At 38.5% G+C, this 144179-nt stretch overlaps 3 protein-coding genes, 2 long non-coding RNA genes and 2 pseudogenes across 6 annotated transcripts; all 7 read left to right on the forward strand.

Annotated features, from left to right (window-relative positions):
- Positions 1 to 2421: 2421 nt before the first annotated feature.
- On the forward strand, positions 2422 to 4977 carry LOC127104247 (carotenoid 9,10(9',10')-cleavage dioxygenase 1). Its single transcript, XM_051041440.1, has 8 exons — positions 2422 to 2427; positions 2542 to 2641; positions 2755 to 2817; positions 2939 to 3049; positions 3138 to 3304; positions 3419 to 3523; positions 4598 to 4691; positions 4793 to 4977. Exons 1-8 carry the CDS (start codon positions 2422 to 2424, stop codon positions 4975 to 4977), a joined length of 831 nt encoding a protein of 276 aa, XP_050897397.1.
- Positions 4978 to 6827: 1850 nt separating this feature from the next.
- LOC127105698 (carotenoid 9,10(9',10')-cleavage dioxygenase 1-like) lies at positions 6828 to 15488 on the forward strand. 2 transcript variants are annotated; one of them, XR_007795107.1, is made up of 12 exons: positions 6828 to 6904; positions 12206 to 12433; positions 12618 to 12914; positions 13299 to 13451; positions 13664 to 13736; positions 13820 to 14003; positions 14118 to 14217; positions 14331 to 14393; positions 14515 to 14625; positions 14714 to 14896; positions 14995 to 15133; positions 15470 to 15488. XR_007795107.1 is itself a non-coding variant. In XM_051042895.1 (11 exons), exons 5-10 carry the CDS (start codon positions 13714 to 13716, stop codon positions 14887 to 14889), a joined length of 657 nt encoding a protein of 218 aa, XP_050898852.1. In that variant the 5' UTR covers positions 6828 to 6904; positions 12206 to 12433; positions 12618 to 12914; positions 13299 to 13451; positions 13664 to 13713; the 3' UTR covers positions 14890 to 14896; positions 14995 to 15462. The 2 variants fall into 2 exon arrangements, 1 of the variants encoding a protein (XP_050898852.1); XM_051042895.1 differs by lacking the exon at positions 15470 to 15488 and having other exon boundaries at positions 14995 to 15462.
- LOC127105696 (carotenoid 9,10(9',10')-cleavage dioxygenase 1-like) lies at positions 6944 to 27614 on the forward strand (annotated as a pseudogene).
- A 4795-nt stretch (positions 27615 to 32409) lies between these two features.
- On the forward strand, positions 32410 to 37916 carry LOC127104248 (carotenoid 9,10(9',10')-cleavage dioxygenase 1-like). The gene is made up of 7 exons (XM_051041441.1): positions 32410 to 32562; positions 32677 to 32776; positions 32890 to 32952; positions 33074 to 33184; positions 33273 to 33439; positions 33554 to 33658; positions 37710 to 37916. The coding sequence occupies exons 1-7, from the start codon at positions 32410 to 32412 to the stop codon at positions 37914 to 37916; spliced, it is 906 nt and encodes a 301-aa protein (XP_050897398.1).
- Positions 37917 to 45537: 7621 nt separating this feature from the next.
- LOC127105697 (carotenoid 9,10(9',10')-cleavage dioxygenase 1-like) lies at positions 45538 to 51256 on the forward strand (annotated as a pseudogene).
- Positions 51257 to 52306: 1050 nt separating this feature from the next.
- LOC127105700 (uncharacterized) lies at positions 52307 to 54515 on the forward strand. The gene is made up of 3 exons (XR_007795109.1): positions 52307 to 53465; positions 53604 to 54152; positions 54244 to 54515. It is a non-coding gene; the product is annotated as an uncharacterized LOC127105700 (long non-coding RNA).
- Positions 54516 to 55271: 756 nt separating this feature from the next.
- On the forward strand, positions 55272 to 58331 carry LOC127105699 (uncharacterized). The gene is made up of 6 exons (XR_007795108.1): positions 55272 to 55606; positions 55679 to 55966; positions 56245 to 56351; positions 56812 to 57147; positions 57237 to 57314; positions 57402 to 58331. It is a non-coding gene; the product is annotated as an uncharacterized LOC127105699 (long non-coding RNA).
- The last annotated feature ends 85848 nt before the right edge of the window (positions 58332 to 144179 follow it).

Consider the following 144179-nt stretch of genomic DNA (forward strand, 5'->3'; position numbering starts at 1 on the left):
AAAATGCCACTGGTAAGGGAAGGCCAAAGCGGCGTTAAATTATCTCATTTCTATATTATCTCATTTCATATATTTTTATGTCTTGGAGTACTAAGTGCTGGTAAAAAAAGGGATTCGGTTAAGCTGCGTTTTTTACTAGATCTCCGTCATCTATTCAATTGCTTTTTTGACTGAGTTCTCGATGTGGTTATACACACCACTGTGATTTGTTTTTGAATTTTTTTTAAAGAGATGGAGCAAGGCGTTTGGAGTTTTGTGAAGTATGCGGAAGTTTTAAGAGTTGTCGAAGGCCTATACTTGTGCATCAAATTGGAGATAAGGCTAAAATTCAAGATCAAGAAGTAGGCATCCCAACTATCTGAGATTTGTGCAGGTAAGGTTAAATTTTGTGGTATACATTTTCATATTTGTTTGTCTGTTATTAGATAAATACATTATCATATAGAATAAATGAAGAGATGATAAGAGTAAGATAGTTCACATGGCAACAAGTAGCATTCCAGATGGCACATCAACACCTAATTTGCATGCAACATAAATGGTGGAATAAAATCTTGGACATCGAGGAGGCAAAACATCAACTCATGTTTTCACTACCAATGATTCTTACAAAATTATTATACTACTCAATCACTATGGTTTCTTTAATGATTGTTGGTCACTTCGGTGAGGTTGAGTTAGCTGGTGCTACTCTTGTCTACTCACAATGAAGCCGAAAAACTAACCGGTGTCGGAACGGGTTCACAATGAAGCCGAAAAACTAACCTGTGTCGGAGCTCTGATGCACAAAGGTAATGACTTCCTTCCTCCGTTCTCTTTCTGCTTCTAATTTAAGTCTCTGCTTCTTCTTCTTCTGCCGCCAATTCAGTTGTGTTCTTGTGCTTTTGTTCGTTTTCAGAATGGGGAATTGGTTGAGGATTCAATTACCAAAGTTGGTTCTCCATTTGATTCTGGTTCCTTCCATTCTTCTTGCAGGTTGGATTTTGAATCCATTGCTTAGCATTTGGTACGTACAAGACTTGCAGACTTCTGTTAGTGATGATGATGAAGCTTTGGGCGGTGAAGATTTTGTTTGGTTATGGAGGTGTTGAAGTTCTTGCAGAAGTAGGTTATGGTGAAGAAGATGGAAGAATTGCAGGGTTTTGGTTGAGAGTCGGTTGAAGGTTGAGGACTCGATTGAAGGTGAAGAAGATGGAAGAATTGCAGGGTTTTGGTTGAGAGTCGGTTGAAGGTTGAGGACTCGATTGAAGGTGATGAAGAATGGAATTAGAGAGTGAAGGTGAAGGATGAGAAGGTTGAAGGTTGAAACAAATGAAAATCCCCCCTACTGCTAACAGAAGTTGAGCTTTTATAACCTTCACTCCCTGAAAACGGTTTAGAAATTTCTTTCATGAAGTAATTTTTGTTTGTTAGAGTTTGTTAGAAATCGGTTAAAATGCGGTTAGGACTTCAATGTTAGTCACTGTCATGTATTGGTGGTTAGGGAAGTGTTATGTTTGTTAAGTTAGTTGGCTGTTATTTTCTGTTAGAAGATTAGTTGATTCAGTTAGAGACTTTTGTTATGGTTTAAAAGTAAGTTGTTAGTGAAAAGTTAATAAAATGTTGGGGAGTTAGTTATGTTTAGAAAACCAAATGAGCCCTGTTGCATTGTGTTGAATTATTTTCCTTGTTAACTTTGTATTGATGTGTGAAAGTGAAATCCATTCCTATGTTAAAACTTGTAGGGTGGATATCTACCAACAATTACTTCTATGATGCACTATGGTGACTGAGTCGAATGCCGCATTGACGATGAATAGTAGCTAGCAGCTGGTTTGATGCCGAACTGCAGTAAACTGGACAGAAGCTGGACGGGCCAAACTGGAGTAAACTTTAATGTATGTGATTTTTTGGAAAATTGGTTGTTAGAAAAATTTCTAAACTTAGTCATCAAAATGAAGTGCTAGAACTGTTATCACACTGTGTTAGCTAGTAGAAAACAAATGGAAACTATGATAGTAGACTGAACATACTTTGTGGTTAGTAAGAATTGAATTGGTTGCTGTTATGTTTGCTATCCATGCTAATTATTCTCCCTAATGTGATGCAGGTTGGGCTTCTTGATGTCGTCATTGATATGCGTACGTTATTTTGGCTTGAATGAAAATGTTTATGGTAGATGTGTAAGTTGAGATTACATTGCTGGTTATTGGTTAGAAAAATATTCTCTGTTATGTCAACATGCTAAGTTAGATTGTTGTTAAAGGCTTTTATATGTGAACGTTGATAAGGGAGCGATGCTCGACAAAACGTAAATCTATGTATCAATTACTTGCAGAATGATCCATGGTTTGCGTATCAAAGATGGAAAAGCTTCATATGTTTCCCGCTTCGTGAAAACTTCTCGTTTTAAACAAGAAGAATTTTAATGGCTCTAAATTTATGAAGGTATATAAAAAAAGTAAAAGTATAGAAGCTTGGCGAAGAGTATACTAGTGAATGATTGAATGCTTGTTTTACAGTTGCACAAGATAAATGTTTTTTCTTGTTTGCTATTTTCAGATTGGAGATCTCAAAGGTCTATTTGGACTGTTGATGGTTAACATGCAAATGTTAAGAGCTAAATTGAAAATATTCGACGTTTCTTATGGACACGGAACAGGTAATCTGTGTTACGAAACCTTTGTTTTTAACTTGGAAATTGGAAAAGTTAGGTCTAGTATATGGATGTGAAGATATGAATCTAACTTGTGCTCAGACTCTCATGTTTACCAGCTAATACAGCTCTTGTATATCACCATCAGAAGCTTCTAGCACTCTCCGAAGGAGACAAACCTTGTGAGTACTTTTCCTTTCTGCTTCTAGCACTCTCATAGTTGTATCACAGTCTTTGACTAGCGATAATTGTATTTACTTATTCTACTACGGCACTGAAGTAGTCTCATTTTAAATTTTGCAGATGCTATTAAAATTTTAGAAGACGGTGATTTGCAGACACTTGGCATGCTAGATTATGACAAGAGATTAGGCCATAACTTCACTGCCCATCCAAAAGTTGACCCATTTACTGGTGAAGCAATATTGAAATAAGCGATGAAGCTGAAAGATTTAATGGAAAAGTAATTCCAATTTCCAACAAATAACTTTCCTATATGCAGGGGAGATGTTTACACTTGGATATTCACATACAGCACCATATGTCACATACAGGGTAATATCAAAGGATGGTTTTATGCAAGATCCTGTTCCAATAACAATATCAGACCCCGTTTTGATGCATGACTTTGCCATCAGAGAATTATTCAATATTTACGGACCTTCCTCTGTACTTTAGGCCAAAGGTAGTTCATATGATCTAGCTAAAGATTAGTTTGTTAGTAATATCACTTGATGGAAATTAAATGAATCTTGAATTGTTGATTGAAATGTATTATTTCAGGAAATGGTGAAGAATAAGACCTTGATATTCTCATTTGATTCAACCAAGAAAGCTCGTTTTGGTGTCTTACCTTGGTATGCTAAGGATGAGAAGCAATATCAGATGGTTTGAACTACCAAATTGCTTCATTTTCCACAATGGTATGTTTGCTTGCTTTGTTTCTCCTTAATATAATATGTTGATTGATATTCTATAATGATCATTTGTAAAATCCAATGATTGTGAAATTGAATTTCCTGATGATTTAAAAAAAAAAAGCGAGGCCGATATATTTCCTCATTCATTTGATTTTCGATTCATAGTAATGTCAAATTTGAAAACACCTTTCAGTAACATGCAAATCACTTCAAAATAGAATAGCAGCAATGTATCACAATTTAAAGTTAGTAAAAAAAAGCTTCAATTTATGCTGTAAATTATTTAATTCTGACGAATGTGTCCATTTTCATCTTTTATTTGACTCATATTCCCCCTGGCCAATGCTTGGGAAGAGGATGATGAAATTGTTTTGATCACGTGCCGCATGGAGAATATAAATTTGGACATGGCCAGCGGGGCTGTCAAGGAAAAGCTTTATATTTCTTAGTGTTGCATAGAACACCACATATTTCTTAGTGCTTGACAAACTCCGGCATGACGGTGATTTCTACCTGGTTATTTATCCTTTGTGATTCGGCTAATTCTTTGTATTTTTCTCTCTTGGAAGTTGTAAATGTAGTGTCATGCAGTATCTATAAGAACAACCAAGGTTTTAGAATATCTCTCTTTGAGTGAGGGATTTCTATCTTCGTTCCTAAATGCAATGCATCGAGCTTGGTACTTGCTCTGTAGCTAAAATTGCCTTTGTTAACCCATGTTATCGTGCACATGTTTGTTCACTGTGGTTTCTCTTTGTGCTTACTTACAGTGCCATTAGCAGGATATATGGTCTTTGGAAGCTTTGGGATTTATATAAGCAATCTCTATTCAAGATGAAATTTTTTGGATATCTCTTTGCGACATGATTTCACCAGGAGCTATTACTGTGTGTGATTTTTGTAAGAATCTCATCTGCTAAATTGAGCTCTGTTTAGTAAACGGCGTGACGAGCCTTTCGTCATGGTTGACTTAGTTCTTCATTTAGTTCCTAGAGGGTTAACTGATACTTATTTGGTAATGTCATATAATGTGATTCAACAGCAATCGGCTGTCTTCAAAATGCCATTGGTAAGGGAAAAGGTCTATATTATATCATTTCATATATTTTTATGTTTTAGTGGAGTATTAATTGCCGGTAAAAAGTGAGATTCGATTAAACTGCTTTTTTTCCTAGTTCTCGTCTTCTATTATGTGGTTATACACACCATTGTGATTTGTTTTTGATTTTTTTTAAAGAGATGGAGCCTTTGAAGTTGAAGTTGCGTCTAGAGTTTTTTGGAGTACACCGGAAACTTAAGGCTAAAATTCAAGATCAAGAAGTAGGCATCCCAACTATCAGAGACTTTCTTGCACGGGTGAACAAGATGTTCGTTGACGATGACGAAGACAAACGTACTAAAAGAGAAGAGCATTGGCTATAAGAAATATTTCTTAAGAAAAGAGAAGATGTACATTTATATTCCTGGGAGCTTTGGCAACCACTCTGGTGGTAACATTGAGATGTTATCCATTCTTCCATCTTTATTTGACATTAATTTCAGTGTTCAAATTTTGTAATGATAACAAAACATACATACTTGAATCATAGATATTAGTTTCTTACTTCCTTCCATCTTTGTGGATTATGGACACGAACTGAGAACAACTCCAGGATAGATAAATCAAACGTCTTTATTTTTTGGTATTTGTCACAGTAAAATTTATATCTATACATGTATCATTTTGGGTTGAGTAATGCATGTGTTTGGATTGCAGTCTGAATTTGGATATATTGGAGATGACGGAGGTGCCAAGGAGACGTGAATCATGATGTTTGGCTGGCTGAGATGTAATTTGAACAATTTTCTATCCTTCCTTCTAATTCTTCTATGAAAGTTTGTCCTTAGATTTTTAGAATTTCTCATTATCCTGGGGATAACTTTTTTTGGTAGAATTAACCGACGAGTCGGGGAGGACCATTATGCTGCCAAGCTCTCCTTCAAGAGATTTAACATTGTTGTATGTCTAGGACTGGGAGATTTCACACTGTTGCATACTTAGGACCGGGTTCAAACGAGGACTTCTGGTTAAGCTGGAAGATTCCCTTACCATATCAACTAGGGATAATCTTTTTTACGTACATGTATCTGAGGAACTTGAGGAACTTGAGTTATAGTCTGACTTAGCATATAGGATTATTTGTATCATTTTTGTGTGGATATGTTTCATGATTTTTGATAATTGAGAGACACATTTAATCTGTTTTACAGCAAGTTAAGAGGAATTAGAGTCTACCCGTAGACAAATCAAATTTCTTTCGTGAGTCTTGATACAATGGACATGGACAGAGAACAACTCCAGGATAGATCCGACATTCTTCTTTGTTTTATTTTTCTAGTATTTGTTACGGTAAAATATATATGTAATGTACATGTTTCATTTGGTATGAGACCTGAATTATCACGTTTGGCTGGTTGGGTTGCATTTTCTCTGGCTGGGTTGTATATTCTGTTGCTGTGCTTAATTTGGTGATCTAAACTTAGATTTGAATATTTTTGCATCATTCCTTCTGATTCTTCTATGCATGCTAGTGTTTCTTCAGGTAATGAAGCTTTTGTGTGTGTCTATACGTCAAGCTTTTGTGTGTGTCTACACGAGGAACATGATGTTATAGTCTGACGTAGCATACAATACAAGATTATGGAATTACTTTTTTCCCTTCCCAAGCTGAGGAGTTTTTTACAAGATATGTGCTGTTTGTTATGATGATTGGTTGGTTGGGAGAACTTAACTTTGTTTGGATAGGTTTTCTATAATCTTTTGTTAAGATGTTTTTATTTGTGATTTATGATGATTATGATTATGATTCATACTCCTAAAAGGATATCCTCTCTGTTTCATTGGCCCAAAGACTCTTGTCTTTTGTATTTTGCATTTTGTGCATTTGATGATTCATGGGAGAGAGTAATGAGGTAATGCTGTTTTTTGTATTTTGCAGAAGGAATACAAGTATTAGGAGAGCTTCAGTATTTATGCTATTGTAGTACATCTGCACCTCTTTCTTGGCTAAATCAAGATGTGTCTGCTTTTCTCAAAGTGTAGACATCAAGAGTTTCACACAAGGTCTTGTTTTCTCATTTCTATGCCAGTTCCTTCTGGACGTCATATGGAATATTTACTGTGAAAACTAATTAGATGATTTTATTTTGTATATTTTATGATTCATGGGAGAGAGTAATGAGGTAATGCTGTTTTTTTGTATTTTGCAGAAGAAATACATGTATTAGGAGAGCTTTAGTATTTATGCTTATGTAGTACATCTGCACCTCTTTCTTGGCTAAATTGAGACGTGTCTGCTTTTCTCAAAGTGTAGACATCAAGAACTTCAAATAATCTCCTCTCTTTAATCTTCTTTAAAGATCTGTGAGAATTTTTACATAATTATTTTGACGATTGCGACACATCCAATCCGTTTTGCAGTTAGTTCAGTGGTCTTGATTATTAGAGTCTCCCGATTGACGAATCAAATTTCTTCCATGAGTCTTATACAATTGACATGAACAGAGAACAACTCCAGGATAGATAAATCAAAATTCTTCATTAAGTCTTTATCTTTAGTATTTGTCACAGTAAATATATCTATACATGTATCATTTGGTATGAGTACAAGTAAAGTAATGCATGTGTTTAGTTTACGGTCTGAATTTGGAGATGAGTGCCCCTGCGGTGTGAACTAATTAACGAGGCATCATGTTTGGCTGGCTGAATATTTGGCTGCTATCCTTAATTTGGTGATCTAAACATAGATTTGAACATTTCTACACCATACCTTCTAATTCTTCTATTATGCAAGTTTGTGCTTAGATTTTCACACTCTCTCATTCATCCTGGGGTTATCTTTTTTTTCTTACAAGATGATGTTGATTTTTGTATTTCTTCACGTAATGAAGCTTTTGTACATGTCTATACACAAGGAACTTAGGTTAAAGTCTGAATTAGAATACAAGATTATGGAATTACTTTTTTTCTTTTCCCAAGTTGAGGATTTCATTACAAGATACGAGTTTGTTATGGTGATTGGTTGGTTGGGGAGAAATTAACTTTTGTGCTGCATTCTTCTATTATGATGTTTTTATTTGTGATTAATGATGATTATGATGCATTGCAGTTGCCCAAAGACTCTTTTGTATTAGGATGAAACCAAAATTATCATTACATGGTCTCTCGAGTTGGATGGAAATTTGTTCCAATGAATCCTCATCTTTTGTTGGCAATGTTCATACTTTGTTGCTATGCCCTATTTTGGTCATCTCTACTAATACTATTCACATTTCAATCTTAATTTAACTTTGATACTCAACATCTCCTTTTGTAAGATCCTTAGTCTTTTATCTGGATGTTGACACTTGTGGCAGGCGTAGGTTCACATTCTAGCTGCAGGCAGAGAGGTCCTCTAATGGCGTGTCTTGTTTTAGTTGAAGGCATACAAGAAACCATACCATATTCTAGAATACATTTCTATCTCGAGGATAAGGAATTCTGCAGGTTTTTTGCATATTTTTGTTTTGTTGATTTTCCACTTTCTTCGTTACAATTTCTTTTTTTCTTATTCATTTTTATTCTTGCATATCTGATATATAAGGCTAAAGCTGAATTTTTCTTCCATATGGGTGTCCCTCACAGAATCTGCAATTGGTGCAAGAACCTGGCACAAGTGGAGCCTAATTGAGCACAAGAGGCTGCAATTGGTTTTTGTTGTTGTTGTTGTACTTTTAGTTAGTGATCTCTACTATGACTATTAATTCTTCATGTTTCTTTGTATATATTAAGATCTTATTTTCTCGCTATCTTCGTGAGTTCCCTGTAGGCGTCACATGGAATATGTATTGTGAAAACTGCTTAGATGATTGTCGCGGACATTCTACTGGATGTTTCATGGGAGAGAAGCTATGAAACTAAAAATCATCTCTCCCATATGGGTATCCCTCATAGAGTCTGCAACTGGAGCAAGAACATGACTTTCATCTGGTGATCTCTACTATGACTATCGATTCTTCATGTTTACTTGTATATATTAAGATCTTGTTTTCACGATTTCTTGGTGAGCTTCAGGTAGGCGTCACATGGAATATGTACTGTGGGAACCGCTTAGATGAATGTCTTGGACATTTTGCTTGATTCATTGGAGAAAGGCTATGAATTTCGTGGAATTTGAACCTTTGCATTTAACAGGTCAATTTTTTTTGTTAAATATACACTTGATTTGGAATATAGGCGTCCTATGCAAGTGTATTAAAGAAATGTTAATTTTTGTGTTTTGCAGAAGGAGGGCTTCAGTATTTGTGGTTATGTAGTACATGTCCATCTCTTTCTTGACTAAGATGTGTCTGTTTTTCTATATTTTTCTTTTTTCTGTTGTGTTTATTTATTATTTATGATTATGATACTCCTCATAAGAAGTTATCCTCTTCGTTACAGTTGGCCGGCCAAAGGACTCCTTTATATTTAGAGGAGACCGAAGCTGTGTCATTTCATATGAGTACATGTCATTGCAAATTGGATGGGAAATTTGTTCCAATGAATCATCATCTTTTTGTAGGTTGTGGTGCATCATCTTTGTTTGATTTGATACTTAGCCTCTACTTTTGGCAGATCATTTGAGTTTTCAGCTGTGGATGTTACAGCGGTGATAGCCTAGAAATGTAGGTTAGCTTTGAAACCCATGGTAGGCATAATAGGTTCACATACTTTGCATTCTGCTTTGTGATAAAACATGAGATTTCTTTCTTGCATATAACACATAATCCGCAAATGGCTACTGTTGTATTTCATAATGATGCAAATGGCTACTGTTCTATTTTTTCAGCATAATGAGCATGATTTTCTGTAGATTTAGTAATTTGGAATAGCTTGGTGAAATCACTTTATTCCTGCGACCTGTCATTTGGTTTGGAGAATTTGGAACTGCCTTTGTTAACTAATGTTATCATGCACATGTTTGTTCACCATGGTTTCTCTTTGTGCTTACTTACAATGCTATTAGCAGAATATATGGGATTTATGTTTATTCAGGATGAAAGATTTTGGATAGCTTGTTGTGACATGATTTCATAAGGAGGTATTGCTGTATGTGATTTTTATAAGAATCTCCTATGCTAAATTGAGCTCTGTTCAGTAAACGGCTTTACCCCTAATCATATATTAGGCAGGAGCCTTACTTCATGGTTGGCCTAGTTCTTCATTTAGTTTCATGGCTTATCCTAGAGTGTTAACTGATGTTTATTTGATATTGTCATAGAATGTGATTCAACGGACGTTTTTAAAATGCCACTGGTAAGGGAAGGCCAAAGCGGCGTTAAATTATCTCATTTCTATATTATCTCATTTCATATATTTTTATGTCTTGGAGTACTAAGTGCTGGTAAAAAAAGGGATTCGGTTAAGCTGCGTTTTTTACTAGATCTCCGTCATCTATTCAATTGCTTTTTTGACTGAGTTCTCGATGTGGTTATACACACCACTGTGATTTGTTTTTGAATTTTTTTTAAAGAGATGGAGCAAGGCGTTTGGAGTTTTGTGAAGTATGCGGAAGTTTTAAGAGTTGTCGAAGGCCTATACTTGTGCATCAAATTGGAGATAAGGCTAAAATTCAAGATCAAGAAGTAGGCATCCCAGCTATCTGAGATTTGTGCAGGTAAGGTTAAATTTTGTGGTATACATTTTCATATTTGTTTGTCTGTTATTAGATAAATACATTATCATATAGAACAAATGAAGAGATGATAAGAGTAAGATAGTTCACATGGCAACAAGTAGCATTCCAGATGGCACATCAACACCTAATTTGCATGCAACATAAATGGTGGAATAAAATCTTGGACATCGAGGAGGCAAAACATCAACTCATGTTTTCACTACCAATGATTCTTACAAAATTATTATACTACTCAATCACTATGGTTTCTTTCATGATTGTTGGTCACTTCGGTGAGGTTGAGTTAGCTGGTGCTACTCTTGTCTACTCATGGTTTGGTGTCACTGCTGGCGCTGTTACGGTACTTTTCAATTTTTGTATTATTTTTTTTTCCATTTCCATAGATGTTGATATGAACAATGAATTCCTATATGCTTTCATTAATTAAATACAGCCAATAAAGAACATTAGATATAATGCTATTAAATAACTTCAACTTATGCTATAAACACTTAATTAAATACAACCATATTGCTTAGAGTTATAGCCTAAGTAGAATTTATAAAATTTGGATAGTTTTCATTTTACAAGTAGGTTTTAAGGTTATATTAAGAGTTAATACTTGTGCATCAAATTTTAAGTTTTAAGAGTTGTCGAAGGCCTAGTGCATCAAATTGGAGATAAGGCTAAAATTCAAGATCAAGAAGTCGCCATCCCAGCTGTCTGAGACTAGTGCATCAAATTGGAGGTAAGTTTAATTTTGTGATATACATTTTCATATTTGCTTGTCTGTTAATAGATAAAAAAATGTTTATAAAAGTTAAATAAGGACTAACACAGTTGTTTGGTTTATTCAATGACCATCTTTTAGATGAAAAGAAGTAACGTAGAGAAGATGTACATTTATTTTGGTATTTGGAATAATTGTCCTCTAATGGTGTGTAATGTTTTAGTTGGAAGCACATACAAGAAATCTTACCTAATTCTAGAGAACATCTCTATCCCAAGGATAAGGAATTCTGCAGTTTTTTTTTTCTCCATATTTTTTGTTTTGTTGATTTTCCACTTTCTTTGTTGTAATTTATTTTATCTTTTTACATTTTTATTCTTTGCATTTGTACTAAAACTAAAAATCCTCTCCTATATGGGTATCCCTTGGTGAATCTGCAACTGGTGATCTCTACTCTACTATTAGGGGAGCCTAATTGAGCAGAAGAGATTGCAATTGGTTGTGTTGTTGTACTTTCATATGGTGATCTCTACTCTACTATTAATTCTTCGTGTTTCCTTGTATATATTACACTCTTTTTTTCTTGATTTCTTTGCGAGTTCCCTGAACGTGTCACACGGAATATGTACAATGAAAACTTCTTAGATATTTATGGAGGACATTTTGCTTGATGTTTCATAGAAGAGAGACTATAAAACTATAATCTGCAACAGATGCAAGAACTTGGCAAAAAGGGGAGTCTAATTGAGTACAAGAGACTGCAGTTGGTTGTTGTACTTTAATCTGATGATCTCTTCTAAGGTCTTTTTATCTCATTTCTTTGTGAGTTCCTTGTAGAGGTCATATTATTGTGAAAATTGATTAGATGATTGTTGTGGACACTTTGCTAGATGATTCATGGGAGAGAGGCTATGAATGTATAGTGGAATTGGAACCTTTGCATTTAAATGGTCATTTTTTCCTTGAATGTACGTTTGAATTTTGCATTTTGTACATTTGATGATTCATGGGATTACAAGTACTTTGCATTTAATGCTGTTTTTCGTATTTTGCAGAAGGATTACAAGTACTAGGAGAGCTTCAGTTTTTATGCTTATGTAGTACATCTGCACCTCTTTCTTGGCTAAATTGAGACGTGTCTGCTTTTCTCAAAGTGTAGACTTCAAGAACTTCACACAATCACACCACTCTTTAATCTTCTCTTAAGGATCCGTGAGAGTTTTACATAATCAATTTGGTTACGCAGAAGACCCTCATTCGTGACGCAGATTCAGTCGTAGCCGCGCGATGAAGCATTTGTTGAAGTTTGTGCGTTGCGGTAGTTGATATGAACCGAAAGACTGAACCCACAAAGACGTAAAGGATTCGGCATCCGATATTCCACTTTCGATCGGACTTCGGTTCTCTGCGCGTGTGGAACGGGTTCACAATGAAGCCGAAAAACTAACCGGTGTCGGAGCTCCGATGCACAAAGGTAATGACTTCCTTCCTCCGTTCTCTTTCTGCTTCTAATTTAAGTCTCTGCTTCTTCTTCTTCTGCCGCCAATTCAGTTGTGTTCTTGTGCTTTTGTTCGTTTTCAGAATGGGGAATTGGTTGAGGATTCAATTACCAAAGTTGGGTCTCCTTTTGATTCTGGTTCCTTCCATTCTTCTTGCAGGTTGGATTTTGAATCCATTGCTTAGCATTTGGTACGTACAAGACTTGCATACTTCTGTTAGTGATGATGATGAAGCTTTGGGCGGTGAAGATTTTGTTTGGTTATGGAGGTGTTGAAGTTCTTGCAGAAGTAGGTTATGGTGAAGAAGATGGAAGAATTGCAGGGTTTCGGTTGAGAGTCGGATGAAGGTTGAGGACTCGATTGAAGGTGATGAAGAATGGAATTAGAGAGTGAAGGTGAAGGATGAGAAGGTTGAAGGTTGAAACAAATGAAAATCCCCCCTACTGCTAACAGAAGGTGAGCTTTTATAACCTTCACTCCCTGAAAACGGTTTAGAAATTTCTTTCATGAAGTAATTTTTGTTTGTTAGAGTTTGTTAGAAATCGGTTAAAATGCGGTTAGGACTTCAATGTTAGTCACTGTCATGTATTGGTGGTTAGGGAAGTGTTATGTTTGTTAAGTTAGTTGGCTGTTATTTTCTGTTAGAAGATTAGTTGATTCAGTTAGAGACTTTTGTTATGGTTTAAAAGTAAGTTGTTAGTGAAAAGTTAATAAAATGTTGGGGAGTTAGTTATGTTTAGAAAACCAAATGAGCCCTGTTGCATTGTGTTGAATTATTTTCCTTGTTAACTTTGTATTGATGTGTGAAAGTGAAATCCATTCCTATGTTAAAACTTGTAGGGTGGATATCTACCAACAATTACTTCTATGATGCACTATGGTGACTGAGTCGAATGCCGCATTGACGATGAATAGTATCTAGCAGCTGGTTTGATGCCGAACTGCAGTAAACTGGACAGAAGCTGGACGGGCCAAACTGGAGTAAACTTTAAAGTATGTGATTTTTTGGAAAATTGGTTGTTAGAAAAAATTCTAAACTTAGTCATCAAAATGAAGTGCTAGAACTGTTATCACACTTTGTTAGCTAGTAGAAAACAAATGGAAACTATGATAGTAGACTGAACATACTTTGTGGTTAGTAAGAATTGAATTGGTTGCTGTTATGTTTGCTATCCATGCTAATTATTCTCCCTAATGTGATGCAGGTTGGGCTTCTTGATGTCGTCATTGATATGCGTACGTTATTTTGGCTTGAATGAAAATGTTTATGGTAGATGTGTAAGTTGAGATTACATTGCTGGTTATTGGTTAGAAAAATATTCTCTGTTATGTCAACATGCTAAGTTAGATTGTTGTTAAAGGCTTTTATATGTGAACGTTGATAAGGGAGCGATGCTCGACAAAACGCAAATCTATGTATCAATTACTTGCAGAATGATCCATGGTTTGCGTATCAAAGATGGAAAAGCTTCATATGTTTCCCGCTTCGTGAAAACTTCTCGTTTTAAACAAGAAGAATACTTTAATGGCTCTAAATTTATGAAGGTATATAAAAAAAGTAAAAGTATAGAAGCTTGGCGAAGAGTATACTAGTGAATGATTGAATGCTTGTTTTGCAGTTGCACAAGATAAATGTTTTTTCTTGTTTGCTATTTTCAGATTGGAGATCTCAAAGGTCTATTTGGACTGTTGATGGTTAACATGCAAATGTTAAGAGCTAAATTGAAAATATTCGACGTTTCTTATGGACACGGAACAGGTAATCTGTGTTACGAAACCTTTGTTTTTAACTTGGAAATTGGAAAAGTTAGGTCTAGTATATGGATGTGAAGATATGAATCTAACTTGTGCTCATACTCTCATGTTTACCAGCTAATACAGCTCTTGTATATCACCATCAGAAGCTTCTAGCACTCTCAGAAGGAGACAAACCTTGTGAGTACTTTTCCTTTCTGCTTCTAGCACTCTCATAGTTGTATCACAGTCTTTGACTAGCGATAATTGTATTTACTTATTCTACTACGGCACTGAAGTAGTCTCATTTTAAATTTTGCAGATGCTATTAAAATTTTAGAAGACGGTGATTTGCAGACACTTGGCATGCTAGATTATGACAAGAGATTAGGCCATAACTTCACTGCCCATCCAAAAGTTGACCCATTTACTGGTGAAGCAATATTGAAATAAGCGATGAAGCTGAAAGATTTAATGGAAAAGTAATTCCAATTTCCAACAAATAACTTTCCTATATGCAGGGGAGATGTTTACACTTGGATATTCACATACAGCACCATATGTCACATACAGGGTAATATCAAAGGATGGTTTTATGCAAGATCCTGTTCCAATAACAATATCAGACCCCGTTTTGATGCATGACTTTGCCATCAGAGAATTATTCAATATTTACGGACCTTCCTCTGTACTTTAGGCCAAAGGTAGTTCATATGATCTGGCTAAAGATTAGTTTGTTAGTAATATCACTTGATGGAAATTAAATGAATCTTGAATTGTTGATTGAAATGTATTATTTCAGGAAATGGTGAAGAATAATACCTTGATATTCTCATTTGATTCAACCAAGAAAGCTCGTTTTGGTGTCTTACCTCGGTATGCTAAGGATGAGAAGCATATCAGATGGTTTGAACTACCAAATTGCTTCATTTTCCACAATGGTATGTTTGCTTGCTTTGTTTCTCCTTAATATAATATGTTGATTGATATTCTATAATGATCATTTGTAAAATCCAATGATTGTGAAATTGAAGTTCCTGATGATTTAAAAAAAAAAAGCGAGGCCGATATATTTCCTCATTCATTTGATTTTCGATTCATAGTAATGTCAAATTTGAAAACACCTTTCAGTAACATGCAAATCACTTCAAAATAGAATAGCAGCAATGTATCACAATTTAAAGTTAGTAAAAAAAAGCTTCAATTTATGCTGTAAATTATTTAATTCTGACGAATGTGTCCATTTTCATCTTTTATTTGACTCATTTTCCCCCTAGCCAATGCTTGGGAAGAGGATGATGAAATTGTTTTGATCACGTGCCGCATGGAGAATATAAATTTGGACATGGCCAGCGGGGCTGTCAAGGAAAAGCTTTATATTTCTTAGTGTTGCATAGAACACCACATATTTCTTAGTGCTTGACAAACTCCGGCATGACGGTGATTTCTACCTGGTTATTTATCCTTTGTGCTTCGGCTAATTCTTTGTATTTTTCTCTCTTGGAAGTTGTAAATGTAGTGTCATGCAGTATCTATAAGAACAACCAAGGTTTTAGAATATCTCTCTTTGAGTGAGGGATTTCTATCTTCGTTCCTAAATGCAATGCATCGAGCTTGGTACTTGCTCTGTAGCTAAAATTGCCTTTGTTAACCCATGTTATCGTGCACATGTTTGTTCACTGTGGTTTCTCTTTGTGCTTACTTACAGTGCCATTAGCAGGATATATGGTCTTTGGAAGCTTTGGGATTTATATAAGCAATCTCTATTCAAGATGAAGTTTTTTGGATATCTCTTTGCGACATGATTTCACCAGGAGCTATTACTGTGTGTGATTTTTGTAAGAATCTCATCTGCTAAATTGAGCTCTGTTTAGTAAACGGCGTGACGAGCCTTTCGTCATGGTTGACTTAGTTCTTCATTTAGTTCCTAGAGGGTTAAGTGATACTTACTTGGTAATGTCATATAATGTGATTCAACAGCAATCGGCTGTCTTCAAAATGCCATTGGTAAGGGAAAAGGTCTATATTATATCATTTCATATATTTTTATGTTTTAGTGGAGTATTAATTGCCTGTAAAAAGTGAGATTCGATTAAACTGCTTTTTTTCCTAGTTCTCGTCTTCTATTATGTGGTTATACACACCATTGTGATTTGTTTTTGATTTTTTTTAAAGAGATGGAGCCTTTGAAGTTGAAGCTGCGTCTAGAGTTTTTTGAAGTACACCGGAAAGTTAAGGCTAAAATTCAAGATCAAGAAGTAGGCATCCCAACTATCAGAGACTTTCTTGCACGGGTGAACAAGATGTTCGTTGAAGATGACGAAGACAAACGTACTAAAAGAGAAGAGCATTGGCTATAAGAAATATTTCTTAAGAAAAGAGAAGATGTACATTTATATTCTTGGGAGCTTTGGCAACCACTCTGGTGGTAACATTGAGATGTTATCCATTCTTCCATCTTTATTTGACATTAATTTCAGTGTTCAAATTTTGTAATGATAACAAAACATACATACTTGAATCATAGATATTAGTTTCTTACTTCCTTCCATCTTTGTGGGTTATGGACAGAGAACAACTCCAGGATAGATCCGACATTCTTCTTTGTTTTGTTTTTCTAGTATTTGTCACGGTAAAATATATATGTAATGTACATGTTTCATTTGGTATGAGACCTGAATTATCACGTTTGGCTGGCTGGGTTGCATTTTCTCTGGCTGGGTTGTATATTCTGTTGCTGTGCTTACTTTGGTGATCTAAACTTAGATTTGAATATTTTTGCATCATTCCTTCTGATTCTTCTATGCATGCTAGTGTTTCTTCAGGTAATGAAGCTTTTGTGCGTGTCTATACGTCAAGCTTTTGTGTGTGTCTACACGAGGAACCTGATGTTATAGTCTGACGTAGCATACAATACAAGATTATGGAATTACTTTTTTCCCTTCCCAAGCTGAGGAGTTTTTTACAAGATATGTGCTGCTTGTTATGATGATTGGCTGGTTGGGAGAACTTAACTTTGTTTGGATAGGTTTTCTATAATCTTTTGTTAAGATGTTTTTATTTGTGATTTATGATGATTATGATTATGATTCATACTCCTAAAAGGATATCCTCTCTGTTTCATTGGCCCAAAGACTCTTGTCTTTTGTATTTTGCATTTTGTGCATTTGATGATTCATGGGAGAGAGTAATGAGGTAATGCTGTTTTTTGTATTTTGCAGACGGAATACAAGTATTAGGAGAGCTTCAGTATTTATGCTATTGTAGTACATCTGCACCTCTTTCTTGGCTAAATCAAGACGTGTCTGCTTTTCTCAAAGTGTAGACATCAAGAGCTTCACACAAGGTCTTGTTTTCTCATTTCTATGCCAGTTCCTTCTGGACGTCATATGGAATATTTACTGTGAAAACTAATTAGATGATTTTATTTTGTACATTTTATGATTCATGGGAGAGAGTAATGAGGTAATGCTGTTTTTTTGTATTTTGCAGAAGAAATACAGGTATTAGGAGAGCTTTAGCATTTATGCTTATGTAGTACATCTGCACCTCTTTCTTGGCTAAATTGAGACGTGTCTGCTTTTCTCAAAGTGTAGACATCAAGAACTTCAAATAATCTCCTCTCTTTAATCTTCTTTAAAGATCTGTGAGAATTTTTACATAATTATTTTGACGATTGCGACACATCCAATATGTTTTGCAGTTAGTTTAGTGGTCTTGATTATTAGAGTCTCCCGATTGACGAATCAAATTTCTTCCATGAGTCTTATACAATTGACATGAACAGAGAACAACTCCAGGATAGATAAATCAAAATTCTTCATTAAGTCTTTATCTTTAGTATTTGTCACAGTAAATATATCTATACATGTATCATTTGGTATGAGTACAAGTAAAGTAGGCATGTGTTTAGTTTACGGTCTGAATTTGGAGATGAGTGCCCCTGCGGTGTGAACTAATTAACAAGGCATCATGTTTGGCTGGCTGAATATTTGGCTGCTATCCTTAATTTGGTGATCTAAACATAGATTTGAACATTTCTACACCATACCTTCTAATTCTTCTATTATGCAAGTTTGTGCTTAGATTTTCACACTCTCTCATTCATTCTGGGGTTATCTTTTTTTTCTTACAAGATGATGTTGATTTTTGTATTTCTTCACGTAATGAAGCTTTTGTACATGTCTATACACAAGGAACTTAGGTTATAGTCTGAATTAGAATACAAGATTATGGAATTACTTTTTTTCTTTTCCCAAGTTGAGGATTTCATTACAAGATACGAGTTTGTTATGGTGATTGGTTGGTTGGGGAGAAATTAACTTTTGTGCTGCATTCTTCTATTATGATGTTTTTATTGGTGATTAATGATGATTATGATACATTGCAGTTGCCCAAAGACTCTTTTGTTTTAGGATGAAACCAAAATTATCATTACATGGTCTCTCGAGTTGGATGGAAATTTGTTCCAATGAATCCTCATCTTTTGTTGGCAATGTTCATACTTTGTTGCTATGCCCTATTTTGGTCATCTCTACTAATACTATTCACATTTCAATCTTAATTTAACTTTGATACTCAACATCTCCTTTTGTAAGATCCTTAGTCTTTTATCTGGATGTTGACACTTGTGGCAGGCGTAGGTTCACATTCTAGCTGCAGGCAGAGAGGTCCTCTAATGGCGTGTCTTGTTTTAGTTGAAGGCATACAAGAAACCATACCATATTCTAGAATACATTTCTATCTCGAGGATAAGGAATTCTGCAGGTTTTTTGCATCTTTTTGTTTTGTTGATTTTCCACTTTCTTCGTTACAATTTCTTTTTTTCTTATTCATTTTTATTCTTGCATATCTGATATATAAGGCTAAAGCTGAATTTTTCTTCCATATGGGTGTCCCTCACAGAATCTGCAATTGGTGCAAGAACCTGGCATAAGTGGAGCCTAATTGAGCACAAGAGGCTGCAATTGGTTTTTGTTGTTGTTGTTGTACTTTTAGTTAGTGATATCTACTATGACTATTAATTCTTCATGTTTCTTTGTATATATTAAGATCTTATTTTCTCGCTATCTTCGTGAGTTCCCTGTAGGCGTCACATGGAATATGTATTGTGAAAACTGCTTAGATGATTGTCGCGGACATTCTACTGGATGTTTCATGGGAGAGAAGCTATGAAACTAAAAATCATCTCTCCCATATGGGTATCCCTCATAGAGTCTGCAACTGGAGCAAGAACATGACTTTCATCTGGTGATCTCTACTATGACTATCGATTCTTCATGTTTACTTGTATATATTAAGATCTTGTTTTCACGATTTCTTGGTGAGCTTCAGGTAGGCGTCACATGGAATATGTACTGTGGGAACCGCTTAGATGAATGTCTTGGACATTTTGCTTGATTCATTGGAGAAAGGCTTTGAATTTCGTGGAATTTGAACCTTTGCATTTAACAGGTCAATTTTTTTTGTTAAATATACACTTGATTTGGAATATAGGCGTCCTATGCAAGTGTATTGAAGAAATGTTAATTTTTGTGTTTTGCAGAAGGAGGGCTTCAGTATTTGTGGTTATGTAGTACATGTCCATCTTTTTCTTGACTAAGATGTGTCTGTTTTTCTATATTTTTCTTTTTTCTGTTGTGTTTATTTATTATTTATGATTATGATACTCCTCATAAGAAGTTATCCTCTTCGTTACAGTTGGCCGGCCAAAGGACTCCTCTATATTTAGAGGAGACCGAAGCTGTGTCATTTCATATGAGTACATGTCATTGCAAATTGGATGGGAAATTTGTTCCAATGAATCATCATCTTTTTGTAGGTTGTGGTGCATCATCTTTGTTTGATTTGATACTTAGCCTCTACTTTTGGCAGATCATTTGAGTTTTCAGCTGTGGATGTTACAGCGGTGATAGCCTAGAAATGTAGGTTAGCTTTGAAACCCATGGTAGGCATAATAGGTTCACATACTTTGCATTCTGCTTTGTGATAAAACATGAGATTTCTTTCTTGCATAGAACACATAATCCGCAAATGGCTACTGTTGTATTTCATAATGATGCAAATGGCTACTGTTCTATTTTTTCAGCATAATGAGCATGATTTTCTGTAGATTTAGTAATTTGGAATAGCTTGGTGAAATCACTTTATTCCTGCGACCTGTCATTTGGTTTGGAGAATTTGGAACTGCCTTTGTTAACTAATGTTATCATGCACATGTTTGTTCACCATGGTTTCTCTTTGTGCTTACTTACAATGCTATTAGCAGAATATATGGGATTTATGTTTATTCAGGATGAAAGATTTTGGATAGCTTGTTGTGACATGATTTCATAAGGAGGTATTACTGTATGTGATTTTTATAAGAATCTCCTATGCTAAATTGAGCTCTGTTCAGTAAACGGCTTTACCCCTAATCATATATTAGGCAAGAGCCTTCTTCATGGTTGGCCTAGTTCTTCATTTAGTTTCATGGCTTATCCTAGAGTGTTAACTGATGTTTATTTGATATTGTCATAGAATGTGATTCAACGGACGTTTTTAAAATGGCACTGGTAAGGGAAGGCCAAAGCGGCGTTAAATTATCTCATTTCTATATTATCTCATTTCATATATTTTTATGTCTTGGAGTACTAAGTGCTGGTAAAAAAAGGGATTCGGTTAAGCTGCGTTTTTTACTAGATCTCCGTCATCTATTCAATTGCTTTTTTGACTGAGTTCTCGATGTGGTTATACACACCACTGTGATTTGTTTTTGAATTTTTTTAAAGAGATGGAGCAAGGCGTTTGGAGTTTTGTGAAGTATGCGGAAGTTTTAAGAGTTGTCGAAGGCCTATACTTGTGCATCAAATTGGAGATAAGGCTAAAATTCAAGATCAAGAAGTAGGCATCCCAGCTATCTGAGATTTGTGCAGGTAAGGTTAAATTTTGTGGTATACATTTTCATATTTGTTTGTCTGTTATTAGATAAATAGATTATCATATAGAACAAATGAAGAGATGATAAGAGTAAGATAGTTCACATGGCAACAAGTAGCATTCCAGATGGCACATCAACACCTAATTTGCATGCAACATAAATGGTGGAATAAATCTTGGACATCGAGGAGGCAAAACATCAACTCATGTTTTCACTACCAATGATTCTTACAAAATTATTATACTACTCAATCACTATGGTTTCTTTAATGATTGTTGGTCACTTCGGTGAGGTTGAGTTAGCTGGTGCTACTCTTGTCTACTCATGGTTTGGTGTCACTGCTGGCGCTGTTACGGTACTTTTCAATTTTTGTATTTTTTTTTTCCATTTCCATAGATGTTGATATGAACAATGAATTCCTATATGCTTTCATTAATTAAATACAGCCAATAAAGAACATTAGATATAATGCTATTAAATAACTTCAACTTATGCTATAAACACTTAATTAAATACAACCATATTGCTTAGAGTTATAGCCTAAGTAGAATTTATAAAATTTGGATAGTTTTCATTTTACAAGTAGGTTTTAAGGTTATATTAAGAGTTAATACTTGTGCATCAAATTTTAAGTTTTAAGAGTTGTCGAAGGCCTAGTGCATCAAATTGGAGATAAGGCTAAAATTCAAGATCAAGAAGTCGCCATCCCAGCTGTCTGAGACTAGTGCATCAAATTGGAGGTAAGTTTAATTTTGTGATATACATTTTCATATTTGCTTGTCTGTTAATAGATAAAAAAATGTTTATAAAAGTTAAATAAGGACTAACACAGTTGTTTGGTTTATTCAATGACCATCTTTTAGATGAAAAGATGTAACGTAGAGAAGATGTACATTTATTTTGGTATTTGGAATAATTGTCCTCTAATGGTGTGTAATGTTTTAGTTGGAAGCACATACAAGAAATCTTACCTAATTCTAGAGAACATCTCTATCCCAAGGATAAGGAATTCTGCAGTTTTTTTTTTCTCCATATTTTTTGTTTTGTTGATTTGCCACTTTCTTTGTTGTAATTTATTTTATCTTTTTACATTTTTATTCTTTGCATTTGTACTAAAACTAAAAATCCTCTCCTATATGGGTATCCCTTGGTGAATCTGCAACTGGTGATCTCTACTCTACTATTAGGGGAGCCTAATTGAGCAGAAGAGATTGCAATTGGTTGTGTTGTTGTACTTTCATATGGTGATCTCTACTCTACTATTAATTCTTCGTGTTTCCTTGTATATATTACACTCTTTTTTTCTTGATTTCTTTGCGAGTTCCCTGAACGTGTCACACGGAATATGTACAATGAAAACTTCTTAGATATTTATGGAGGACATTTTGCTTGATGTTTCATAGAAGAGAGACTATAAAACTATAATCTGCAACAGATGCAAGAACTTGGCAAAAAGGGGAGTCTAATTGAGTACAAGAGACTGCAGTTGGTTGTTGTACTTTAATCTGATGATCTCTTCTAAGGTCTTTTTATCTCATTTCTTTGTGAGTTCCTTGTAGAGGTCATATTATTGTGAAAATTGATTAGATGATTGTTGTGGACACTTTGCTACATGATTCATGGGAGAGAGGCTATGAATGTATAGTGGAATTGGAACCTTTGCATTTAAATGGTCATTTTTTCCTTGAATGTACGTTTGAATTTTGCATTTTGTACATTTGATGATTCATGGGATTACAAGTACTTTGCATTTAATGCTGTTTTTCGTATTTTGCAGAAGGATTACAAGTACTAGGAGAGCTTCAGTTTTTATGCTTATGTAGTACATCTGCACCTCTTTCTTGGCTAAATTGAGACGTGTCTGCTTTTCTCAAAGTGTAGACTTCAAGAACTTCACACAATCACACCACTCTTTAATCTTCTCTTAAGGATCCGTGAGAGTTTTACATAATCAATTTGGTTACGCAGAAGACCCTCATTCGTGACGCAGATTCAGTCGTAGCCGCGCGATGAAGCATTTGTTGAAGTTTGTGCGTTGCGGTAGTTGATATGAACCGAAAGACTGAACCCACAAAGACGTAAAGGATTCGGCATCCGATATTCCACTTTCGATCGGACTTCGGTTCTCTGCGCGTGTGGAACGGGTTCACAATGAAGCCGAAAAACTAACCGGTGTCGGAGCTCCGATGCACAAAGGTAATGACTTCCTTCCTCCGTTCTCTTTCTGCTTCTAATTTAAGTCTCTGCTTCTTCTTCTTCTGCCGCCAATTCAGTTGTGTTCTTGTGCTTTTGTTCGTTTTCAGAATGGGGAATTGGTTGAGGATTCAATTACCAAAGTTGGGTCTCCTTTTGATTCTGGTTCCTTCCATTCTTCTTGCAGGTTGGATTTTGAATCCATTGCTTAGCATTTGGTACGTACAAGACTTGCATACTTCTGTTAGTGATGATGATGAAGCTTTGGGCGGTGAAGATTTTGTTTGGTTATGGAGGTGTTGAAGTTCTTGCAGAAGTAGGTTATGGTGAAGAAGATGGAAGAATTGCAGGGTTTCGGTTGAGAGTCGGATGAAGGTTGAGGACTCGATTGAAGGTGATGAAGAATGGAATTAGAGAGTGAAGGTGAAGGATGAGAAGGTTGAAGGTTGAAACAAATGAAAATCCCCCCTACTGCTAACAGAAGGTGAGCTTTTATAACCTTCACTCCCTGAAAACGGTTTAGAAATTTCTTTCATGAAGTAATTTTTGTTTGTTAGAGTTTGTTAGAAATCGGTTAAAATGCGGTTAGGACTTCAATGTTAGTCACTGTCATGTATTGGTGGTTAGGGAAGTGTTATGTTTGTTAAGTTAGTTGGCTGTTATTTTCTGTTAGAAGATTAGTTGATTCAGTTAGAGACTTTTGTTATGGTTTAAAAGTAAGTTGTTAGTGAAAAGTTAATAAAATGTTGGGGAGTTAGTTATGTTTAGAAAACCAAATGAGCCCTGTTGCATTGTGTTGAATTATTTTCCTTGTTAACTTTGTATTGATGTGTGAAAGTGAAATCCATTCCTATGTTAAAACTTGTAGGGTGGATATCTACCAACAATTACTTCTATGATGCACTATGGTGACTGAGTCGAATGCCGCATTGACGATGAATAGTATCTAGCAGCTGGTTTGATGCCGAACTGCAGTAAACTGGACAGAAGCTGGACGGGCCAAACTGGAGTAAACTTTAAAGTATGTGATTTTTTGGAAAATTGGTTGTTAGAAAAAATTCTAAACTTAGTCATCAAAATGAAGTGCTAGAACTGTTATCACACTTTGTTAGCTAGTAGAAAACAAATGGAAACTATGATAGTAGACTGAACATACTTTGTGGTTAGTAAGAATTGAATTGGTTGCTGTTATGTTTGCTATCCATGCTAATTATTCTCCCTAATGTGATGCAGGTTGGGCTTCTTGATGTCGTCATTGATATGCGTACGTTATTTTGGCTTGAATGAAAATGTTTATGGTAGATGTGTAAGTTGAGATTACATTGCTGGTTATTGGTTAGAAAAATATTCTCTGTTATGTCAACATGCTAAGTTAGATTGTTGTTAAAGGCTTTTATATGTGAACGTTGATAAGGGAGCGATGCTCGACAAAACGCAAATCTATGTATCAATTACTTGCAGAATGATCCATGGTTTGCGTATCAAAGATGGAAAAGCTTCATATGTTTCCCGCTTCGTGAAAACTTCTCGTTTTAAACAAGAAGAATACTTTAATGGCTCTAAATTTATGAAGGTATATAAAAAAAGTAAAAGTATAGAAGCTTGGCGAAGAGTATACTAGTGAATGATTGAATGCTTGTTTTGCAGTTGCACAAGATAAATGTTTTTTCTTGTTTGCTATTTTCAGATTGGAGATCTCAAAGGTCTATTTGGACTGTTGATGGTTAACATGCAAATGTTAAGAGCTAAATTGAAAATATTCGACGTTTCTTATGGACACGGAACAGGTAATCTGTGTTACGAAACCTTTGTTTTTAACTTGGAAATTGGAAAAGTTAGGTCTAGTATATGGATGTGAAGATATGAATCTAACTTGTGCTCATACTCTCATGTTTACCAGCTAATACAGCTCTTGTATATCACCATCAGAAGCTTCTAGCACTCTCAGAAGGAGACAAACCTTGTGAGTACTTTTCCTTTCTGCTTCTAGCACTCTCATAGTTGTATCACAGTCTTTGACTAGCGATAATTGTATTTACTTATTCTACTACGGCACTGAAGTAGTCTCATTTTAAATTTTGCAGATGCTATTAAAATTTTAGAAGACGGTGATTTGCAGACACTTGGCATGCTAGATTATGACAAGAGATTAGGCCATAACTTCACTGCCCATCCAAAAGTTGACCCATTTACTGGTGAAGCAATATTGAAATAAGCGATGAAGCTGAAAGATTTAATGGAAAAGTAATTCCAATTTCCAACAAATAACTTTCCTATATGCAGGGGAGATGTTTACACTTGGATATTCACATACAGCACCATATGTCACATACAGGGTAATATCAAAGGATGGTTTTATGCAAGATCCTGTTCCAATAACAATATCAGACCCCGTTTTGATGCATGACTTTGCCATCAGAGAATTATTCAATATTTACGGACCTTCCTCTGTACTTTAGGCCAAAGGTAGTTCATATGATCTGGCTAAAGATTAGTTTGTTAGTAATATCACTTGATGGAAATTAAATGAATCTTGAATTGTTGATTGAAATGTATTTTTTCAGGAAATGGTGAAGAATAATACCTTGATATTCTCATTTGATTCAACCAAGAAAGCTCGTTTTGGTGTCTTACCTCGGTATGCTAAGGATGAGAAGCATATCAGATGGTTTGAACTACCAAATTGCTTCATTTTCCACAATGGTATGTTTGCTTGCTTTGTTTCTCCTTAATATAATATGTTGATTGATATTCTATAATGATCATTTGTAAAATCCAATGATTGTGAAATTGAAGTTCCTGATGATTTAAAAAAAAAAGCGAGGCCGATATATTTCCTCATTCATTTGATTTTCGATTCATAGTAATGTCAAATTTGAAAACACCTTTCAGTAACATGCAAATCACTTCAAAATAGAATAGCAGCAATGTATCACAATTTAAAGTTAGTAAAAAAAAGCTTCAATTTATGCTGTAAATTATTTAATTCTGACGAATGTGTCCATTTTCATCTTTTATTTGACTCATTTTCCCCCTAGCCAATGCTTGGGAAGAGGATGATGAAATTGTTTTGATCACGTGCCGCATGGAGAATATAAATTTGGACATGGCCAGCGGGGCTGTCAAGGAAAAGCTTTATATTTCTTAGTGTTGCATAGAACACCACATATTTCTTAGTGCTTGACAAACTCCGGCATGACGGTGATTTCTACCTGGTTATTTATCCTTTGTGCTTCGGCTAATTCTTTGTATTTTTCTCTCTTGGAAGTTGTAAATGTAGTGTCATGCAGTATCTATAAGAACAACCAAGGTTTTAGAATATCTCTCTTTGAGTGAGGGATTTCTATCTTCGTTCCTAAATGCAATGCATCGAGCTTGGTACTTGCTCTGTAGCTAAAATTGCCTTTGTTAACCCATGTTATCGTGCACATGTTTGTTCACTGTGGTTTCTCTTTGTGCTTACTTACAGTGCCATTAGCAGGATATATGGTCTTTGGAAGCTTTGGGATTTATATAAGCAATCTCTATTCAAGATGAAGTTTTTTGGATATCTCTTTGCGACATGATTTCACCAGGAGCTATTACTGTGTGTGATTTTTGTAAGAATCTCATCTGCTAAATTGAGCTCTGTTTAGTAAACGGCGTGACGAGCCTTTCGTCATGGTTGACTTAGTTCTTCATTTAGTTCCTAGAGGGTTAAGTGATACTTACTTGGTAATGTCATATAATGTGATTCAACAGCAATCGGCTGTCTTCAAAATGCCATTGGTAAGGGAAAAGGTCTATATTATATCATTTCATATATTTTTATGTTTTAGTGGAGTATTAATTGCCGGTAAAAAGTGAGATTCGATTAAACTGCTTTTTTTCCTAGTTCTCGTCTTCTATTATGTGGTTATACACACCATTGTGATTTGTTTTTGATTTTTTTTAAAGAGATGGAGCCTTTGAAGTTGAAGCTGCGTCTAGAGTTTTTTGAAGTACACCGGAAAGTTAAGGCTAAAATTCAAGATCAAGAAGTAGGCATCCCAACTATCAGAGACTTTCTTGCACGGGTGAACAAGATGTTCGTTGAAGATGACGAAGACAAACGTACTAAAAGAGAAGAGCATTGGCTATAAGAAATATTTCTTAAGAAAAGAGAAGATGTACATTTATATTCTTGGGAGCTTTGGCAACCACTCTGGTGGTAACATTGAGATGTTATCCATTCTTCCATCTTTATTTGACATTAATTTCAGTGTTCAAATTTTGTAATGATAACAAAACATACATACTTGAATCATAGATATTAGTTTCTTACTTCCTTCCATCTTTGTGGGTTATGGACAGAGAACAACTCCAGGATAGATCCGACATTCTTCTTTGTTTTGTTTTTCTAGTATTTGTCACGGTAAAATATATATGTAATGTACATGTTTCATTTGGTATGAGACCTGAATTATCACGTTTGGCTGGCTGGGTTGCATTTTCTCTGGCTGGGTTGTATATTCTGTTGCTGTGCTTACTTTGGTGATCTAAACTTAGATTTGAATATTTTTGCATCATTCCTTCTGATTCTTCTATGCATGCTAGTGTTTCTTCAGGTAATGAAGCTTTTGTGCGTGTCTATACGTCAAGCTTTTGTGTGTGTCTACACGAGGAACCTGATGTTATAGTCTGACGTAGCATACAATACAAGATTATGGAATTACTTTTTTCCCTTCCCAAGCTGAGGAGTTTTTTACAAGATATGTGCTGCTTGTTATGATGATTGGCTGGTTGGGAGAACTTAACTTTGTTTGGATAGGTTTTCTATAATCTTTTGTTAAGATGTTTTTATTTGTGATTTATGATGATTATGATTATGATTCATACTCCTAAAAGGATATCCTCTCTGTTTCATTGGCCCAAAGACTCTTGTCTTTTGTATTTTGCATTTTGTGCATTTGATGATTCATGGGAGAGAGTAATGAGGTAATGCTGTTTTTTGTATTTTGCAGAAGGAATACAAGTATTAGGAGAGCTTCAGTATTTATGCTATTGTAGTACATCTGCACCTCTTTCTTGGCTAAATCAAGACGTGTCTGCTTTTCTCAAAGTGTAGACATCAAGAGCTTCACACAAGGTCTTGTTTTCTCATTTCTATGCCAGTTCCTTCTGGACGTCATATGGAATATTTACTGTGAAAACTAATTAGATGATTTTATTTTGTACATTTTATGATTCATGGGAGAGAGTAATGAGGTAATGCAGTTTTTTTGTATTTTGCAGAAGAAATACATGTATTAGGAGAGCTTTAGTATTTATGCTTATGTAGTACATCTGCACCTCTTTCTTGGCTAAATTGAGACGTGTCTGCTTTTCTCAAAGTGTAGACATCAAGAACTTCAAATAATCTCCTCTCTTTAATCTTCTTTAAAGATCTGTGAGAATTTTTACATAATTATTTTGACGATTGCGACACATCCAATCCGTTTTGCAGTTAGTTTAGTGGTCTTGATTATTAGAGTCTCCCGATTAACGAATCAAATTTCTTCCATGAGTCTTATACAATTGACATGAACAGAGAACAACTCCAGGATAGATAAATCAAAATTCTTCATTAAGTCTTTATCTTTAGTATTTGTCACAGTAAATATATCTATACATGTATCATTTGGTATGAGTACAAGTAAAGTAATGCATGTGTTTAGTTTACGGTCTGAATTTGGAGATGAGTGCCCCTGCGGTGTGAACTAATTATCAAGGCGTCATGTTTGGCTGGCTGAATATTTGGCTGGCTGAATATTTGGCTGCTATCCTTAATTTGGTGATCTAAACATAGATTTGAACATTTCTACACCATACCTTCTAATTCTTCTATTATGCAAGTTTGTGCTTAGATTTTCACACTCTCTCATTCATCCTGGGGTTATCTTTTTTTTCTTACAAGATGATGTTAATTTTTGTATTTCTTCACGTAATGAAGCTTTTGTACATGTCTATACACAAGGAACTTAGGTTATAGTCTGAATTAGAATACAAGATTATGGAATTACTTTTTTTCTTTTCCCAAGTTGAGGATTTCATTACAAGATACGAGTTTGTTATGGTGATTGGTTGGTTGGGGAGAAATTAACTTTTGTGCTGCATTCTTCTATTATGATGTTTTTATTTGTGATTAATGATGATTATGATACATTGCAGTTGCCCAAAGACTCTTTTGTATTAGGATGAAACCAAAATTATCATTACATGGTCTCTCGAGTTGGATGGAAATTTGTTCCAATGAATCCTCATCTTTTGTTGGCAATGTTCATACTTTGTTGCTATGCCCTATTTTGGTCATCTCTACTAATACTATTCACATTTCAATCTTAATTTAACTTTGATACTCAACATCTCCTTTTGTAAGATCCTTAGTCTTTTATCTGGATGTTGACACTTGTGGCAGGCGTAGGTTTACATTCTAGCTGCAGGCAGAGAGGTCCTCTAATGGCGTGTCTTGTTTTAGTTGAAGGCATACAAGAAACCATACCATATTCTAGAATACATTTCTATCTCGAGGATAAGGAATTCTGCAGGTTTTTTGCATCTTTTTGTTTTGTTGATTTTCCACTTTCTTCGTTACAATTTCTTTTTTTCTTATTCATTTTTATTCTTGCATATCTGATATATAAGGCTAAAACTGAATTTTTCTTCCATATGGGTGTCCCTCACAGAATCTGGAATTGGTGCAAGAACCTGGCATAAGTGGAGCCTAATTGAGCACAAGAGGCTGCAATTGGTTTTTGTTGTTGTTGTTGTACTTTTATTTAGTGATCTCTACTATGACTATTAATTCTTCATGTTTCTTTGTATATATTAAGATCTTATTTTCTCTCTATCTTCGTGAGTTCCCTGTAGGCGTCACATGGAATATGTATTGTGAAAACTGCTTAGATGATTGTCGCGGACATTCTACTGGATGTTTCATGGGAGAGAAGCTATGAAACTAAAAATCATCTCTCCCAAATGGGTATCCCTCATAGAGTCTGCAACTGGAGCAAGAACATGATTTTCATCTGGTGATCTCTACTATGACTATCGATTCTTCATGTTTACTTGTATATATTAAGATCTTGTTTTCACGATTTCTTGGTGAGCTTCAGGTAGGCGTCACATGGAATATGTATTGTGGGAACCGCTTAGATGAATGTCTTGGACATTTTGCTTGATTCATTGGAGAAAGGCTATGAATTTCGTGGAATTTGAACCTTTGCATTTAACAGGTCAATTTTTTTTGTTAAATATACACTTGATTTGGAATATAGGCGTCCTATGCAAGTGTATTGAAGAAATGTTAATTTTTGTGTTTTGCAGAAGGAGGGCTTCAGTATTTGTGGTTATGTAGTACATGTCCATCTCTTTCTTGACTAAGATGTGTCTGTTTTTCTATATTTTTCTTTTTTCTGTTGTGTTTATTTATTTATTTATTATTTATGATTATGATACTCCTCATAAGAAGTTATCCTCTTCGTTACAGTTGGCCGGCCAAAGGACTCCTTTATATTTAGAGGAGACCGAAGCTGTGTCATTTCATATGAGTACATGTCATTGCAAATTGGATGGGAAATTTGTTCCAATGAATCATCATCTTTTTGTAGGTTGTGGTGCATCATCTTTGTTTGATTTGATACTTAGCCTCTACTTTTGGCAGATCATTTGAGTTTTCAGCTGTTGGATGTTACAGCGGTGATAGCCTAGAAATGTAGGTTAGCTTTGAAACCCATGGTAGGCATAATAGGTTCACATACTTTGCATTCTGCTTTGTGATAAAACATGAGATTTCTTTCTTGCATATAACACATAATCCGCAAATGGCTACTGTTGTATTTCATAATGAAGCAAATGGCTACTGTTCTATTTTTTCAGCATAATGAGCATGATTTTCTGTAGATGTAGTAATTTGGAATAGCTTGGTGAAATCACTTTATTCCTGCGACCTGTCATTTGGTTTGGAGAATTTGGAACTGCCTTTGTTAACTAATGTTATCATGCACATGTTTGTTCACCATGGTTTCTCTTTGTGCTTACTTACAATGCTATTAGCAGAATATATGGGATTTATGTTTATTCAGGATGAAAGATTTTGGATAGCTTGTTGTGACATGATTTCATAAGGAGGTATTACTGTATGTGATTTTTATAAGAATCTCCTATGCTAAATTGAGCTCTGTTCAGTAAACGGCTTTACCCCTAATCATATATTAGGCAAGAGCCTTACTTCATGGTTGGCCTAGTTCTTCATTTAGTTTCATGGCTTATCCTAGAGTGTTAACTGATGTTTATTTGATATTGTCATAGAATGTGATTCAACGGACGTTTTTAAGTTAGTTGGCTGTTATTTTCTGTTAGAAGATTAGTTGATTCAGTTAGAGACTTTTGTTATGGTTTAAAAGTAAGTTGTTAGTGAAAAGTTAATAAAATGTTGGGGAGTTAGTTATGTTCAGAAAACCAAATGAGCCCTGTTGCATTCTGTTGAATTATTTTCCTTGTTAACTTTGTATTGATGTGTGAAAGTGAAATCCATTCCTATGTTAAAACTTGTAGGGTGGATATCTACCAACAATTACTTCTATGATGCACTATGGTGACTGAGTCGAATGCCGCATTGACGATTAATTGTAGCTAGCAGCTGGTTTGATGCCGAACTGCAGTAAACTGGACAGAAGCTGGACGGGCCAAACTGGAGTAAACTTTAATGTATGTGATTTTTTGGAAAATTGGTTGTTAGAAAAAATTCTAAACTTAGTCATCAAAATGAAGTGCTAGAACTGTTATCACACTGTGTTAGCTAGTAGAAAACAAATGGAAACTATGATAGTAGACTGAACATACTTTGTGGTTAGTAAGAATTGAATTGGTTGCTGTTATGTTTGCTATCCATGCTAATTATTCTACCTAATGTGATGCAGGTTGGGCTTCTTGATGTCGTCATTGATATGCGTACGTTATTTTGGCTTGAATGAAAATGTTTATGGTAGATGTGTAAGTTGAGATTACATTGCTGGTTATTGGTTAGAAAAATATTCTCTGTTATGTCAACATGCTAAGTTAGATTGTTGTTAAAGGCTTTTATATGTGAACGTTGATAAGGGAGCGATGCTCGACAAAACGCAAATCTATGTATCAATTACTTGCAGAATGATCCATGGTTTGCGTATCAAAGATGGAAAAGCTTCATATGTTTCCCGCTTCGTGAAAACTTCTCGTTTTAAACAAGAAGAATACTTTAATGGCTCTAAATTTATGAAGGTATATAAAAAAAGTAAAAGTATAGAAGCTTGGCGAAGAGTATACTAGTGAATGATTGAATGCTTGTTTTGCAGTTGCACAAGATAAATGTTTTTTCTTGTTTGCTATTTTCAGATTGGAGATCTCAAAGGTCTATTTGGACTGTTGATGGTTAACATGCAAATGTTAAGAGCTAAATTGAAAATATTCGACGTTTCTTATGGACACGGAACAGGTAATCTGTGTTACGAAACCTTTGTTTTTAACTTGGAAATTGGAAAAGTTAGGTCTAGTATATGGATGTGAAGATATGAATCTAACTTGTGCTCATACTCTCATGTTTACCAGCTAATACAGCTCTTGTATATCACCATCAGAAGCTTCTAGCACTCTCCGAAGGAGACAAACCTTGTGAGTACTTTTCCTTTCTGCTTCTAGCACTCTCATAGTTGTATCACAGTCTTTGACTAGCGATAATTGTATTTACTTATTCTACTACGGCACTGAAGTAGTCTCATTTTAAATTTTGCAGATGCTATTAAAATTTTAGAAGACGGTGATTTGCAGACACTTGGCATGCTAGATTATGACAAGAGATTAGGCCATAACTTCACTGCCCATCCAAAAGTTGACCCATTTACTGGTGAAGCAATATTGAAATAAGCGATGAAGCTGAAAGATTTAATGGAAAAGTAATTCCAATTTCCAACAAATAACTTTCCTATATGCAGGGGAGATGTTTACACTTGGATATTCACATACAGCACCATATGTCACATACAGGGTAATATCAAAGGATGGTTTTATGCAAGATCCTGTTCCAATAACAATATCAGACCCCGTTTTGATGCATGACTTTGCCATCAGAGAATTATTCAATATTTACGGACCTTCCTCTGTACTTTAGGCCAAAGGTAGTTCATATGATCTGGCTAAAGATTAGTTTGTTAGTAATATCACTTGATGGAAATTAAATGAATCTTGAATTGTTGATTGAAATGTATTTTTTCAGGAAATGGTGAAGAATAAGACCTTGATATTCTCATTTGATTCAACCAAGAAAGCTCGTTTTGGTGTCTTACCTCGGTATGCTAAGGATGAGAAGCAATATCAGATGGTTTGAACTACCAAATTGCTTCATTTTCCACAATGGTATGTTTGCTTGCTTTGTTTCTCCTTAATATAATATGTTGATTGATATTCTATAATGATCATTTGTAAAATCCAATGATTGTGAAATTGAAGTTCCTGATGATTTAAAAAAAAAAGCGAGGCCGATATATTTCCTCATTCATTTGATTTTCGATTCATAGTAATGTCAAATTTGAAAACACCTTTCAGTAACATGCAAATCACTTCAAAATAGAATAGCAGCAATGTATCACAATTTAAAGTTAGTAAAAAAAAGCTTCAATTTATGCTGTAAATTATTTAATTCTGACGAATGTGTCCATTTTCATCTTTTATTTGACTCATTTTCCCCCTAGCCAATGCTTGGGAAGAGGATGATGAAATTGTTTTGATCACGTGCCGCATGGAGAATATAAATTTGGACATGGCCAGCGGGGCTGTCAAGGAAAAGCTTTATATTTCTTAGTGTTGCATAGAACACCACATATTTCTTAGTGCTTGACAAACTCCGGCATGACGGTGATTTCTACCTGGTTATTTATCCTTTGTGCTTCGGCTAATTCTTTGTATTTTTCTCTCTTGGAAGTTGTAAATGTAGTGTCATGCAGTATCTATAAGAACAACCAAGGTTTTAGAATATCTCTCTTTGAGTGAGGGATTTCTATCTTCGTTCCTAAATGCAATGCATCGAGCTTGGTACTTGCTCTGTAGCTAAAATTGCCTTTGTTAACCCATGTTATCGTGCACATGTTTGTTCACTGTGGTTTCTCTTTGTGCTTACTTACAGTGCCATTAGCAGGATATATGGTCTTTGGAAGCTTTGGGATTTATATAAGCAATCTCTATTCAAGATGAAATTTTTTGGATATCTCTTTGCGACATGATTTCACCAGGAGCTATTACTGTGTGTGATTTTTGTAAGAATCTCATCTGCTAAATTGAGCTCTGTTTAGTAAACGGCGTGACGAGCCTTTCGTCATGGTTGACTTAGTTCTTCATTTAGTTCCTAGAGGGTTAACTGATACTTATTTGGTAATGTCATATAATGTGATTCAACAGCAATCGGCTGTCTTCAAAATGCCATTGGTAAGGGAAAAGGTCTATATTATATCATTTCATTTATTTTTATGTTTTAGTGGAGTATTAATTGCCGGTAAAAAGTGAGATTCGATTAAACTGTTGTTTTTCCTAGTTCTCGTCTTCTATTATGTGGTTATACACACCATTGTGATTTGTTTTTGATTTTTTTTAAAGAGATGGAGCCTTTGAAGTTGAAGCTGCGTCTAGAGTTTTTTGAAGTACACCGGAAAGTTAAGGCTAAAATTCAAGATCAAGAAGTAGGCATCCCAACTATCAGAGACTTTCTTGCACGGGTGAACAAGATGTTCGTTGAAGATGACGAAGACAAACGTACTAAAAGAGAAGAGCATTGGCTATAAGAAATATTTCTTAAGAAAAGAGAAGATGTACATTTATATTCTTGGGAGCTTTGGCAATCACTCTGGTGGTAACATTGAGATGTTATCCATTCTTCCATCTTTATTTGACATTAATTTCAGTGTTCAAATTTTGTAATGATAACAAAACATACATACTTGAATCATAGATATTAGTTTCTTACTTCCTTCCATCTTTGTGGGTTATGGACAGAGAACAACTCCAGGATAGATCCGACATTCTTCTTTGTTTTATTTTTCTAGTATTTGTCACGGTAAAATATATATGTAATGTACATGTTTCATTTGGTATGAGACCTGAATTATCACGTTTGGCTGGCTGGGTTGCATTTTCTCTGGCTGGGTTGTATATTCTGTTGCTGTGCTTACTTTGGTGATCTAAACTTAGATTTGAATATTTTTGCATCATTCCTTCTGATTCTTCTATGCATGCTAGTGTTTCTTCAGGTAATGAAGCTTTTGTGCGTGTCTATACGTCAAGCTTTTGTGTGTGTCTACACGAGGAACCTGATGTTATAGTCTGACGTAGCATACAATACAAGATTATGGAATTACTTTTTTCCCTTCCCAAGCTGAGGAGTTTTTTACAAGATATGTGCTGCTTGTTATGATGATTGGCTGGTTGGGAGAACTTAACTTTGTTTGGATAGGTTTTCTGTTTTTATTTGTGATTTATGATGATTATGATTATGATTCATACTCCTAAAAGGATATCCTCTCTGTTTCATTGGCCCAAAGACTCTTGTCTTTTGTATTTTGCATTTTTTGCATTTGATGATTCATGGGAGAGAGTAATGAGGTAATGCTGTTTTTTGTATTTTGCAGAAGGAATACAAGTATTAGGAGAGCTTCAGTATTTATGCTATTGTAGTACATCTGCACCTCTTTCTTGGCTAAATCAAGACGTGGACGTCATATGGAATATTTACTGTGAAAACTAATTAGATGATTTTATTTTGTACATTTTATGATTCATGGGAGAGAGTAATGAGGTAATGCTGTTTTTTTGTATTTTGCAGAAGAAATACAGGTATTAGGAGAGCTTTAGTATTTATGCTTATGTAGTACATCTGCACCTCTTTCTTGGCTAAATTGAGACGTGTCTGCTTTTCTCAAAGTGTAGACATCAAGAACTTCAAATAATCTCCTCTCTTTAATCTTCTTTAAAGATCTGTGAGAATTTTTACATAATTATTTTGACGATTGCGACACATCCAATCCGTTTTGCAGTTAGTTTAGTGGTCTTGATTATTAGAGTCTCCCGATTGACGAATCAAATTTCTTCCATGAGTCTTATACAATTGACATGAACAGAGAACAACTCCAGGATAGATAAATCAAAATTCTTCATTAAGTCTTTATCTTTAGTATTTGTCACAGTAAATATATCTATACATGTATCATTTGGTATGAGTACAAGTAAAGTAATGCATGTGTTTAGTTTACGGTCTGAATTTGGAGATGAGTGCCCCTGCGGTGTGAACTAATTAACAAGGCATCATGTTTGGCTGGCTGAATATTTGGCTGCTATCCTTAATTTGGTGATCTAAACATAGATTTGAACATTTCTACACCATACCTTCTAATTCTTCTATTATGCAAGTTTGTGCTTAGATTTTCACACTCTCTCATTCATTTTGGGGTTATCTTTTTTTTCTTACAAGATGATGTTGATTTTTGTATTTGTTCACGTAATGAAGCTTTTGTACATGTCTATACACAAGGAACTTAGGTTATAGTCTGAATTAGAATACAAGATTATGGAATTACTTTTTTTCTTTTCCCAAGTTGAGGATTTCATTACAAGATACGAGTTTGTTATGGTGATTGGTTGGTTGGGGAGAAATTAACTTTTGTGCTGCATTCTTCTATTATGATGTTTTTATTTGTGATTAATGATGATTATGATACATTGCAGTTGCCCAAAGACTCTTTTGTATTAGGATGAAACTAAAATTATCATTACATGGTCTCTCGAGTTGGATGGAAATTTGTTCCAATGAATCCTCATCTTTTGTTGGCAATGTTCATACTTTGTTGCTATGCCCTATTTTGGTCATCTCTACTAATACTATTCACATTTCAATCTTAATTTAACTTTGATACTCAACATCTCCTTTTGTAAGATCCTTAGTCTTTTATCTGGATGTTGACACTTGTGGCAGGCGTAGGTTCACATTCTAGCTGCACGCAGAGAGGTCCTCTAATGGTGTGTCTTGTTTTAGTTGAAGGCATACAAGAAACCATACCATATTCTAGAATACATTTCTATCTCGAGGATAAGGAATTCTGCAGGTTTTTTGCATCTTTTTGTTTTGTTGATTTTCCACTTTCTTCGTTACAATTTCTTTTTTTCTTATTCATTTTTATTCTTGCATATCTGATATATAAGGCTAAAACTGAATTTTTCTTCCATATGGGTGTCCCTCACAGAATCTGCAATTGGTGCAAGAACCTGGCATAAGTGGAGCCTAATTGAGCACAAGAGGCTGCAATTGGTTTTTGTTGTTGTTGTTGTACTTTTAGTTAGTGATCTCTACTATGACTATTAATTCTTCATGTTTCTTTGTATATATTAAGATCTTATTTTCTCGCTATCTTCGTGAGTTCCCTGTAGGCGTCACATGGAATATGTATTGTGAAAACTGCTTAGATGATTGTCGCGGACATTCTACTGGATGTTTCATGGGAGAGAATGATAGAATCAATTCAGTATCTAAAAGAGAGATTCAGAAACAATACAAGAAAAATGATAAAATTACTGATTTGATTAAAGAAATAGGCTAGAGTTCAAATGGGATCTAGCAAAATCAGTACAAGGAAAAATGCAGAATGCCGTAAAAAGAAGAAAGATGATAGAGGCACTTTGAGAGGCCTTTTCTCTCCTAGGGTTCAGACCCAGTGGAATATTTTTCTGCCCTCACCAATGATTGGGACCCCGTCATTTATGGAATTATTCCTAGGTCCTATTACCATACAGCTGCTGCCAGCTGTCTCAACCCATGTGCTACTGCTAACAGAATTTGTCCTATTCTCTCTCTTTCTCTTTCTTACGTTTCCTTACATATTGCCTCCCATATCTACCAATTCCCCTCCCTTCAAAAACTTCCTTGACCTCAAGGAAGAAAATTGGAAATTCCTCTTTTAACCTTTCAGCCAACTCCCAAGAATTCTCAAATTCCGGAAGGTCTTTCCATTTCACCAAGACCTCCCAATCCCCTTGATCATTCCTCCTGTAATCCATTCCTTTCTCAGGCACGGGTTCTAAATACCAATCCTCATTCATACAATCTGGAAGAGGTTGGGGTTCTGCAGAGGCACTAATAGCTTTTTTCAGCAAGGAAACATGGAATACCGGATGTACTCTAGTATCATCAGGCAGCTTAAGCTGATAAGCCACCTCTCCCACCCTTTTAACTATTTCATAAGGTCCATAAAATCTAGGGCTCAGCTTCTGGTTCAGCCTTTTAGCTAAACTCTTCATTTTGTAAGGCTGGATTTTTAAGAAAACCTTATCTCCTACTTCATAAACCACCTCCCTCCTGTGCTTGTTTGCTTGATTTCTCATCATATCCTGTGCTTTGAGTAACTGCTCCTGCAGTTCCTTGATCATCAAGTTTCTTTCCATTGTCAATTTACTGATTTCATCAACTGCAGACCCAGGGGTGTCTCCTCTAATTAACACTGGAGGTGCTCTTCCATATAGGGCCTCAAATGGAGTGGTCTTCAGTGAGGCATGGTAGTTGGTGTTATACCAATATTCTGCCCATGCTAACCACTTAGGCCATTGCTTAGGTTTGAGCCCTGTAACACACCTAAGATATGTCTCCAAGCACCTGTTGACTACCTCTGTTTGGCCATCAGATTGAGGATGGTAGGCACTGCTATATTTCAACTTAGTCCCTGCCAGCTTAAATAGCTCAATCCAGAAATGGCTAAGAAACACTTTGTCTCTGTCAGAAACTATGGAACTAGGGAATCCATGCAATCTAACCACTTCTTGAAGGAAAACTTCAGCAACACTCTTGGCTGTATAAGGATGGTTAATTGGAAAAAAATGAGCATACTTAGAAAGTCTATCTACCACCACCATAACAGTGTCTACTCCTTGCACTTTAGGTAAACCCCCTATGGAATCCATAGAAATATCACTCCATACTTGTGTGGGAATAGGTAAAGGCTGTAGTAATCCTCCAGGTGTCAATGTTTGATACTGATTCCTTTGACACACTTCACACGCCTGCACATACTCTTGAATTCTCTTTCTCATACCCTCCCAATATACCACACTACTAATCCTTTTGTAAGTCCTGAGATAACCAGAATGCCCTCCTACTGCTGTATCATGGAATTCATTCAGAATCCAACTAATTCGAGGGGATCCTTTAGGCACCACTATTCTTCCTTCATAATACAACCTTCCTCCCTTAAGTTGAAACCCCTTCTGACTAAGAGGATCTGCTAATAAGGCCTGCACTATCCCTTTCAGCTTCTCATCCCGTTGTACCTCCTCTTCTAATCCATTCCAAGCTTCACTTTGGACAGTAGTTATGTGAGAATACTGCATCTGCCTGGAAAGGGAATCTGCTGCACTATTTTCCTTTCCAGGCTTATACTTAACCTCAAAATCATATCCTATCAATTTAGATAGCCACTTCTGCTGGTCTTCCCCCATCACCCTCTGCTCTGTTATAAACTTTAAGCTTTTCTGGTCTGTATGCACCTTGAAATGCTTGCCTAATAAATAGGGTCTCCATTTCTGAATAGCTATGACCATTGCCATGAGCTCTCTTTCATAAACTGACTTTTGTTGGGCTTTAGCTGCTAGAGTTTGACTCATATATGACACAGGTCTGCCCTCCTGCATTAACACTGCTCCAATGCCTTTGCCAGAAGCATCAGTTTCCACTACAAACTCTTTTTCAAAATCTGGCATAATCAAAACAGGGAGGGTGGTCATGGCTATCTTCAGTTCATCAAAAGCCACTTGTGCCTCTGTACTCCACAGGAAACTGTCTTTCTTCAACAACTGAGTAAGGGGCCAGGCTATTTTTCCATAATTCCTTACAAACTTCCTATAGTAGCCAGTTAGACCTAAGAAGCCTCTTAATCCTTTTATATTTTTTGGAACAGGCCACTTAATCATATCTTCTATCTTTCTGGGGTCTGCTGCTACTCCTTTGGCAGATATTAAATGCCCTAGATACTCCACCTCTTCTTGACCAAAAGAACATTTCTTCTTGTTAGCAAATAGTTGGTTATCCTTCAGGACTTGCAATATTACAATTAAATGCTCTCTGTGTGCTTCCTTACTCCTACTATATATGAGGATGTCATCAAAAAAAACCAAGCAAAATTTCCTTAGGAATGGCCTGAGAACTTCATTCATGAGGGATTGGAAAGTGGAGGGAGCATTTGTCAAGCCAAAAGGCATGACAAGATACTCATAGTGCCCCTCATGTGTTCTGAATGCTGTCTTGGCTATGTCTTCATCCTTCATCCTAATCTGGTGATAACCAGATTTCAAATCCAGTTTGGAAAAAATGACTGCTCCACCCAATTCATCTAATAATTCCTCAATGATGGGAATGGGGAATTTATTAGGTATGGTCACCTTGTTTAGAGCTCTGTAATCTGTGCAAAATCTCCACCCTCCATCTTTTTTCTTTACTAACAGCACTGGGCTTGAAAAAGGACTGGTACTGTGCCTTATGATACCAGCCTGGAGCATTTCTCCTACAATTTTTTCTATTTCATTTTTTTGATAGAAAGAGTACCTATAAGGCCTCAAGTTTGGAATGGCAGCATTAGGTTTAAGCAAAATAGCATGATCATGTTCTCTCCTGGGTGGTAGACATTTAGGTAAATGAAACACTTCCTCAAATTTCCCCAAAGTCTCATCCCACTCTGTTAACTCAGCATACCTTTCTGCTGCAACCATCTGCACAGTTTGCACATAGAATCCCATCCCCTCACCCTTCAAAGCTCTCATCATTCCTTTCATAGAAACTTGTTGATTGCTTAATGTAGGATCTCCTTGAATACTATACTTTTGTCCACCCAACTCCCACATAAGGCATAATTTTCCAAAGTTAGCCTCTATATTGCCCAAACTAGCTAACCAGTCCATTCCTAGCACCATATCAGTCCCTCCTAACTCCATCAAAAAGAAATTCTGGCTGAATTCCACTCCTTGCAACCAGAACTTCAATTTTTCACACACCCCCTAATATTTCATCTTCTCTCCGTTCCCCACCTCAATTACATATGGTGGTGTTTCCACCAACTGTAATCCCATCATTTCCACTAGCCTAGCATCAATGAAATTGCTAGTTGCCCCGGAATCAATTAGTGTCAACAGTTCCCTTTCTTTGACTGTAGCCCAGACCTTGAACGATTTATTAGAAGTTAGTCCCTCTTGACTCTGCAGGGAGAGTTGCAAAGTCTTGCATTCCTCCACTTCGTCCACCCCGTCTTCTGTTTGCACCCTTTTTCCTCCTCTTTCCTCTTCCTCCTCACTGCTATTCTCACATAATTTAAAACTCATATGCTTAAATTTGCATATGTGCTCCCTATTCCATTTATCCCCACATTTGAAACACAACCCTCTCTTACTCCTTTCTTCTAATTCTGCAGGATTTAATCTCCTCCCTCTGAACTTCTCACTACCTCCTCCATTACCTTTCTCTCCCTCCTTCCTAGATCCTCCTATCCATCAAATCTGCTAAACTTTGACTCTCATGGAGTTTTAGTTCGGCTTGAATCTCCTCTTTTAGTCCATTCATGAAAATGGAGTCCAACATAATCCTTTCTTCCCTTCTCAACGGAGCTACCAGCATTTCGAATTTCTCCATATACTCCACCACCGAGCCTTTTTGCCTTAAACTTAACAAAGGCCCCATTGGGTTATGCAGTAGACCCGGTTGAAACCTCCTCATCACAGCTACCTTAAACTCCTCCCATGTCCTCAGTGGGGCTTGCTCCTCCCACCACTGGTACCAATTCAAAGCCTTGTCTGCCATAGCTAACACTACCGCATCTAGTTTGTCGCGCATCCTTACACCATTCAAATGGAAGTACCTCTCGACCCGCACGAGCCAACCATACGCGTCCTCTCCCTTGAAAATGGGAATTTCCAGCTTCCTTCTGCTTCCCATGGTTCGCCCTCCTTCTCCACCCCAGTGACGGCGATTTCTGGGTCGAGATTCGTGCGAACGGCTGCTTCTTATGCTCCCATCATCTTCGTCGTCGTCGGAACCTCTGCGGTGACCCGGACGCTCCTGAATGAGCTGGCGAATCTGTTCCACCGTCACCTGCGGTCTGGACTGTTGCTCCGTTACGATCTGGCGTATCTGTTCTATCGTCCCTTCGAACTGATTCATCCTCTGTTCCATCGTTTCCACGCGATTCTCCATGATACCACGCGTAACAACCATCCACCGAGTAAACGAAACCAAGGCTCTAGATAACAAATTGATAGAATCTATTCAGTATCTAAAAGAGAGATTCAGAAACAATACAAGAAAACTGATAAAATTACTGATTTGATTAAAGAAATAGGCTAGAGTTCAAATGGGATCTAGCAAAATCAGTACAAGGAAAAATGCAGAATGCCGTAAAAAGAAGAAAGATGATAGAGGCACTTTGAGAGGCCTTTTCTCTCCTAGGGTTCAGACCCAGTGGAATATTAGTGGAATATTTTTCTGCCCTCACCAATGATTGGGACCCCGTCATTTATGGAATTATTCCTAGGTCCTATTACCATACAGCTGCTGCCAGCTGTCTCAACCCATGTGCTACTGCTAATAGAATTTGTCCTATTCTCTCTCTTTCTCTTTCTTACGTTTCCTTACATATTGCCTCCCATATCTACCAGAGAAGCTATGAAACTAAAAATCATCTCTCCCATATGGGTATCCCTCATAGAGTCTGCAACTGGAGCAAGAACATGACTTTCATCTGGTGATCTCTACTATGACTATCGATTCTTCATGTTTACTTGTATATAATAAGATCTTGTTTTCACGATTTCTTGGTGAGCTTCAGGTAGGCGTCACATGGAATATGTACTGTGGGAACCGCTTAGATGAATGTCTTGGACATTTTGCTTGATTCATTGGAGAAAGGCTATGAATTTCGTGGAATTTGAACCTTTGCATTTAACAGGTCAATTTTTTTTGGTTAAATATACACTTGATTTGGAATATAGGCGTCCTATGCAAGTGTATTGAAGAAATGTTAATTTTTGTGTTTTGCAGAAGGAGGGCTTCAGTATTTGTGGTTATGTAGGACATGTCCATCTCTTTCTTGACTAAGATGTGTCTGTTTTGCTATATTTTTCTTTTTTCAGTTGTGTTTATTTATTTATTTATTATTTATGATTATGATACTCCTCATAAGATGTTATCCTCTTCGTTACAGTTGGCCGGCCAAAGGACTCCTTTATATTTAGAGGAGACCGAAGCTGTGTCATTTCATATGAGTACATGTCATTGCAAATTGGATGGGAAATTTGTTCCAATGAATCATCATCTTTTTGTAGGTTGTGGTGCATCATCTTTGTTTGATTTGATACTTAGCCTCTACTTTTGGCAGATCATTTGAGTTTTCAGCTGTGGATGTTACAGCGGTGATAGCCTAGAAATGTAGGTTATCTTTGAAACCCATGGTAGGCATAATAGGTTCACATACTTTGCATTCTGCTTTGTGATAAAACATGAGATTTCTTTCTTGCATATAACACATAATCCGCAAATGGCTACTGTTGTATTTCATAATGATGCAAATGGCTACTGTTCTATTTTTTCAGCATAATGAGCATGATTTTCTGTAGATGTAGTAATTTGGAATAGCTTGGTGAAATCACTTTATTCCTGCGACCTGTCATTTGGTTTGGAGAATTTGGAACTGCCTTTGTTAACTAATGTTATCATGCACATGTTTGTTCACCATGGTTTCTCTTTGTGCTTACTTACAATGCTATTCGCAGAATATATGGGATTTATGTTTATTCAGGATGAAAGATTTTGGATAGCTTGTTGTGACATGATTTCATAAGGAGGTATTACTGTATGTGATTTTTATAAGAATCTCCTATGCTAAATTGAGCTCTGTTCAGTAAACGGCTTTACCCCTAATCATATATTAGGCAAGAGCCTTACTTCATGGTTGGCCTAGTTCTTCATTTAGTTTCATGGCTTATCCTAGAGTGTTAACTGATGTTTATTTGATATTGTCATAGAATGTGATTCAACGGACGTTTTTAAAATGCCACTGGTAAGGGAAGGCCAAAGCGGCGTTAAATTATCTCATTTCTATATTATCTCATTTCATATATTTTTATGTCTTGGAGTACTAAGTGCTGGTAAAAAAAGGGATTCGGTTAAGCTGCGTTTTTTACTAGATCTCCGTCATCTATTCAATTGCTTTTTTGACTGAGTTCTCGATGTGGTTATACACACCACTGTGATTTGTTTTTGAATTTTTTTTAAAGAGATGGAGCAAGGCGTTTGGAGTTTTGTGAAGTATGCGGAAGTTTTAAGAGTTGTCGAAGGCCTATACTTGTGCATCAAATTGGAGATAAGGCTAAAATTCAAGATCAAGAAGTAGGCATCCCAGCTATCTGAGATTTGTGCAGGTAAGGTTAAATTTTGTGGCATACATTTTCATATTTGTTTGTCTGTTATTAGATAAATACATTATCATATAGAACAAATGAAGAGATGATAAGAGTAAGATAGTTCACATGGCAACAAGTAGCATTCCAGATGGCACATCAACACCTAATTTGCATGCAACATAAATGGTGGAATAAAATCTTGGACATCGAGGAGGCAAAACATCAACTCATGTTTTCACTACCAATGATTCTTACAAAATTATTATACTACTCTATCACTATGGTTTCTTTAATGATTGTTGGTCACTTCGGTGAGGTTGAGTTAGCTGGTGCTACTCTTGTCTACTCATGGTTTGGTGTCACTGCTGGCGCTGTTACGGTACTTTTCAATTTTTGTATTATTTTTTTTTCCATTTCCATAGATGTTGATATGAACAATGAATTCCTATATGCTTTCATTAATTAAATACAGCCAATAAAGAACATTAGATATAATGCTATTAAATAACTTCAACTTATGCTATAAACACTTAATTAAATACAACCATATTGCTTAGAGTTATACCCTAAGTAGAATTTGACAAAATTTGGATAGTTTTCATTTTACAAGTAGGTTTTAAGGTTATATTAAGAGTTAATACTTGTGCATCAAATTTTAAGTTTTAAGAGTTGTCGAAGGCCTAGTGCTTCAAATTGGAGATAAGGCTAAAATTCAAGATCAAGAAGTCGCCATCCCAGCTGTCTGAGACTAGTGCATCAAATTGGAGGTAAGTTTAATTTTGTGATATACATTTTCATATTTGCTTGTCTGTTAATAGATAAAAAAATGTTTATAAAAGTTAAATAAGGACTAAGACAGTTGTTTGGTTTATTCAATGACCATCTTTTAGATGAAAAGAAGTAACGTAGAGAAGATGTACATTTATTTTGGTATTTGGAATAATTGTCCTCTAATGGTGTGTAATGTTTTAGTTGGAAGCACATACAAGAAATCTTACCTAATTCTAGAGAACATCTCTATCCCAAGGATAAGGAATTCTGCAGTTTTTTTTTTCTCCATATTTTTTATTTTGTTGATTTGCCACTTTCTTTGTTGTAATTTATTTTATCTTTTTACATTTTTATTCTTTGCATTTGTACTAAAACTAAAAATCCTCTCCTATATGGGTATCCCTTGGTGAATCTGCAACTGGTGATCTCTACTCTACTATTAGGGGAGCCTAATTGAGCAGAAGAGATTGCAATTGGTTGTGTTGTTGTACTTTCATATGGTGATCTCTACTCTACTATTAATTCTTCGTGTTTCCTTGTATATATTACACTCTTTTTTTCTTGATTTCTTTGCGAGTTCCCTGAACGTGTCACACGGAATATGTACAATGAAAACTTCTTAGATATTTATGGAGGACATTTTGCTTGATGTTTCATAGAAGAGAGACTATAAAACTATAATCTGCAACAGATGCAAGAACTTGGCAAAAAGGGGAGTCTAATTGAGTACAAGAGACTGCAGTTGGTTGTTGTACTTTAATCTGATGATCTCTTCTAAGGTCTTTTTATCTCATTTCTTTGTGAGTTCCTTGTAGAGGTCATATTATTGTGAAAATTGATTAGATGATTGTTGTGGACACTTTGCTAGATGATTCATGGGAGAGAGGCTATGAATGTATAGTGGAATTGGAACCTTTGCATTTAAATGGTCATTTTTTCCTTGAATGTACGTTTGAATTTTGCATTTTGTACATTTGATGATTCATGGGATTACAAGTACTTTGCATTTAATGCTGTTTTTCGTATTTTGCAGAAGGATTACAAGTACTAGGAGAGCTTCAGTTTTTATGCTTATGTAGTACATCTGCACCTCTTTCTTGGCTAAATTGAGACGTGTCTGCTTTTCTCAAAGTGTAGACTTCAAGAACTTCACACAATCACACCACTCTTTAATCTTCTCTTAAGGATCCGTGAGAGTTTTACATAATCAATTTGGTTACGCAGAAGACCCTCATTCGTGACGCAGATTCAGTCGTAGCCGCGCGATGAAGCATTTGTTGAAGTTTGTGCGTTGCGGTAGTTGATATGAACCGAAAGACTGAACCCACAAAGACGTAAAGGATTCGGCATCCGATATTCCACTTTCGATCGGACTTCGGTTCTCTGCGCGTGTGGAACGGGTTCACAATGAAGCCGAAAAACTAACCGGTGTCGGAGCTCCGATGCACAAAGGTAATGACTTCCTTCCTCCGTTCTCTTTCTGCTTCTAATTTAAGTCTCTGCTTCTTCTTCTTCTGCCGCCAATTCAGTTGTGTTCTTGTGCTTTTGTTCGTTTTCAGAATGGGGAATTGGTTGAGGATTCAATTACCAAAGTTGGTTCTCCTTTTGATTCTGGTTCCTTCCATTCTTCTTGCAGGTTGGATTTTGAATCCATTGCTTAGCATTTGGTACGTACAAGACTTGCATACTTCTGTTAGTGATGATGATGAAGCTTTGGGCGGTGAAGATTTTGTTTGGTTATGGAGGTGTTGAAGTTCTTGCAGAAGTAGGTTGTGGTGAAGAAGATGGAAGAATTGCAGGGTTTCGGTTGAGAGTCGGTTGAAGGTTGAGGACTCGATTGAAGGTGATGAAGAATGGAATTAGAGAGTGAAGGTGAAGGATGAGAAGGTTGAAGGTTGAAACAAATGAAAATCCCCCCTACTGCTAACAGAAGGTGAGCTTTTATAACCTTCACTCCCTGAAAACTGTTTAGAAATTTCTTTCATGAAGTAATTTTTGTTTGTTAGAGTTTGTTAGAAATCGGTTAAAATGCGGTTAGGACTTCAATGTTAGTCACTGTCATGTATTGGTGGTTAGGGAAGTGTTATGTTTGTTAAGTTAGTTGGCTGTTATTTTCTGTTAGAAGATTAGTTGATTCAGTTAGAGACTTTTGTTATGGTTTAAAAGTAAGTTGTTAGTGAAAAGTTAATAAAATGTTGGGGAGTTAGTTATGTTCAGAAAACCAAATGAGCCCTGTTGCATTCTGTTGAATTATTTTCCTTGTTAACTTTGTATTGATGTGTGAAAGTGAAATCCATTCCTATGTTAAAACTTGTAGGGTGGATATCTACCAACAATTACTTCTATGATGCACTATGGTGACTGAGTCGAATGCCGCATTGACGATGAATAGTAGCTAGCAGCTGGTTTGATGCCGAACTGCAGTAAACTGGACAGAAGCTGGACGGGCCAAACTGGAGTAAACTTTAATGTATGTGATTTTTTGGAAAATTGGTTGTTAGAAAAAATTCTAAACTTAGTCATCAAAATGAAGTGCTAGAACTGTTATCACACTGTGTTAGCTAGTAGAAAACAAATGGAAACTATGATAGTAGACTGAACATACTTTGTGGTTAGTAAGAATTGAATTGGTTGCTGTTATGTTTGCTATCCATGCTAATTATTCTACCTAATGTGATGCAGGTTGGGCTTCTTGATGTCGTCATTGATATGCGTACGTTATTTTGGCTTGAATGAAAATGTTTATGGTAGATGTGTAAGTTGAGATTACATTGCTGGTTATTGGTTAGAAAAATATTCTCTGTTATGTCAACATGCTAAGTTAGATTGTTGTTAAAGGCTTTTATATGTGAACGTTGATAAGGGAGCGATGCTCGACAAAACGCAAATCTATGTATCAATTACTTGCAGAATGATCCATGGTTTGCGTATCAAAGATGGAAAAGCTTCATATGTTTCCCGCTTCGTGAAAACTTCTCGTTTTAAACAAGAAGAATACTTTAATGGCTCTAAATTTATGAAGGTATATAAAAAAAGTAAAAGTATAGAAGCTTGGCGAAGAGTATACTAGTGAATGATTGAATGCTTGTTTTACAGTTGCACAAGATAAATGTTTTTTCTTGTTTGCTATTTTCAGATTGGAGATCTCAAAGGTCTATTTGGACTGTTGATGGTTAACATGCAAATGTTAAGAGCTAAATTGAAAATATTCGACGTTTCTTATGGACACGGAACAGGTAATCTGTGTTACGAAACCTTTGTTTTTAACTTGGAAATTGGAAAAGTTAGGTCTAGTATATGGATGTGAAGATATGAATCTAACTTGTGCTCATACTCTCATGTTTACCAGCTAATACAGCTCTTGTATATCACCATCAGAAGCTTCTAGCACTCTCCGAAGGAGACAAACCTTGTGAGTACTTTTCCTTTCTGCTTCTAGCACTCTCATAGTTGTATCACAGTCTTTGACTAGCGATAATTGTATTTACTTATTCTACTACGGCACTGAAGTAGTCTCATTTTAAATTTTGCAGATGCTATTAAAATTTTTGGCATGCTAGATTATGACAAGAGATTAGGCCATAACTTCACTGCCCATCCAAAAGTTGACCCATTTACTGGTGAAGCAATATTGAAATAAGCGATGAAGCTGAAAGATTTAATGGAAAAGTAATTCCAATTTCCAACAAATAACTTTCCTATATGCAGGGGAGATGTTTACACTTGGATATTCACATACAGCACCATATGTCACATACAGGGTAATATCAAAGGATGGTTTTATGCAAGATCCTGTTCCAATAACAATATCAGACCCCGTTTTGATGCATGACTTTGCCATCAGAGAATTATTCAATATTTACGGACCTTCCTCTGTACTTTAGGCCAAAGGTAGTTCATATGTCCTGGCTAAAGATTAGTTTGTTAGTAATATCACTTGATGGAAATTAAATGAATCTTGAATTGTTGATTGAAATGTATTTTTTCAGGAAATGGTGAAGAATAAGACCTTGATATTCTCATTTGATTCAACCAAGAAAGCTCGTTTTGGTGTCTTACCTCGGTATGCTAAGGATGAGAAGCAATATCAGATGGTTTGAACTACCAAATTGCTTCATTTTCCACAATGGCATGTTTGCTTGCTTTGTTTCTCCTTAATATAATATGTTGATTGATATTCTATAATGATCATTTGTAAAATCCAATGATTGTGAAATTGAAGTTCCTGATGATTTAAAAAAAAAAAGCGAGGCCGATATATTTCCTCATTCATTTGATTTTCGATTCATAGTAATGTCAAATTTGAAAACACCTTTCAGTAACATGCAAATCACTTCAAAATAGAATAGCAGCAATGTATCACAATTTAAAGTTAGTAAAAAAAAGCTTCAATTTATGCTGTAAATTATTTAATTCTGACGAATGTGTCCATTTTCATCTTTTATTTGACTCATATTCCCCCTAGCCAATGCTTGGGAAGAGGATGATGAAATTGTTTTGATCACGTGCCGCATGGAGAATATAAATTTGGACATGGCCAGCGGGGCTGTCAAGGGAAAGCTTTATATTTCTTAGTGTTGCATAGAACACCACATATTTCTTAGTGCTTGATAAACTCCGGCATGACAGTGATTTCTACCTGGTTATTTATCCTTTGTGCTTCGGCTAATTCTTTGTATTTTTCTCTCTTGGAAGTTGTAAATGTAGTGTCATGCAGTATCTATAAGAACAACCAAGGTTTTAGAATATCTCTCTTTGAGTGAGGGATTTCTATCTTCGTTCCTAAATGCAATGCATCGAGCTTGGTACTTGCTCTGTAGCTAAAATTGCCTTTGTTAACCCATGTTATCGTGCACATGTTTGTTCACTGTGGTTTCTCTTTGTGCTTACTTACAGTGCCATTAGCAGGATATATGGTCTTTGGAAGCTTTGGGATTTATATAAGCAATCTCTATTCAAGATGAAATTTTTTGGATATCTCTTTGCGACATGATTTCACCAGGAGCTATTACTGTGTGTGATTTTTGTAAGAATCTCATCTGCTAAATTGAGCTCTGTTTAGTAAACGGCGTGACGAGCCTTTCGTCATGGTTGACTTAGTTCTTCATTTAGTTCCTAGAGGGTTAACTGATACTTATTTGGTAATGTCATATAATGTGATTCAACAGCAATCGGCTGTCTTCAAAATGCCATTGGTAAGGGAAAAGGTCTATATTATATCATTTCATTTATTTTTATGTTTTAGTGGAGTATTAATTGCCGGTAAAAAGTGAGATTCGATTAAACTGCTTTTTTTCCTAGTTCTCGTCTTCTATTATGTGGTTATACACACCATTGTGATTTGTTTTTGATTTTTTTTAAAGAGATGGAGCCTTTGAAGTTGAAGCTGCGTCTAGAGTTTTTTGAAGTACACCGGAAAGTTAAGGCTAAAATTCAAGATCAAGAAGTAGGCATCCCAACTATCAGAGACTTTCTTGCACGGGTGAACAAGATGTTCGTTGAAGATGACGAAGACAAACGTACTAAAAGAGAAGAGCATTGGCTATAAGAAATATTTCTTAAGAAAAGAGAAGATGTACATTTATATTCTTGAGAGCTTTGGCAACCACTCTGGTGGTAACATTGAGATGTTATCCATTCTTCCATCTTTATTTGACATTAATTTCAGTGTTCAAATTTTGTAATGATAACAAAACATACATACTTGAATCATAGATATTAGTTTCTTACTTCCTTCCATCTTTGTGGGTTATGGACAGAGAACAACTCCAGGATAGATCCGACATTCTTCTTTGTTTTATTTTTCTAGTATTTGTCACGGTAAAATACATATGTAATGTACATGTTTCATTTGGTATGAGACCTGAATTATCACGTTTGGCTGGCTGGGTTGCATTTTCTCTGGCTGGGTTGTATATTCTGTTGCTGTGCTTACTTTGGTGATCTAAACTTAGATTTGAATATTTTTGCATCATTCCTTCTGATTCTTCTATGCATGCTAGTGTTTCTTCAGGTAATGAAGCTTTTGTGCGTGTCTATACGTCAAGCTTTTGTGTGTGTCTACACGAGGAACCTGATGTTATAGTCTGACGTAGCATACAATACAAGATTATGGAATTACTTTTTTCCCTTCCCAAGCTGAGGAGTTTTTTACAAGATATGTGCTGCTTGTTATGATGATTGGCTGGTTGGGAGAACTTAACTTTGTTTGGATAGGTTTTCTATAATCTTTTGTTAAGATGTTTTTATTTGTGATTTATGATGATTATGATTATGATTCATACTCCTAAAAGGATATCCTCTCTGTTTCATTGGCCCAAAGACTCTTGTCTTTTGTATTTTGCATTTTTTGCATTTGATGATTCATGGGAGAGAGTAATGAGGTAATGCTGTTTTTTGTATTTTGCAGAAGGAATACAAGTATTAGGAGAGCTTCAGTATTTATGCTATTGTAGTACATCTGCACCTCTTTCTTGGCTAAATCAAGACGTGTCTGCTTTTCTCAAAGTGTAGACATCAAGAGCTTCACACAAGGTCTTGTTTTCTCATTTCTATGCCAATTCCTTCTGGACGTCATATGGAATATTTACTGTGAAAACTAATTAGATGATTTTATTTTGTACATTTTATGATTCATGGGAGAGAGTAATGAGGTAATGCTGTTTTTTTTGTATTTTGCAGAAGAAATACAGGTATTAGGAGAGCTTTAGTATTTATGCTTATGTAGTACATCTGCACCTCTTTCTTGGCTAAATTGAGACGTGTCTGCTTTTCTCAAAGTGTAGACATCAAGAACTTCAAATAATCTCCTCTCTTTAATCTTCTTTAAAGATCTGTGAGAATTTTTACATAATTATTTTGACGATTGCGACACATCCAATCCGTTTTGCAGTTAGTTTAGTGGTCTTGATTATTAGAGTCTCCCGATTGACGAATCAAATTTCTTCCATGAGTCTTATACAATTGACATGAACAGAGAACAACTCCAGGATAGATAAATCAAAATTCTTCATTAAGTCTTTATCTTTAGTATTTGTCACAGTAAATATATCTATACATGTATCATTTGGTATGAGTACAAGTAAAGTAATGCATGTGTTTAGTTTACGGTCTGAATTTGGAGATGAGTGCCCCTGCGGTGTGAACTAATTAACAAGGCATCATGTTTGGCTGGCTGAATATTTGGCTGCTATCCTTAATTTGGTGATCTAAACATAGATTTGAACATTTCTACACCATACCTTCTAATTCTTCTATTATGCAAGTTTGTGCTTAGATTTTCACACTCTCTCATTCATTCTGGGGTTATCTTTTTTTTCTTACAAGATGATGTTGATTTTTGTATTTCTTCACGTAATGAAGCTTTTGTACATGTCTATACACAAGGAACTTAGGTTATAGTCTGAATTAGAATACAAGATTATGGAATTACTTTTTTTCTTTTCCCAAGTTGAGGATTTCATTACAAGTTATGGTGATTGGTTGGTTGGGGAGAAATTAACTTTTGTGCTGCATTCTTCTATTATGATGTTTTTATTTGTGATTAATGATGATTATGATACATTGCAGTTGCCCAAAGACTCTTCTGTATTAGGATGAAACCAAAATTATCATTACATGGTCTCTTGAGTTGGATGGAAATTTGTTCCAATGAATCCTCATCTTTTGTTGGCAATGTTCATACTTTGTTGCTATGCCCTATTTTGGTCATCTCTACTAATACTATTCACATTTCAATCTTAATTTAACTTTGATACTCAACATCTCCTTTTGTAAGATCCTTAGTCTTTTATCTGGATGTTGACACTTGTGGCAGGCGTAGGTTCACATTCTAGCTGCAGGCAGAGAGGTCCTCTAATGGTGTGTCTTGTTTTAGTTGAAGGCATACAAGAAACCATACCATATTCTAGAATACATTTCTATCTCGAGGATAAGGAATTCTGCAGGTTTTTTGCATCTTTTTGTTTTGTTGATTTTCCACTTTCTTCGTTACAATTTCTTTTTTTCTTATTCATTTTTATTCTTGCATATCTGATATATAAGGCTAAAACTGAATTTTTCTTCCATATGGGTGTCCCTCACAGAATCTGCAATTGGTGCAAGAACCTGGCATAAGTGGAGCCTAATTGAGCACAAGAGGCTGCAATTGGTTTTTGTTGTTGTTGTTGTACTTTTAGTTAGTGATCTCTACTATGACTATTAATTCTTCATGTTTCTTTGTATATATTAAGATCTTATTTTCTCGCTATCTTCGTGAGTTCCCTGTAGGTGTCACATGGAATATGTATTGTGAAAACTGCTTAGATGATTGTCGCGGACATTCTACTGGATGTTTCATGGGAGAGAAGCTATGAAACTAAAAATCATCTCTCCCATATGGGTATCCCTCATAGAGTCTGCAACTGGAGCAAGTACATGACTTTCATCTGGTGATCTCTACTATGACTATCGATTCTTCATGTTTACTTGTATATATTAAGATCTTGTTTTCACGATTTCTTGGTGAGCTTCAGGTAGGCGTCACATGGAATATGTACTGTGGGAACCGCTTAGATGAATGTCTTGGACATTTTGCTTGATTCATTGGAGAAAGGCTATGAATTTCGTGGAATTTGAACCTTTGCATTTAACAGGTCAATTTTTTTTGTTAAATATACACTTGATTTGGAATATAGGCGTCCTATGCAAGTGTATTGAAGAAATGTTAATTTTTGTGTTTTGCAGAAGGAGGGCTTCAGTATTTGTGGTTATGTAGGACATGTCCATCTCTTTCTTGACTAAGATGTGTTTGTTTTGCTATATTTTTCTTTTTTCAGTTGTGTTTATTTATTTATTTATTATTTATGATTATGATACTCCTCATAAGAAGTTATCCTCTTCGTTACAGTTGGCCGGCCAAAGGACTCCTTTATATTTAGAGGAGACCGAAGCTGTGTCATTTCATATGAGTACATGTCATTGCAAATTGGATGGGAAATTTGTGCCAATGAATCATCATCTTTTTGTAGGTTGTGGTGCATCATCTTTGTTTGATTTGATACTTAGCCTCTACTTTTGGCAGATCATTTGAGTTTTCAGCTGTGGATGTTACAGCGGTGATAGCCTAGAAATGTAGGTTAGCTTTGAAACCCATGGTAGGCATAATAGGTTCACATACTTTGCATTCTGCTTTGTGATAAAACATGAGATTTCTTTCTTGCATATAACACATAATCCGCAAATGGCTACTGTTGTATATCATAATGATGCAAATGGCTACTGTTCTATTTTTTCAGCATAATGAGCATGATTTTCTGTAGATGTAGTAATTTGGAATAGCTTGGTGAAATCACTTTATTCCTGCGACCTGTCATTTGGTTTGGAGAATTTGGAACTGCCTTTGTTAACTAATGTTATCATGCACATGTTTGTTCACCATGGTTTCTCTTTGTGCTTACTTACAATGCTATTAGCAGAATATATGGGATTTATGTTTATTCAGGATGAAAGATTTTGGATAGCTTGTTGTGACATGATTTCATAAGGAGGTATTACTGTATGTGATTTTTATAAGAATCTCCTATGCTAAATTGAGCTCTGTTCAGTAAACGGCTTTACCCCTAATCATATATTAGGCAAGAGCCTTACTTCATGGTTGGCCTAGTTCTTCATTTAGTTTCATGGCTTATCCTAGAGTGTTAACTGATGTTTATTTGATATTGTCATAGAATGTGATTCAACGGACGTTTTTAAAATGCCACTGGTAAGGGAAGGCCAAAGCGGCGTTAAATTATCTCATTTCATATATTTTTATGTCTTGGAGTACTAAGTGCTGGTAAAAAAAGGGATTCGGTTAAGCTGCGTTTTTTACTAGATCTCCGTCATCTATTCAATTGCTTTTTTGACTGAGTTCTCGATGTGGTTATACACACCACTGTGATTTGTTTTTGAATTTTTTTTAAAGAGATGGAGCAAGGCGTTTGGAGTTTTGTGAAGTATGCGGAAGTTTTAAGAGTTGTCGAAGGCCTATACTTGTGCATCAAATTGGAGATAAGGCTAAAATTCAAGATCAAGAAGTAGGCATCCCAGCTATCTGAGATTTGTGCAGGTAAGGTTAAATTTTGTGGTATACATTTTCATATTTGTTTGTCTGTTATTAGATAAATAGATTATCATATAGAACAAATGAAGAGATGATAAGAGTAAGATAGTTCACATGGCAACAAGTAGCATTCCAGATGGCACATCAACACCTAATTTGCATGCAACATAAATGGTGGAATAAATCTTGGACATCGAGGAGGCAAAACATCAACTCATGTTTTCACTACCAATGATTCTTACAAAATTATTATACTACTCAATCACTATGGTTTCTTTAATGATTGTTGGTCACTTCGGTGAGGTTGAGTTAGCTGGTGCTACTCTTGTCTACTCATGGTTTGGTGTCACTGCTGGCGCTGTTACGGTACTTTTCAATTTTTGTATTTTTTTTTTTCCATTTCCATAGATGTTGATATGAACAATGAATTCCTATATGCTTTCATTAATTAAATACAGCCAATAAAGAACATTAGATATAATGCTATTAAATAACTTCAACTTATGCTATAAACACTTAATTAAATACAACCATATTGCTTAGAGTTATAGCCTAAGTAGAATTTATAAAATTTGGATAGTTTTCATTTTACAAGTAGGTTTTTAGGTTATATTAAGAGTTAATACTTTGCATCAAATTTTAAGTTTTAAGAGTTGTCGAAGGCCTAGTGCATCAAATTGGAGATAAGGCTAAAATTCAAGATCAAGAAGTCGCCATCCCAGCTGTCTGAGACTAGTGCATCAAATTGGAGGTAAGTTTAATTTTGTGATATATATTTTCATATTTGCTTGTCTGTTAATAGATAAAAAAATGTTTATAAAAGTTAAATAAGGACTAATACATTTGTTTGGTTTATTCAATGACCATCTTTTAGATGAAAAGAAGTAACGTAGAGAAGATGTACATTTATTTTGGTATTTGGAATAATTGTCCTCTAATGGTGTGTAATGTTTTAGTTGGAAGCACATACAAGAAATCTTACCTAATTCTAGAGAACATCTCTATCCCAAGGATAAGGAATTCTGCAGTTTTTTTTTCTCCATATTTTTTGTTTTGTTGATTTGCCACTTTCTTTGTTGTAATTTATTTTATCTTTTTACATTTTTATTCTTTGTATTTGTACTAAAACTAAAAATCCTCTCCTATATGGGTATCCCTTGGTGAATCTGCAACTGTGAATCTGCAACTGGTGATCTCTACTCTACTATTAGGGGAGCCTAATTGAGCAGAAGAGATTGCAATTGGTTGTGTTGTTGTATTTTCATATGGTGATCTCTACTCTACTATTAATTCTTCGTGTTTCCTTGTATATATTACACTCTTTTTTTCTTGATTTCTTTGCGAGTTCCCTGAACGTGTCACACGGAATATGTACAATGAAAACTTCTTAGATATTTATGGAGGACATTTTGCTTGATGTTTCATAGAAGAGAGACTATAAAACTATAATCTGCAACAGATGCAAGAACTTGGCAAAAAGGGGAGTCTAATTGAGTCCAAAAGACTGCAGTTGGTTGTTGTACTTTAATCTGATGATCTCTTCTAAGGTCTTTTTATCTCATTTCTTTGTGAGTTCCTTGTAGAGGTCATATTATTTTGAAAATTGATTAGATGATTGTTGTGGACACTTTGCTAGATGATTCATGGGAGAGAGGCTATGAATGTATAGTGGAATTGGAACCTTTGCATTTAAATGGTCATTTTTTCCTTGAATGTACGTTTGAATTTTGCATTTTGTACATTTGATGATTCATGGGATTACAAGTACTTTGCATTTAATGCTGTTTTTCGAATTTTGCAGAAGGATTACAAGTACTAGGAGAGCTTCAGTTTTAATGCTTATGTAGTACATCTGCACCTCTTTCTTGGCTAAATTGAGACGTGTCTGCTTTTCTCAAAGTGTAGACTTCAAGAACTTCACACAATCACACCACTCTTTAATCTTCTCTTAAGGATCCGTGAGAGTTTTACATAATCAATTTGGTTACGCAGAAGACCCTCATTCGTGACGCAGATTCAGTCGTAGCCGCGCGATGAAGCATTTGTTGAAGTTTGTGCGTTGCGGTAGTTGATATGAACCGAAAGACTGAACCCACAAAGACGTAAAGGAAGTGTACTTTGTTATCTATATTCATTTTGTATTTACGTGATGCAGGTTCGTGTATTCCAACGCCGTTGTGATTTATTTTCGTCGATGGTATCTATTTGCATTATGGATTATGTTCCGCCTTCCAACTGGTTGATGCTACCTTGTATGCGATTCTCTGGGTTTCTGTTTTTCTGCATTGCTTGCTCATTACGGATTTGCTATCCGTTTGGTATATTTCTTAACCCTTTTACTTTTCCGCACTATCCAATGCCATGAGAAGTAGGGTAGACATATATCATTGATGCCATGAGAAGTAGCACCTAGACATTCATTGCATAAGTCTGACTCTGTAGGCGATGTTTGCTGAGAGTCCGTGCCATGTGGGCAGGCAATCTGATTTATTTGTTATTTGTTGTGCTAAAGACCTCCAAAGAGGTGTCCCATTCCCAATACCCCTGATAAGTCCTCAAGAGAAGGCAAGCGGAGAGGGTCCGCAATCGACCCCCGCATTTTTGTCCGTGTAATTCATTGGCTCGCGTTACGCGTTGACGCCTTTGAACCGATTACTCCATACGGTTGCTACATTTCATCTCCGTTATCCTATACGGACATTGCATTTTGTGTGCACCGCTATCCCATGCGCATGCTACATCTTCTCCGTTATCCTACACGGACGATCCCATTTGTGTACGTCGTTATTCTATGTGGATGCTACGTTATTTGAATGTTGTTGTTTGTTGTTGTTTCCATGAGTTTGGATTTAATTTGAAATGTCATATCAAGTTGAGCTTAAGTATACATTTGTTCATAATTTTTGATCCGTAGTACTTGTATGCATTTTGTAATAATGGAAATCGCATCGGTAAGTGATTCCAGAAGCATTCGTACGATTTATTTTTTATTTCAAAATTTCACTTTTGCACGTTTTTGATTCTGTTTTTTTAGAAGGTTTAGAATCGTGCTTTCACTCGGGTTTTGGCCGAACCGAGTTCGTTTTTGGGTTCCTTGTCCCGTTTGCTAGTCACCGTGCGATTTTTGTCACGTTCCGAGTAAGTGATTTTTGACGTTTATTTTCCGATTTTATCGATTTTAAGTGTCGTTTTGTGTGAATTTTGTATTCTCACCTACCTGTTTGCATATGCTTATGTTTGTGTGCTTGTGGATGTTCATTTGGATTGAATTTATATGTTTTCGGATTAGTTTTGCACGCATCTCAAGTGGTAATATGCGGCTGCCCCGGACGTTGTTCTGTTGTGTTTACATACTATTTTCGCACCTCTCTCACTTCTATTCTATGATTGTGATAAAGATATGATCCGTTTTACTCTTTCTTGTTATTTTTGACGCGTTTGTTGAGACGTGGAAGGTATACCGATTGAAAGTTCCAAGCGCGTGATTGAAGGCACTCCCCTTTATTTGTGTGGGAGCGGGTTCGCTATTCTACGCGAGCTATGTTACCGCGAGTTCGTTATTCCATACTGATTCTTGGTTTTCCATTTCTCAGAAAATATAGTTTGTTATCTATATTCGTTTGGTATTTACGTGATGCAGGTTCGCGTATAACAACGCTGTTGCGATTTATTTTCATCGATGATGTCCATTTGCATTATGGATTATGTTCCGCCTTCTAACTGCGTTTGGTTTGGTTGATGCTAGCTTGTATGCGATTCTCTAGGTTTCTGTTTTTCTGCATTGCTTGCTCATTACGGATTTGCTATCCGTTTGGTATATTTCTTAACCCTTTTAATTTTCCGCACTATCCAATGCCATGAGAAGTAGGGTAGACATTTATCATTGATGCCATGAGAAGTAGGACCTAGACATTCATTGCATAAGTCCTACTCTGTAGGTGATGTTTGCTGGGAGTCCGTGCCATGTGGGCAGGCAATCTGATTTATTTGTTTATTTTTATGCTAAAGACCTCCAAAGAGGCGTCCCCTTCCCAATACCCCTGATAAGTCCTCAAGAGAAGACAAGCGTAGAGGGTCCGCAATCGACCCCCGCACTTTCGTCCGTGTCGTACATTGGCTCGCATTACACGTTGGCGCCTTTGAAGCCATTATCCCATACGGTTGCTACGTTTCATCTTCGTTATCATATACGGACATTGCATTTTATGTGCACCGCTATCCCATGCGCATGCTACATCTTCTCCGTTATGCTACAAGGATGATCCAATTTGCGTACGCCATTATTCTATGCGGATGTTACGTTCTTTTAATGTTGTTGTTTGTTGTTGCTTCCATGAGTTTGAGTTTAATTTGAAATGTCATATCAAGTTGATCTCAATTATGCATTTGTTCATAACTTTTGATCCGTAGCACTTGCATGCATTTTGTAATAATGGAAATTGCATCGGTAAGTGATTTCGGAAGCATTCAGATGATTTATTTTTGATTTCAGAATTTCACTTCTGCACATTTTTGGTTCTGTTTTTTTAAAAGGATTAAAAGGTCGTGCTTCCACTTGGGTTTTGGCTGAACCGAGTTCGTTTTTGGGTTCCTTGTCTCGTTTGCTAGTCACCGTGCGATTTTTGTCTCGTTCCGAGTAGGTGATTTTTGACGTTTCTTTTTCGATTTTATCGACTGTAAGTGTCGTTTTGTTTGTATTTTGTATTCTCACCTCCCTGTTTGCATATGCTTATGTTTTTGTGCTTGTGGATGTTCATTGTGATTGAATTTGCACGTTTTCAGATTAATTTTGCACGTATCTCAAGTGGTAAAATGCAGCTGCCCTGGATGTTATTCCGTTGTGTTTACATACTATTTTCGCACCTCTCTCACTTCTATTCTATGATTGTGATAAATATATTATGTTTTTGACTCTTACTTGTTATTTTTGACGCATTTGTTGAGATGTGCAAGGTACACCGATTGAAAGTTTCAAGTGCGTGATTGAATGCACTCCCCTTTATTTGTGGGGGTGCGGGTTCGCTATTCTGTGCGAGCTATGTTACCGTGAGTTTGATATTCCGTACGGATTCTTGGTTTCCCATTTCTCAGGAAGTGTACTTTGTTATCTATTTTCGTTTTGTATTTACGTGATGCAGGTTCGTGTATTCCAACGCCATTGTGATTTATTTTCGTCGATGGTGTCTATTTGCATTATGGATTATGTTCCGCCTTCTAACTGGTTGATGCTAGCTTGTATGCGATTCTCTGGGTTTCTGTTTTTCTGCATTGCTTGCTCATTACGGATTTACTATCCGTTTGGTATATTTCTTAACCCTTTTACTTTTTCGCACTATCCGATGCCATGAGAAGTAGGGTAGACATTTATCATTGATGCCATGAGAAGTAGGACCTAGACATTCATTGCATAAATCCGACTCTGTAGGCGATGTTTGCTGGGAGTCCGTGCCATGTGGGCAGGCAATCTGATTTATTTGTTTGTTGTTGTGCAAAAGATCTCCAAAGAGGTGTCCCCTTCCCAATACCCCTGATAAGTTCTCAAGAGAAGGCAAGCGAAGAGGGTCCGCAATCTACCCCCGCACTTTTGTCCGTGTAGTTCATTGGCTCGCGTTATGCGTTGACGCCTTTGAACCGATTACTCCATACGGTTGCTACATTTCATCTCCGTTATCTTATACGGACATTGCATTTTGTGCGCACCGCTATCCCATGCGCATGCTACATCTTCTCCGTTATCCTACACGGACGATCCCATTTGTGTACGTCGTTATTCTATGTAGATGCTACGTTCTTTGAATGTTGTTGTTTGTTGTTGTTTCCATGAGTTTGGATTTAATTTGAAATGTCATATCAAGTTGAGCTTAAGTATACATTTGTTCATAATTTTTGATCCGTAGTACTTGTATGCATTTTGTAATAATGGAAATCGCATCGGTAACTGATTCCAGAAGCATTCGTATGATTTATTTTTTATTTCAAAATTTCACTTTTGCACGTTTTTGGTTTTGTTTTTTTAGAAGGTTTAGAATCGTGTTTTCACTCGGGTTTTGGCCGAACCGAATTCGTTTTTGGGTTCCTTGTCCCGTTTGCTAGTCACCGTGCGATTTTTGTCACGTTCCGAGTAAGTGATTTTTGACGTTTATTTTCCGATTTTATCGATTTTAAGTGTCGTTTTGTGTGAATTTTGTATTCTCACCTACCTGTTTGCATATGCTTATGTTTGTGTGCTTGTGGATGTTCATTGTGATTGAATTTATACGTTTTCGGATTAATTTTGCACGCATCTCAAGTGGTAATACGCGGCTACCCCGGACGTTGTTCTGTTGTGTTTACATACTATTTTCGCACCTCTCTCACTTCTATTCTATGATTGTGGTAAAGATATGATTCGTTTTACTCTTTCTTGTTATTTTAGACGCGTTTGTTGAGACGTGCAAGGTATACCGATTAAAAGTTCCAAGCGCGTGATTGAATGCACTCCCCTTTATTTGTGTGGGAGCGGGTTCGCTATTCTACGCGAGCTATGTTACCGCGAGTTCGTTATTCCATACTGATTCTTGGTTTTCCATTTCTCAGGAAATATAGTTTGTTATCTATATTCGTTTGGTATTTACGTGATGCAGGTTCGCGTATAACAATGCTGTTGCGATTTATTTTCATCGATGATGTCCATTTGCATTATGGATTATGTTCCGCCTTCTAACTGCGTTTGGTTTGGTTGATGCTAGCTTGTACGCGATTTTTTGGGTTTCTGTTTTTTTGCATTGTTTTCTCATTACAGATTTGCTATCCGTTTGGTATATTTCTTAACCCTTTTACTTTTCCGCACTATCCGATGCCATGAGAAGTAGGGTAGACCTTTATCATTGATGCCATGAGAAGTAGGACCTAGACATTCATTGCATAAGTCCTACTCTGTAGGTGATGTTTGCTGGGAGTCCGTGCCATGTGGGCAGGCAATCTGATTTATTTGTTTATTTTTATGCTAAAGACCTCCAAAGAGGCGTCCCCTTCCCAATACCCCTGATAAGTCCTCAAGAGAAGACAAGCGTAGAGGGTCCGCAATCGACCCCCGCACTTTCGTCCGTGTCGTACATTGGCTCGCATTACACGTTGGCGCCTTTGAAGCCATTATCCCATACGGTAGCTACGTTTCATCTCCGTTATCATATACGGACATTGCATTTTATGTGCACCGCTATCCCATGCGCATGCTACATCTTCTCCGTTATGCTACAAGGATGATCCAATTTGCGTACGCCATTATTCTATGCGGATGTTACGTTCTTTTAATGTTGTTGTTTGTTGTTGCTTCCATGAGTTTGAGTTTAATTTGAAATGTCATATCAAGTTGATCTCAATTATGCATTTGTTCATAACTTTTGATCCGTAGCACTTGCATGCATTTTGTAATAATGGAAATTGCATCGGTAAGTGATTTCGGAAGCATTCAGATGATTTATTTTTGATTTCAGAATTTCACTTTGCACATTTTTGGTTCTGTTTTTTTAAAAGGATTAAAAGGTCGTGCTTCCACTTGGGTTTTGGCTGAACCGAGTTCGTTTTTGGGTTCCTTGTCTCGTTTGCTAGTCACCGTGCGATTTTTGTCTCGTTCCGAGTAGGTGATTTTTGACGTTTATTTTTCGATTTTATCGATTGTAAGTGTCGTTTTGTTTGTATTTTGTATTCTCACCTCCCTGTTTGCATATGCTTATGTTTTTGTGCTTGTGGATGTTCATTGTGATTGAATTTGCACGTTTTCAGATTAATTTTGCACGTATCTCAAGTGGTAATACGCAGCTGCCCTGGATGTTATTCCGTTGTGTTTACATACTATTTTCGCACCTCTCTCACTTCTATTCTATGATTGTGATAAATATATTATGTTTTTGACTCTTACTTGTTATTTTTGACGCATTTGTTGAGATGTGCAAGGTACACCGATTGAAAGTTCCAAGTGCGTGATTGAATGCACTCCCCTTTATTTGTGGGGGTGCGGGTTCGCTATTCTGCGCGAGCTATGTTACCGTGAGTTTGATATTCCGTACGGATTCTTGGTTTCCCATTTCTCAGGAAGTGTACTTTGTTATCTATATTCGTTTTGTATTTACGTGATGCAGGTTCGTGTATTCCAACGCCGTTGTGATTTATTTTCGTCGATGGTGTCTATTTGCATTATGGATTATGTTCCGCCTTCTAACTGGTTGATGCTAGCTTGTATGCGATTCTCTGGGTTTCTGTTTTTCTGCATTGCTTGCTCATTACGGATTTGCTATCCGTTTGGTATATTTCTTAACCCTTTTACTTTTTCGCACTATCCGATGCCATGAGAAGTAGGGTAGACATTTATCATTGATGCCATGAGAAGTAGGACCTAGACATTCATTGCATAAATCCGACTCTGTAGGCGATGTTTGCTGGGAGTCCGTGCCATGTGGGCAGGCAATCTGATTTATTTGTTTGTTGTTGTGCTAAAGACCTCCAAAGAGGTGTCCCCTTCCCAATACCCCTGATAAGTTCTCAAGAGAAGGCAAGCGAAGAGGGTCCGCAATCGACCCCCGCACTTTTGTCCGTGTAGTTCATTGGCTCGCGTTACGCGTTGACGCCTTTGAACCGATTACTCCATACGGTTGCTACATTTCATCTCCGTTATCCTATACGGACATTGCATTTTGTGCGCACCGCTATCCCATGCGCATGCTACATCTTCTCCGTTATCCTACACGGACGATCCCATTTGTGTACGTCGTTATTCTATGTGGATGCTACGTTCTTTGAATGTTGTTGTTTGTTGTTGTTTCCATGAGTTTGGATTTAATTTGAAATGTCATATCAAGTTGAGCTTAAGTATACATTTGTTCATAATTTTTGATCCGTAGTACTTGTATGCATTTTGTAATAATGGAAATCGCATCGGTAAGTGATTCCAGAAGCATTCGTATGATTTATTTTTTATTTCAAAATTTCACTTTTGCACGTTTTTGGTTTTGTTTTTTTAGAAGGTTTAGAATCGTGCTTTCACTCGGGTTTTGGCCGAACCGAGTTCGTTTTTGGGTTCCTTGTCCCGTTTGCTAGTCACCGTGCGATTTTTGTCACGTTCCGAGTAAGTGATTTTTGACGTTTATTTTCCGATTTTATCGATTTTAAGTGTCGTTTTGTGTGAATTTTGTATTCTCACCTACCTGTTTGCATATGCTTATGTTTGTGTGCTTGTGGATGTTCATTGTGATTGAATTTATACGTTTTCGGATTAATTTTGCACGCATCTCAAGTGGTAATACGCGTCTGCCCCGGACGTTGTTCTGTTGTGTTTACATACTATTTTCGCACCTCTCTCACTTCTATTCTATGATTGTGATAAAGATATGATCCGTTTTACTCTTTCTTGTTATTTTTGACGCGTTTGTTGAGACGTGCAAGGTATACCGATTGAAAGTTCCAAGCGCGTGATTGAAGGCACTCCCCTTTATTTGTGTGGGAGCGGGTTCGCTATTCTACGCGAGCTATGTTACCGCGAGTTCGTTATTCCATACTGATTCTTGGTTTTCCATTTCTCAGGAAATATAGTTTGTTATCTATATTCGTTTGGTATTTACGTGATGCAGGTTCGCGTATAACAACGCTGTTGCGATTTATTTTCGTCGATGATGTCCATTTGCATTATGGATTATGTTCCGCCTTCTAACTGCGTTTGGTTTGGTTGATGCTAGCTTGTACGCGATTTTTTGGGTTTCTGTTTTTTTGCATTGTTTGCTCATTACGGATTTGCTATCCGTTTGGTATATTTCTTAACCCTTTTACTTTTCCGCACTATCCGATGCCATGAGAAGTAGGGTAGACCTTTATCATTGATGCCATGAGAAGTAGGACCTAGACATTCATTGCATAAGTCCTACTCTGTAGGTGATGTTTGCTGGGAGTCCGTGCCATGTGGGCAGGCAATCTGATTTATTTGTTTATTTTTATGCTAAAGACCTCCAAAGAGGCGTCCCCTTCCCAATACCCCTGATAAGTCCTCAAGAGAAGACAAGCGTAGAGGGTCCGCAATCGACCCCCGCACTTTCGTCCGTGTCGTACATTGGCTCGCGTTACACGTTGGCGCCTTTGAAGCGATTATCCCATACTGTTGCTACGTTTCATCTCCGTTATCATATACGAACATTGCATTTTATGTGCACCGCTATCCCATGCGCATGCTACATCTTCTCCGTTATGCTACAAGGACGATCCAATTTGCGTATGCCATTAATCTATGCGGATGTTACGTTCTTTGAATGTTGTTGTTTGTTGTTGTTTCCATGAGTTTGAGTTTAATTTGAAATGTCATATCAAGTTGAGCTCAATTATGCATTTGTTCATAACTTTTGATCCGTAGCACTTGCATGCATTTTGTAATAATGGAAATCGCATCAGTAAGTGATTTCGGAAGCATTCAGATGATTTATTTTTGATTTTAGAATTTCACTTTTGCACATTTTTGGTTCTGTTTTTTTAAAAGGATTAAAAGGTCGTGCTTCCACTTGGGTTTTGGCTGAACCGAGTTCGTTTTTGGGTTCCTTGTCTCGTTTGCTAGTCACCGTGCGATTTTTGTCTCGTTCCGAGTAGGTGATTTTTGACGTTTATTTTTCGATTTTATCGATTGTAAGTGTCGTTTTGTTTGTATTTTGTATTCTCACCTCCCTGTTTGCATATGCTTATGTTTGTGTGCTTGTGGATGTTCATTGTGATTGAATTTGCACGTTTTCGGATTAATTTTGCACGTATCTCAAGTGGTAATACGCAGCTGCCCTGGACGTTATTCCGTTGTGTTTACATACTATTTTCGCACCTCTCTCACTTCTATTCTATGATTGTGATAAATATATGATGTGTTTTACTCTTACTTGTTATTTTTGACGCATTTGTTGAGATGTGCAAGGTACACCGATTGAAAGTTCCAAGTGCGTGATTGAATGCACTCCCCTTTATTTGTGGGGGTGCGGGTTCGCTATTCTGCGCGAGCTATGTTACCGTGAGTTCGATATTCCGTACGGATTCTTGGTTTCCCATTTCTCAGGAAGTGTACTTTGTTATCTATATTCGTTTTGTATTTACGTGATGCAGGTTCGTGTATTCCAACGCCGTTGTGATTTATTTTCGTCGATGGTGTCTATTTGCATTATGGATTATGTTCCGCCTTCTAACTGGTTGATGCTAGCTTGTATGCGATTCTCTGGGTTTCTGTTTTTCTGCATTGCTTGCTCATTACGGATTTGCTATCCGTTTGGTATATTTCTTAACCCTTTTACTTTTCCGCACTATCCGATGCCATGAGAAGTAGGGTAGACATTTATCATTGATGCCATGAGAAGTAGGACCTAGACATTCATTGCATAAATCCGACTCTGTAGGCGATGTTTGCTGGGAGTCCGTGCCATGTGGGCAGGCAATCTGATTTATTTGTTTTTTGTTGTGCTAAAGACCTCCAAAGAGGTGTCCCCTTCCCAATACCCCTGATAAGTCCTCAAGAGAAGGCAAGCGGAGAGGGTCCGCAATCGACCCCCGCACTTTTGTCCGTGTAGTTCATTGGCTCGCGTTACGCGTTGACGCCTTTGAACCGATTACTCCATACGGTTGCTACATTTCATCTCCGTTATCCTATACGGACATTGCATTTTGTGTGCACCGCTATCCCATGCGCATGCTACATCTTCTCCGTTATCCTACACGGACGATCCCATTTGTGTACGTCGTTATTCTATGTGGATGCTACGTTCTTTGAATGTTGTTGTTTGTTGTTGTTTCCATGAGTTTGGATTTAATTTGAAATGTCATATCAAGTTGAGCTTAAGTATACATTTGTTCATAATTTTTGATCCGTAGTACTTGTATACATTTTGTAATAATGGAAATCGCATCGGTAAGTGATTCCAGAAGCATTCGTATGATTTATTTTTTATTTCAAAATTTCACTTTTGCACGTTTTTGGTTCTGTTTTTTAGAAGGTTTAGAATCGTGCTTTCACTCTGGTTTTGGCCGAACCGAATTCGTTTTTGGGTTCCTTGTCCCGTTTGCTAGTCACTGTCAAATTTTTGTCACGTTCCGAGTAAGTGATTTTTGACGTTTATTTTCCGATTTTATCGATTTTAAGTGTCGTTTTGTGTGAATTTTGTATTCTCACCTACCTGTTTGCATATGCTTATGTTTGTGTGCTTGTGGATGTTCATTGTGATTGAATTTATACGTTTTCGGATTAATTTTGCATGCATCTCAAGTGGTAATACGCGTCTGCCCCGGACGTTGTTCTGTTGTGTTTACATACTATTTTCGCACCTCTCTCACTTCTATTCTATGATTGTGATAAAGATATGATCCGTTTTACTCTTTCTTGTTATTTTTGGCGCGTTTGTTGAGACGTGCAAGGTATACCGATTGAAAGTTCCAAGCGCGTGATTGAAGGCACTCCCCTTTATTTGTGTGGGAGCGGGTTCGCTATTCTACGCGAGCTATGTTACCGCGAGTTCGTTATTCCATACTGATTCTTGGTTTTCCATTTCTCAGGAAATATAGTTTGTTATCTATATTCGTTTGGTATTTACGTGATGCAGGTTCGCGTATAACAACGCTGTTGCGATTTATTTTCGTCGATGATGTCCATTTGCATTATGGATTATGTTCCGCCTTCTAACTGCGTTTGGTTTGGTTGATGCTAGCTTGTATGCGATTTTTGGGTTTCTGTTTTTTGCATTGCTTGCTCATTACGGATTTGCTATCCGTTTGGTATATTTCTTAACCCTTTTACTTTTCCGCACTATCCAATGCCATGAGAAGTAGGGTAGACATTTATCATTGATGCCATGAGAAGTAGGACCTAGACATTCATTGCATAAGTCCTACTCTGTAGGTGATGTTTGCTGGGAGTCCGTGCCATGTGGGCAGGCAATCTGATTTATTTGTTTATTTTTATGCTAAAGACCTCCAAAGAGGCGTCCCCTTCCCAATACCCCTGATAAGTCCTCAAGAGAAGACAAGCGTAGAGGGTCCGCAATCGACCCCCGCACTTTCGTCCGTGTCGTACATTGGCTCGCATTACACGTTGGCGCCTTTGAAGCCATTATCCCATACGGTTGCTACGTTTCATCTTCGTTATCATATACGAACATTGCATTTTATGTGCACCGCTATCCCATGCGCATGCTACATCTTCTCCGTTATGCTACAAGGACGATCCAATTTGCGTACGCCATTAATCTATGCGGATGTTACGTTCTTTGAATGTTGTTGTTTGTTGTTGTTTCCATGAGTTTGAGTTTAATTTGAAATGTCATATCAAGTTGAGCTCAATTATGCATTTGTTCATAACTTTTGATCCGTAGCACTTGCATGCATTTTGTAATAATGGAAATCGCATCGGTAAGTGATTTCGGAAGCATTCAGATGATTTATTTTTGATTTCAGAATTTCACTTTTGCACATTTTTGGTTCTGTTTTTTTAAAAGGATTAAAAGGTCGTGCTTCCACTTGGGTTTTGGCTGAACCGAGTTCGTTTTTGGGTTCCTTGTCTCGTTTGCTAGTCACCGTGCGATTTTTGTCTCGTTCCGAGTAGGTGATTTTTGACGTTTATTTTTCGATTTTATCGATTGTAAGTGTCGTTTTGTTTGTATTTTGTATTCTCACCTCCCTGTTTGCATATGCTTATGTTTGTGTGCTTGTGGATGTTCATTGTGATTGAATTTGCACGTTTTCGGATTAATTTTGCACGTATCTCAAGTGGTAATACGCAGCTGCCCTGGACGTTATTCCGTTGTGTTTACATACTATTTTCGCACCTCTCTCACTTCTATTCTATGATTGTGATAAATATATGATGTGTTTTACTCTTACTTGTTATTTTTGACGCATTTGTTGAGATGTGCAAGGTACACCGATTGAAAGTTCCAAGTGCGTGATTGAATGCACTCCCCTTTATTTGTGGGGGTGCGGGTTCGCTATTCTGCGCGAGCTATGTTACCGTGAGTTCGATATTCCGTACGGATTCTTGGTTTCCCATTTCTCAGGAAGTGTACTTTGTTATCTATATTCGTTTTGTATTTACGTGATGCAGGTTCGTGTATTCCAACGCCGTTGTGATTTATTTTCGTCGATGGTGTCTATTTGCATTATGGATTATGTTCCGCCTTCTAACTGGTTGATGCTAGCTTGTATGCGATTCTCTGGGTTTCTGTTTTTCTGCATTGCTTGCTCATTACGGATTTGCTATCCGTTTGGTATATTTCTTAACCCTTTTACTTTTCCGCACTATCCGATGCCATGAGAAGTAGGGTAGACATTTATCATTGATGCCATGAGAAGTAGGACCTAGACATTCATTGCATAAATCCGACTCTGTAGGCGATGTTTGCTGGGAGTCCGTGCCATGTGGGCAGGCAATCTGATTTATTTGTTTTTTGTTGTGCTAAAGACCTCCAAAGAGGTGTCCCCTTCCCAATACCCCTGATAAGTCCTCAAGAGAAGGCAAGCGGAGAGGGTCCGCAATCGACCCCCGTACTTTTGTCTGTGTAGTTCATTGGCTCGCGTTACGCGTTGACGCCTTTAAACCGATTACTCCATACGGTTGCTACATTTCATCTCCGTTATCCTATACCGACATTGCATTTTGTGTGCACCGCTATCCCATGCGCATGTTACATCTTCTCCGTTATCCTACACGGACGATCCCATTTGTGTACGTCGTTATTCTATGTGGATGCTACGTTCTTTGAATGTTGTTGTTTGTTGTTGTTTCCATGAGTTTGGATTTAATTTGAAATGTCATATCAAGTTGAGCTTAAGTATACATTTGTTCATAATTTTTGATCCGTAGTACTTGTATACATTTTGTAATAATGGAAATCGCATCGGTAAGTGATTCCAGAAGCATTCGTATGATTTATTTTTTATTTCAAAATTTCACTTTTGCACGTTTTTGGTTCTGTTTTTTAGAAGGTTTAGAATCGTGCTTTCACTCGGGTTTTGGCCGAACCGAGTTCGTTTTTGGGTTCCTTGTCCCGTTTGCTAGTCACCGTGCGATTTTTGTCACGTTCCGAGTAAGTGATTTTTGACGTTTATTTTCCGATTTTATCGATTTTAAGTGTCGTTTTGTGTGAATTTTGTATTCTCACCTACCTGTTTGCATATGCTTATGTTTGTGTGCTTGTGGATGTTCATTGTGATTGAATTTATACGTTTTCGGATTAATTTTGCACGCATCTCAAGTGGTAATACGCGGCTGCCCCGGACGTTGTTCTGTTGTGTTTACATACTATTTTCGCACCTCTCTCACTTCTATTCTATGATTGTGATAAAGATATGATCCGTTTTACTCTTTCTTGTTATTTTTGACGCGTTTGTTGAGACGTGCAAGGTATACCGATTGAAAGTTCCAAGCGCGTGATTGAAGGCACTCCCCTTTATTTGTGTGGGAGCGGGTTCGCTATTCTACGCGAGCTATGTTACCGCGAGTTCGTTATTCCATACTGATTCTTGGTTTTCCATTTCTCAGGAAATATAGTTTGTTATCTATATTCGTTTGGTATTTACGTGATGCAGGTTCGCGTATAACAACGCTGTTGCGATTTATTTTCGTCGATGATGTCCATTTGCATTATGGATTATGTTCCGCCTTCTAACTGCGTTTGGTTTGGTTGATGCTAGCTTGTACGCGATTTTTTGGGTTTCTGTTTTTTTGCATTGTTTGCTCATTACGGATTTGCTATCCGTTTGGTATATTTCTTAACCCTTTTACTTTTCCGCACTATCCGATGCCATGAGAAGTAGGGTAGACCTTTATCATTGATGCCATGAGAAGTAGGACCTAGACATTCATTGCATAAGTCCTACTCTGTAGGTGATGTTTGCTGGGAGTCCGTGCCATGTGGGCAGGCAATCTGATTTATTTGTTTATTTTTATGCTAAAGACCTCCAAAGAGGCGTCCCCTTCCCAATACCCCTGATAAGTCCTCAAGAGAAGACAAGCGTAGAGGGTCCGCAATCGACCCCCGCACTTTCGTCCGTGTCGTTCATTGGCTCGCGTTACACGTTGGCGCCTTTGAAGCGATTATCCCATACGGTTGCTACGTTTCATCTTCGTTATCATATACGAACATTGCATTTTATGTGCACCGCTATCCCATGCGCATGCTACATCTTCTCCGTTATGCTACAAGGACGATCCAATTTGCGTACGCCATTATTCTATGCGGATGTTACGTTCTTTGAATGTTGTTGTTTGTTGTTGTTTCCATGAGTTTGAGTTTAATTTGAAATGTCATATCAAGTTGAGCTCAATTATGCATTTGTTCATAACTTTTGATCCGTAGCACTTGCATGCATTTTGTAATAATGGAAATCGCATCGGTAAGTGATTTCGGAAGCATTCAGATGATTTATTTTTGATTTCAGAATTTCACTTTTGCACATTTTTGGTTCTGTTTTTTTAAAAGGATTAAAAGGTCGTGCTTCCACTTGGGTTTTGGCTGAACCGAGTTCGTTTTTGGGTTCCTTGTCTCGTTTGCTAGTCACCGTGCGATTTTTGTCTCGTTCCGAGTAGGTGATTTTTGACGTTTATTTTTCGATTTTATCGATTGTAAGTGTCGTTTTGTTTGTATTTTGTATTCTCACCTCCCTGTTTGCATATGCTTATGTTTGTGTGCTTGTGGATGTTCATTGTGATTGAATTTGCACGTTTTCGGATTAATTTTGCACGTATCTCAAGTGGTAATACGCAGCTGCCCTGGACGTTATTCCGTTGTGTTTACATACTATTTTCGCACCTCTCTCACTTCTATTCTATGATTGTGATAAATATATGATGTGTTTTACTCTTACTTGTTATTTTTGACGCATTTGTTGAGATGTGCAAGGTACACCGATTGAAAGTTCCAAGTGCGTGATTGAATGCACTCCCCATTATTTGTGGGGGTGCGGGTTCGCTATTCTGCGCGAGCTATGTTACCGTGAGTTCGATATTCCGTACGGATTCTTGGTTTCCCATTTCTCAGGAAGTGTACTTTGTTATCTATATTCGTTTTGTATTTACGTGATGCAGGTTCGTGTATTCCAACGCCGTTGTGATTTATTTTCGTCGATGGTGTCTATTTGCATTATGGATTATGTTCCGCCTTCTAACTGGTTGATGCTAGCTTGTATGCGATTCTCTGGGTTTCTGTTTTTCTGCATTGCTTGCTCATTACGAATTTGCTATCCGTTTGGTATATTTCTTAACCCTTTTACTTTTTCGCACTATCCGATGCCATGAGAAGTAGGGTAGACATTTATCATTGATGCCATGAGAAGTAGGACCTAGACATTCATTGCATAAGTCCGACTCTGTAGGCGATGTTTGCTGGGAGTCCGTGCCATGTGGGCAGGCAATCTGATTTATTTGTTTTTTGTTGTGCTAAAGACCTCCAAAGAGGTGTCCCCTTCCCAATACCCCTGATAAGTCCTCAAGAGAAGGCAAGCGGAGAGGGTCCGCAATCGACCCCCGCACTTTTGTCCGTGTAGTTCATTGGCTCGCGTTACGCGTTGACGCCTTTGAACCGATTATTCCATACGGTTGCTACATTTCATCTCCGTTATCCTATACAGACATTGCATTTTGTGTGCACCGCTATCCCATGCGCATGCTACATCTTCTCCGTTATCCTACACGGACGATCCCATTTGTGTACGTCGTTATTCTATGTGGATGCTACGTTCTTTGAATGTTGTTGTTTGTTGTTGTTTCCATGAGTTTGGATTTAATTTGAAATGTCATATCAAGTTGAGCTTAAGTATACATTTGTTCATAATTTTTGATCCGTAGTACTTGTATGCATTTTGTAATAATGGAAATCGCATCGGTAAGTGATTCCAGAAGCATTCGTATGATTTATTTTTTATTTCAAAATTTCACTTTTGCACGTTTTTGGTTCTGTTTTTTTAGAAGGTTTAGAATCGTGCTTTCACTCGGGTTTTGGCCGAACCGAGTTCGTTTTTGGGTTCCTTGTCCCGTTTGCTAGTCACCGTGCGATTTTTGTCACGTTCCGAGTAAGTGATTTTTGACGTTTATTTTCCGATTTTATCGATTTTAAGTGTCGTTTTGTGTGAATTTTGTATTCTCACCTACCTGTTTGCATATGCTTATGTTTGTGTGCTTGTGGATGTTCATTGTGATTGAATTTATACGTTTTCGGATTAATTTTGCACGCATCTCAAGTGGTAATACGCGGCTGCCCCGGACGTTGTTCTGTTGTGTTTACATACTATTTTCGCACCTCTCTCACTTCTATTCTATGATTGTGATAAAGATATGATCCGTTTTACTCTTTCTTGTTATTTTTGACGCGTTTGTTGAGACGTGCAAGGTATACCGATTGAAAGTTCCAAGCGCGTGATTGAAGGCACTCCCCTTTATTTGTGTGGGAGCGGGTTCGCTATTCTACGCGAGCTATGTTACCGCGAGTTCGTTATTCCATACTGATTCTTGGTTTTCCATTTCTCAGGAAATATAGTTTGTTATCTATATTCGTTTGGTATTTACGTGATGCAGGTTCGCGTATAACAACGCTGTTGCGATTTATTTTCGTCGATGATGTCCATTTGCATTATGGATTATGTTCCGCCTTCTAACTGCGTTTGGTTTGGTTGATGCTAGCTTGTACGCGATTTTTTGGGTTTCTGTTTTTTTGCATTGTTTGCTCATTACGGATTTGCTATCCGTTTGGTATATTTCTTAACCCTTTTACTTTTCCGCACTATCCGATGCCATGAGAAGTAGGGTAGACCTTTATCATTGATGCCATGAGAAGTAGGACCTAGACATTCATTGCATAAGTCCTACTCTGTAGGTGATGTTTGCTGGGAGTCCGTGCCATGTGGGCAGGCAATCTGATTTATTTGTTTATTTTTATGCTAAAGACCTCCAAAGAGGCGTCCCCTTCCCAATACCCCTGATAAGTCCTCAAGAGAAGACAAGCGTAGAGGGTCCGCAATCGACCCCCGCACTTTCGTCCGTGTCGTTCATTGGCTCGCGTTACACGTTGGCGCCTTTGAAGCGATTATCCCATACGGTTGCTACGTTTCATCTCCGTTATCATATACGGACATTGCATTTTATGTGCACCGCTATCCCATGCGCATGCTACATCTTCTCCGTTATGCTACAAGGACGATCCAATTTGCGTACGCCATTATTCTATGCGGATGTTACGTTCTTTGAATGTTGTTGTTTGTTGTTGTTTCCATGAGTTTGAGTTTAATTTGAAATGTCATATCAAGTTGAGCTCAATTATGCATTTGTTCATAACTTTTGATCCGTAGCACTTGCATGCATTTTGTAATAATGGAAATCGCATCGGTAAGTGATTTCGGAAGCATTCAGATGATTTATTTTTGATTTCAGAATTTCACTTTTGCACATTTTTGGTTCTGTTTTTTTAAAAGGATTAAAAGGTCGTGCTTCCACTTGGGTTTTGGCTGAACCGAGTTCGTTTTTGGGTTCCTTGTCTCGTTTGCTAGTCACCGTGCGATTTTTGTCTCGTTCCGAGTAGGTGATTTTTGACGTTTATTTTTCGATTTTATCGATTGTAAGTGTCGTTTTGTTTGTATTTTGTATTCTCACCTCCCTGTTTGCATATGCTTATGTTTGTGTGCTTGTGGATGTTCATTGTGATTGAATTTGCACGTTTTCGGATTAATTTTGCACGTATCTCAAGTGGTAATACGCAGCTGCCCTGGACGTTATTCCGTTGTGTTTACATACTATTTTCGCACCTCTCTCACTTCTATTCTATGATTGTGATAAATATATGATGTGTTTTACTCTTACTTGTTATTTTTGACGCATTTGTTGAGATGTGCAAGGTACACCGATTGAAAGTTCCAAGTGCGTGATTGAATGCACTCCCCTTTATTTGTGGGGGTGCGGGTTCGCTATTCTGCGCGAGCTATGTTACCGTGAGTTCGATATTCCGTACGGATTCTTGGTTTCCCATTTCTCAGGAAGTGTACTTTGTTATCTATATTCGTTTTGTATTTACGTGATGCAGGTTCGTGTATTCCAACGCCGTTGTGATTTATTTTCGTCGATGGTGTCTATTTGCATTATGGATTATGTTCCGCCTTCTAACTGGTTGATGCTAGCTTGTATGCGATTCTCTGGGTTTCTGTTTTTCTGCATTGCTTGCTCATTACGAATTTGCTATCCGTTTGGTATATTTCTTAACCCTTTTACTTTTTCGCACTATCCGATGCCATGAGAAGTAGGGTAGACATTTATCATTGATGCCATGAGAAGTAGGACCTAGACATTCATTGCATAAGTCCGACTCTGTAGGCGATGTTTGCTGGGAGTCCGTGCCATGTGGGCAGGCAATCTGATTTATTTGTTTTTTGTTGTGCTAAAGACCTCCAAAGAGGTGTCCCCTTCCCAATACCCCTGATAAGTCCTCAAGAGAAGGCAAGCGGAGAGGGTCCGCAATCGACCCCCGCACTTTTGTCCGTGTAGTTCATTGGCTCGCGTTACGCGTTGACGCCTTTGAACCGATTATTCCATACGGTTGCTAGATTTCATCTTCGTTATCCTACTGTGTGCACCGCTATCCCATGTGCATGCTACATCTTCTCCGTTATCCTACACGGACGATCCCATTTGTGTACGTCGTTATTCTATGTGGATGCTACGTTCTTTGAATGTTGTTGTTTGTTGTTGTTTCCATGAGTTTGGATTTAATTTGAAATGTCATATCAAGTTGAGCTTAAGTATACATTTGTTCATAATTTTTGATCCGTAATACTTGTATGCATTTTGTAATAATGGAAATCGCATCGGTAAGTGATTCCAAAAGCATTCGTATGATTTATTTTTTATTTCAAAATTTCACTTTTGCACGTTTTTGGTTCTGTTTTTTTAGAAGGTTTAGAATCGTGCTTTCACTCGGGTTTTGGCCGAACCGAGTTCGTTTTTGGGTTCCTTGTCCCGTTTGCTAGTCACCGTGCGATTTTTGTCACGTTCCGAGTAAGTGATTTTTGACGTTTATTTTCCGATTTTATCGATTTTAAGTGTCGTTTTGTGTGAATTTTGTATTCTCACCTACCTGTTTGCATATGCTTATGTTTGTGTGCTTGTGGATGTTCATTGTGATTGAATTTATACGTTTTCGGATTAATTTTGCACGCATCTCAAGTGGTAATACGCGGCTGCCCCGGACGTTGTTCTGTTGTGTTTACATACTATTTTCGCACCTCTCTCACTTCTATTCTATGATTGTGATAAAGATATGATCCGTTTTACTCTTTCTTGTTATTTTTGACGCGTTTGTTGAGACGTGCAAGGTATACCGATTGAAAGTTCCAAGCGCGTGATTGAAGGCACTCCCCTTTATTTGTGTGGGAGCGGGTTCGCTATTCTACGCGAGCTATGTTACCGCGAGTTCGTTATTCCATACTGATTCTTGGTTTTCCATTTCTCAGGAAATATAGTTTGTTATCTATATTCGTTTGGTATTTACGTGATGCAGGTTCGCGTATAACAACGCTGTTGCGATTTATTTTCGTCGATGATGTCCATTTGCATTATGGATTATGTTCCGCCTTCTAACTGCGTTTGGTTTGGTTGATGCTAGCTTGTACGCGATTTTTTGGGTTTCTGTTTTTTTGCATTGTTTGCTCATTACGGATTTGCTATCCGTTTGGTATATTTCTTAACCCTTTTACTTTTCCGCACTATCCGATGCCATGAGAAGTAGGGTAGACCTTTATCATTGATGCCATGAGAAGTAGGACCTAGACATTCATTGCATAAGTCCTACTCTGTAGGTGATGTTTGCTGGGAGTCCGTGCCATGTGGGCAGGCAATCTGATTTATTTGTTTATTTTTATGCTAAAGACCTCCAAAGAGGCGTCCCCTTCCCAATACCCCTGATAAGTCCTCAAGAGAAGACAAGCGTAGAGGGTCCGCAATCGACCCCCGCACTTTCGTCCGTGTCGTTCATTGGCTCGCGTTACACGTTGGCGCCTTTGAAGCGATTATCCCATACGGTTGCTACGTTTCATCTCCGTTATCATATACGGACATTGCATTTTATGTGCACCGCTATCCCATGCGCATGCTACATCTTCTCCGTTATGCTACAAGGACGATCCAATTTGCGTACGCCATTATTCTATGCGGATGTTACGTTCTTTGAATGTTGTTGTTTGTTGTTGTTTCCATGAGTTTGAGTTTAATTTGAAATGTCATATCAAGTTGAGCTCAATTATGCATTTGTTCATAACTTTTGATCCGTAGCACTTGCATGCATTTTGTAATAATGGAAATCGCATCGGTAAGTGATTTCGGAAGCATTCAGATGATTTATTTTTGATTTCAGAATTTCACTTTTGCACATTTTTGGTTCTGTTTTTTTAAAAGGATTAAAAGGTCGTGCTTCCACTTGGGTTTTGGCTGAACCGAGTTCGTTTTTGGGTTCCTTGTCTCGTTTGCTAGTCACCGTGCGATTTTTGTCTCGTTCCGAGTAGGTGATTTTTGACGTTTATTTTTCGATTTTATCGATTGTAAGTGTCGTTTTGTTTGTATTTTGTATTCTCACCTCCCTGTTTGCATATGCTTATGTTTGTGTGCTTGTGGATGTTCATTGTGATTGAATTTGCACGTTTTCGGATTAATTTTGCACGTATCTCAAGTGGTAATACGCAGCTGCCCTGGACGTTATTCCGTTGTGTTTACATACTATTTTCGCACCTCTCTCACTTCTATTCTATGATTGTGATAAATATATGATGTGTTTTACTCTTACTTGTTATTTTTGACGCATTTGTTGAGATGTGCAAGGTACACCGATTGAAAGTTCCAAGTGCGTGATTGAATGCACTCCCCTTTATTTGTGGGGGTGCGGGTTCGCTATTCTGCGCGAGCTATGTTACCGTGAGTTCGATATTCCGTACGGATTCTTGGTTTCCCATTTCTCAGGAAGTGTACTTTGTTATCTATATTCGTTTTGTATTTACGTGATGCAGGTTCGTGTATTCCAACGCCGTTGTGATTTATTTTCGTCGATGGTGTCTATTTGCATTATGGATTATGTTCCGCCTTCTAACTGGTTGATGCTAGCTTGTATGCGATTCTCTGGGTTTCTGTTTTTCTGCATTGCTTGCTCATTACGAATTTGCTATCCGTTTGGTATATTTCTTAACCCTTTTACTTTTTCGCACTATCCGATGCCATGAGAAGTAGGGTAGACATTTATCATTGATGCCATGAGAAGTAGGACCTAGACATTCATTGCATAAGTCCGACTCTGTAGGCGATGTTTGCTGGGAGTCCGTGCCATGTGGGCAGGCAATCTGATTTATTTGTTTTTTGTTGTGCTAAAGACCTCCAAAGAGGTGTCCCCTTCCCAATACCCCTGATAAGTCCTCAAGAGAAGGCAAGCGGAGAGGGTCCGCAATCGACCCCCGCACTTTTGTCCGTGTAGTTCATTGGCTCGCGTTACGCGTTGACGCCTTTGAACCGATTATTCCATACGGTTGCTAGATTTCATCTTCGTTATCCTACTGTGTGCACCGCTATCCCATGTGCATGCTACATCTTCTCCGTTATCCTACACGGACGATCCCATTTGTGTACGTCGTTATTCTATGTGGATGCTACGTTCTTTGAATGTTGTTGTTTGTTGTTGTTTCCATGAGTTTGGATTTAATTTGAAATGTCATATCAAGTTGAGCTTAAGTATACATTTGTTCATAATTTTTGATCCGTAATACTTGTATGCATTTTGTAATAATGGAAATCGCATCGGTAAGTGATTCCAAAAGCATTCGTATGATTTATTTTTTATTTCAAAATTTCACTTTTGCACGTTTTTGGTTCTGTTTTTTTAGAAGGTTTAGAATCGTGCTTTCACTCGGGTTTTGGCCGAACCGAGTTCGTTTTTGGGTTCCTTGTCCCGTTTGCTAGTCACCGTGCGATTTTTGTCACGTTCCGAGTAAGTGATTTTTGACGTTTATTTTCCGATTTTATCGATTTTAAGTGTCGTTTTGTGTGAATTTTGTATTCTCACCTACCTGTTTGCATATGCTTATGTTTGTGTGCTTGTGGATGTTCATTGTGATTGAATTTATACGTTTTCGGATTAATTTTGCACGCATCTCAAGTGGTAATACGCGGCTGCCCCGGACGTTGTTCTTTGTGTTTACATACTATTTTCGCACCTCTCTCACTTCTATTCTATGATTGTGATAAAGATATGATCCGTTTTACTCTTTCTTGTTATTTTTGACGCGTTTGTTGAGACGTGCAAGGTATACCGATTGAAAGTTCCAAGCGCGTGATTGAAGGCACTCCCCTTTATTTGTGTGGGAGCGGGTTCGCTATTCTACGCGAGCTATGTTACCGCGAGTTCGTTATTCCATACTGATTCTTGGTTTTCCATTTCTCAGGAAATATAGTTTGTTATCTATATTCGTTTGGTATTTACGTGATGCAGGTTCGCGTATAACAACGCTGTTGCGATTTATTTTCGTCGATGATGTCCATTTGCATTATGGATTATGTTCCGCCTTCTAACTGCGTTTGGTTTGGTTGATGCTAGCTTGTACGCGATTTTTTGGGTTTCTGTTTTTTTGCATTGTTTGCTCATTACGGATTTGCTATCCGTTTGGTATATTTCTTAACCCTTTTACTTTTCCGCACTATCCGATGCCATGAGAAGTAGGGTAGACCTTTATCATTGATGCCATGAGAAGTAGGACCTAGACATTCATTGCATAAGTCCTACTCTGTAGGTGATGTTTGCTGGGAGTCCGTGCCATGTGGGCAGGCAATCTGATTTATTTGTTTATTTTTATGCTAAAGACCTCCAAAGAGGCGTCCCCTTCCCAATACCCCTGATAAGTCCTCAAGAGAAGACAAGCGTAGAGGGTCCGCAATCGACCCCCGCACTTTCGTCCGTGTCGTTCATTGGCTCGCGTTACACGTTGGCGCCTTTGAAGCGATTATCCCATACGGTTGCTACGTTTCATCTCTGTTATCATATACGGACATTGCATTTTATGTGCACCGCTATCCCATGCGCATGCTACATCTTCTCCGTTATGCTACAAGGACGATCCAATTTGCGTACGCCATTATTCTATGCGGATGTTACGTTCTTTGAATGTTGTTGTTTGTTGTTGTTTCCATGAGTTTGAGTTTAATTTGAAATGTCATATCAAGTTGAGCTCAATTATGCATTTGTTCATAACTTTTGATCCGTAGCACTTGCATGCATTTTGTAATAATGGAAATCGCATCGGTAAGTGATTTCGGAAGCATTCAGATGATTTATTTTTGATTTCAGAATTTCACTTTTGCACATTTTTGGTTCTGTTTTTTTAAAAGGATTAAAAGGTCGTGCTTCCACTTGGGTTTTGGCTGAACCGAGTTCGTTTTTGGGTTCCTTGTCTCGTTTGCTAGTCACCGTGCGATTTTTGTCTCGTTCCGAGTAGGTGATTTTTGACGTTTATTTTTCGATTTTATCGATTGTAAGTGTCGTTTTGTTTGTATTTTGTATTCTCACCTCCCTGTTTGCATATGCTTATGTTTGTGTGCTTGTGGATGTTCATTGTGATTGAATTTGCACGTTTTCGGATTAATTTTGCACGTATCTCAAGTGGTAATACGCAGCTGCCCTGGACGTTATTCCGTTGTGTTTACATACTATTTTCGCACCTCTCTCACTTCTATTCTATGATTGTGATAAATATATGATGTGTTTTACTCTTACTTGTTATTTTTGACGCATTTGTTGAGATGTGCAAGGTACACCGATTGAAAGTTCCAAGTGCGTGATTGAATGCACTCCCCTTTATTTGTGGGGGTGCGGGTTCGCTATTCTGCGCGAGCTATGTTACCGTGAGTTCGATATTCCGTACGGATTCTTGGTTTCCCATTTCTCAGGAAGTGTACTTTGTTATCTATATTCGTTTTGTATTTACGTGATGCAGGTTCGTGTATTCCAACGCCGTTGTGATTTATTTTCGTCGATGGTGTCTATTTGCATTATGGATTATGTTCCGCCTTCTAACTGGTTGATGCTAGCTTGTATGCGATTCTCTGGGTTTCTGTTTTTCTGCATTGCTTGCTCATTACGAATTTGCTATCCGTTTGGTATATTTCTTAACCCTTTTACTTTTCGCACTATCCGATGCCATGAGAAGTAGGGTAGACATTTATCATTGATGCCATGAGAAGTAGGACCTAGACATTCATTGCATAAGTCCGACTCTGTAGGCGATGTTTGCTGGGAGTCCGTGCCATGTGGGCAGGCAATCTGATTTATTTGTTTTTTGTTGTGCTAAAGACCTCCAAAGAGGTGTCCCCTTCCCAATACCCCTGATAAGTCCTCAAGAGAAGGCAAGCGGAGAGGGTCCGCAATCGACCCCCGCACTTTTGTCCGTGTAGTTCATTGGCTCGCGTTACGCGTTGACGCCTTTGAACCGATTATTCCATACGGTTGCTAGATTTCATCTTCGTTATCCTACTGTGTGCACCGCTATCCCATGCATGCTACATCTTCTCCGTTATCCTACACGGACGATCCCATTTGTGTACGTCGTTATTCTATGTGGATGCTACGTTCTTTGAATGTTGTTGTTTGTTGTTGTTTCCATGAGTTTGGATTTAATTTGAAATGTCATATCAAGTTGAGCTTAAGTATACATTAGTTCATAATTTTTGATCCGTAATACTTGTATGCATTTTGTAATAATGGAAATCGCATCGGTAAGTGATTCCAAAAGCATTCGTATGATTTATTTTTTATTTCAAAATTTCACTTTTGCACGTTTTTGGTTCTGTTTTTTTAGAAGGTTTAGAATCGTGCTTTCACTCGGGTTTTGGCCGAACCGAGTTCGTTTTTGGGTTCCTTGTCCCGTTTGCTAGTCACCGTGCGATTTTTGTCACGTTCCGAGTAAGTGATTTTTGACGTTTATTTTCAGATTTTATCGATTTTAAGTGTCGTTTTGTGTGAATTTTGTATTCTCACCTACCTGTTTGCATATGCTTATGTTTGTGTGCTTGTGGATGTTCATTGTGATTGAATTTATACGTTTTCGGATTAATTTTGCACGCATCTCAAGTGGTAATACGCGGCTGCCCCGGACGTTGTTCTGTTGTGTTTACATACTATTTTCGCACCTCTCTCACTTCTATTCTATGATTGTGATAAAGATATGATCCGTTTTACTCTTTCTTGTTATTTTTGACGCGTTTGTTGAGACGTGCAAGGTATACCGATTGAAAGTTCCAAGCGCGTGATTGAAGGCACTCCCCTTTATTTGTGTGGGAGCGGGTTCGCTATTCTACGCGAGCTATGTTACCGCGAGTTCGTTATTCCATACTGATTCTTGGTTTTCCATTTCTCAGGAAATATAGTTTGTTATCTATATTCGTTTGGTATTTACGTGATGCAGGTTCGCGTATAACAACGCTGTTGCGATTTATTTTCGTCGATGATGTCCATTTGCATTATGGATTATGTTCCGCCTTCTAACTGCGTTTGGTTTGGTTGATGCTAGCTTGTACGCGATTTTTAGGGTTTCTGTTTTTTTGCATTGTTTGCTCATTACAGATTTGCTATCCGTTTGGTATATTTCTTAACCCTTTTACTTTTCCGCCCTATCCGATGCCATGAGAAGTAGGGTAGACCTTTATCATTGATGCCATGAGAAGTAGGACCTAGACATTCATTGCATAAGTCCTACTCTGAGGTGATGTTTGCTGGGAGTCCGAGCCATGTGGGCAGGCAATCTGATTTATTTGTTTATTTTTATGCTAAAGACCTCCAAAGAGGCGTCCCCTTCCCGATACCCCTGATAAGTCCTCAAGAGAAGACAAGCGTAGAGGGTCCGCAATCGACCCCCGCACTTTCGTCTGTGTCGTTCATTGGCTCGCGTTACACGTTGGCGCCTTTGAAGCGATTATCCCATACGGTTGCTACGTTTCATCTCCGTTATCATATACGGACATTGCATTTTATGTGCACCGCTATCCCATGCGCATGCTACATCTTCTCCGTTATGCTACAAGGACGATCCAATTTGCGTACGCCATTATTCTATGCGGATGTTACGTTCTTTGAATGTTGTTGTTTGTTGTTGTTTCCATGAGTTTGAGTTTAACTTGAAATTTCATATCAAGTTGAGCTCAATTATGCATTTGTTCATTACTTTTGATCCGTAGCACTTGCATGCATTTTGTAATAATGGAAATCGCATCGGTAAGTGATTTCGGAAGCATTCAGATGATTTATTTTTGATTTCAGAATTTCACTTTTGCACATTTTTGGTTCTGTTTTTTTAAAAGGATTAAAAGGTCGTGCTTCCACTTGGGTTTTGGCTGAACCGAGTTCGTTTTTGGGTTCCTTGTCTCGTTTGCTAGTCACCGTGCGATTTTTGTCTCGTTCCGAGTAGGTGATTTTTGACGTTTATTTTTCGATTTTATCGATTGTAAGTGTCGTTTTGTTTGTATTTTGTATTCTCACCTCCCTGTTTGCATATGCTTATGTTTGTGTGCTTGTGGATGTTCATTGTGATTGAATTTGCACGTTTTCGGATTAATTTTGCACGTATCTCAAGTGGTAATACGCAGCTGCCCTGGACGTTATTCCGTTGTGTTTACATACTATTTTCGCACCTCTCTCACTTCTATTCTATGATTGTGATAAATATATGATGTGTTTTACTCTTACTTGTTATTTTTGACGCATTTGTTGAGATGTGCAAGGTACACCGATTGAAAGTTCCAAGTGCGTGATTGAATGCACTCCCCATTATTTGTGGGGGTGCGGGTTCGCTATTCTGCGCGAGCTATGTTACCGTGAGTTCGATATTCCTTACGGATTCTTGGTTTCCCATTTCTCAGGAAGTGTACTTTGTTATCTATATTCGTTTTGTATTTACGTGATGCAGGTTCGTGTATTCCAACGCCGTTGTGATTTATTTTCGTCGATGGTGTCTATTTGCATTATGGATTATGTTCCGCCTTCTAACTGGTTGATGCTAGCTTGTATGCGATTCTCTGGGTTTCTGTTTTTCTGCATTGCTTGCTCATTACGAATTTGCTATCCGTTTGATATATTACTTAACCCTTTTACTTTTTCGCACTATCCGATGCCATGAGAAGTAGGGTAGACATTTATCATTGATGCCATGAGAAGTAGGACCTAGACATTCATTGCATAAGTCCGACTTTGTAGGCGATGTTTGCTGGGAGTCCGTGCCATGTGGGCAGGCAATCTGATTTATTTATTTTTTGTTGTGCTAAAGACCTCCAAAGAGGTGTCCCCTTCCCAATACCCCTGATAAGTCCTCAAGAGAAGGCAAGCGGAGAGGGTCCGCAATCGACCCCCGCACTTTTGTCCGTGTAGTTCATTGGCTCGCGTTACGCGTTGACGCCTTTGAACCGATTACTCCATACGGTTGCTACATTTCATCTCCGTTATCCTATACGGACATTGCATTTTCTGTGCACCGCTATCCCATGTGCATGCTACATCTTCTCCGTTATCCTACACGGACGATCCCATTTGTGTACGTCGTTATTCTATGTGGATGCTACGTTCTTTGAATGTTGTTGTTTGTTGTTGTTTCCATGAGTTTGGATTTAATTTGAAATGTCATATCAAGTTGAGCTTAAGTATACATTAGTTCATAATTTTTGATCCGTAATACTTGTATGCATTTTGTAATAATGGAAATCGCATCGGTAAGTGATTCCAAAAGCATTCGTATGATTTATTTTTTATTTCAAAATTTCACTTTTGCACGTTATTGGTTCTATTTTTTTAGAAGGCTTAGAATCGTGCTTTCACTCGGGTTTTGGCCGAACCGAGTTCGTTTTTGGGTTCCTTGTCCCGTTTGCTAGTCACCGTGCGATTTTTGTCACGTTCCGAGTAAGTGATTTTTGACGTTTATTTTCCGATTTTATCGATTTTAAGAGTCGTTTTGTGTGAATTTTGTATTCTCACCTACCTTTTTGCATATGCTTATGTTTGTGTGCTTGTGGATGTTCATTGTGATTGAATTTATACGTTTTCGAATTGATTTTGCACGCATCTCAAGTGGTAATACGCGGCTGCCCCGGACGTTGTTCATTTGTGTTTACATACTATTTTCGCACCTCTCTCACTTCTATTCTATGATTGTGATAAAGATATGATCCGTTTTACTCTTTCTTGTTATTTTTGACCGGTTTGTTGAGACGTGCAAGGTATACCGATTGAAAGTTCCAAGCGCGTGATTGAAGGCACTCCCATTTATTTGTGTGGGAGCGGGTTCGCTATTCTACGCGAGCTATGTTACCGCGAGTTCGTTATTCTATACTGAATCTTGGTTTTCCATTTCTCAGGAAATATAGTTTGTTATCTATATTCGTTTGGTATTTACGTGATGCAGGTTCACGTATAACAACGCTGTTGCGATTTATTTTCGTCGATGATGTCCATTTGCATTATGGATTATGTTCCGCCTTCTAACTGCGTTTGGTTTGGTTGATGCTAGCTTGTACGCGATTTTTTGTGTTTCTGTTTTTTTGCATTGTTTGCTCATTACGGATTTGCTATCCGTTTGGTATATTTCTTAACCCTTTTACTTTTCCGCACTATCCGATGCCATGAGAAGTAGGGTAGACCTTTATCATTGATGCCATGAGAAGTAGGACCTAGACATTCATTGCATAAGTCCTACTCTGTAGGTGATGTTTGCTGGGAGTCCGTGCCATGTGGGCAGGCAATCTGATTTATTTGTTTATTTTTATGCTAAAGACCTCCAAAGAGGCGTCCCCTTCCCAATACCCCTGATAAGTCCTCGAGAGAAGTTAAGCGTAGAGGGTCCGCAATCGACCCCCGCACTTTCGTTCGTGTCGTTCATTGGCTCGCGTTACACGTTGGCGCCTCTGATGCGATTATCCCATACGGTTGCTACGTTTCATCTCTGTTATCATATACGGACATTGCATTTTATGTGCATCGCTATCCCATGCGCATGCTACATCTTCTCCGTTATGCTACAAGGACGATCCAATTTGCGTACGCCATTATTCTATGCGGATGTTACGTTCTTTGAATGTTGTTGTTTGTTGTTGTTTCCATGAGTTTGAGTTTAATTTGAAATGTCATATCAAGTTGAGCTCAATTATACATTTGTTCATAACTTTTGATCCGTAGCACTTGCATGCATTTTGTAATAATGGAAATCGCATCGGTAAGTGATTTCGGAAGCATTCAGATGATTTATTTTTGATTTCAGAATTTCACTTTTGCACATTTTTGGTTCTGTTTTTTTAAAAGGATTAAAAGGTCGTGCTTCCACTTGGGTTTTGGCTGAACCGAGTTCGTTTTTGGGTTCCTTGTCTCGTTTGCTAGTCACCGTGCGATTTTTGTCTCGTTCCGAGTAGGTGATTTTTGACGTTTATTTTTCGATTTTATCGATTGTAAGTGTCGTTTTGTTTGTATTTTGTATTCTCACCTCCCTGTTTGCATATGCTTATGTTTGTGTGCTTGTGGATGTTCATTGTGATTGAATTTGCACGTTTTCGGATTAAATTTGCACGTATCTCAAGTGGTAATACGCAGCTGCCCTGGACGTTATTCCGTTGTGTTTACATACTATTTTCGCACCTCTCTCACTTCTATTCTATGATTGTGATAAATATATGATGTGTTTTACTCTTACTTGTTATTTTTGACGCATTTGTTGAGATGTGCAAGGTACACCGATTGAAAGTTCCAAGTGCATGATTGAATGCACTCCCCATTATTTGTGGGGGTGCGGGTTCGCTATTCTGCGCGAGCTATGTTACCGTGAGTTCGATATTCCGTACGGATTCTTGGTTTCCCATTTCTCAGGAAGTGTACTTTGTTATCTATATTCGTTTTGTATTTACGTGATGCAGGTTCGTGTATTCCAACGCCGTTGTGATTTATTTTCGTCGATGGTGTCTATTTGCATTATGGATTATGTTCCGCCTTCTAACTGGTTGATACTAGCTTGTATGCGATTCTCTGGGTTTCTGTTTTTCTGCATTGCTTGCTCATTACGAATTTGCTATCCGTTTGGTATATTTCTTAATCCTTTTACTTTTTCGCACTATCCGATGCCATGAGAAGTAGGGTAGACATTTATCATTGATGCCATGAGAAGTAGGACCTAGACATTCATTGCATAAGTCCGACTCTGTAGGCGATGTTTACTGGGAGTCCGTGCCATGTGGGCAGGCAATCTGATTTATTTGTTTTTTGTTGTGCTAAAGACCTCCAAAGTGGTGTCCCCTTCTCAATACCCCTGATAAGTCCTCAAGAGAAGGCAAGCGGAGAGGGTCCGCAATCGACCCCCGCACTTTTGTCCATGTAGTTCATTGGCTCGCGTTACGCGTTGACGCCTTTGAACCGATTATTCCATACGGTTGCTAGATTTCATCTTCGTTATCCTACTGTGTGCACTGCTATCCCTAGTGCATTCTACATCTTCTCCGTTATCCTACACGGACGATCCCATTTGTGTACGTCGTTATTCTATGTGGATGCTACGTTCTTTGAATGTTGTTGTTTGTTGTTGTTTCCATGAGTTTGGATTTAATTTGAATTGTCATATCAAGTTGAGCTTAAGTATACATTAGTTCATAATTTTTGATCCGTAATACTTGTATGCATTTTGTAATAATGGAAATCGCATCGGTAAGTGATTCCAAAAGCATTCGTATGATTTATTTTTTATTTCAAAATTTCACTTTTGCACGTTTTTGGTTCTGTTTTATTAGAAGGTTTAGAATCGTGCTTTCACTCGGGTTTTGGCCGAACCGAGTTCGTTTTTGGGTTCCTTGTCCCGTTTGCTAGTCACCGTGCGATTTTTGTCACGTTCAGAGTAAGTGATTTTTGACGTTTATTTTCAGATTTTATCGATTTTAAGTGTCGTTTTGTGTGAATTTTGTATTCTCACCTACCTGTTTGCATATGCTTATGTTTGTGTGCTTGTGGATGTTCATTGTGATTGAATTTATACGTTTTCGGATTAATTTTGCACGCATCTCAAATGGTAATACGCGGCTGCCCCGGACGTTGTTCTGTTGTGTTTACATACTATTTTCGCACCTCTCTCACTTCTATTCTATGATTGTGATAAAGATATGATCCGTTTTACTCTTTCTTGTTATTTTTGACGCGTTTGTTGAGACGTGCAAGGTATACCGATTGAAAGTTCCAAGCGCGTGATTGAAGGCACTCCCCTTTATTTGTGTGGGAGCGGGTTCGCTATTCTACGCGAGCTATGTTACCGCGAGTTCGTTATTCCATACTGATTCTTGGTTTTCCATTTCTCAGGAAATATAGTTTGTTATCTATATTCGTTTGGTATTTACGTGATGCAGGTTCGCGTATAACAACGCTGTTGCGATTTATTTTCGTCGATGATGTCCATTTGCATTATGGATTATGTTCCGCCTTCTAACTGCGTTTGGTTTGGTTGATGCTAGCTTGTACGCGAATTTTTGGGTTTCTGTTTTTTTGCATTGTTTGCTCATTACAGATTTGCTATCCGTTTGGTATATTTCTTAACCCTTTTACTTTTCCGCCCTATCCGATGCCATGAGAAGTAGGGTAGACCTTTATCATTGATGCCATGAGAAGTAGGACCTAGACATTCATTGCATAAGTCCTACTCTGTAAGTGATGTTTGCTGGGAGTCCGTGCCATGTGGGCAGACAATTTGATTTATTTGTTTATTTTTATGCTAAAGACCTCCAAAGAGGCGTCCCCTTCCCGATACCCCTGATAAGTCCTCAAGAGAAGACAAGCGTAGAAGGTCCGCAATCGACCCCCGCACTTTCGTCTGTGTCGTTCATTGGCTCGCGTTACACGTTGGCGCCTTTGAAGCGATTATCCCATACGGTTGCTACGTTTCATCTCCGTTATCATATACGGACATTGCATTTTATGTGCACCGCTATCCCATGCGCATGCTACATCTTCTCCGTTATGCTACAAGGACGATCCAATTTGCGTACGCCATTATTCTATGCGGATGTTACGTTCTTTGAATGTTGTTGTTTGTTGTTGTTTCCATGAGTTTGAGTTTAATTTGAAATTTCATATCAAGTTGAGCTCAATTATGCATTTGTTCATAACTTTTGATCCGTAGCACTTGCATGCATTTTGTAATAATGGAAATCGCATCGGTAAGTGATTTCGGAAGCATTCAGATGATTTATTTTTGATTTCAGAATTTCACTTTTGCACATTTTTGGTTCTGTTTTTTTAAAAGGATTAAAAGGTCGTGCTTCCACTTGGGTTTTGGCTGAACCGAGTTCGTGTTTGGGTTCCTTGTCTCGTTTGCTAGTCACCGTGCGATTTTTGTCTCATTCCGAGTAGGTGATTTTTGACGTTTATTTTTCGATTTTATCGATTGTAAGTGTCGTTTTGTTTGCATTTTGTATTCTCACCTCCCTGTTTGCATATGCTTATGTTTGTGTGCTTATGGATGTTCATTGTGATTGAATTTGCACGTTTTCGGATTAATTTTGCACGTATCTCAAGTGGTAATACGCAGCTGCCCTGGACGTTATTCCGTTGTGTTTACATACTATTTTCGCACCTCTCTCACTTCTATTCTATGATTGTGATAAATATATGATGTGTTTTACTCTTACTTGTTATTTTTGACGCATTTGTTGAGATGTGCAAGGTACACCGATTGAAAGTTCCAAGTGCGTGATTGAATGCACTCCCCTTTATTTGTGGGGGTGCGGGTTCGCTATTCTGCGTGAGCTATGTTACCGTGAGTTCGATATTCCTTACGGATTCTTGGTTTCCCATTTATGAGGAAGTGTACTATGTTATCTATATTCGTTTTGTATTTACGTGATGCAGGTTCGTGTATTCCAACGCCGTTGTGATTTATTTTCGTCGATGGTGTCTATTTGCATTATGGATTATGTTCCGCCTTCTAACTGGTTGAGGCTAGCTTGTATGCGATTCTCTGGGTTTCTGTTTTTCTGCATTGCTTGCTCATTACGAATTTGCTATCCGTTTGATATATTGCTTAACCCTTTTACTTTTTTGCACTATCCGATGCCATGAGAAGTAGGGTAGACATTTATCATTGATGCCATGAGAAGTAGGACCTAGACATTCATTGCATAAATCCGACTTTGTAGGCGATGTTTGCTTTGAGTCCGTGCCATGTGGGCAGGCAATCTGATTTATTTGTTTTTTGTTGTGCTAAAGACCTCCAAAGAGGTGTCCCCTTCCCAATACCCCTGATAAGTCCTCAAGAGAAGGCAAGCAGAGAGGGTCCGCAATCGACCCCCACACTTTTGTCCGTGTAGTTCATTGGCTCGCGTTACGCGTTGACGCCTTTGAACCGATTACTCCATACGGTTGCTACATTTCATCTCCGTTATCCTATACGGACATTGCATTTTCTGTGCACCGCTATCCCATGCGCATGCTACATCTTCTCTGTTATCCTACACGGACGATCCCATTTGTGTACGTCGTTATTCTATGTGGATGCTACGTTCTTTGAATGTTGTTGTTTGTTGTTGTTTCCATGAGTTTGGATTTAATTTGAAATGTCATATCAAGTTGAGCTTAAGTATACATTTGTTCATAATTTTTGATCCGTAGTACTTGTATGCATTTTGTAATAATGGAAATCGCATCGGTAAGTGATTCCAGAAGCATTCGTATGATTTATTTTTTATTTCAAAATTTCACTTTTGCACGTTATTGGTTCTATTTTTTTAGAAGGCTTAGAATCGTGCTTTCACTCAGGTTTTGGCCGAACCGAGTTCGTTTTTGGGTTCCTTGTCCCGTTTGCTAGTCACCGTGCGATTTTTGTCACGTTCCGAGTAAGTGATTTTTGACGTTTATTTTCCGATTTTAACGATTTTAAGAGTCGTTTTATGTGAATTTTGTATTCTCACCTACCTTTTTGCATATGCTTATGTTTGTGTGCTTGTGGATGTTCATTGTGATTGAATTTATACGTTTTCGAATTGATTTTGCACGCATCTCAAGTGGTAATACGCGGCTGCCCCGGACGTTGTTCATTTGTGTTTACATACTATTTTCGCACCTCTCTCACTTCTATTCTATGATTGTGATAAAGATATGATCCGTTTTACTCTTTCTTGTTATTTTTGACGCGTTTGTTGAGACGTGCAAGGTATACCGATTGACAGTTCCAAGCGCGTGATTGAAGGCACTCCCATTTATTTGTGTGGGAGCGGGTTCGCTATTCTACGCGAGCTATGTTACCGCAAGTTCGTTATTCTATACTGAATCTTGGTTTTCCATTTCTCAGGAAATATAGTTTGTTATATATAGTCGTTTGGTATTTACGTTATGCAGGTTCGCGTATAACAACGCTGTTGCGATTTATTTTCGTCGATGATGTCCATTTGCGTTATGGATTATGTTCCGCCTTCTAACTGCGTTTGGTTTGGTTGATGCTAGCTTGTACGCGATTTTTTGGGTTTCTGTTTTTTTGCATTGTTTGCTCATTACGGATTTGCTATCCGTTTGGTATATTTCTTAACCCTTTTACTTTTCCGCACTATCCGATGCCATGAGAAGTAGGGTAGACCTTTATCATTGATGCCATGAGAAGTAGGACCTAGACATTCATTGCATAAGTCCTACTCTATAGGTGATGTTTGCTGGGAGTCCGTGCCATGTGGGCAGGCAATCTGATTTATTTGTTTATTTTTATGCTAAAGACCTCCAAAGAGGCGTCCCCTTCCCAATACCCCTGATAAGTCCTCGAGAGAAGATAAGCGTAGAGGGTCCGCAATCGACCCCCGCACTTTCGTCCATGTCGTTCATTGGCTCGCGTTACACGTTGGCGCCTCTGAAGCGATTATCCCATACAGTTGCTACGTTTCATCTCTGTTATCATATACGGACATTGCATTTTATGTGCACCGCTATCCCATGCGCATGCTACATCTTCTCCGTTATGCTACAAGGACGATCCAATTTGCGTACGCCATTATTCTATGCGGATGTTACGTTCTTTGAATGTTGTTGTTTGTTGTTGTTTCCATGAGTTTGAGTTTAATTTGAAATGTCATATCAAGTTGAGCTCAATTATACATTTGTTCATAACTTTTGATCCGTAGCACTTGCATGCATTTTGTAATAATGGAAATCGCATCGGTAAGTGATTTCGGAAGCATTCAGATGATTTATTTTTGATTTCAGAATTTCACTTTTGCACATTTTTGGTTCTGTTTTTTTAAAAGGATTAAAAGGTCGTGCTTCCACTTGGGTTTTGGCTGAACCGAGTTCGTTTTTGGGTTCCTTGTCTCGTTTGCTAGTCACCGTGCGATTTTTGTCTCATTCCGAGTAGGTGATTTTTGACGTTTATTTTTCGATTTTATCTATTGTAAGTGTCGTTTTGTTTGGATTTCGTATTCTCACCTCCCTGTTTGCATATGCTTATGTTTATGTGCTTGTGGATGTTCATTGTGAATGAATTTGCACGTTTTTGGATTAATTTTGCACGTATCTCAAGTGGTAATACGCAGCTGCCTTGGACGTTATTCCGTTGTGTTTACATACTATTTTCGCACCTCTCTCACTTCTATTCTATGATTGTGATAAATATATGATGTGTTTTACTCTTACTTGTTATTTTTGACGCATTTGTTGAGATGTGCAAGGTACACCGATTGAAAGTTCCAAGTGCGTGATTGAATGCACTCCCCTTTATTTGTGGGGGTGCGGGTTCGCTATTCTGCGCGAGCTATGTTACCGTGAGTTCGATATTCCGTATGGATTCTTGGTTTCCCATTTCTCAGGAAGTGTACTTTGTTATCTATATTCATTTTGTATTTACGTGATGCAGGTTCGTGTATTCCAACGCCGTTGTGATTTATTTTCGTCGATGGTGTCTATTTGCATTATGGATTATGTTCCGCCTTCTAACTGGTTAATGCTAGCTTGTATGCGATTCTCTGGGTTTCTGTTTTTCTGCATTGCTTGCTCATTACGGATTTGCTATCCGTTTGGTATATTTCTTAACCCTTTTACTTTTCCGCACTATCCGATGCCATGAGAAGTAGGGTAGACCTTTATCATTGATGCCATGAGAAGTAGGACCTAGACATTCATTGCATAAGTCCTACTCTGTAGGTGATGTTTGCTGGGAGCCCGTGCCATGTGGGCAGGCAATCTGATTTATTTGTTTATTTTTATGCTAAAGACCTCCAAAGAGGCGTCCCCTTCCCAATACCCTTGATAAGTCCTCAAGAGAAGACAAGCGTAGAGGGTCCGCAATCGACCCCCGCACTTTCGTCCGTGTCGTTCATTGGCTCACGTTACACGTTGGCGCCTTTGAAGCGATTATCCCATACGGTTGCTACGTTTCATCTCCGTTATCATATACGGACATTGCATTTTATGTGCACCGCTATCCCATGGGCATGCTACATCTTCTCCGTTATGCTACAAGGACGATCCAATTTGCGTACGCCCTTATTCTATGCGGATGTTACTGTTGAATTAGGAGACTAAGAGACATTTGAATAAACCGTGTGTCTTGAAAAGCACTACGGAGACTTTATTATATATAGAGAGATTATAACTAATTACATGATATAGTCGATGTGGGACTATTTGATATACACATATTCTTAATACTATATTTACAAATATCAACACTCCCCCTCAAGCTTGAGCATATAAGTCAAATGCACCAAGCTTGTTACATATATAATTAGTTCTGGGACTTCGCAGAGATTTTGTAAACACGTCTGCCAATTGATCATTAGAGTTGACAAAGTTTGTGACGATGTCACCTGATTCAATTTTCTCTCTGATAAAGTGACAGTCTATCTCAATATGTTTGGTCCTCTCATGGAAGACTGGATTTGAAGCAATGTGCAATGCGGCTTGATTATCACAAATAAGTGTCATTGGTCTTGCTTCTTCAATTTGAAGTTCCTTGAGCAACTGTTTTAACCAAATAAGTTCACATGTTGCCATTGCCATGGCCCTATACTCTGCCTCGGCGCTTGATCTTGCAACTACGTTTTGTTTCTTACTTTTCCAGGATATAAGGTTTCCTCCAACAAGTACACAATACCCAGAGGTGGATCGTCTATCAATGGGTGACCCTGCCCAATCAGCATCGGAGTATCCAACTATCTGAGTATGTCCTTTATTTTCATACACTAGACCTTTTCCTGGAGCACATTTGATGTATCTCAGAATCCGGATAACAACATCCATGTGTTCCTAACAAGGGGAGTTTAAGAACTGACTTACGACACTAACTGCAAAAGAAATGTCTGGACGAGTGACAGTGAGATAATTCAACTTTCCAACCAATCTTCTATACCTTCCTGAGTCAGATAAAGGCTCCCCCTGATTGGGTAGTAGTTTGACACTTGGATCCATAGGAGTATCAGCTGGTTTAGCATTCAACAAACCTGTTTCTTCCAAAATATCCATAGCATATTTCCGCTGAGAAATCACCAAACCATCTTTAGATTGAGCTACCTCAATACCCAAGAAATAGCGAAGTTTACCAAGATCTTTTGTCTGAAATTGATTCGAGAGATGTTGCTTTAACTGGAATATACCCTGCTGATCACTACCAGTTATGACAATATCATCTACATACACAATAAGATAAATACACCCTTGGACTGAGTGACGATAAAAAACAGAATGATCAGCTTCACTACGGATCATACCAAACTGTTGTACTACAGTGCTGAATCTGCCGAACCAAGCTCTCGGAGATTGCTTAAGACCATAAAGAGACCTGTGTAGCCTACACACCATATTCGATGACTCCCCCTGAGCAACAAATCCAGGTGGTTGCTCCATATATACTTCCTCTTCAAGATCTCCATGTAAAAAAGCATTTTTGATGTCAAGTTGATGAAGAGGCCAATGTCGAATGGCTGCAATGGCTAGAAGAAGTCTAACAGATGCCATCTTGGCTACAGGCGAGAAGGTATCACTATAATCCAATCCAAAAATTTGAGTGTATCCTTTGGCTACCAAACGAGCTTTAAATCGATCAATCTTACCATCTGGACCAACCTTCACTGTATAAAGCCAACGACAACCTACTAAAGATTTCCCATGGGGTAGAGGAACCAGTTCCCAGGTACCACTGCTTTGAAGAGCACACATTTCATCAATCATTGCTTGCCTCCACTCAGGGTGAGATAATGCTTCACCTGGAGTTTTAGGAATAGAAACAGAAGACAAAGAAGACAAACAAGTATACTGCAAAGGGGAAAGACGATGATAACATAAATCAATATAATGTGGAAAAGGATTTCGTGTTTGACGTATACCTTTTCGAAGGGCAATCGGAAGATCGGACTCAGGTTGCAGGATCGGATCCGGTGATGACGGAGGCGTCGGAGGAGAGTTTTCAATGACCTCAGGGATAGGTATGACTTCAGGGACATGTATGACTTCAGGGACAGGGACGACAGGCGTTGGGTGACGACGCTGATATGTTTGAAGTGGTCGAGAAGTGGGTGGGTCAGGAGCCCTAGACTGATGGGGGATAATGGTAGGCGGGACATTAATAACTGCCGGAAAAGGTGTGGGAGTACTTTCTTGAATGGGTTCTGGAGTTACGTGACTGGACTCGAAATATGGAACCGACTCGAAGAAGGTAACATCGGCCGATACTAGGTATCGTTGTAAAGTATGTGAATAACAACGATAACCTTTTTGGGATCGATGATAACCAAGAAAGACACACTTTAGTGATCGAGCTGAGAGTTTATCAAGACCAGGAGAGAGATTGTGTACAAAACATGTGGACCCGAAGACTCGAGGAGGAATTGGGTGAAGTGGGGAATTGGGAAAAAGGATTGGATGAGGGATTTTATTGTTAAGGACAGATGAGGGCATGCGATTTATAAGGTAACATGCCGTTAGCACAACATCCCCCCAAAACCGAAGTGGAACATTACCATGGAGAAGTAGGGTCCGAGTGGTTTCTACAAGATGCCGATTTTTGCGTTCGGCTACCCCGTTTTGTTGAGGTGTGTGAGGGCAAGATGTTTGATGGAGAATACCATTGCGTGACATAAAATTTTGAAATTGTTGGGATAAATATTCACGAGCATTGTCACTTCTTAAGGTACGGATAGACACACCGAATTGAGTTCTTATTTCTTGATAGAATTGTTCAAAAATAGAAAATAATTCAGACCTGTTCTTCATTAAAAATAACCACGTGCAACGTGAAAAATCATCAATAAAGGTGACAAAATACCTAGACTCAAGAGTAGAGACAGTACGCGAGGGACCCCAAACATCGGTGTGAACTAAAGCAAAAGGGGACGAAGCTCGTTTATTGACTCGATTGGGAAACTGACTACGAGTGTGTTTCCCTAGCTGACACGACTCACAATGTAAATTAGATACCTTCGATAAATTTGGCACCAACTTATGTAGTTTGGAAAGACTGGGATGACCTAACTGAGCATGGATAGTGAGTGGAGAATCTTTGGCTGAGCATGTCTGAGATGACACTGAGAGGTAATAAAGGCCTTGAGACTCACATCCGACACCAATCGTCCGTCCCGAACTCCGATCCTGCAGGGTAACATTATTGTTAGTGAAGGTGACACTACAATCAAGAGAACGAGTTAAACGACTGACTGAAAGTAAATTAAATGGACAATTAGGTACATAGAGGACAGAAGTAACAGAGAGAGAAGGTAGAATTTGAACAGAACCAATCCCTTCAGATCGGGTTTGAGAACCATTGGCAGAAGTTATAGTAGGTAAGAAACCGGATGTAGAGAGGGAAGAGAAAAGATTTTTATTACCGGTAACATGATCAGACGCACCAGAATCAAGGACCCAAGATCCAAGAGAAGATGATTGAGAGAGACAAGCAGATGAATTACCAGTGTGTGCTACCGAAGCAGTAGAATCTAAGTTCTGATAATTCTGATACCACCTGAGAAAATCATCGTAGTTTGGCGTAAAGTTATAAGGAGTAGCCATGAGTATCGAATCTGAAACAATTGCCCTATGGAGAGTGGAGCGGTGGGAAAATTGTCGGGATCGACCGTCGGATTGAATGCACTCCCCTTTATTTGTGGGGGTGCGGGTTCGCTATTCTGCGTGAGCTATGTTACCGTGAGTTCGATATTCCGTACGGATTCTTGGTTTCCCATTTCTCAGGAAGTGTACTTTGTTATCTATATTCGTTTTGTATTTACGTGATGTAGGTTCGTGTATTCCAACGCCATTGTGATTTATTTTCGTCGATGGTGTCTATTTGCATTATGGATTATGTTCCGCCTTCTAACTGGTTAATGCTAGCTTGTATGCGATTCTCTGGGTTTCTGTTTTTTTGCATTGCTTGCTCATTACGGATTTGCTATCCGTTTGGTATATTTCTTAACCCTTTTACTTTTTGGCACTATCCGATGCCATGAGAAGTAGGGTAGACATTTATCATTGATGCCATGAGAAGTAGGACCTAGACATTCATTGCATAAGTCTGACTCTGTAGGCGATGTTTGCTGGGAGTCCGTGCCATGTGGGCAAGCAATCTGATTTATTTGTTTTTTGTTGTGCTAAAGACCTCCAAAGAGGTGTCCCCTTCCCAATACCCCTGATAAGTCCTCAAGAGAAGGCAAGCGGAGAGGGTCCGCAATCGACCCCTGGACTATTGTCCGTGTAGTTCATTGGTTCGCGTTATGTAACACCCTTCTAAAATACCCCATAGGTTGCTACGTTTCATCTCCGTTATCATATACGGACATTGCTTTTTTATGTGCACCGCTATCCTATGCGCATGCTACATCTTCTCCGTTATGCTACAAGGACGATCCAATTTGCGTACGCCATTATTCTATGCGGATGTCCATTCTTTGAATGTTGTTGTTTCCATGAGTTTGAGTTTATTTGAAATGTCATATCAAGTTGAGCTCAATTAGTATTTGTTCATAAACTTTTGATCCGTAGCACTTGCATGCATTTTGTAATAATGGAAATCGCATCGGTAACTGATTTCGGAAGCATTCAGATGATTTATTTTTGATTTCAGAATTTCACTTTGCACATTTTTGGTTCTGTTTTTTTAAAAGGATTAAAGGTCGTGCTTCCACTTGGGTTTTGGCTGAACCGAGTTCGTTTTTGGGTTCCTTGTCTCGTTGCTAGTCACCGTGCGATTTTTGTCTCGTTCCGAGTAGGTGATTTTTGACGTTTATTTTCGATTTTATCGATTGTAAGTGTCGTTTTGTTTGTATTTTGTATTCTCACCTCCATGTGTGCATATGCTTATGTTTTGTTGCTTGTGTGTTCATTGTGATTGAATTTGCACGTTTTCGCATTAATTTTGCACGTATCTCAAGTGGTAATACGCAGCTGCCCTGGACGTTATTCCGTTGTGTTTACATACTATTTTCGCACCTCTCTCACTTCTATTCTATGATTGTGATAAATATATGATGTGTTTTACTCTTACTTGTTATTTTGACACTTGTTGAGATTGCCGGTACACCGATTGAAAGTTCCAAGTGCGTGATGAATGCACTCCCCTTTATTTGTGGGGTGCGGGTTCGCTATTCTGCGCGAGCTATGTTTCCGTGAGTGTATCGTATTCCGTACGGATTCTTGGTTTCCCATTTCTCAGAAGTGTACTTTATTATCTATATTCGTTTTGTATTGACGTGATGCAGGTTCGTGTATTCCAACGCCGTTGTGATTTATTTTCGTCGATGGTGTCTATTTGCATTATGGATTATGTTCCGCTTCTAACTGGTTGATGTGCTAGCTTATGCGATTCTCTGGTTTTCTGTTTTTCTGCTTGCTTGCTCATTACGAATTTGCTATCCGTTTGGTATATTTCTTAACCCTTTTACTTTTCCGCACTATCCGATGCCATGAGAAGTAGGGTAGACATTTATCATTGATGCCATGAGAAGTAGACCTAGACATTCATTGCATAAGTCCGACTCTGTAGGCGATGTTTGCTGGGAGTCCGTGCCATGTGGGCAGGAAACTATTTATTTGTTTTTTTTTGTTGTGCTAAAGACCTCCAAAGAGGTGTCCCCTTCCCAATACCCCTGATAAGTCCTCAAGAGAAGGCAAGCGAGAGGTGCCCGCAATCGACCCCCGCACTTTTGTCCGTGTAGTTCATTGGCTCGCGTTACGCGTTGACGCCTTTGAACCGATTATTCCATACGGTTGCTAGATTTCATCTCCGTTATCCTACTGTGTGCACCGCTATCCCATGTGCATGCTACATCTTCTCCGTTATCCTACACGGACGATCCCATTTGTGTACGTCGTTATTCTATGTGGATGCTACGTTCTTTGAATGTTGTTGTTTGTTGTTGTTTCCATGAGTTTGGATTTAATTTGAAATGTCATATCAAGTTGAGCTTAAGTATACATTAGTTCATAATTTTTGATCCGTAATACTTGTATGCATTTTGTAATAATGGAAATCGCATCGGTAAGTGATTCCAAAAGCATTCGTATGATTTATTTTTTATTTCAAAATTTCACTTTTGCACGTTTTTGGTTCTGTTTTTTTAGAAGGTTTAAAATCGTGCTTTCACTCGGGTTTTGGCCGAACCGAGTTCGTTTTTGGGTTCCTTGTCCCGTTTGCTAGTCACCGTGCGATTTTTGTCACGTTCAGAGTAAGTGATTTTTGACGTTTATTTTCCGATTTTATCGATTTTAAGTGTCGTTTTGTGTGAATTTTGTATTCTCACCTACCTGTTTGCATATGCTTATGTTTGTGTGCTTGTGGATGTTCATTGTGATTGAATTTATACGTTTTCGGATTAATTTTGCACGCATCTCAAATGGTAATACGCGGCTGCCCCGGACGTTGTTCTGTTGTGTTTACATACTATTTTCGCACCTCTCTCACTTCTATTCTATGATTGTGATAAAGATATGATTCGTTTTACTCTTTCTTGTGATTTTTGACGCGTTTGTTGAGACGTGCAAGGTATACCGATTGAAAGTTCCAAGCGCGTGATTGAAGGCACTCCCCTTTATTTGTGTGGGAGCGGGTTCGCTATTCTACGCGAGCTATGTTACCGCGAGTTCGTTATTCCATACTGATTCTTGGTTTTCCATTTCTCAGGAAATATAGTTTGTTATCTATATTCGTTTGGTATTTACGTGATGCAGGTTCGCGTATAACAACGCTGTTGCGATTTATTTTCGTCGATGATGTCCATTTGCATTATGGATTATGTTCCTCCTTCTAACTGCGTTTGGTTTGGTTGATGCTAGCTTGTACGCGATTTTTTGGGTTTCTGTTTTTTTGCATTGTTTGCTCATTACAGATTTGCTATCCGTTTGGTATATTTCTTAACCCTTTTACTTTTCCGCCCTATCCGATGCCATGAGAAGTAGGGTAGACCTTTATCATTGATGCCATGAGAAGTAGGACCTAGACATTCATTGCATAAGTCCTACTCTGTAGGTGATGTTTGCTGGGAGTCCGTGCCATGTGGGCAGGCAATTTGATTTATTTGTTTATTTTTATGCTAAAGACCTCCAAAGAGGCGTCCCCTTCCCGATACCCCTGATAAGTCCTCAAGAGAAGACAAGCGTAGAGGGTCCCCAATCGACCCCCGCACTTTCATTCGTGTCATTCATTGGCTCGCGTTACACGTTGGCGCCTTTGAAGCGATTATCCCATACGGTTGCTACGTTTCATCTCCGTTATCATATACGGACATTGCATTTTATGTGCACCGATATCCCATGCGCATGCTACATCTTCTCCGTTATGCTACAAGGACGATCCAATTTGCGTACGCCATTATTCTATGCGGATGTTACGTTCTTTGAATGTTGTTGTTTCCATGAGTTTGAGTTTAATTTGAAATGTCATATCAAGTTGAGCTCAATTATGCATTTGTTCATAACTTTTGATCCGTAGCACTTGCATGCATTTTGTAATAATGGAAATCGCATCGGTAAGTGATTTCGGAAGCATTCAGATGATTTATTTTTGATTTCAGAATTTCACTTTTGCACATTTTTGGTTCTGTTTTTTAAAAGGATTAAAAGGTCGTGCTTCCACTTGGGTTTTGGCTGAACCGAGTTCGTTTTTGGGTTCCTTGTCTCGTTTGCTAGTCACCGTGCGATTTTTGTCTCGTTCCGAGTAGGTGATTTTTGACGTTTATTTTTCGATTTTATCGATTGTAAGTGTCGTTTTGTTTGTATTTTGTATTCTCACCTCCCTGTTTGCATATGCTTATGTTTGTGTGCTTGTGGATGTTCATTGTGATTGAATTTGCACGTTTTCGGATTAATTTTGCACGTATCTCAAGTGGTAATACGCAGCTGCCCTGGACGTTATTCCGTTGTGTTTACATACTATTTTCGCACCTCTCTCACTTCTATTCTATGATTGTGATAAATATATGATGTGTTTTACTCTTACTTGTTATTTTTGACACATTTGTTGAGATGTGCAAGGTACACCGATTGAAAGTTCCAAGTGCGTGATTGAATGCACTCCCCTTTATTTGTGGGGGTGCGGGTTCGCTATTCTGCGCAAGCTATGTTACCGTGAGTTCGATATTCCGTACGGATTCTTGGTTTCCCATTTCTCAGGAAGTGTACTTTGTTATCTATATTCGTTTTGTATTTACGTGATGCAGGTTCGTGTATTCCAACGCCGTTGTGATTTATTTTCGTCGATGGTGTCTATTTGCATTATGGATTATGTTCCGCCTTCTAACTGGTTGATGCTAGCTTGTATGCGATTCTCTGGGTTTCTGTTTTTCTGCATTGCTTGCTCATTACGGATTTGCTATCCGTTTGGTATATTTCTTAACCCTTTTACTTTTCCGCACTATCCGATGCCATGAGAAGTAGGGTAGACATTGATGCCATGAGAAGTAGAACCTAGACATTCATTGCATAAGTCCGACTCCGTAGGCGATGTTTGCTGGGAGTCCGTGCCATGTGGGCAGGCAATCTGATTTATTTGTTTTTTGTTGTGCTAAAGACCTCCAAAGAGGTGTCCCCTTCCCAATACCCCTGATAAGTCCTCAAGAGAAGCAAGCGGAGAGGGTCCGCAATCGACCCCCGCACTTTTGTCCGTGTAGTTCATTGGCTCGCGTTACGCGTTGACGCCTTTGAACCGATTATTCCATATGGTTGCTACATTTCATCTCCGTTATCCTATACGGACATTGCATTTTGTGCGCACCACTATCCCATGCGCATGCTACATCTTCTCCGTTATCCTACACGGACGATCCCATTTGTGTACGTCGTTATTCTATGTGGATGCTACGTTCTTTGAATGTTGTTGTTTGTTGTTGTTTCCATGAGTTTGGATTTAATTTGAAATGTCATATCAAGTTGAGCTTAAGTATACATTTTTTCATAATTTTTGATCCGTAGTACTTGTATGCATTTTGTAATAATGGAAATCGCATCGGTAAGTGATTCCAGAAGCATTCGTATGATTTATTTTTTATTTCAAAATTTCACTTTTGCACGTTTTTGGTTCTGTTTTTTTAGAAGGTTTAGAATCGTGCTTTCACTCGGGTTTTGGCCGAACCGAGTTCGTTTTTGGGTTCCTTGTCCCGTTTGCTAGTCACCGTGCGATTTTTGTCACGTTCCCAGTAAGTGATTTTTGACGTTTATTTTCCGATTTTATCGATTTTAAGTGTCGTTTTGTGTGAATTTTGTATTCTCACCTACCTGTTTGCATATGCTTATGTTTGTGTGCTTGTGGATGTTCATTGTGATTGAATTTATACGTTTTCGGATTAGTTTTGCACGCATCTCAAGTGGTAATACGCGGCTGCCCCGGACGTTGTTCTGTTGTGTTTACATACTATTTTCGCACCTCTCTCACTTCTATTCTATGATTGTGATAAAGATATGATCCGTTTTACTCTTTCTTGTTATTTTTGACGCGTTTGTTGAGACGTGCAAGGTATACCGATTAAAAGTTCCAAGCGCGTGATTGAAGGCACTCCCCTTTATTTGTGTGGGAGCGGGTTCCCTATTCTACGCGAGCTATGTTACCGCGAGTTCGTTATTCCATACTGATTCTTGGTTTTCCATTTCTCAGGAAATATAGTTTGTTATCTATATTCGTTTGGTATTTACGTGATGCAGGTTCGGGTATAACAACGCTGTTGCGATTTATTTTCGTCGATGATGTCCATTTGCATTATGGATTATGTTCCGCCTTCTAACTGCGTTTGGTTTGGTTGATGCTAGCTTGTACACGGATTTTTGGGTTTCTTCTTTTTTGCATTGTTTGCTCATTACGGATTTGCTATCCGTTTGGTATATTTCTTAACCCTTTTACTTTTCCGCACTATCCGATGCCATGAGAAGTAGGGTAGACCTTTATCATTGATGCCATGAGAAGTAGGACCTAGACATTCATTGCATAAGTCCTACTCTGTAGGTGATGTTTGCTGGGAGTCCGTGCCATGTGGGCAGGCAATCTGATTTATTTGTTTATTTTTATGCTAAAGACCTCCAAAGAGGCGTCCCCTTCCCAATACCCCTGATAAGTCCTCAAGAGAAGACAAGCGTAGAGGGTCCGCAATCGACCCCCGCACTTTCGTCCGTGTCGTTCATTGGCTCGCGTTACACGTTGGCGCCTTTGAAGCGATTATCCCATACGGTTGCTACGTTTCATCTCCGTTATCATATACGGACATTGCATTTTATGTGCACCGCTATCCTATGCGCATGCTACATCTTCTCCGTTATGCTACAAGGACGATCCAATTTGCGTACGCCATTATTCTATGCGGATGTCACATTCTTTGAATGTTGTTGTTTCCATGAGTTTGAGTTTAATTTGAAATGTCATATCAAGTTGAGCTCAATTATGTATTTGTTCATAACTTTTGATCCGTAGCACTTGCATGCATTTTGTAATAATGGAAATCGCATCGGTAACTGATTTCGGAAGCATTCAGATGATTTATTTTTGATTTCAGAATTTCACTTTTGCACATTTTTGGTTCTGTTTTTTTAAAAGGATTAAAAGGTCGTGCTTCCACTTGGGTTTTGGCTGAACCGAGTTCGTTTTTGGGTTCCTTGTCTCGTTTGCTAGTCACCGTGCGATTTTTGTCTCGTTCCGAGTAGGTGATTTTTGACGTTTATTTTTCGATTTTATCGATTGTAAGTGTCGTTTTGTTTGTATTTTGTATTCTCACCTCCATGTTTGCATATGCTTATGTTTGTGTGCTTGTGGATGTTCATTGTGATTGAATTTGCACGTTTTCGGATTAATTTTGCACGTATCTCAAGTGGTAATACGCAGCTGCCCTGGACGTTATTCCGTTGTGTTTACATACTATTTTCGCACCTCTCTCACTTCTATTCTATGATTGTGATAAATATATGATGTGTTTTACTCTTACTTGTTATTTTTGACACATTTGTTGAGATGTGCAAGGTACACCGATTGAAAGTTCCAAGTGCGTGATTGAATGCACTCCCCTTTATTTGTGGGGGTGCGGGTTCGCTATTCTGCGCGAGCTATGTTACCGTGAGTTCGATATTCCGTACGGATTCTTGGTTTCCCATTTCTCAGGAAGTGTACTTTATTATCTATATTCGTTTTGTATTGACGTGATGCAGGTTCGTGTATTCCAACGCCGTTGTGATTTATTTTCGTCGATGGTGTCTATTTGCATTATGGATTATGTTCCGCCTTCTAACTGGTTGATGCTAGCTTGTATGCGATTCTCTGGGTTTCTGTTTTTCTGCATTGCTTGCTCATTACGAATTTGCTATCCGTTTGGTATATTTCTTAACCCTTTTACTTTTCCGCACTATCCGATGCCATGAGAAGTAGGGTAGACATTTATCATTGATGCCATGAGAAGTAGGACCTAGACATTCATTGCATAAGTCCGACTCTGTAGGCGATGTTTGCTGGGAGTCCGTGCCATGTGGGCAGGCAATCTGATTTATTTGTTTTTTGTTGTGCTAAAGACCTCCAAAGAGGTGTCCCCTTCCCAATACCCCTGATAAGTCCTCAAGAGAAGGCAAGCGGAGAGGGTCCGCAATCGACCCCCGCACTTTTGTCCGTGTAGTTCATTGGCTCGCGTTACGCGTTGACGCCTTTGAACCGATTATTCCATACGGTTGCTACATTTCATCTCCGTTATCCTATACGGACATTGCATTTTATGCGCACCGCTATCCCATGCGCATGCTACATCTTCTCCGTTATCCTACCCGGACGATCCCATTTGTGTACGTCGTTATTCTATGTGGATGCTACGTTCTTTGAATGTTGTTGTTTGTTGTTGTTTCCATGAGTTTGGATTTAATTTGAAATGTCATATCAAGTTGAGCTTAAGTATACATTTTTTCATAATTTTTGATCCGTAGTACTTGTATGCATTTTGTAATAATGGAAATCGCATCGGTAAGTGATTCCAGAAGCATTCGTATGATTTATTTTTTATTTCAAAATTTCACTTTTGCACGTTTTTGGTTCTGTTTTTTTAGAAGGTTTAGAATCGTGCTTTCACTCGGGTTTTGGCCGAACCGAGTTCGTTTTTGGGTTCCTTGTCCCGTTTGCTAGTCACCGTGCGATTTTTGTCACGTTCCCAGTAAGTGATTTTTGACGTTTATTTTCCGATTTTATCGATTTTAAGTGTCGTTTTGTGTGAATTTTGTATTCTCACCTACCTGTTTGCATATGCTTATGTTTGTGTGCTTGTGGATGTTCATTGTGATTGAATTTATACGTTTTCGGATTAGTTTTGCACGCATCTCAAGTGGTAATACGCGGCTGCCCCGGACGTTGTTCTGTTGTGTTTACATACTATTTTCGCACCTCTCTCACTTCTATTCTATGATTGTGATAAAGATATGATCCGTTTTACTCTTTCTTGTTATTTTTGACGCGTTTGTTGAGACGTGCAAGGTATACCGATTAAAAGTTCCAAGCGCGTGATTGAAGGCACTCCCCTTTATTTGTGTGGGAGCGGGTTCCCTATTCTACGCGAGCTATGTTACCGCGAGTTCGTTATTCCATACTGATTCTTGGTTTTCCATTTCTCAGGAAATATAGTTTGTTATCTATATTCGTTTGGTATTTACGTGATGCAGGTTCGGGTATAACAACGCTGTTGCGATTTATTTTCGTCGATGATGTCCATTTGCATTATGGATTATGTTCCGCCTTCTAACTGCGTTTGGTTTGGTTGATGCTAGCTTGTACACGATTTTTTGGGTTTCTTCTTTTTTGCATTGTTTGCTCATTACGGATTTGCTATCCGTTTGGTATATTTCTTAACCCTTTTACTTTTCCGCACTATCCGATGCCATGAGAAGTAGGGTAGACCTTTATCATTGATGCCATGAGAAGTAGGACCTAGACATTCATTGCATAAGTCCTACTCTGTAGGTGATGTTTGCTGGGAGTCCGTGCCATGTGGGCAGGCAATCTGATTTATTTGTTTATTTTTATGCTAAAGACCTCCAAAGAGGCGTCCCCTTCCCAATACCCCTGATAAGTCCTCAAGAGAAGACAAGCGTAGAGGGTCCGCAATCGACCCCCGCACTTTCGTCCGTGTCGTTCATTGGCTCGCGTTACACGTTGGCGCCTTTGAAGCGATTATCCCATACGGTTGCTACGTTTCATCTCCGTTATCATATACGGACATTGCATTTTATGTGCACCGCTATCCTATGCGCATGCTACATCTTCTCCGTTATGCTACAAGGACGATCCAATTTGCGTACGCCATTATTCTATGCGGATGTCACATTCTTTGAATGTTGTTGTTTCCATGAGTTTGAGTTTAATTTGAAATGTCATATCAAGTTGAGCTCAATTATGTATTTGTTCATAACTTTTGATCCGTAGCACTTGCATGCATTTTGTAATAATGGAAATCGCATCGGTAACTGATTTCGGAAGCATTCAGATGATTTATTTTTGATTTCAGAATTTCACTTTTGCACATTTTTGGTTCTGTTTTTTTAAAAGGATTAAAAGGTCGTGCTTCCACTTGGGTTTTGGCTGAACCGAGTTCGTTTTTGGGTTCCTTGTCTCGTTTGCTAGTCACCGTGCGATTTTTGTCTCGTTCCGAGTAGGTGATTTTTGACGTTTATTTTTCGATTTTATCGATTGTAAGTGTCGTTTTGTTTGTATTTTGTATTCTCACCTCCATGTTTGCATATGCTTATGTTTGTGTGCTTGTGGATGTTCATTGTGATTGAATTTGCACGTTTTCGGATTAATTTTGCACGTATCTCAAGTGGTAATACGCAGCTGCCCTGGACGTTATTCCGTTGTGTTTACATACTATTTTCGCACCTCTCTCACTTCTATTCTATGATTGTGATAAATATATGATGTGTTTTACTCTTACTTGTTATTTTTGACACATTTGTTGAGATGTGCAAGGTACACCGATTGAAAGTTCCAAGTGCGTGATTGAATGCACTCCCCTTTATTTGTGGGGGTGCGGGTTCGCTATTCTGCGCGAGCTATGTTACCGTGAGTTCGATATTCCGTACGGATTCTTGGTTTCCCATTTCTCAGGAAGTGTACTTTATTATCTATATTCGTTTTGTATTGACGTGATGCAGGTTCGTGTATTCCAACGCCGTTGTGATTTATTTTCGTCGATGGTGTCTATTTGCATTATGGATTATGTTCCGCCTTCTAACTGGTTGATGCTAGCTTGTATGCGATTCTCTGGGTTTCTGTTTTTCTGCATTGCTTGCTCATTACGAATTTGCTATCCGTTTGGTATATTTCTTAACCCTTTTACTTTTCCGCACTATCCGATGCCATGAGAAGTAGGGTAGACATTTATCATTGATGCCATGAGAAGTAGGACCTAGACATTCATTGCATAAGTCCGACTCTGTAGGCGATGTTTGCTGGGAGTCCGTGCCATGTGGGCAGGCAATCTGATTTATTTGTTTTTTGTTGTGCTAAAGACCTCCAAAGAGGTGTCCCCTTCCCAATACCCCTGATAAGTCCTCAAGAGAAGGCAAGCGGAGAGGGTCCGCAATCGACCCCCGCACTTTTGTCCGTGTAGTTCATTGGCTCGCGTTACGCGTTGACGCCTTTGAACCGATTATTCCATACGGTTGCTACATTTCATCTCCGTTATCCTATACGGACATTGCATTTTATGCGCACCGCTATCCCATGCGCATGCTACATCTTCTCCGTTATCCTACCGGACGATCCCATTTGTGTACGTCGTTATTCTATGTGGATGCTACGTTCTTTGAATGTTGTTGTTTGTTGTTGTTTCCATGAGTTTGGATTTAATTTGAAATGTCATATCAAGTTGAGCTTAAGTATACATTTTTTCATAATTTTTGATCCGTAGTACTTGTATGCATTTTGTAATAATGGAAATCGCATCGGTAAGTGATTCCAGAAGCATTCGTATGATTTATTTTTTATTTCAAAATTTCACTTTTGCACGTTTTTGGTTCTGTTTTTTTAGAAGGTTTAGAATCGTGCTTTCACTCGGGTTTTGGCCGAACCGAGTTCGTTTTTGGGTTCCTTGTCCCGTTTGCTAGTCACCGTGCGATTTTTGTCACGTTCCCAGTAAGTGATTTTTGACGTTTATTTTCCGATTTTATCGATTTTAAGTGTCGTTTTGTGTGAATTTTGTATTCTCACCTACCTGTTTGCATATGCTTATGTTTGTGTGCTTGTGGATGTTCATTGTGATTGAATTTATACGTTTTCGGATTAGTTTTGCACGCATCTCAAGTGGTAATACGCGGCTGCCCCGGACGTTGTTCTGTTGTGTTTACATACTATTTTCGCACCTCTCTCACTTCTATTCTATGATTGTGATAAAGATATGATCCGTTTTACTCTTTCTTGTTATTTTTGACGCGTTTGTTGAGACGTGCAAGGTATACCGATTAAAAGTTCCAAGCGCGTGATTGAAGGCACTCCCCTTTATTTGTGTGGGAGCGGGTTCCCTATTCTACGCGAGCTATGTTACCGCGAGTTCGTTATTCCATACTGATTCTTGGTTTTCCATTTCTCAGGAAATATAGTTTGTTATCTATATTCGTTTGGTATTTACGTGATGCAGGTTCGGGTATAACAACGCTGTTGCGATTTATTTTCGTCGATGATGTCCATTTGCATTATGGATTATGTTCCGCCTTCTAACTGCGTTTGGTTTGGTTGATGCTAGCTTGTACACGATTTTTTGGGTTTCTTCTTTTTTGCATTGTTTGCTCATTACGGATTTGCTATCCGTTTGGTATATTTCTTAACCCTTTTACTTTTCCGCACTATCCGATGCCATGAGAAGTAGGGTAGACCTTTATCATTGATGCCATGAGAAGTAGGACCTAGACATTCATTGCATAAGTCCTACTCTGTAGGTGATGTTTGCTGGGAGTCCGTGCCATGTGGGCAGGCAATCTGATTTATTTGTTTATTTTTATGCTAAAGACCTCCAAAGAGGCGTCCCCTTCCCAATACCCCTGATAAGTCCTCAAGAGAAGACAAGCGTAGAGGGTCCGCAATCGACCCCCGCACTTTCGTCCGTGTCGTTCATTGGCTCGCGTTACACGTTGGCGCCTTTGAAGCGATTATCCCATACGGTTGCTACGTTTCATCTCCGTTATCATATACGGACATTGCATTTTATGTGCACCGCTATCCTATGCGCATGCTACATCTTCTCCGTTATGCTACAAGGACGATCCAATTTGCGTACGCCATTATTCTATGCGGATGTCACATTCTTTGAATGTTGTTGTTTCCATGAGTTTGAGTTTAATTTAAAATGTCATATCAAGTTGAGCTCAATTATGCATTTGTCCATAACTTTTGATCCGTAGCACTTGCATGCATTTTGTAATAATGGAAATCGCATCGGTAACTGATTTCGGAAGCATTCAGATGATTTATTTTTGATTTCAGAATTTCACTTTTGCACATTTTTGGTTCTGTTTTTTTAAAAGGATTAAAAGGTCGTGCTTCCACTTGGGTTTTGGCTGAACCGAGTTCGTTTTTGGGTTCCTTGTCTCGTTTGCTAGTCACCGTGCGATTTTTGTCTCGTTCCGAGTAGGTGATTTTTGACGTTTATTTTTCGATTTTATCGATTGTAAGTGTCGTTTTGTTTGTATTTTGTATTCTCACCTCCCTGTTTGCATATGCTTATGTTTGTGTGCTTGTGGATGTTCATTGTGATTGAATTTGCACGTTTTCGGATTAATTTTGCACGTATCTCAAGTGGTAATACGCAGCTGCCCTGGACGTTATTCCGTTGTGTTTACATACTATTTTCGCACCTCTCTCACTTCTATTCTATGATTGTGATAAATATATGATGTGTTTTACTCTTACTTGTTATTTTTGACACATTTGTTGAGATGTGCAAGGTACACCGATTGAAAGTTCCAAGTGCGTGATTGAATGCACTCCCCTTTATTTGTGGGGGTGCGGGTTCGCTATTCTGCGCGAGCTATGTTACCGTGAGTTCGATATTCCGTACGGATTCTTGGTTTCCCATTTCTCAGGAAGTGTACTTTGTTATCTATATTCGTTTTGTATTGACGTGATGCAGGTTCGTGTATTCCAACGCCGTTGTGATTTATTTTCGTCGATGGTGTCTATTTGCATTATGGATTATGTTCCGCCTTCTAACTGGTTGATGCTAGCTTGTATGCGATTCTCTGGGTTTCTGTTTTTCTGCATTGCTTGCTCATTACGAATTTGCTATCCGTTTGGTATATTTCTTAACCCTTTTACTTTTCCGCACTATCCGATGCCATGAGAAGTAGGGTAGACATTTATCATTGATGCCATGAGAAGTAGGACCTAGACATTCATTGCATAAGTCCGACTCTGTAGGCGATGTTTGCTGGGAGTCCGTGCCATGTGGGCAGGCAATCTGATTTATTTGTTTTTTGTTGTGCTAAAGACCTCCAAAGAGGTGTCCCCTTCCCAATACCCCTGATAAGTCCTCAAGAGAAGGCAAGCGGAGAGGGTCCGCAATCGACCCCCGCACTTTTGTCCGTGTAGTTCATTGGCTCGCGTTACGCGTTGACGCCTTTGAACCGATTATTCCATACGGTTGCTACATTTCATCTCCGTTATCCTATACGGACATTGCATTTTATGCGCACCGCTATCCCATGCGCATGCTACATCTTCTCCGTTATCCTACCCGGACGATCCCATTTGTGTACGTCGTTATTCTATGTGGATGCTACGTTCTTTGAATGTTGTTGTTTGTTGTTGTTTCCATGAGTTTGGATTTAATTTGAAATGTCATATCAAGTTGAGCTTAAGTATACATTTTTCATAATTTTTGATCCGTAGTACTTGTATGCATTTTGTAATAATGGAAATCGCATCGGTAAGTGATTCCAGAAGCATTCGTATGATTTATTTTTTATTTCAAAATTTCACTTTTGCACGTTTTTGGTTCTGTTTTTTTAGAAGGTTTAGAATCGTGCTTTCACTCGGGTTTTGGCCGAACCGAGTTCGTTTTTGGGTTCCTTGTCCCGTTTGCTAGTCACCGTGCGATTTTTGTCACGTTCCCAGTAAGTGATTTTTGACGTTTATTTTCCGATTTTATCGATTTTAAGTGTCGTTTTGTGTGAATTTTGTATTCTCACCTACCTGTTTGCATATGCTTATGTTTGTGTGCTTGTGGATGTTCATTGTGATTGAATTTATACGTTTTCGGATTAGTTTTGCACGCATCTCAAGTGGTAATACGCGGCTGCCCCGGACGTTGTTCTGTTGTGTTTACATACTATTTTCGCACCTCTCTCACTTCTATTCTATGATTGTGATAAAGATATGATCCGTTTTACTCTTTCTTGTTATTTTTGACGCGTTTGTTGAGACGTGCAAGGTATACCGATTAAAAGTTCCAAGCGCGTGATTGAAGGCACTCCCCTTTATTTGTGTGGGAGCGGGTTCCCTATTCTACGCGAGCTATGTTACCGCGAGTTCGTTATTCCATACTGATTCTTGGTTTTCCATTTCTCAGGAAATATAGTTTGTTATCTATATTCGTTTGGTATTTACGTGATGCAGGTTCGGGTATAACAACGCTGTTGCGATTTATTTTCGTCGATGATGTCCATTTGCATTATGGATTATGTTCCGCCTTCTAACTGCGTTTGGTTTGGTTGATGCTAGCTTGTACACGATTTTTTGGGTTTCTTCTTTTTTGCATTGTTTGCTCATTACGGATTTGCTATCCGTTTGGTATATTTCTTAACCCTTTTACTTTTCCGCACTATCCGATGCCATGAGAAGTAGGGTAGACCTTTATCATTGATGCCATGAGAAGTAGGACCTAGACATTCATTGCATAAGTCCTACTCTGTAGGTGATGTTTGCTGGGAGTCCGTGCCATGTGGGCAGGCAATCTGATTTATTTGTTTATTTTTATGCTAAAGACCTCCAAAGAGGCGTCCCCTTCCCAATACCCCTGATAAGTCCTCAAGAGAAGACAAGCGTAGAGGGTCCGCAATCGACCCCCGCACTTTCGTCCGTGTCGTTCATTGGCTCGCGTTACACGTTGGCGCCTTTGAAGCGATTATCCCATACGGTTGCTACGTTTCATCTCCGTTATCATATACGGACATTGCATTTTATGTGCACCGCGATCCCATGCGCATGCTACATCTTCTCCGTTATGCTACAAGGACGATCCAATTTGCGTACGCCATTATTCTATGCGGATGTCACGTTCTTTGAATGTTGTTGTTGTTTCCATGAGTTTGAGTTTAATTTGAAATGTCATATCAAGTTGAGCTCAATTATGCATTTGTTCATAACTTTTGATCCGTAGCACTTGCATGCATTTTGTAATAATGGAAATCGCATCGGTAAGTGATTTCGGAAGCATTCAGATGATTTATTTTTGATTTCAGAATTTCACTTTTGCACATTTTTGGTTCTGTTTTTTTAAAAGGATTAAAAGGTCGTGCTTCCACTTGGGTTTTGGCTGAACCGAGTTCGTTTTTGGGTTCCTTGTCTCGTTTGCTAGTCACCGTGCGATTTTTGTCTCGTTCCGAGTAGGTGATTTTTGACGTTTATTTTTCGATTTTATCGATTGTAAGTGTCGTTTTGTTTGTATTTTGTATTCTCACCTCCCTGTTTGCATATGCTTATGTTTGTGTGCTTGTGGATGTTCATTGTGATTGAATTTGCACGTTTTCGGATTAATTTTGCACGTATCTCAAGTGGTAATACGCAGCTGCCCTGGACGTTATTCCGTTGTGTTTACATACTATTTTCGCACCTCTCTCACTTCTATTCTATGATTGTGATAAATATATGATGTGTTTTACTCTTACTTGTTATTTTTGACACATTTGTTGAGATGTGCAAGGTACACCGATTGAAAGTTCCAAGTGCGTGATTGAATGCACTCCCCTTTATTTGTGGGGGTGCGGGTTCGCTATTCTGCGCGAGCTATGTTACCGTGAGTTCGATATTCCGTACGGATTCTTGGTTTCCCATTTCTCAGGAAGTGTACTTTGTTATCTATATTCGTTTTGTATTTACGTGATGCAGGTTCGTGTATTCCAACGCCGTTGTGATTTATTTTCGTCGATGGTGTCTATTTGCATTATGGATTATGTTCCGCCTTCTAACTGGTTGATGCTAGCTTGTATGCGATTCTCTGGGTTTCTGTTTTTCTGCATTGCTTGCTCATTACGAATTTGCTATCCGTTTGGTATATTTCTTAACCCTTTTACTTTTCCGCACTATCCGATGCCATGAGAAGTAGGGTAGACATTTATCATTGATGCCATGAGAAGTAGGACCTAGACATTCATTGCATAAGTCCGACTCTGTAGGCGATGTTTGCTGGGAGTCCGTGCCATGTGGGCAGGCAATCTGATTTATTTGTTTTTTGTTGTGCTAAAGACCTCCAAAGAGGTGTCCCCTTCCCAATACCCCTGATAAGTCCTCAAGAGAAGGCAAGCGGAGAGGGTCCGCAATCGACCCCCGCACTTTTGTCCGTGTAGTTCATTGGCTCGCGTTACGCGTTGACGCCTTTGAACCGATTATTCCATACGGTTGCTACATTTCATCTCCGTTATCCTATACGGACATTGCATTTTGTGCGCACCGCTATCCCATGCGCATGCTACATCTTCTCCGTTATCCTACCGGACGATCCCATTTGTGTACGTCGTTATTCTATGTGGATGCTACGTTCTTTGAATGTTGTTGTTTGTTGTTGTTTCCATGAGTTTGGATTTAATTTGAAATGTCATATCAAGTTGAGCTTAAGTATACATTTTTCATAATTTTTGATCCGTAGTACTTGTATGCATTTTGTAATAATGGAAATCGCATCGGTAAGTGATTCCAGAAGCATTCGTATGATTTATTTTTTATTTCAAAATTTCACTTTTGCACGTTTTTGGTTCTGTTTTTTTAGAAGGTTTAGAATCGTGCTTTCACTCGGGTTTTGGCCGAACCGAGTTCGTTTTTGGGTTCCTTGTCCCGTTTGCTAGTCACCGTGCGATTTTTGTCACGTTCCCAGTAAGTGATTTTTGACGTTTATTTTCCGATTTTATCGATTTTAAGTGTCGTTTTGTGTGAATTTTGTATTCTCACCTACCTGTTTGCATATGCTTATGTTTGTGTGCTTGTGGATGTTCATTGTGATTGAATTTATACGTTTTCGGATTAGTTTTGCACGCATCTCAAGTGGTAATACGCGGCTGCCCCGGACGTTGTTCTGTTGTGTTTACATACTATTTTCGCACCTCTCTCACTTCTATTCTATGATTGTGATAAAGATATGATCCGTTTTACTCTTTCTTGTTATTTTTGACGCGTTTGTTGAGACGTGCAAGGTATACTGATTGAAAGTTCCAAGCGCGTGATTGAAGGCACTCCCCTTTATTTGTGTGGGAGCGGGTTCGCTATTCTACGCGAGCTATGTTACCGCGAGTTCGTTATTCCATACTGATTCTTGGTTTTCCATTTCTCAGGAAATATAGTTTGTTATCTATATTCGTTTGGTATTTACGTGATGCAGGTTCGGGTATAACAACGCTGTTGCGATTTATTTTCGTCGATGATGTCCATTTGCATTATGGATTATGTTCCGCCTTCTAACTGCGTTTGGTTTGGTTGATGCTAGCTTGTACACGATTTTTTGGGTTTCTTCTTTTTTGCATTGTTTGCTCATTACGGATTTGCTATCCGTTTGGTATATTTCTTAACCCTTTTACTTTTCCGCACTATCCGATGCCATGAGAAGTAGGGTAGACCTTTATCATTGATGCCATGAGAAGTAGGACCTAGACATTCATTGCATAAGTCCTACTCTGTAGGTGATGTTTGCTGGGAGTCCGTGCCATGTGGGCAGGCAATCTGATTTATTTGTTTATTTTTATGCTAAAGACCTCCAAAGAGGCGTCCCCTTCCCAATACCCCTGATAAGTCCTCAAGAGAAGACAAGCGTAGAGGGTCCGCAATCGACCCCCGCACTTTCGTCCGTGTCGTTCATTGGCTCGCGTTACACGTTGGCGCCTTTGAAGCGATTATCCCATACGGTTGCTACGTTTCATCTCCGTTATCATATACGGACATTGCATTTTATGTGCACCGCTATCCCATGCGCATGCTACATCTTCTCCGTTATGCTACAAGGACGATCCAATTTGCGTACGCCATTATTCTATGCGGATGTTACGTTCTTTGAATGTTGTTGTTTGTTGTTGTTTCCATGAGTTTGAGTTTAATTTGAAATGTCATATCAAGTTGAGCTCAATTATGCATTTGTTCATAACTTTTGATCCGTAGCACTTGCATGCATTTTGTAATAATGGAAATCGCATCGGTAAGTGATTTCGGAAGCATTCAGATGATTTATTTTTGATTTCAGAATTTCACTTTTGCACATTTTTGGTTCTGTTTTTTTAAAAGGATTAAAAGGTCGTGCTTCCACTTGGGTTTTGGCTGAACCGAGTTCGTTTTTGGGTTCCTTGTCTCGTTTGCTAGTCACCGTGCGATTTTTGTCTCGTTCCGAGTAGGTGATTTTTGACGTTTATTTTTCGATTTTATCGATTGTAAGTGTCGTTTTGTTTGTATTTTGTATTCTCACCTCCCTGTTTGCATATGCTTATGTTTGTGTGCTTGTGGATGTTCATTGTGATTGAATTTGCACGTTTTCGGATTAATTTTGCACGTATCTCAAGTGGTAATACGCAGCTGCCCTGGACGTTATTCCGTTGTGTTTACATACTATTTTCGCACCTCTCTCACTTCTATTCTATGATTGTGATAAATATATGATGTGTTTTACTCTTACTTGTTATTTTTGACGCATTTGTTGAGATGTGCAAGGTACACCGATTGAAAGTTCCAAGTGCGTGATTGAATGCACTCCCCTTTATTTGTGGGGGTGCGGGTTCGCTATTCTGCGCGAGCTATGTTACCGTGAGTTCGATATTCCGTACGGATTCTTGGTTTCCCATTTCTCAGGAAGTGTACTTTGTTATCTATATTCGTTTTGTATTTACGTGATGCAGGTTCGTGTATTCCAACGCCGTTGTGATTTATTTTCGTCGATGGTGTCTATTTGCATTATGGATTATGTTCCGCCTTCTAACTGGTTGATGCTAGCTTGTATGCGATTCTCTGGGTTTCTGTTTTTCTGCATTGCTTGCTCATTACGAATTTGCTATCCGTTTGGTATATTTCTTAACCCTTTTACTTTTCCGCACTATCCGATGCCATGAGAAGTAGGGTAGACATTTATCATTGATGCCATGAGAAGTAGGACCTAGACATTCATTGCATAAGTCCGACTCTGTAGGCGATGTTTGCTGGGAGTCCGTGCCATGTGGGCAGGCAATCTGATTTATTTGTTTTTTGTTGTGCTAAAGACCTCCAAAGAGGTGTCCCCTTCCCAATACCCCTGATAAGTCCTCAAGAGAAGGCAAGCGGAGAGGGTCCGCAATCGACCCCCGCACTTTTGTCCGTGTAGTTCATTGGCTCGCGTTACGCGTTGACGCCTTTGAACCGATTATTCCATACGGTTGCTACATTTCATCTCCGTTATCCTATACGGACATTGCATTTTGTGCGCACCGCTATCCCATGCGCATGCTACATCTTCTCCGTTATCCTACACGGACGATCCCATTTGTGTACGTCGTTATTCTATGTGGATGCTACGTTCTTTGAATGTTGTTGTTTGTTGTTGTTTCCATGAGTTTGGATTTAATTTGAAATGTCATATCAAGTTGAGCTTAAGTATACATTTGTTCATAATTTTTGATCCGTAGTACTTGTATGCATTTTGTAATAATGGAAATCGCATCGGTAAGTGATTCCAGAAGCATTCGTATGATTTATTTTTTATTTCAAAATTTCACTTTTGCACGTTTTTGGTTCTGTTTTTTTAGAAGGTTTAGAATCGTGCTTTCACTCGGGTTTTGGCCGAACCGAGTTCGTTTTTGGGTTCCTTGTCCCGTTTGCTAGTCACCGTGCGATTTTTGTCACGTTCCGAGTAAGTGATTTTTGACGTTTATTTTCCGATTTTATCGATTTTAAGTGTCGTTTTGTGTGAATTTTGTATTCTCACCTACCTGTTTGCATATGCTTATGTTTGTGTGCTTGTGGATGTTCATTGTGATTGAATTTATACGTTTTCGGATTAATTTTGCACGCATCTCAAGTGGTAATACGCGGCTGCCCCGGACGTTGTTCTGTTGTGTTTACATACTATTTTCGCACCTCTCTCACTTCTATTCTATGATTGTGATAAAGATATGATCCGTTTTACTCTTTCTTGTTATTTTTGACGCGTTTGTTGAGACGTGCAAGGTATACCGATTGAAAGTTCCAAGCGCGTGATTGAAGGCACTCCCCTTTATTTGTGTGGGAGCGGGTTCGCTATTCTACGCGAGCTATGTTACCGCGAGTTCGTTATTCCATACTGATTCTTGGTTTTCCATTTCTCAGGAAATATAGTTTGTTATCTATATTCGTTTGGTATTTACGTGATGCAGGTTCGTATAACAACGCTGTTGCGATTTATTTTCGTCGATGATGTCCATTTGCATTATGGATTATGTTCCGCCTTCTAACTGCGTTTGGTTTGGTTGATGCTAGCTTGTACGCGATTTTTTGGGTTTCTTTTTTTTGCATTGTTTGCTCATTACGGATTTGCTATCCGTTTGGTATATTTCTTAACCCTTTTACTTTTCCGCACTATCCGATGCCATGAGAAGTAGGGTAGACCTTTATCATTGATGCCATGAGAAGTAGGACCTAGACATTCATTGCATAAGTCCTACTCTGTAGGTGATGTTTGCTGGGAGTCCGTGCCATGTGGGCAGGCAATCTGATTTATTTGTTTATTTTTATGCTAAAGACCTCCAAAGAGGCGTCCCCTTCCCAATACCCCTGATAAGTCCTCAAGAGAAGACAAGCGTAGAGGGTCCGCAATCGACCCCCGCACTTTCGTCCGTGTCGTTCATTGGCTCGCGTTACACGTTGGCGCCTTTGAAGCGATTATCCCATACGGTTGCTACGTTTCATCTCCGTTATCATATACGGACATTGCATTTTATGTGCACCGCTATCCCATGCGCATGCTACATCTTCTCCGTTATGCTACAAGGACGATCCAATTTGCGTACGCCATTATTCTATGCGGATGTTACGTTCTTTGAATGTTGTTGTTTGTTGTTGTTTCCATGAGTTTGAGTTTAATTTGAAATGTCATATCAAGTTGAGCTCAATTATGCATTTGTTCATAACTTTTGATCCGTAGCACTTGCATGCATTTTGTAATAATGGAAATCGCATCGGTAAGTGATTTCGGAAGCATTCAGATGATTTATTTTTGATTTCAGAATTTCACTTTTGCACATTTTTGGTTCTGTTTTTTTAAAAGGATTAAAAGGTCGTGCTTCCACTTGGGTTTTGGCTGAACCGAGTTCGTTTTTGGGTTCCTTGTCTCGTTTGCTAGTCACCGTGCGATTTTTGTCTCGTTCCGAGTAGGTGATTTTTGACGTTTATTTTTCGATTTTATCGATTGTAAGTGTCGTTTTGTTTGTATTTTGTATTCTCACCTCCCTGTTTGCATATGCTTATGTTTGTGTGCTTGTGGATGTTCATTGTGATTGAATTTGCACGTTTTCGGATTAATTTTGCACGTATCTCAAGTGGTAATACGCAGCTGCCCTGGACGTTATTCCGTTGTGTTTACATACTATTTTCGCACCTCTCTCACTTCTATTCTATGATTGTGATAAATATATGATGTGTTTTACTCTTACTTGTTATTTTTGACGCATTTGTTGAGATGTGCAAGGTACACCGATTGAAAGTTCCAAGTGCGTGATTGAATGCACTCCCCTTTATTTGTGGGGGTGCGGGTTCGCTATTCTGCGCGAGCTATGTTACCGTGAGTTCGATATTCCGTACGGATTCTTGGTTTCCCATTTCTCAGGAAGTGTACTTTGTTATCTATATTCGTTTTGTATTTACGTGATGCAGGTTCGTGTATTCCAACGCCGTTGTGATTTATTTTCGTCGATGGTGTCTATTTGCATTATGGATTATGTTCCGCCTTCTAACTGGTTGATGCTAGCTTGTATGCGATTCTCTGGGTTTCTGTTTTTCTGCATTGCTTGCTCATTACGGATTTGCTATCCGTTTGGTATATTTCTTAACCCTTTTACTTTTCCGCACTATCCGATGCCATGAGAAGTAGGGTAGACATTTATCATTGATGCCATGAGAAGTAGGACCTAGACATTCATTGCATAAGTCCGACTCTGTAGGCGATGTTTGCTGGGAGTCCGTGCCATGTGGGCAGGCAATCTGATTTATTTGTTTTTTGTTGTGCTAAAGACCTCCAAAGAGGTGTCCCCTTCCCAATACCCCTGATAAGTCCTCAAGAGAAGGCAAGCGGAGAGGGTCCGCAATCGACCCCCGCACTTTTGTCCGTGTAGTTCATTGGCTCGCGTTACGCGTTGACGCCTTTGAACCGATTATTCCATACGGTTGCTACATTTCATCTCCGTTATCCTATACGGACATTGCATTTTGTGCGCACCGCTATCCCATGCGCATGCTACATCTTCTCCGTTATCCTACACGGACGATCCCATTTGTGTACGTCGTTATTCTATGTGGATGCTACGTTCTTTGAATGTTGTTGTTTGTTGTTGTTTCCATGAGTTTGGATTTAATTTGAAATGTCATATCAAGTTGAGCTTAAGTATACATTTGTTCATAATTTTTGATCCGTAGTACTTGTATGCATTTTGTAATAATGGAAATCGCATCGGTAAGTGATTCCAGAAGCATTCGTATGATTTATTTTTTATTTCAAAATTTCACTTTTGCACGTTTTTGGTTCTGTTTTTTTAGAAGGTTTAGAATCGTGCTTTCACTCGGGTTTTGGCCGAACCGAGTTCGTTTTTGGGTTCCTTGTCCCGTTTGCTAGTCACCGTGCGATTTTTGTCACGTTCCGAGTAAGTGATTTTTGACGTTTATTTTCCGATTTTATCGATTTTAAGTGTCGTTTTGTGTGAATTTTGTATTCTCACCTACCTGTTTGCATATGCTTATGTTTGTGTGCTTGTGGATGTTCATTGTGATTGAATTTATACGTTTTCGGATTAATTTTGCACGCATCTCAAGTGGTAATACGCGGCTGCCCCGGACGTTGTTCTGTTGTGTTTACATACTATTTTCGCACCTCTCTCACTTCTATTCTATGATTGTGATAAAGATATGATCCGTTTTACTCTTTCTTGTTATTTTTGACGCGTTTGTTGAGACGTGCAAGGTATACCGATTGAAAGTTCCAAGCGCGTGATTGAAGGCACTCCCCTTTATTTGTGTGGGAGCGGGTTCGCTATTCTACGCGAGCTATGTTACCGCGAGTTCGTTATTCCATACTGATTCTTGGTTTTCCATTTCTCAGGAAATATAGTTTGTTATCTATATTCGTTTGGTATTTACGTGATGCAGGTTCGCGTATAACAACGCTGTTGCGATTTATTTTCGTCGATGATGTCCATTTGCATTATGGATTATGTTCCGCCTTCTAACTGCGTTTGGTTTGGTTGATGCTAGCTTGTACGCGATTTTTTGGGTTTCTTCTTTTTTGCATTGTTTGTTCATTACGGATTTGCTATCCGTTTGGTATATTTCTTAACCCTTTTACTTTTCCGCACTATCCGATGCCATGAGAAGTAGGGTAGACCTTTATCATTGATGCCATGAGAAGTAGGACCTAGACATTCATTGCATAAGTCCTACTCTGTAGGTGATGTTTGCTGGGAGTCCGTGCCATGTGGGCAGGCAATCTGATTTATTTGTTTATTTTTATGCTAAAGACCTCCAAAGAGGCGTCCCCTTCCCAATACCCCTGATAAGTCCTCAAGAGAAGACAAGCGTAGAGGGTCCGCAATCGACCCCCGCACTTTCGTCCGTGTCGTTCATTGGCTCGCGTTACACGTTGGCGCCTTTGAAGCGATTATCCCATACGGTTGCTACGTTTCATCTCCGTTATCATATACGGACATTGCATTTTATGTGCACCGCTATCCCATGCGCATGCTACATCTTCTCCGTTATGCTACAAGGACGATCCAATTTGCGTACGCCATTATTCTATGCGGATGTTACGTTCTTTGAATGTTGTTGTTTGTTGTTGTTTCCATGAGTTTGAGTTTAATTTGAAATGTCATATCAAGTTGAGCTCAATTATGCATTTGTTCATAACTTTTGATCCGTAGCACTTGCATGCATTTTGTAATAATGGAAATCGCATCGGTAAGTGATTTCGGAAGCATTCAGATGATTTATTTTTGATTTCAGAATTTCACTTTTGCACATTTTGGTTCTGTTTTTTTAAAAGGATTAAAAGGTCGTGCTTCCACTTGGGTTTTGGCTGAACCGAGTTCGTTTTTGGGTTCCTTGTCTCGTTTGCTAGTCACCGTGCGATTTTTGTCTCGTTCCGAGTAGGTGATTTTTGACGTTTATTTTTCGATTTTATCGATTGTAAGTGTCGTTTTGTTTGTATTTTGTATTCTCACCTCCCTGTTTGCATATGCTTATGTTTGTGTGCTTGTGGATGTTCATTGTGATTGAATTTGCACGTTTTCGGATTAATTTTGCACGTATCTCAAGTGGTAATACGCAGCTGCCCTGGACGTTATTCCGTTGTGTTTACATACTATTTTCGCACCTCTCTCACTTCTATTCTATGATTGTGATAAATATATGATGTGTTTTACTCTTACTTGTTATTTTTGACGCATTTGTTGAGATGTGCAAGGTACACCGATTGAAAGTTCCAAGTGCGTGATTGAATGCACTCCCCTTTATTTGTGGGGGTGCGGGTTCGCTATTCTGCGCGAGCTATGTTACCGTGAGTTCGATATTCCGTACGGATTCTTGGTTTCCCATTTCTCAGGAAGTGTACTTTGTTATCTATATTCGTTTTGTATTTACGTGATGCAGGTTCGTGTATTCCAACGCCGTTGTGATTTATTTTCGTCGATGGTGTCTATTTGCATTATGGATTATGTTCCGCCTTCTAACTGGTTGATGCTAGCTTGTATGCGATTCTCTGGGTTTCTGTTTTTCTGCATTGCTTGCTCATTACGGATTTGCTATCTGTTTGGTATATTTCTTAACCCTTTTACTTTTCCGCACTATCCGATGCCATGAGAAGTAGGGTAGACATTTATCATTGATGCCATGAGAAGTAGGACCTAGACATTCATTGCATAAGTCCGACTCTGTAGGCGATGTTTGCTGGGAGTCCGTGCCATGTGGGCAGGCAATCTGATTTATTTGTTTTTTGTTGTGCTAAAGACCTCCAAAGAGGTGTCCCCTTCCCAATACCCCTAATAAGTCCTCAAGAGAAGGCAAGCGGAGAGGGTCCGCAATCGACCCCCGCACTTTTGTCCGTGTAGTTCATTGGCTCGCGTTACGCGTTGACGCCTTTGAACCGATTATTCCATACGGTTGCTACATTTCATCTTTGTTATCCTATACGGACATTGCATTTTGTGCGCACCGCTATCCCATGCGCATGCTACATCTTCTCCGTTATCCTACACGGACGATCCCATTTGTGTACGTCGTTATTCTATGTGGATGTTACGTTCTTTGAATGTTGTTGTTTGTTGTTGTTTCCATGAGTTTGGATTTAATTTGAAATGTCATATCAAGTTGAGCTTAAGTATACATTTGTTCATAATTTTTGATCCGTAGTACTTCTATGCATTTTGTAATAATGGAAATCGCATCGGTAAGTGATTCCAGAAGCATTCGTATGATTTATTTTTTATTTCAAAATTTCACTTTTGCACGATTTTGGTTCTGTTATTTTAGAAGGTATAAAATCGTGCTTTCACTCGGGTTTTGGCCAAACCGAGTTCGTTTTTGGGTTCCTTGTCCCGTTTGCTAGTCACCGTGCGATTTTTGTCACGTTCCGAGTAAGTGATTTTTGACGTTTATTTTCTGATTTTATCGATTTTAAGTGTCGTTTTGTGTGAATTTTGTATTCTCACCTGCCTGTTTGCATATGCTTATGTTTGTGTGCTTGTGGATGTTCATTGTGATTGAATTTATACGTTTTCGGATTAATTTTGCACGCATCTCAAGTGGTAATAGACGGCTGCCCCGGACGTTGTTCTGTTGTGTTTACATACTATTTTCACACCTCTCTCACTTCTATTCTATGATTGTGATAAAGATATGATCCGTTTTACTCTTTCTTGTTATTTTTGACGCGTTTGTTGAGACGTGCAAGGTATACCGATTGAAAGTTCCAAGCGCGTGATTGAAGGCACTCCCCTTTATTTGTGTGGGAGCGGGTTCGCTATTCTACGCGAGCTATGTTACCGTGAGTTCGTTATTCCATACTGATTCTTGGTTTTCCATTTCTCAGGAAATATAGTTTGTTATCTATATTCGTTTGGTATTTACGTGATGCGGGTTCGCTTATAACAACGCTGTTGCGATTTATTTTCGTCGATGATGTCCATTTGCATTATGGATTATGTTCCGCCTTCTAACTGCGTTTGGTTTGGTTGATGCTAGCTTGTACGCGATTTTTTGGGTTTCTTCTTTTTTGCATTGTTTGTTCATTACGGATTTGCTATCCGTTTGGTATATTTCTTAACCCTTTTACTTTTCCGCACTATCCGATGCCATGAGAAGTAGGGTAGACCTTTATCATTGATGCCATGAGAAGTAGGACCTAGACATTCATTGCATAAGTCCTACTCTGTAGGTGATGTTTGCTGGGAGTCCGTGCCATGTGGGCAGGCAATCTGATTTATTTGTTTATTTTTATGCTAAAGACCTCCAAAGAGGCGTCCCCTTCCCAATACCCCTGATAAGTCCTCAAGAGAAGACAAGCGTAGAGGGTCCGCAATCGACCCCCGCACTTTCGTCCGTGTCGTTCATTGGCTCGCGTTACACGTTGGCGCCTTTGACGCGATTATCACATACGGTTGCTACGTTTCATCTCCGTTGTCATATACGGACATTGCATTTTATGTGCACCGCTATCCCATGCGCATGCTACATCTTCTCCGTTATGCTACAAAGACGATCCAATTTGCGTACGCCATTATTCTATGCGGATGTTACGTTCTTTGAATGTTGTTGTTTGTTGTTGTTTCCATGAGTTTGAGTTTAATTTGAAATGTCATATCAAGTTGAGCTCAATTATGCATTTGTTCATAACTTTTGATCCGTAGCACTTGCATGCATTTTGTAATAATGGAAATCGCATCGGTAAGTGATTTCGGAAGCATTCAGATGATTTATTTTTGATTTCAGAATTTCAGTTTTGCACAATTTTGGTTCTGTTTTTTTAAAAGGATTCAAAGGTCGTGCTTCCACTTGGGTTTTAGCTGAACCGAGTTCGTTTTTGGGTTCCTTGTCTCGTTTGCTAGTCACCGTGCGATTTTTGTCTCGTTCCGAGTAGGTGATTTTTGACGTTTATTTTTCGATTTTATCGATTGTAAGTGTCGTTTTGTTTGTATTTTTTATTCTCACCTCCCTGTTGGCATATGCTTATGTTTGTGTGCTTGTGGATGTTCATTGTGATTGAATTTGCACGTTTTCGGATTAATTTTGCACGTATCTCAAGTGGTAATACGCAGCTTCCCTGGACGTTATTCCGTTGTGTTTACATACTATTTTCGCACCTCTCTCACTTCTATTCTATGATTGTGATAAATATATGATGTGTTTTACTCTTACATGTTATTTGTGACGCATTTGTTGAGATGTGCAACGTACACCGATTGAAAGTTCCAAGTGCATGATTGAATGCACTCCCCTTTATTTGTGGGGGTGCGGGTTCGCTATTTTGCGCGAGCTATGTTACCGTGAGTTCGATATTCCGTACGGATTCTTGGTTTCCCATTTCTCAGGAAGTGTACTTTGTTATCTATATTCGTTTTGTATTTACGTGATGCAGGTTCGTGTATTCCAACGCCGTTGTGATTTATTTTCGTCGATGGTGTCTATTTGCATTATGGATTATGTTCCGCCTTCTAACTGGTTGATGCTAGCTTGTATGCGATTCTCTGGGTTTCTGTTTTTCTGCATTGCTTGCTCATTACGGATTTGCTATCTGTTTGGTATATTTCTTAACCCTTTTACTTTTCCGCACTATCCGATGCCATGAGAAGTAGGGTAGACATTTATCATTGATGCCATGAGAAGTAGGACCTAGACATTCATTGCATAAGTCCGACTCTGTAGGCGATGTTTGCTGGGAGTCCGTGCCATGTGGGCAGGCAATCTGATTTATTTGTTTTTTGTTGTGCTAAAGACCTCCAAAGAGGTGTCCCCTTCCCAATACCCCTGATAAGTCCTCAAGAGAAGGCAAGCGGAGAGGGTCCGCAATCGACCCCCGCACTTTTGTCCGTGTAGTTCATTGGCTCGCGTTACGCGTTGACGCCTTTGAACCGATTATTCCATACGGTTGCTACATTTCATCTCCGTTATCCTATACGGACATTGCATTTTGTGCGCACCGCTATCCCATGCGCATGCTACATCTTCTCCGTTATCCTACACGGACGATCCCATTTGTGTACGTCGTTATTCTATGTGGATGTTACGTTCTTTGAATGTTGTTGTTTGTTGTTGTTTCCATGAGTTTGGATTTAATTTGAAATGTCATATCAAGTTGAGCTTAAGTATACATTTGTTCATAATTTTTGATCCGTAGTACTTGTATGCATTTTGTAATAATGGAAATCGCATCGGTAAGTGATTCCAGAAGCATTCGTATGATTTATTTTTTATTTCAAAATTTCACTTTTGCACGATTTTGGTTCTGTTTTTTTAGAAGGTTTAAAATCGTGCTTTCACTCGGGTTTTGGCCAAACCGAGTTCGTTTTTGGGTTCCTTGTCCCGTTTGCTAGTCACCGTGCGATTTTTGTCACGTTCCGAGTAAGTGATTTTTGACGTTTATTTTCTGATTTTATCGATTTTAAGTGTCGTTTTGTGTGAATTTTGTATTCTCACCTGCCTGTTTGCATATGCTTATGTTTGTGTGCTTGTGGATGTTCATTGTGATTGAATTTATACGTTTTCGGATTAATTTTGCACGCATCTCAAGTGGTAATAGACGGCTGCCCCGGACGTTGTTCTGTTGTGTTTACATACTATTTTCGCACCTCTCTCACTTCTATTCTATGATTGTGATAAAGATATGATCCGTTTTACTCTTTCTTGTTATTTTTGACGCGTTTGTTGAGACGTGCAAGGTATACCGATTGAAAGTTCCAAGCGCGTGATTGAAGGCACTCCCCTTTATTTTGTGGGAGCGGGTTCGCTATTCTACGCGAGCTATGTTACCGCGAGTTCGTTATTCCATACTGATTCTTGGTTTTCCATTTCTCAGGAAATATAGTTTGTTATCTATATTCGTTTGGTATTTACGTGATGCAGGTTCGCGTATAACAACGCTGTTGCGATTTATTTTCGTCGATGATGTCCATTTGCATTATGGATTATGTTCCGCCTTCTAACTGCGTTTGGTTTGGTTGATGCTAGCTTGTACGCGATTTTTTGGGTTTCTTTTTTTTGCATTGTTTGCTCATTACGGATTTGCTATCCGTTTGGTATATTTCTTAACCCTTTTACTTTTCCGCACTATCCGATGCCATGAGAAGTAGGGTAGACCTTTATCATTGATGCCATGAGAAGTAGGACCTAGACATTCATTGCATAAGTCCTACTCTGTAGGTGATGTTTGCTGGGAGTCCGTGCCATGTGGGCAGGCAATCTGATTTATTTGTTTATTTTTATGCTAAAGACCTCCAAAGAGGCGTCCCCTTCCCAATACCCCTGATAAGTCCTCAAGAGAAGACAAGCGTAGAGGGTCCGCAATCGACCCCCGCACTTTCGTCCGTGTCGTTCATTGGCTCGCGTTACACGTTGGCGCCTTTGAACCGATTATCCCATACGGTTGCTACGTTTCATCTCCGTTATCATATACGGACATTGCATTTTATGTGCACCGCTATCCCATGCGCATGCTACATCTTCTCCGTTATGCTACAAGGACGATCCATTTGCGTACGCCATTATTCTATGCGGATGTTACGTTCTTTGAATGTTGTTGTTTGTTGTTGTTTCCATGAGTTTGAGTTTAATTTGAAATGTCATATCAAGTTGAGCTCAATTATGCATTTGTTCATAACTTTTGATCCGTAGCACTTGCATGCATTTTGTAATAATGGAAATCGCATCGGTAAGTGATTTCGGAAGCATTCAGATGATTTATTTTTGATTTCAGAATTTCACTTTTGCACATTTTTGGTTCTGTTTTTTTAAAAGGATTAAAAGTCGTGCTTCCACTTGGGTTTTGGCTGAACCGAGTTCGTTTTTGGGTTCCTTGTCTCGTTTGCTAGTCACCGTGCGATTTTTGTCTCGTTCCGAGTAGGTGATTTTTGACGTTTATTTTTCGATTTTATCGATTGTAAGTGTCGTTTTGTTTGTATTTTGTATTCTCACCTCCCTGTTTGCATATGCTTATGTTTGTGTGCTTGTGGATGTTCATTGTGATTGAATTTGCACGTTTTCGGATTAATTTTGCACGTATCTCAAGTGGTAATACGCAGCTGCCCTGGACGTTATTCCGTTGTGTTTACATACTATTTTCGCACCTCTCTCACTTCTATTCTATGATTGTGATAAATATATGATGTGTTTTACTCTTACATGTTATTTTTGACGCATTTGTTGAGATGTGCAACGTACACCGATTGAAAGTTCCAAGTGCATGATTGAATGCACTCCCCTTTATTTGTGGGGGTGCGGGTTCGCTATTCTGCGCGAGCTATGTTACCGTGAGTTCGATATTCCGTACGGATTCTTGGTTTCCCATTTCTCAGGAAGTGTACTTTGTTATCTATATTCGTTTTGTATTTACGTGATGCAGGTTCGTGTATTCCAACGCCGTTGTGATTTATTTTCGTCGATGGTGTCTATTTGCATTATGGATTATGTTCCGCCTTCTAACTGGTTGATGCTAGCTTGTATGCGATTCTCTGGGTTTCTGTTTTTCTGCATTGCTTGCTCATTACGGATTTGCTATCCGTTTGGTATATTTCTTAACCCTTTTACTTTTCCGCACTATCCGATGCCATGAGAAGTAGGGTAGACATTTATCATTGATGCCATGAGAAGTAGGACCTAGACATTCATTGCATAAGTCCGACTCTGTAGGCGATGTTTGCTGGGAGTCCGTGCCATGTGGGCAGGCAATCTGATTTATTTGTTTATTTTTGTGCTAAAGACCTCCAAAGAGGTGTCCCCTTCCCAATACCCCTGATAAGTCCTCAAGAGAAGGCAAGCGGAGAGGGTCCGCAATCGACCCCCGCACTTTTGTCCGTGTAGTTCATTGGCTCGCGTTACGCGTTGATGCCTTTGAACCGATTATTCTGTACGGTTGCTACATTTCATCTCCGTTATCCTATACAGACATTGCATTTTGTGTGCACCACTATCCCATGCGCATGCTACATATTCTCCGTTATCCTACACGGACAATCCCATTTGTGTACGTCGTTATTCTATGTGGATGCTACGTTCTTTGAATGTTGTTATTTGTTGTTGTTTCCATGAGTTTGGATTTAATTTGAAGTGTCATATCAAGTTGAGCTTAAGTATACATTTGTTCATAATTTTTGATCCGTAGTACTTGTATGCATTTTGTAATAATGGAAATCGCATCGGTAAGTGATTCCGGAAGCATTCATATGATTTATTTTTGATTTCAAAATTTCACTTTTGACATTTTTGATTCTGGTTTTTTAGAAGCTTTAAAATCGTGCTTTCACTCGGGTTTTGGCTGAACCGAGTTCATTTTTGGGTTCCTTGTCCCGTTTGCTAGTCACCGTGCGATTTTTGTCACGTTCCGAGTAGTGATTTTTGACGTTTATTTTCGATTTTATCGATTTTAAGTGTCGTTTTGTGTGAATTTTGTATTCTCACCTACCTGTTTGCATATGCTTATTTGTGTGCTTGTGGATGTTCATTGTGATTGATTTTGCACGCATCTCAAGTGGTAATACGCGGCTGCCCCGGACGTTGTTCCGTTGTGTTTACATACTATTTTCGCACCTCTCTCACCTCTATTCTATGATTGTGATAAAGATTAGATCCGTTTTACTCTTTCTTGTTATTTTTGACGCGTTTGTTGAGATGTGCAAGGTACACCGATAGAAAGTTCCAAGCGCGTGATTGAAGGCACTCCCCTTTATTTGTTGGGGAGCGGGTTCGCTATTCTACGGGAGCTATGTTACCGCGAGTTCGTTATTCCACACTGATTCTTGGTTTTCCATTTCTCAAGAAATATAGTTTGTTATCTATATTCGTTTGGTATTTACGTGATGCAGGTTCGCGTATAACAACTCCATTGCGATTTATTTTCGTCGATGATGTCCATTTGCATTATGAATTATGTTCCGCCTTCTAACTGCGTTCGGTTTGGTTGATGCTTGCTTGTACGTGATTTTTTGGGTTTCTGTTTTTTTGCATTGCTTACTCATTACGGATTTGCTATCCGTTTGGTATATTTCTTAACCCTTTTACTTTTCCGCACTATCCGATGCCATTAGAAGTAGGGTAGACATTTTTCATTGATGCCATGAGAAGTAGGAGCTAGACATTCATTGCATAAGTCCTACTCTGTAGGTGATGTTTGCTGGGAGTCCGTGCCATGTGAGCAGGCAATCTGATTTATTTGTTTATTTTTATGCTAAAGACCTCCAAAGAGGCGTCCCCTTCCCAATACCCCTGATAAGTCCTCAAGAGAAGGCAAGTGTAGAGGGTCCGCAATCGACCACCGCACTTTCGTCCGTGTCGTTGATTGGATCGCGTTACACGTTGGCGCCTTTGAACCGATTATCCCATACGGTTGTTACGTTTCATCTCTGTTATCTTATACGGACATTGCATTTTATGTGCACTGCTATCCCATGCGCATGCTACCTCTTCTCCGTTATGTTACAAGGACGATCCCATTTGCGTACACCATTATTCTATGCGGATGTTACGTTCTTTGAATGTTGTTGTTTGTTGTTGTTTCCATGAGTTTGAGTTTAATTTGAAATGTCATATCAAGTTGAGCTCAATTATGCATTTGTTCATAACTTTTGATCCGTAGCACTTGCATGCATTTTGTAATAATGGAAATCGCATCGGTAAGTGATTTCGGAAGCATTCAGATGATTTATTTTTGATTTTAGAATTTCACTTTTGCACATTTTTGGTTCTGTTTTTTAAAAGAATTAAAAGTCGTGCTTCCAATTGGGTTTTGGCTGAACCGAGTTCATTTTTGGGTTCCTTGTCTCGTTTGCTAGTCACCGTGCGATTTTTGTCTCGTTCCGAGTAGGTGATTTTTGATGTTTATTTTTCGATTTTATCGATTGTAAGTGTCGTTTTGTTTGTATTTTGTATTCTCACCTCCCTGTTTGCATATGCTTATACTTGTGTGCTTGTGGATGTTCATTGTGATTGAATTTGCACGCATCTCAAGTGGTAATACGCGGCTGCCCTGGACGTTATTCCGTTGTGTTTACATACTATTTTCGCACCTCTCTCACTTCTATTCTATGATTGTGATAAATATATGATATGGTTTACTCTTACCTGTTATTTTTGACGCATTTGTTGAGATGTACAAGGTACACCGATTGAAAGTTCCAAGTGCGTGATTGAATGCACTCCCCTTTATTTGTGGGGGTGCGGGTTCGCTATTCTGCGCGTGCTATGTTACCGTGAGTTCGATATTCCATACGGATTCTTGGTTTCCCATTTCTCAGGAACTGTACTTTGTTATCTATATTCGTTTTGTATTTACGTGATGCAGGTTCGTGTATTCCGATGCCGTTGTGATTTATTTTCGTCGACGGTGTCTATTTTCATTATGGATTATGTTTCGCCTTCTAACTGGTTGATGCTAGCTTGTATGCGATTCTCTGGGTTTCTGTTTTTCTGCATTGTTTGCTCATTACGGATTTGCTATCCGTTTGGTATATTTCTTAACCCTTTTACTTTTCCGCACTATCCGATGCCTTGAGAAGTAGGGTAGACATTTAACATTGAAGCCATGAGAAGTAGGACCTAGACATTCATTGCATAAGTCCGACTCTGTAGGCGATGTTTGCTGGGAGTCTGTTCCATGTGGGCAGACAATCTGATTTATTTGTTTATTTTTGTGCTAAAGACCTCCAAAGAGGTGTCCCCTTCCCAATACCCCCGATAAGTCCTCAAGAGAAGGCAAGCGGAGAGGGTCCGCAATCGACCCCCGCACTTTTGTCCGTGTAGTTCATTGGCTCGCGTTACATGTTGACGCCTTTGAACCGATTATTTCATACGGTTGCTACATTTCATCTCCGTTATCCTATACAGACATTGCATTTTGTGTGCACCGCTATCCCATGCGCATGCTACATCTTCTCCGTTATCCTACATGGACGATCCCATTTGTATACGTCGTTATTCTATGCGGATGTTACGTTCTTTGAATGTTGTTGTTTGTTGTTGTTTCCATGAGTTTGGTTTAATTTGAAATGTCATATCAAGTTGAGCTTAATTATACATTTGTTCATAATTTTTGATCAGTAGTACTTGTATGCATTTTGTAATAATGGAAATCGCATCAGTAAGTGATTTCGGAAGCACTCGGATGATTTATTTTTGATTTTAGAATTTCACTTTTGCACATTTTTGGTTCTGTTTTTTTAAAAGAATTAAAAGTCGTGCTTCCAATTGGGTTTTGGCTGAACCGAGTTCATTTTTGGGTTCCTTGTCCCGTTTGCTAGTCACCGTGCGATTTTTGTCTCGTTCCGAGTAGGTGATTTTTGATGTTTATTTTTCGATTTTATCGATTGTAAGTGTCGTTTTGTTTGTATTTTGTATTCTCACCTCCCTGTTTGCATATGCTTATACTTGTGTGCTTGTGGATGTTCATTGTGATTGAATTTGCACGCATCTCAAGTGGTAATACGCGGCTGCCCTGGACGTTATTCCGTTGTGTTTACATACTATTTTCGCACCTCTCTCACTTCTATTCTATGATTGTGATAAATATATGATATGTTTTACTCTTACCTGTTATTTTTGACGCATTTGTTGAGATGTACAAGGTATACCGATTGAAGGTTCCAAGTGCGTGATTGAATGCACTCCCCTTTATTTGTGGGGGTGCGGGTTCGCTATTCTGCGCGAGCTATGTTACCATGAGTTAGATATTCCATACGGATTCTTGGTTTCCCATTTCTCAGGAAGTGTACTTTGTTATCTATATTCGTTTTGTATTTACGTGATGCAGGTTCGTGTATTCCAACGCCGTTGTGATTTATTTTCGTCGACGGTGTCTATTTGCATTATGGATTATGTTCCGCCATCTAACTGGTTGATGCTAGCTTGTATGCGATTCTTTGGGTTTCTGTTTTTCTGCATTGCTTGCTCATTACGGATTTGCAATCCGTTTGGTATATTTCTTAACCCTTTTACTTTTCCGCACTATCCGATGCCTTGAGAAGTAGGGTAGACATTTATCATTGAAGCCATGAGAAGTAGGACCTAAACATTCATTGCATAAGTCCGACTCTGTAGGCGATGTTTGCTGGGAGTCTGTTCCATGTGGGCAGACAATCTGATTTATTTGCATTATGGATTATGTTCCGCCTTCTAACTGGTTGATGCTAGCTTGTATGCGATTCTCTGGGTTTCTGTTTTTCTGCATTGCTTGCTCATTACGGATTTGCAAGCCGTTTGGTATATTTCTTAACCCTTTTACTTTTCCGCACTATCCGTTTGTAATAATTTATTTGTTTATTTTTATGCTAAAGACCTCCAAAGAGGCGTCCCCTTCCCAATACCCCTGATAAGTCCTCAAGAGAAGGCAAGCGTAGAGGGTCCGCAATCGACCACCGCACTTTCGTCCGTGTCGTTGATTGGCTCCCGTTACACGTTGGCGCCTTTGAACCGATTATCCCATACGGTTGTTACGTTTCATCTCTGTTATCTTATACGGACATTGCATTTTATGTGCACTGCTATCCCATGTGCATGCTACCTCTTCTCCGTTATGCTACAAGGACGATCCCATTTGCGTACACCATTATTCTATGCGGATGTTACGTTCTTTGAATGTTGTTGTTTGTTGTTGTTTCCATGAGTTTGAGTTTAATTTGAAATGTCATATCAAGTTGAGCTCAATTATGCATTTGTTCATAACTTTTGATCCGTAGCACTTGCATGCATTTTGTAATAATGGAAATCGCATCGGTAAGTGATTTCGGAAGCATTCAGATGATTTATTTTTGATTTTAGAATTTCACTTTTGCACATTTTTGGTTCTGTTTTTTTAAAAGAATTAAAAGTCGTGCTTCCAATTGGGTTTTGGCTGAACCGAGTTCATTTTTGGGTTCCTTGTCTCGTTTGCTAGTCACCGTGCGATTTTTGTCTCGTTCCGAGTAGGTGATTTTTGATGTTTATTTTTCGATTTTATCGATTGTAAGTGTCGTTTTGTTTGTATTTTGTATTCTCACCTCCCTGTTTGCATATGCTTATACTTGTGTGCTTGTGGATGTTCATTGTGATTGAATTTGCACGCATCTCAAGTGGTAATACGCGGCTGCCCTGGACGTTATTCCGTTGTGTTTACATACTATTTTCGCACCTCTCTCACTTCTATTCTATGATTGTGATAAATATATGATATGTTTTACTCTTACCTGTTATTTTTGACGCATTTGTTGAGATGTACAAGGTATACCGATTGAAGGTTCCAAGTGCGTGATTGAATGCACTCCCCTTTATTTGTGGGGGTGCGGGTTCGCTATTCTGCGCGAGCTATGTTACCATGAGTTAGATATTCCATACGGATTCTTGGTTTCCCATTTCTCAGGAAGTGTACTTTGTTATCTATATTCGTTTTGTATTTACGTGATGCAGCTTCGTGTATTCCAACGCCGTTGTGATTTATTTTCGTCGACGGTGTCTATTTGCATTATGGATTATGTTCCGCCATCTAACTGGTTGATGCTAGCTTGTATGCGATTCTTTGGGTTTCTGTTTTTCTGCATTGCTTGCTCATTACGGATTTGCAATCCGTTTGGTATATTTCTTAACCCTTTTACTTTTCCGCACTATCCGATGCCTTGAGAAGTAGGGTAGACATTTATCATTGAAGCCATGAGAAGTAGGACCTAAACATTCATTGCATAAGTCCGACTCTGTAGGCGATGTTTGCTGGGAGTCTGTTCCATGTGGGCAGACATTCTGATTTCATGTGGCAACAATTTCTTAACCCTTTTACTTTTCCGCACTATCCGTTTGTAATAATTTATTTGTTTATTTTTATGCTAAAGACCTCCAAAGAGGCGTCCCCTTCCCAATACCCCTGATAAGTCCTCAAGAGAAGGCAAGCGTAGAGGGTCCGCAATCGACCACCGCACTTTCGTCCGTGTCGTTGATTGGCTCCCGTTACACGTTGGCGCCTTTGAACCGATTATCCCATACGGTTGTTACGTTTCATCTCTGTTATCTTATACGGACATTGCATTTTATGTGCACTGCTATCCCATGTGCATGCTACCTCTTCTCCGTTATGCTACAAGGACGATCCCATTTGCGTACACCATTATTCTATGCGGATGTTACGTTCTTTGAATGTTGTTGTTTGTTGTTGTTTCCATGAGTTTGAGTTTAATTTGAAATGTCATATCAAGTTGAGCTCAATTATGCATTTGTTCATAACTTTTGATCCGTAGCACTTGCATGCATTTTGTAATAATGGAAATCGCATCGGTAAGTGATTTCGGAAGCATTCAGATGATTTATTTTTGTTTTTAGAATTTCACTTTTGCACATTTTTGGTTCTGTTTTTTTAAAAGAATTAAAAGTCGTGCTTCCAATTGGGTTTTGGCTGAACCGAGTTCATTTTTGGGTTCCTTGTCTCGTTTGCTAGTCACCGTGCGATTTTTGTCTCGTTCCGAGTAGGTGATTTTTGATGTTTATTTTTCGATTTTATCGATTGTAAGTGTCGTTTTGTTTGTATTTTGTATTCTCACCTCCCTGTTTGCATATGCTTATACTTGTGTGCTTGTGGATGTTCATTGTGATTGAATTTGCACGCATCTCAAGTGGTAATACGCGGCTGCCCTGGACGTTATTCCGTTGTGTTTACATACTATTTTCGCACCTCTCTCACTTCTATTCTATGATTGTGATAAATATATGATATGTTTTACTCTTACCTGTTATTTTTGACGCATTTGTTGAGATGTACAAGGTATACCGATTGAAGGTTCCAAGTGCGTGATTGAATGCACTCCCCTTTATTTGTGGGGGTGCGGGTTCGCTATTCTGCGCGAGCTATGTTACCATGAGTTAGATATTCCATACGGATTCTTGGTTTCCCATTTCTAAGGAAGTGTACTTTGTTATCTATATTCGTTTTGTATTTACGTTATGCAGGTTCGTGTATTCCGACGCCGTTGTGATTTATTTTCGTCGACGGTGTCTATTTGCATTATGGATTATGTTCCGCCATCTAACTGGTTGATGCTAGCTTGTATGCGATTCTTTGGGTTTCTGTTTTTCTGCATTGCTTGCTCATTACGGATTTGCAATCCGTTTGGTATATTTCTTAACCCTTTTACTTTTCCGCACTATCCGATGCCTTGAGAAGTAGGGTAGACATTTATCATTGAAGCCATGAGAAGTAGGACCTAAACATTCATTGCATAAGTCCGACTTTGTAGGCGATGTTTGCTGGGAGTCTGTTCCATGTGGGCAGACAATCTGATTTATTTGCATTATGGATTATGTTCCGCCTTCTAACTGGTTGATGCTAGCTTGTATGCGATTCTCTGGGTTTCTGTTTTTCTGCATTGCTTGCTCATTACGGATTTGCAAGCCGTTTGGTATATTTCTTAACCCTTTTACTTTTCCGCACTATCCGTTTGTAATAATTTATTTGTTTATTTTTATGCTAAAGACCTCCAAAGAGGCGTCCCCTTCCCAATACCCCTGATAAGTCCTCAAGAGAAGGCAAGCGTAGAGGGTCCGCAATCGACCACCGCACTTTCGTCCGTGTCGTTGATTGGCTCGCGTTACACGTTGGCGCCTTTGAACCGATTATCCCATACGGTTGTTACGTTTCATCTCTGTTATCTTATACGGACATTGCATTTTATGTGCACTGCTATCCCATGCGCATGCTACCTCTTCTCCGTTATGCTACAAGGACGATCTCATTTGCGTACACCATTATTCTATGCGGATGTTACGTTCTTTGAATGTTGTTGTTTGTTGTTGTTTCCATGAGTTTGAGTTTAATTTGAAATGTCATATCAAGTTGAGCTCAATTATGCATTTGTTCATAACTTTTGATCCGTAGCACTTGCATGCATTTTGTAATAATGGAAATAGCATCGGTAAGTGATTTCGGAAGCATTCAGATGATTTATTTTTGATTTTAGAATTTCACTTTTGCACATTTTTGGTTCTGTTTTTTTAAAAGAATTAAAAGTCGTGCTTCCAATTGGGTTTTGGCTGAACCGAGTTCATTTTTGGGTTCCTTGTCTCGTTTGCTAGTCACCGTGCGATTTTTGTCTCGTTCCGAGTAGGTGATTTTTGATGTTTATTTTTCGATTTTATCGATTGTAAGTGTCGTTTTGTTTGTATTTTGTATTCTCACCTCCCTGTTTGCATATGCTTATACTTGTGTGCTTGTGGATGTTCATTGTGATTGAATTTGCACGCATCTCAAGTGGTAATACGCGGCTGCCCTGGACGTTATTCCGTTGTGTTTACATACTATTTTCGCACCTCTCTCACTTCTATTCTATGATTGTGATAAATATATGATATGTTTTACTCTTACCTGTTATTTTTGACGCATTTGTTGAGATGTACAAGGTATACCGATTGAAGGTTCCAAGTGCGTGATTGAATGCACTCCCCTTTATTTGTGGGGGTGCGGGTTCGCTATTCTGCGCGAGCTATGTTACCATGAGTTAGATATTCCATACGGATTCTTGGTTTCCCATTTCTCAGGAAGTGTACTTTGTTATCTATATTCGTTTTGTATTTACGTTATGCAGGTTCGTGTATTCCGATGCCGTTGTGATTTATTTTCGTCGACGGTGTCTATTTGCATTATGGATTATGTTCCGCCTTCTAACTGGTTGATGCTAGCTTATATGCGATTCTCTGGGTTTCTATTTTTATGCATTGCTTGCTCATTACGGATTTGCTATATTTCTTAACCCTTTTACTTTTCCGCACTATCCGATGCCATGAGAAGTAGGGTAGACATTTATCATTGAAGCCATGAGAAGTAGGACCTAGACATTCATTGCATAAGTCCGACTCTGTAGGCGATGTTTGCTGGGAGTCTGTTCCATGTGGGCAGGCAATCTGATTTATTTGTTTATTTTTGTGCTAAAGACCTCCAAAGAGGTGTCCCCTTCCCAATACCCCTGATAAGTCCTCAAGAGAAGGCAAGCGGAGAGGGTCCGCAATCGACCCCCGGACTTTTGTCCGTGTAGTTCATTGGCTCGCGTTACATGTTGATGCCTTTGAACCGATTATTCCATACGGCTGCTACATTTCATCTCTGTTATCCTATACGGACATTGCATCTTGTGTGCACTGCTATCCCATGCGCATGCTACATCTTCTCCGTTATCCTACCTGGACGATCCCATTTGTGTATGTCGTTATTCTATGCGGATGCAACGTTCTTTGAATGTTGTTGTTTGTTGTTGTTTCCATGAGTTTGGATTTAACTTGACATGTCATATCAAGTTGAGCTTAAGTATACATTTGTTCATAATTTTTGATCAGTAGTACTTGTATGCATTTTGTAATAATGGAAATCGCATCGGTAAGTGATTCCGGAAGCATTCGTATGATTTATTTTTGATTTCAAAATTTCACTTTTGCACGTTTTTGGTTCTGTTTTTTTAGAAGGTTTAGAATCGTGCTTTCACTCAGGTTTTGGCCGAACCGAGTGTTTCTGGGTTCCTTATCCCGTTTGCTAGTCAACGTGCGATTTTTGTCACGTTCCGAGTAACTATTTTTGACGTTTATTTTCCGATTTTATCGATTTTAAGTGTTGTTTTGTGAGAATTTTGTATTCTCACCTACCTGTTTGCATATGCTTATGTTTGTGTGCTTGTGGATGTTCATTGTGATTGAATTTGTACATTTTTGGATTAATTTTGCATGCATCTCAAGTGGTAATACGCGGCTTCCCCAGACGTTGTTCTGTTGTGTTTATATACATATTTCGCACCTCTCTCACTTCTATTCTATGATTGTAATAAAGATAAGCTCCGTTTTACTCTTTCTTGTTATTTTTGACGCGTTTGTTGAGATTTGCAAGGTACACCGATTGAAAGTTCCAAGCGCGTGATTGAAGGCACTCCCCTTTATTTGTGTTGGAGCGGTTTCGCTATTCTACACGAGCTATGTTACCGCGAGTTCGTTATTCCACTCATATTCTTGGTTTTCCATTTGTCAGGAAATATAGTTTGTTATCTATATTTGTTTGGTATTTACGTGATGCAGGTTCGCGTATAACAACGCCGTTGCGATTTATTTTCGTCGATGATGTCCATTTGCATTATGGATTATGCTCCGCCTTCTAATTGCGTTTGGTTTGGTTGATGCTAACTTGTACGTGATTTTTTGGGTATCTGTTTTTTGCATTGCTTGCCCATTACGGATTTGCTATCCGTTTGGTATTTTTCTTAACCCTTTTACTTTTCCGCACTATCTGATGCCATGAGAAGTAGGGTAGACATTTATCATTGATGCCATGAGAAGTAAGAGGTAGACATTTATTGCATAAGTCCAACTCTGTAGGTGATGTTTGTTGGGAGTCCATGCCATGTGGGCAGGCAATCTGATTTATTTGTGTATTTTTATGCTAAAGACCTCCAAAGAGGCGTCCCCTTCCCAATATCCCTGATAAGTCCTCAAGAGAAGGCAAGCGTAGAGGGTCCGCAATCGACCCCCGCACTTTCGTCCGTGTCGTTCATTGTCTCCCGTTACACGTTGGCGTCTTTGAACCGATTATCCCATAAGGTTTCTACGTTTCATCTCTATTATCTTATACGGACATTGCATTTTATGTGCACCGCTATCCCATGTGCATGCTACATCTTCTCCGTTATGCTACAAGGACAATCCCATTTGCGTACGCCATTATTCTATGCGGATGTTACGTTCTTTGAATGTTGTTGTTTGTTGTTGTTTCCATGAGTTTGAGTTTAAGTTGAAATATCATATCAAGTTGAGCTCAATTACGCATTTGCTCATAACTTTTGATCCGTAGCACTTGCATGCATTTTGTAATAATGGAAATCGCATCGGTAAGTGATTTCGGAAGCATTCAGATGATTTATTTTTGATTTCAGAATTTCACTTTTGCACATTTTTTGTTCTGTTTTTTTAAAAGGATTAAAAGTCGTGCTTCCACTTGGGTTTTGGCTGAACCGAGTTCTTTTTTGGGTTCCTTGTCCCGTTTGCTAGTCACCGTGCGATTTTTGTCACGTTCCGAGTAGGTGATTTTTGACGTTTATTTTCCGATTTTATCGATTATAAGTGTTGTTTTGTGTGAATTTTGTATTCTCACCTACCTGTTTGCATATGCTTATGTTTGTGTGCTTGTGGATGTTCATTGTGATTGAATTTGTACGTTTTCGGATTAATTTTACACGCATCTCAAGTGGTAATACGCGGCTGCCCCAGACGTTGTTCCGTTGTGTTTACATACTATTTTCGCACCTCTCTCACTTCTATTCTATGATTGTGATAAAGATATGATCCGTTTTACTCTTTCTTGTTATTTTTGACGCGTTTGTTGAGATGTGCAAGGTACACCGATTGAAAGTTCCAAGCGCGTGATTGAAGGCACTCCCATTTATTTGTGTGGCAGCGGTTTCGCTATTCTACGCGAGCTATGTTACCGCGAGTTCGTTATTCCACACATATTCTTGGTTTTCCATTTCTCAGGAAATATAGTTTGTTATCTATATTCGTTTGGTATTTACGTGATGCAGGTTCGCGAATGACAATGCCGTTGCGATTTATTTTCGTCGATGATGTCCATTTACATTATGGATTATGTTCCGCCTTCTAATTGCGTTTGGTTTGGTTGATGCTAGCTTGTACGTGATTTTTTGGGTTTCTGTTTTTTTGCATTGCTTCCTCATTACAGATTTGCTATCCGTCTGGTATATTTCTTGACCCTTTTACTTTTCCGCACTATCCGATGCGATGAGAAGTAGGGTAGACATTTATCATTGATGCAATGAGAGGTAGGACCTAGACATTCATTGCATAAGTCCTACTCTGTAGGTGATGTTTGCTGGGAGTCCGTGCCATGTGGACAGGCAATCTGATTTATTTGTTTATATTTATGCTAAAGACCTCCAAAGAGGCGTCCCCTTCCCAATACCCCTGAAAAGTCCTCAAGAGAAGGCAAGCGTAGAGGGTCCGCAATCGACCCCCGCATTTTCGTCCGTGTCGTTCATTGGCTCGCGTTACACGTTGGCGTCTTTGAACCGATTATCCCATACGGTTGCTACGTTTCATCTCCGTTATCTTATACGGACATTGCATTTTATGTGCACCGCTATCCCATGCGCATGCTACATCTTCTCCGTTATGCTACAAGGACGATCCCATTTGCGTACGCCATTATTCTATGCGGATGTTACGTTCTTTGAATGTTGTTGTTTGTTGTTGTTTCCATGAGTTTGAGTTTAAGTTGAAATGTCATATCAAGTTGAGCTCAATTATGCATTTGCTCATAACTTTTGATCCATAGCACTTGCATGCGTTTTGTAATAATGGAAATCGCATCGGTAAGTGATTTCGGAAGCATTCAGATGATTTATTTTTGATTTCAGAATTTCACTTTTGCACATTTTTGGTTCTATTTTTTTAAAAGGATTAAAAGTCGTGCTTCCACTTGGGTTTTGGCTGAACCGAGTTCTTTTTTGGGTTCCTTGTCCCGTTTGCTAATCACTGTGCGATTTTTGTCACGTTCCAAGTAGGTGATTTTTGACGTTTATTTTCCGATTTTATCGATTATAAGTGTTGTTTTGTGTGAATTTTGTATTCTCACCTACCTGTTTGCATATGCTTATGTTTGTGTGCTTGTGGATGTTCATTGTGATTGAATTTGTACGTTTTTGGATTAATTTTGCACGCATCTCAAGTGGTAATATGCGGCTGCCCCAGACGTTGTTCCGTTGTGTTTACATACTATTTTCGCACCTCTCTCACTTCTATTCTATGATTGTGATAAAGATATGATCCGTTTTACTCTTTCTTGTTACTTTTGACGCGTTTGTTGAGATGTGCAAGGTACACCGATTGAAAGTTCCAAGCGCATGATTGAAGGCACTCCCATTTATTTGTGTGGCAGCGGTTTCGCTATTCTACGCGAGCTATGTTACCGCGAGTTCGTTATTCCACACATATTCTTGGTTTTCCATTTCTCAGGAAATATAGTTTGTTATCTATATTCGTTTGGTATTTACGTGATGCAGGTTCACGTATAACAACGCCGTTGCGATTTATTTTCGTCGATGATGTCCATTTGCATTATGGATTATGTTCGCCTTCTAATTACGTTTGGTTTGGTTGATGCTAGCTTGTACGTGATTTTTTGGGTTTCTGTTTTTTTGCATTGCTTGCTCATTACAGATTTGCTATCCGTCTGGTATATTTCTTAACCCTTTTACTTTTCCGCACTATCCGATGCTATGAGAAGTAGGGTAGACATTTATCATTGATGCCATGAGAAGTAGGACCTAGACATTCATTGCATAAGTCCTACTCTGTAGGTGATGTTTGCTGGGAGTCCGTGCCATGTGGGCAGGCAATCTGATTTATTTGTTTATATTTATGCTAAAGACCTCCAAAGAGGCGTCCCCTTCCCAATACCCCTGATAAGTCCTCAAGAGAAGGCAAGCGTAGAGGGTCCGCAATCGACCCCCGCATTTTCGTCCGTGTTGTTCATTGGCTCGCGTTACACGTTGGCGTCTTTGAACCGATTATCCCATACGGTTGCTACGTTTCATCTCCGTTATCTTATACGGACATTGCATTTTATGTGCACCGCTATCCCATGCGCATGCTACATCTTCTCCGTTATGCTACAAGGACGATCCCATTTGCGTACGCCATTATTCTATGCGGATGTTACGTTCTTTGAATGTTATTGTTTGTTGTTGTTTCCATGAGTTTGAGTTTAAGTTGAAATGTCATATCAAGTTGAGCTCAATTATGCATTTGCTCATAACTTTTGATCCGTAGCACTTTCATGCATTTTGTAATAATGGAAATCGCATCGGTAAGTGATTTCGGAAGCATTCAGATGATTTATTTTTGATTTCAGAATTTCAGTTTTGCACATTTTTGGTTCTGTTTTTTTAAAAGGATTAAAAGTCGTGCTTCCAGTTGGGTTTTGGCTGAACCGAGTTCTTTTGTGGGTTCCTTGTCCCGTTTGCTAATCACTGTGCGATTTTTGTTACGTTCCAAGTAGGTGATTTTTGACGTTTATTTTCCGATTTTATCGATTATAAGTGTTGTTTTGTGTGAATTTTGTATTCTCACCTACCTGTTTGCATATGCTTATGTTTGTGTGCTTGTGGATGTTCATTGTGATTGAATTTGTACGTTTTTGGATTAATTTTGCACGCATCTCAAGTGGTAATATGCGGCTGCCCCAGACGTTGTTCCGTTGTGTTTACATACTATTTTCGCACCTCTCTCACTTCTATTCTATGATTGTGATAAAGATATGATCCGTTTTACTCTTTCTTGTTATTTTTGACGCGTTTGTTGAGATGTGCAAGGTACACCGATTGAAAGTTCCAAGCGCATGATTGAAGGCACTCCCATTTATTTGTGTGGCAGCGGTTTCGCTATTCTACGCGAGCTATGTTACCGCGAGTTCGTTATTCCACACATATTCTTGGTTTTCCATTTCTCAGGAAATATAGTTTGTTATCTATATTCG

Source organism: Lathyrus oleraceus, chromosome 7 (assembly GCF_024323335.1).
Source record: "Lathyrus oleraceus cultivar Zhongwan6 chromosome 7, CAAS_Psat_ZW6_1.0, whole genome shotgun sequence".
NCBI lineage: Eukaryota > Viridiplantae > Streptophyta > Magnoliopsida > Fabales > Fabaceae > Lathyrus > Lathyrus oleraceus.

Excerpts from the sequence above, each read along its gene's own strand:
- LOC127104247 (XM_051041440.1), top strand. Across the intron at positions 3,050-3,137 it reads AAAAGTTGACCCATTTACTG|GGGAGATGTTTACACTTGGA; the intron begins GTGAAGCAATAT and ends TCCTATATGCAG. Across the intron at positions 3,524-4,597 it reads ATGAGAAGCAATATCAGATG|CAATCGGCTGTCTTCAAAAT; the intron begins GTTTGAACTACC and ends GTGATTCAACAG.
- LOC127105698 (XM_051042895.1), top strand. The coding sequence starts at position 13,714 with ATGAAAATGTTTATGGTAGATGT. Across the intron at positions 14,218-14,330 it reads TTCTTATGGACACGGAACAG|CTAATACAGCTCTTGTATAT; the intron begins GTAATCTGTGTT and ends CATGTTTACCAG. Across the intron at positions 14,394-14,514 it reads CTCAGAAGGAGACAAACCTT|ATGCTATTAAAATTTTAGAA; the intron begins GTGAGTACTTTT and ends TAAATTTTGCAG.
- LOC127104248 (XM_051041441.1), top strand. The coding sequence starts at position 32,410 with ATGCTCGACAAAACGCAAATCTATGTATCAATTACTTGCAGAATGATC. Across the intron at positions 32,953-33,073 it reads CTCCGAAGGAGACAAACCTT|ATGCTATTAAAATTTTAGAA; the intron begins GTGAGTACTTTT and ends TAAATTTTGCAG. Across the intron at positions 33,185-33,272 it reads AAAAGTTGACCCATTTACTG|GGGAGATGTTTACACTTGGA; the intron begins GTGAAGCAATAT and ends TCCTATATGCAG.